We start from the raw sequence: 144179 nt of genomic DNA, 5'->3' as shown, positions 1-144179 counted from the left end.
ACAGCTGAAGCAGGCGTCCACAAGGGATGTTCTACCATCAGGTATGTGCCTTCAGGAACAAGAGGGACTGTTTTTTTACAACCAGAAAGTGTTCGTACCCCCAAGTCTACGTGCCAAGGTCCTCGGCCTGTGCCATGATCACCCCTTGGCAGGGCACTTTGGAATATCTAAGACGGTTGACCTGGTACAACGGTGCTTTTGGTGGCCTGGTCTGAGGTCTGACTGCCATAATTATGTTAGCACTTGTGGAATCTGCATTCGGAACAAGAATGACAAGGCCAAAGCCTGGGGTCTACTAAGGCCCTTGCCCATTCCCAAGAGGCCTTGGGAGATGATAAATATGGATTTTATAGTTGAGCTTCCTCCTTCTGAAGGATTCACGACCATCTTTGTGGTGGTCGACAGATTAACAAAGATGGCCCACTTTATCCCTATGTCAGGAACTCCCTCAGCAATGGAAACCGCCCAAACTTTTATCAAGGAAGTGGTTCGGCTCCACGGGGTACCTAGCAACATCACCTCAGACCGGGGGGTGCAATTTACTTCCGGATTCTGGAGAGACCTCTGCAGAACTTTGAAAATCGACACGTACTTTTCCTCTGCCTATCATCCACAAACGAACGGGCAAACGGAGCGTACAAACCAGACCCTGGAGCAGTATCTCCGGTGTTTTTCTTCATTCTCACAGGATGACTGGGCATCACTTTTACCCCTGGCAGAGTTTGCATATAATGACGCAGTGCATTCGGCCACGGGTCAAGCCCCGTTTTTTGCAAACTATGGGTACTTCCCAGCTTTTATACCTGATGTGATGCCTGATTCCTTGGTTCCTGCAGTCCAGGAAAGAGCCACATTTTTGCAAACCAACAACAAGCTATTGCAAGACGCCATTGTCAAAGCACAGCAAGACAACAAAAAAATTTTTGATAGGAAGAGAAGGGGAGATCTGAACCTCAGACCGGGAGACAAGGTTTGGTTATCCACCATTAATTTGAAACTGTCATGTCCATCTAAAAAATTGGGACCTAGATATATCGGTCCATTCTCTATTAAGAGACAGATCAATCCTGCTGCCTACGAACTTTCACTCCCGGAAACATACAAGATTCACCCTGTCTTCCATGTGTCCTTACTGAAGCCTACCAGACCCAATCCATTTCCTGACCGTGAGTCGGATCCACCCCCGCCTGAAATTATTGATGGCAACGAAGAATACGAGGTTGAAGCAATATTGGACTGTAGGAAAAGAGGAGGTACTGTCCAGTACCTGATTAAATGGAAGGGCTATGGCCCGGAAGAAAATTCATGGGAACCAGAAGCCAACCTCCATGCTACGGATCTAATACAAACCTTTTTTCAGTTTCATCCTGAGAAGATGTTGCAGATGGGCATCCGGAGGCCGCCCATTGGGGGGGGGGCAATGTAAGAGACGCTCAGTGCGCATTCCCAGGCACACGGGAAGGAATGTGCGAATGCGCATGCGCCAATGCGCGAACGCGCGAAGGCGCGAACGTGCGTACGCAACGTGCGCACGCAATTGGCGCCAAACGGCCTATTTATACCAAGCCGTGACAGGAGCACATTGCTGAGTGGTCTTTCAGCTTGTGTTCCTGTCTACCTGTGCCCTGACCTGCTTGTGGATTTCCCGTTATACTGACCCGGCTTGCCTTTGACTCTCCTTGGATTCCTGCCTGCCTACCTGTGACCTCAGCCTGTGTTTGACCCTGCCTTGCCTTATGCCTTTGTACCTTGCTGCCAGACTGTGTACCGACTTCGGCCTGTATCCTGACTCCGCTTTTGCCTCACGTTCCTGTACCCGTGCTGTCCGGCTGTTGACAACTCCTTGGCTTGTGTTCCGACTTCGTTCCTGCCTTCTCATCCAGCATCACCGAGTTCCAGTTCCAGGTGTTCATCCGGTGATCCACAGCCATCAGTCTTCTGCCAAGACATCACCTGCTATACCGGCCCTCGTGCCACTCTGTGTCCTACACCGCCTGTCATCTCTATCAGGGGTGTTGGACAGGAGGTGCAAGAGAAGCCCCCTCTACAGCTTGGTCTCCACCAGGTACGTGATACCTACCCTCACTTCCTGTGCACATACGTCATGGAACAGCTAAGCAGCTTCACAGTGCGCCTGCTCACAGCTGCGGAGGGTAGGGAATTTTCACGGGGTAGTGTTTTGTAACGTTACACCGCATCAGCTGTTGCCGCGGGTTCATTAAATCATCTCCGCTTCAACACCTCTGACTTCCCTGATGTCGGCTCCAAAATGTAAAAGCGATGGCGAGTGTATGAAAATATAAATCACGGCGATCTCGGCTCTGTGATTTATATTTTCATACACCCGCCGCCGCTTTTTTATTTTGGAGCCGACATCAGGGAAGTCAGAGGGGTTGGAGCGGAGATGATTTAATGAACCCGCGGCAACAGCTGATGCGGTGTAACGTAAAAAAACCACTACGGAGCCGACCGTCAAAATTCCCTACCCTCCGGAGCTGTGAGCATGCGCATTGGTAAGCTGCTCAGCTGTTCCGTGACGTAGGTGCACAGGAAGTGACGAGGGTAGGGAATTTTCACGGGTAGGGTTTTTTCACGGAACACCTGCATGAATTTACCTATTCTAAACGAAAAAAAAAATAAAAATCTACACTCCTAGCACACTAGAGGGTGCTGCAGAAGCGAAAAACATCTATGACAGACGAAACATATAAGGGGGGGGGGGGATTTACTAAAACTGGTACACACAGGTTCTGGTGCAGCTGAGCATATTAACCAATCAGCTTCCAGGGTTTTTTTTTTCAAAACCTAATTAAACAAGCTGAAGTTAGAAGCTGATTGGTTACTATGCACAGTTGCATCAGATTCTATGTGCTCCAGTTTTAGTAAATCCCCCCCATCTGGCGTCAAAAAAATAAAATGTCTGATTTTAAGTACTTATTACCAAAGCAACTTTATTTTTACTTTAAGACCTAGAAATCATCCACAGATCTTGGCTTTGCTACATTTTATAAACAGATCTGGGTTTCCCAGACTTCTGAGCAGTGAATATTATCTGTGTATGTCTATGCTTTGTGATGGGCTGGCCATTGTTTATGAAAGACAGATAAGTACTTTACCTGATCTCGCTCTATCTTTTGCATTGCAGATAATGTACAGACACCAGGCCCCTAACTCAGACACAGCGACCCCCTGATGTAAGGACTTATCTGCCTGTCCAGTCTGGTCACTGACTACTGGCTGTCTGTCTGTCTGTCTGCTGGTCTATAGTCTCAGAGGGCAAAGGTGTCAAGGTCACTTGGCTGGACCTAGCTCTACATTCTCAGGGGTCACTCACTCGAAAAGATGTCTGAGGTCCTTGTTAAAGTTTCAATAGGAAGGTTCACTTAATATGAACACTTTCAACCATTTGGAATAATTCCTTGGCTATATGTTAACCACTTAAGCCCCGGAAGATTTTACCCCCTGGGTTTTTTGCGATTTTTTACTGCGTGAATTTAACGGACAATTGCGCGGTCGTGCGACGCTGTACCTAAACGAATTTCACGTCCTTTTTTTCCCACAAACAGAGCTTTCTTTTGGTGGTATTTGATCACCTGTGCAATTTTTTGATCATGCGCTATAAACAAAAAAAGCGTAAATTTTGCAAAAATAACAATATTTTTTCACATTTTTTTATATGAAATTCCCCCCCCAAAAAAATGTAAAAATCAAAATTTTTTAACATTTTCGGCCAATTTGTTTTATGCTACATATGTTTGGTAAAAAAAAAATCGCAAAAAGCGTATTTTGATTGGTTTGCGCAAAAGTTATCGCGTTTACTAACAAAGGGAAAGATTTTTGTCATTTTTGGTGTTTTTTTTTTTAACGAGTAATGGCGGCGATCTGCGATTTTTTTGCGGGACTGCGACATTGCGACGGACAGATCGGACCCTTGACTGACATTTTTGACACTTTTGGGGTTACCAGTGACATTACTGCAGTAATCAGTGCTATACATATGCACTGTTACTGTAAAAATGACACTGGCAGGGAAGGGGTTAACTGTATTGGAGAGGGAGGGGTTAAGTGTGTCCTAGGGGCGTGTTTCTAACTGTGATGGGACATGGCTACTACTGTAAAAACAGAGATCAACGGTCCTACATAGTAGAACCGTCTGATCTCCATTTTTACACAGGGGAGAATGACAGGCGGCTTGTTTACATAAGCCGCCCGCCTTTCTCCCTCTCTACCGACGATCGCAGTGTGACCGGCGGACATCAGGTCCGCCGGTCACACGCGCGGACTCCGCAGTGAACGAGCCGGGGCGGGCGCGCGCCTCAGCGGGCGCGCGCTCGCCTGCTATTGGCTCACAAGCCGGTCACAGGCTAGTGACGTATATATACGTCACTCTGCCTGGCCGGGGCTGACCGCCGCAGTATATCTACTTGCGGCGGTCGGCAAGCGGTTAAAGAATAAATCAGATCAATATAATAAAGCCTGATACACACGGTTAGTGTTTTTTTTTTTTTGTTCAGCCCAGCGGAAGTGATTATTAGTCCCGGTTCACACTGCTGCGATGCGGGGAACCCTGCCAATCAGTGCTGGTTGCCGCATTGCACCAGAATCGCACAGTGATTCACACTGAGATCTGCGAATCGCTGGGGGTGTCAATGTAAATTTAATGTCCCCCCCCAGATTGGTTTGCAGATCGCATTGCAGATTGCAGTGCGAACTGTGAAATGGGGCAGGAATCGAATCATATAGGTGTGAACACCCATGCAATCCGATTCCAGTGCAAACCAAAAAAAGGGCCCTGCACCATTTTGGTGCAAATGCGATGCGATTTCAGCCATACAGTTTGTGTGGCTGAAATCACATCACACAGACATCGCATGTGATCTGCACAGCAATTGGCTGCAAATCACATGCGATGTCTGGCATCACACTAGTTTGAACCGGCACTTAAAGAGGATCTCCAGGCACCTGTCAAATAAAAAAAATCAGCAGCTACAAAAAGTGTAACTGCTGACTTTTAAAAAACAGCCACTCAACTGTCCCATGGTCCAGCGGTGAGCTCACCCTAGCCGTCTTCATCCTCCGTCCTCCATCAGCAGCACTGGCATCTTCACTATGGTCACCCGGCTGTGAAAGTTTGCAGCTTCACAGCCAGGTGCCCACTGCGCATGCGCATCCTGGATTGGTGGATGCAGTCTTCTGGGACCTGTCAGTGTCCCAGAAGACTGCAGGGAGGAGAACTTTCATTCCCAAACGCCACGGCGCCCGGAATGGAAGTGGGAGAAGATACCTGTCAACATCGGGTACCTGCTCCCTCCCTCCCCCCTCCCCCCACTCCTCAAATGTGTGCAAGAGGAGCGAGGGACGAGTCCTTATAGCGGAACTTCCCCTTTTGGATGGAGTTGCACTTTAATGTGTGATTATAATCAGTGCAGTCCCACCCCTAATTTAATGGCCCAGTGTGACACTTAATTTGGACAATATTAAAAGTAAAACCTGTGCTATCATGTAATGTTTATTGTTATTAGTAGCTGCCAGCACCCTAATTATATCTCCAAGGGATACAACTAAATTCAGAAAATTATATGTATATATATATATATATATATATATATATATATATATATATATACATATACACAGTATACATATATATATATATATATATATATACACACACACAGACACACTATATTACCAAAAGTATTGGGGCGCCTGCCTTACACACACATGAACTTTAAAGCAGAGTTCCACCCAAAAGTGGAACTTCCGCTTTAAGTACTCCTGACCCCCCCCCCCCCCCCACATTTGGCATGTCATTTTTTTTGGGGGGGGGCGGGTACCTAGCTTTGACAGGTACCCAGCTCCCACTTCCGCTAGGAGCGACGCGGCACCCCGAGTGGAAATTCTCCTTTCCCCCTCCCTCCCTGCAATCTTCTGGGACACGGCACGTGCCCAGCCAATCAGGACACGCAGCGCGACTTGCGCATGTGCAGTGCGCCCCCGGCTGTGAAGCTGCAAGCTGTCACAGCTGGGTGCCTACACTAGTGATGCTGGCGCTGCCAAGAGGAGAGGGAGAGGAGCGAGGCTTTGGGCGGACAGGTGAGTGTGTGTTTATTAAAAGTCAGCCACTACACTTTTTTAGCGGCTGACTTTTAATAAAACACAGAAACGTCTGGAACTCCACTTTAATGGCATCCCAGTCTTAGTCCGTTGGGTTCAATAATGAGTTGGCCCTCCCTTTGCAGCTATAACAGCTTCAACTCCTCTGGGAAGGCTGTCCACAAGGTTTAGGAGTGTGTCTATGGGAATGTTTGACCATTCTTCCAGAAGGGCATTTGTGAGGTCAGGCACTGATGTTGGAGGAGAAAGCCTGGCTCGCAGTCTCCACTCTAATTCCTCCCAAAGATGTACTATTGGTTTGAGGTCAGGACTCTGTGCAGGCCAGTCAAGTTCCTCCTCCCAAAACTCGCTCATCCATGTCTTTATGGACCTTGCTTTTTTGCACTGGTCCAAATCATTTGGTGGAGGGGAGATTATGGTGTGGGGTTTTTTTTTCAGGGGTTGGGCTTGGCCCCTTGGTTCCAGTGAAGTGAACTTGTAAGGTGTCAGCATGCCAAGACATTTCAATGCCTGACCTCACAAATTCACTTCTGGAAGAATGGTGAAACATTCCCATAGACACACTCCTAAACCTTGTGGACAGCCTTCCCAGAAGAGTTGAAGCTGTTATAGCTGCAAAGGGTGGGCCAACTCAATATTGAATCCTACGGACTAAGACTAGGAAGCCATTAAAGTTCATGTGGGTGTAAAGGCAAGCGTCCCAATACTTTTGGCAATATAGTGTATCTTGGTTGCAATGATTATTGGATAAATATAAAAGCAACAGAATAGCTGCCTTTCGTACATAGTTGCTAAATGGTTCTTTCGCAAAGTGTGAATCATTACAAGTCTAGTTTTTATTGTGGCAGGATGCCTTTTCGTAGCAGATCCCTATCTTAGGCTTAGTGGTCCTTTAAAGGTGCAGTCTGCTCCAACAGAATCCGGTAAACTTTAATTACTTCTGTCTAAAATAATAAGTCCCCAGTGCAGCTCTTTGTATATGCATGAGAGATCGCACCTAGAATCAATACATATTTCCTTCCTCAGCAGTTCCCTAATGAACCCAGCCTTTATTACTTTCCAGGGAGCGTTAATTCTAGATCTAACCCCTAATGTAGGAGTAAAAACTGCTTACACAATACATAATCATGATATGCTACTGAGTTGTAAGCTTCAAACGCATGCAGAACTCTGCATGCTTATAAAATATTAGTTGCTGTGGTTTCTTCAATGAAGCGGGTCTAGGCCCAGATCTGTGGAAAGGTAGCGGGTCTAGGGTGGCCAAGCTTAGGTTGCCTTCTAATATTATCACTATGTTAAACCAAACCAGAACTTAAAAATGGAACATTTGCTCTTTTAGGGAATTTATTGGTGCTAGAAGTGTTATTAATGCTTAAAGCGGAGTTCCACTTAAAACTGGAACTCCGCCGATCTACTTCCCCCCCCTCCGGTGCCCCATTTGGCACCTTTCGGGGGGGGGGGAACGGGTACTTGTTTTTGACAGGTACCCTTCCCCACTTCCTGGGAGACAGTACCGCGGCGCTGTCCCTCGGAAGTTCGGCCCCCTCCTTTTTCCTCCGCCGCTGGGCCAATTACAAAGCGCGCTGTGCGCATGTACAGTAGGGGACCAGCTGTGAAGCCGAAAGGCTTCACTGTCAGGTTCCCTTACCCTGGATGGCGGCGGCGGCGGCACCCCAGAGCCGATACGTAAATTGGTTTCGGGTGCCGACATCGCGGGCTCTCTGGACAGGTAAGTTCTACTATTTAAAAGTCAGCAGCTACAGTATTTGTATTATTAGTATTTTAATTTTTTTTTAAGGGGGCGGAACTCCGCTTTAACCAGTACCCCGAAAAATGTATATTTTTCCTGAATTCTTCAGGAAGAATAATAGTGCATTTCCTATGCAGAGGTCCTCCTGTGTCTTGAGATGTACGGTATCTGCGAGATGAAAACAACTAAGACATTGTACCTCCGACTGCCACTCTCACTAGATTTGGAGTGCGATTTCGTGATGTCACTACTTACTTTGTCACTACAGTTGCTTGCAGGAGAGGAAGTGTATATAAGCTCAAGTGCAAGATCTCCCTGCTTCTGTTCTAAATTTTCTGTTGATCTGTGTTTCCCCTACCTTTTTCTGCTTCCTAAATATCCCTCATCAGTAATCAGTTATCAGGCACCTTTGATGTGAGGAAGCAAAGTCCTGCCTCTACCAAGATGGCTGCCTCCACACAAAGATAGAACAAGACTGTAGTGGCAATTTTTTGCGAACTGATAAACCAGTTCCCGTGCCGAGGCACAAAACAAAATTTTTGGTAATGGTGGGCCCAAACCCCAGTAACCGTTCCCCTGTTTCACTATTTTCTCAGGATGGGCCCTTGGGCCATTTTGAAAATCATACAGTTACACACTTAATAGCGCACACATGCAAAAGAAATGACTATCAAATATGAAGACAATCCATAAATAAAAATGGGGATTTGGTCCCACCATATGGCCATATTGTCTTCATATTTGATAGTCATTTCTTTTGCATGTGTGCGCTATTCTTTTTTAATATGCATGTCCCTTGGTTCATAGCTGCACCAGTTTTAGAAATACATGTTCAGGGTTTGCTCCCCCAACTTTTTGCTTAGTTACACACTTAACACTATATCATTTTCTTGATCAATTTCCTTTAGATTTACCAAAATGATATAATATGAGGTAAAACCTAAACACTTTAAATTTGTATAGAATCAGGCCCTTGCACTACACGGTTGAAGTTAAATCTAAAGGACATTGAACACGAAAATTGTATAGTGTATGGCCAGCCTTACGAGAGACCTTTCCTGATCAATAGTTCCAGGCCTAGTCTGCAGAGGGAAATGAACCAAACACCTGAGGCCTATGATATATGGCAGCACAGGTTCCCAGGCATGAGCCCTCAGGGGAACCTTTTCTACCACTGTTAAGCAGGCTGACCCTCCTCCACTAGGCCTCCTTTCATTAATAACCAGAACCAGCTGTAAAGTTCACACTCCCCAGACATTATCGTTAACCCTCACAGAAAGAATGGGAGACTAGTGAAGTTTATTCACATCCAGAACATATTAACAGTACATCAGTTCTCATCACAGTTCAGAACTTCTCATTTGGTCCAGCTCCCATCAGGGTAGCTTTTACAAGGACCTAGACCATGGGTGTCCAACCTTTTGGCTTCTCTGGGCCACATTGAGTGTAGAGAAATTTTCTCGGGCCGCATATAAAATATATACTATAGTTAAGGTATATAAGTAATAAAACGCCCCTGCGCCCTTCCCGCGCTGCTGCCCTACCCCAGCACTAATTTAACACAACTAGAGGATGATCCCTTCCGAGGCAGCCTCTGCCTACAGTTAGTTGGAAGCCGCTGTGGCCGTGTCCCCGACCCGACTTCCTTCCTCCCCAGCAAAAAATAAATAAATTGTCAGGGGGCAGTGGGCCGCATTGCCTGCGGTTCTGGGCCGCAAGTTGGACATGCCTGACCTAGACCCTGGAACCGGGATACAACACCCACAAATTACTTCAGTAATTACTTTAGTCCTTAGTCCCTATGTTTGGCAGAAATACCATGACTTCCCTTTTCTTCTTTTCCGATTTAGATTGGTCCCTATCCTTTTGCAAAAGGGACAGTGTTACACTAAGTTACATTGTTGGTTGAGAGATGAACATCATTCCCTGGCATCCCTATATTGAACTGCACAGCTTGCTGCTCTACTAGCTACGCCCCCTACTGCTAGGCTATATATTCTTTACTCATCTAAGATTATTGGCAAATGGTTCCACTAGCAATCTATAGGTGTGACTACTTAAAAAGGAGACTAAAGGCCCGTACACACGTAGCGATTGTCGGCCGTAAATATTCAGCCAACGTCCGATCGGCCGATTGTCGGCTTGTTAGTATGATGCTTCCGACAACCGACTGCGACTTTTCGGCCGAACAGAATCTGGTGTGCAGGCTTTAAAATTTTTGTTGGCCGTCACCAGAACGGGCGATTGTTCCTCAGTCAGTACAGAATTCGGCTGACAAACAGCAGATTAGCAAGACTGGGCATGCTCAGAGAAGAAAAAACACACGGAAAGTTAACCATCACATGACATCACTTCTGCAGTCGGCTGTTGTTGGCCGACAAAATTCGTGTGCACACTTTAACACTTTTCAACCGACAGGACAGCACCGGACAAAAGAGGGCCGATCGTTCGGCCGACAATCGCTACGTGAGTACGGGGCTTTAGGCTGGCCATACATGTTCAATTTATCTTGTACAATTTTCTGTTAGATTTACCACAAACCACATAATATGAGGTCAAAACTAAACAACACTTTCACTTGTATCCAATTAGGCAGGTCTTTGTACTACATAGTTGAAGGTAAATTTCAAGAAAATTGTACAGAAAATTGTATAATGTACGGCCAGCCTTACACCCCATTACAAGACAACAATGCATGTTAAGTTAGTAATGGGGAAGAAAATCAGCTGCAGCGAGACCATAGGCATTACTGGTGACTATTCCCTGGGATAACCAACTGTATTTATCCTATGTAAAATGGGGAGTGCTACAGGCAACTCCTGAGCGAGCCTAATAATCAGTCTATCTATCTATCTATCTATCTATCTATCTATCTATCTATCTATCTATCTATCTATCTATCTATCTATCTATCTATCTATCTATCTATCTATCTATCTATCTATCTATCTATCTATCTATCTATCTATCTATCTATCTATCTATCTATCTATCTATCTATCTATTTTAGCCTTCAAAGAAAGAATTGAGGTTTAGACTTTATTTGAACTTTTTTTTACCAAGTAGTTAATCTTAATAAATTGCATATTGTCTCTTGTATGAATAAAAGCCCTTGAACAGGAAGTTGGCCATACATGTAATAAAGACTATTGATGGAAGGAGGCAGGAAGTTGGCTTCTTTTCCTTGCAAGGACGTCCTGTGGTTTAGTCACCTGTGACATTACATTGAAAGTGATCCTCAATGGCCGATAACCTCTGACATGACAACATATTACTCCTAGCCACATGTCAGGATCCAAAATCATTAATAATGTCGTCAATTCACCATTCATTACATTTTGTCACATATAACATAACAGGAAAAAAGTGTGGATCTCAGTAGCTTAATTGCCTAAAAAAATAGTTTTTCCTAATGACTTGGGATGGATATGAACAACTCAATAATTACTAGCAGTGTGACCCACTTAGGAGTTTTGCTTGACAAAAAAAAAAATAGGTCATGCCAAACTCTCTGCAGATTTTCTACACAGCTCAGTAGATGGTATAATACTGAAATGTGGAAATACTGTTCTCCTTTTGTCATTTCCCACTCAATGGGATTTTCCAGTATGTTGGCGAGCCATAACAAGCATTTCTGATGCAAGTGTCCTCCTATGTTATTTCATTACTCTAAATCTCTATGGGTATACTTGATTGTAGTTAATTATAGGTAAACCTCACACTAGATCATGTTAGAATGGGATTGCTGCAACTTATTCTTAAATACTGGATTGAAAACACTTAAATAAAAAAAAATTAAAAAAAGTGCGCTATCCCTTTAAATTAGATAGCTGAACCAGTGCAAAAAAATATTATTTATACTAAATTGCATACAAATACATGTCATAAATTCATGTGCATTACTAAAATTCATAAATGTACAAAAGAAATAACCATATGATCAAAAAAAGTTAATGATTTCATATTAAATCATAATATATCCAAGTGCTTCCAAAGTGCTCAGTGATCCAAACGTACATAAAGTGCTCCAGTGCAAATCAGGTACTTAGCAAAAAATATATTTGCCAGCCTCTTACCGAACAGGGGAGATCTCAAATTAAAGAGATCTATTAGATTGTAAGTTCTTTTGAGCAGGGCCCTCTTAACCCACTTGTATTTTATTGTATTGTAACTGTACTGTCTCCCTTTTATATTATAAAGCGTTGCATAAACTGTTGGCACTATATAAATCCTGTATAATAATAATAATAAAAGAGATCAAACAGCGCCTAACGTATCTCCTGGATAGCCGACGCTCTCATCATCAGGCATCTGGTTATCTAAATTACCCCGTCAGTAAGATATAGCTGCTGGAATGTATGTCTGGTATTTTACTCCACATCCACACATTCATTAGCCATACATATTGAATATAGGAAGGAAAAGCCACATAGCATTATCCAGCTAAAAGAATCTTCTTCAATTATAAGATAACATGCGCTTACATGTATCCAGCAATACAATCACAATGTAACAAAGCACAACAGCGGGACCATCTGACCAGCTCGTGCGTAATGACGTCACACACTAGCTCTGCCCGACACGTTTCCCCAAAACTGGCGTCCTCTGGGATTGGAGGATTTTTTCACATTATACTTGATTGTGGAACTGCTGTACTACATATTTTTTTGTTTTGTTTTGTAGAATCACACCTGCTACAGAATAACATTAGTTTACCTTCAAAATAAAGTAAAAAAGACTGAACTACCCATGCAACATGAATGCAGTAAGGGGTCACTTTCTACTGCTCCTTCCCTTTGGAGTCTGTGCTGGATGTCCCCATGTATCATACCTCTTCTACACATATCATGTTAGCATGCTGCTGCAGTGGTCACGTGACCCACCTCCACAACACATGAGGAGCCTCTGTTAGTGCCTAAAGCTGGGTATACACTAGTAGGATTTTGTTCAACAATTTTCTTTGTAAGAATGTTTGTTCGTTTATTTTTCAAATCATTTGCAGAGTCATTTTTTACTGCGGTGACGAGAAAATTCAAAGGAGCAGGATGGAAAATTTAGAGGGTACAAATTTCGAATCTGGATATACACTAGTAGAATTTTAAATGAAAATTTGTAGGTAAATTCTCAGTACATTCGAATGTCATTCGAAAGTGTTTGAACATTTTGTTTACTTATTAAAAATTAACTAACATTTTTACAATGCTCTTACAACAAAAAATGTCAAACAAAATTCTCTTAATCACTAGTGTATACCCAGCTTTTCAAAAGAAAAATTTAAATGCGTTAATGTATATTATATATTAAGGGTTATCAACAATCACAGTTGTCATAATATATATATATCATATGAAAAAACTTTCGGGTTTTTTTTTTGCCAAAACTAAAGTGGAGTTCCACTAATGTGTTCCTTCTTGTGTGGTTAAAACCAGTAAAATCGAACCTGATCTCGGAAGCAGGCAGGGTCCATCGCCGTGGTGGGCACATGAAGCCCGCTTGTCTTTTTTTCCAGGGGTTCGGTGCAGCTGGCTACCCAGCATGCACTTCCCAAACTCCCACCTGCGCAGTATTGCCACTGGCATGGTACTGGCATGGTCCCAAGCAGAGAGACTCCAATTCCTCCCAGCAGATGCTAATCTTCAAAAATGGCGCCTAACTTATCCTGATCGCGTCATTTCCGGTATGGAAATCACATGAAATTTCAGTATTAGGCAATTCCCATGGACTCCTGGAATAGATGACACCAATATCCCAGGACTCCAGGGGAATTGCCTTATGAACACATCGGCTGGGCGGCAAGACCAGAAGTGCCACATCAACACATCAAAATACGGTATTTACACACACAAAGATTTTTTTTAGTTATTTCGATATACAATGAGGACGGGCATGTGGATGCAAAAACATTGGAAAAATGGGTGGAACTCTGCTTTAATTGAACAAGCTGAATTCAGAAGCTGATTGGCTACCATGCAATGGTGCCCCAGATTGCACACAGCAAGCAATGTTTCTGCTAAAACGCTGCTGCCAGGAGTAAAGGTGTTTAGAAGAGCTGGGCAAATGGCCTGTATGCATGAGGCCTAAAGCACAAACTTCAAAGCTCTCCCTTGTAGTGGGGCTGCAAAAGTGGACTACGGCAAAATAAACACACCTTTACTTACCTGTTCCTCCACTCCCTGTGATCTGTGATGAACCGTTCCTCAGTGTTATCAATGCAGGGCTTTGGACCCTTTCCCGATGTCTTGATGATGTCAGGACGCTAGACCGCTAGAACAGTGTTTCTCAACCTTTTTTCAGTCAATTCACCCTTTAAAAATTATGGGCAGTCTGGAGGCACCCTTTATAAATTATGGACAGTCTTGAGGCACTCCATTCTTTAATGTAAAAGCTACACTATATTACAAAAAGTATTGGGACACCTGCCTTTACACACACATGAACTTCAATGGCAGTCTTAGTCCATAGGGTTCAATATTGAGTTGGCCCACCCTTTGCAGCTATAACAGCTTCTACTCTTCTGGGAAGGCTGTCCACAAGGTTTAGGAGTGTGTCTATGGGAATGTTTGACCATTCTTCCAGAAGCGCATTTGTGAGGTCAGGCACTGATGTTGGACGAGGAAGTCCTGGCTCACAGTCTCCACTCTAATTCATGGATGGCCCCTTCCTGTTCCAACAGTGCACAAACAAGGTCCATAGATGAGGCATGGATGAGCGAGTTTGGCCCACCCTTTGCAGCTATAACATCTTCAACTCTTCTGGGAAGGCTGTCCACAAGGTTTGGGAATATGTCTATGGGAATGTTTGGCCATTCTTCCAGGAGAGCATTTGTGAAGTCAGGCACTGATGTTGGAGAGAAGACCTGGCTCGCAGTCTCTGAATTAGAGCAGAGACTGCGAGCCAGACCTTATCTCCAACATCAGTGCCTTACTTCACAATTGCGCTTCTGGAAGAATGGTCAAACATTCCCATAGACACACTCCTAAACCTTGTGGACAGACTTCCCAGAAGAGTTGAAGATGTTATAGCTGCAAAGGGAGGGCCAACTCAATACTGAACCCTACGGACTAAGACTGGGATGCCATTAAGGTTCATGTGTGTGTAAAGGCAGGCGTCTCAATAATTTTGGTAATATAGTGTATTCTGATAGTTTTACATAATGCAGCAACATCCAAGTAGGACACCCAACGTTAGAGGTGATTTATTCTTCCAAAGAAAATATACTTTTGCAAACTGGTTCTGACTAGTACTCCAATGTTTCACTTCACCCTCACTCAGCTAATGTGACCCCAACGCTGATAGAGAGGGGCAGGGGAGGGCCAACCAATTATGCTATGCAGGCGACTGACATCCTCCTTATCAACATTAGGACGCCACCAGCTAGAAGGTTGTAATGGTGCAGAATGAAACCTTTATCCACACGCCAGCTTGTATACAATTTTTGGGAAATTTTTAGGCATTGTGCAAAGTCATCCCTGAAGAAACCTTAAGGCACCCCAGGGTGCCTGGGCCAACCGGTTGAAAACCGGAGAAAGGCTAGAGCAGTGTTTCTCAACCTTTCTCCAGTTGGGGCGCCCTTGAAAAGTATTTTCAGTCTTGAGGCACCCCTGTCCAAGGCTTGAGTCACGTTACTGTGTGCTGCGGAACACGCGCAAAATCGGGCTTGTTCCTGGCAGACAAATGCTCTGCTCTTTAGGGATTCCATGAATTCTTGGCACTGTAGGGGGAAGCAGAGAGCACAGCACACCCCCCCTTTACTTTCACTTTTGAGGCTGACTGAGCTTTCTATCAGTGCTGATGTACAGTTTGGCAGGGGATCTGGAGATAGGGCTCATCTGATAGCCCTTCTCTCCCATGATCCTGTGGCACACCTTAGAACCACTGGCGGCACACCAGTGTGCCGCGGCACACTGGTTGAGAAAGGCTGCGCTAGAGCATAGGGCAGAAGACGCTACAGGGACCGGTCTAGCAGTGTGTAGAATGGGGTAAGCAAATCTAATTTAACAAGTTCCCTGGACCTAAACAAGCAATTAACCCTTGCAGTTCAGACATAGCCCAAATGCAAGGTTAATTTTCACATTTCCTGAGTTGGGCTAAAAAATGCCCGATGGAGAATGATTAGGCTTTTGTAACCGTCTATAGCTCTATTACTGTCGCTTTCTAAAGTGAACCTTAGTGCAGCTGTCTGCCATGTTGTGCATAGCTCCAATTCCTGTATGGCCAACTTCCTGCCGTCCACAGCTGCACATAGCCTGTTGATAGTACAGCACGCAGCAGATGGCTTCCTGTGATAGCTCCCATTAGCACCCTCACATCACACTTTATCCTAGAAGTCTGTCAGAAATGCCAACTTTTCATACATCCCAACTATTTTTTCAGTCCTATCTGCAGCTCTGCAGTCTGGCCGCACTTGGACGTCTCCACAGGAAGATATTGAATAACTTTTTTTTACTTTTAACCGTGGCCGGTGACCTTTGTAGGAATTTTTATTTCATCTCATTGAAAGAGCTCACCAAATCAGCATCCTGTTTCCTGGTACGAGGACAAGCCATTATTTTTTTGTGCTGTTACAGACTTAACTTATAATATTGCTTTGGAGATGTACTTTTGTGCAACCATTGAACTTTTTCAGCAGATGGAAGATGAAGTAGAGTAAAGAATGGATATGGTCTTGCGGCCCATCACAAGATATTCATGATATCCTAAAATATAAACTAATATGCTGGATAGGGGTAATTGGTGTTGGGGCTTTTTTAGGGGTTAGGATCATTTAGGTTAACCCCTTGGAGCCAGCGCCTAAGGGGTTTAGGATGTCGGGAGGCGGGGCAGAGTTTATGATCCTGTGATAGGCTGTCATGGTGGTCACATGATCGGAAAGCTCCTAATGGCAAGTAGCGATCAGGAGCTTTTCTTTAGCCGCAGGTAACTGTGCCCGGAACGCTCAGAGCACACGCTCCTGGCACAGCTGTATTTACACCAATTCACACAAATATGCGGCCGCTCGACACCAAGGCCCACCTCCTGAGAGGCCGCATATTTGCATGCGGCTTGCGCCTATTGGTTAAAGTGGTTTTAAAGGTTGAAGATTTTACCTTTGCGCATTCTCCCCTCACAGCCTCCGGCCCCCTAATACTCACCTGAGCCCCTTCTCGATCCAACAATGTGCACAGGAGCTTCAGCTGTCTCAGGTCTCTCTGTCCTCAATTGACACAGCAGAAGGACTACTACTCCCACTGCTGTCAATTACAATCAGTGAGCCAATGAGGAGAGAGAGGGGGCAGGGTCGAGACGTGGCTCTATGTGTCTTATGGACGCATAGAATGAGGCTAGGGTGTGAGCACGCACCAGTGCTCCAAAGCAAGCAGCTTCTTATTGAGGGAACTGGTCAAGGGGGAGGAGCTAGGAGCACTGGCCGGGGACCCGAGAAGAGGAGGCACAGAGCAGGTAAGTATAACATAATTATTATTTAAATAAATGTATTATTATTTTTTATTATTATTATTTAATATTAAAAAAACAAACAAATGAACCTTTAATATCACTTCAATGAAGGCTCCGTTCACATGTCAGCGTATGGATCGCGGGCAGAACCGCCGCGGTTCCGCCCGCGATCCGGAGATTATTGCAAATCGCGGGACGCCTGTGCATTGCCCGTTGATTTGCAATAGCCCCCCAAACGCTGAGCGATGTTGCCGCGATTTCCGCCTGCCGGATCGCGGTAACATCGTGCAAAAAAAAATCGCGGGACGCATTACCCCCAAAAAAGTACAAGAGCTTCTTTGGAGCGTAATGCGTCTTGCGATTTTTTTTGCGCGATGTTACCGCGATTCGGCAGGCGGAAATCGCGGCAACATCGCTCAGCGTTTGGGGGGCTATTGCAAATCAACGGGCAACGCACAGGCGTCCCGCGATTTGCAACAATCTCCGGATCGCGGGCGGAACCGCGGCGGTTCTGCCCGCGATCCATACGCTGACATGTGAACGGAGCCATAAGGCTAATGGGTGTCCTACAAGCTATACTTTGCATAACGCAGAAGACTCTGTGATTGGTGGAGAGGCTAGTGATGTGATTTTTACAGGTCTTATCCCTCCAAAACGAATCAAACTTCATCCATGATTAAAATAGTGTTTGTGTTATTAAAGAAACAAACACAAAGAAACAAATCATGAAACAGTGCACTTAAAATGGTGCTAATATCACTTGCCGACCGGGCCATAGACAAAAGACGTCCTCGGTCAGAAGTGGAATACCCACTGGATCACTTTTAGAAGCGGCGGGAGGGGGTGCTTCCCGGTGGTTCTCAGGCTTACCTAGATTAGCCGTGAGCGCCGACAACCGATCCAGCAGTTGCAGTGGCTGGTAACCTAGATGAGCGGAGGAAAGATGGCCCCGCCTCATCTCAATGGGGAGGACCAGAGGGATGTCATGATGTCACTTCTAGTTCCTGCTCAATTTTAACAAGGCCATTTTTTTTTTTAAAGCATTAGATCAATTTTTTTTGATCTAATGCTTTACATTGTAGAGGAGAGATGTGGGGTCTTTTTGACCCCAGATCTCTCCATAAAGATGACCTGTTACTGATTATTTCTATAACAAGGGAGGTTTACATTTCTTGTGATAGGAATATATTTTTTTTTAAGTGACTGTAAAAATAAAAAAATGATATCTCAAAAAAAAATAATATATATTTTTTTAAAGCCCCCCTGTGCTTATGTGCAGTAGTGAACGCATATGTAGGTCACGCCCACATATGTACATGGTCTTCAAACCACACATGTGAGGTGTCGTCATGAACGTCGGAGTAAGAGCAACAATAGCCCTAGACCTCCTTTGTAACTATAAACTGGTAACCTGTAGACATTTTTAAAGTGTCGCCTATAGAGATTTTTAGGTATCGTAGTTTGTCGTCATCCCACGAGCGTGCGCAATTTTAAAGCATGACATGTTGGGTATATACTTACTCAGCAAAACATCATCTTTCATATTTTACAGAACAATTGGTTTCCTTATTGTGTTTTGTTTTTTTTCCATTCATAAAAAAAAAAAAAAAAATTCCCCCAAAAAATTGAGTTTGAGTGTGCAAATATCATGTGACATAAAAAATGTCAACAATCGCCATTTTATTTTCTAGGGCACAAGTGACGAACACAAGGCCGCTGGCCAAAATCCAGCCCTCGCTTCTCTCCTGCAGCTGCGGCAACTCCCTTGTCTCTGCCCACACTTTGTCTCAGCAATTAACAGCAGAGAGCAACAGAACTCCTCTGCCAGATTCTTCACTTCTCTGTGAAACCCCTTAGGGGCTAGCCTCTGCCCCTCCCCCCTTCCCATCCCCTTCCTTATTGCAGCAGAAAGGAGTACAGAACTCTATCTACATCTGGTGCATTCCAAAGACCGGAAATTATGTCGCCGAAAGTGACGACCAGAAGTACCGCCTTTACGCATTTCGTCGATTGACGTCCTCAGGAAGCTTCAGGATGCATGAAGTTTGATTAATTTTAGATATAGTGCCACCTTGTGTTTATTTCTGAATAGTACCAAGTGCCCCAGTGCACGTTAAAGGGGTGAATTTATTAATGTGGTAATCTGAATAATTGGGTAGAACATTTTTTGTATGTTTCATGTTAATTCACAGCATATGTATAATTTTTTTTGGGTCCCTATAGTGCAGGACACACTATAGCTAATAGCTCATTATAGTTACATAGTTACATAGTTACATAGTTAGTGAGGTTGAAAAAAGACATCAGTCCATCCAGTTCAACCTATGATGTGTGTGTGTGTTTGCTTTTAGCCGTACATTGTATACCCCTGTATGTTGTGGTCTTTAAGGTGTCCATCTAACAGTTTTTTGAAACTATCAATGCTCCCTGCTGATACGACTGCTTGTGGAAGAGAATTCCACATCCTTACCGCTCTTACAGTGAAGAACCCCTTACGCACTTTAAGGTTAAACCGCCTTTCCTCTAGTTTTAGTGAGTGGCCACGAGTCTTATTGTATCTCCTTTCTCTGAATAGTTTGTTCCTTATGCTCGGGTCGCCAGTACAGTATTTGTACATTGATATCATATCCCCCCTCAATCGTCTCTTCTCCAGAGAGAATAGGTTCAGGGCTTGTAGTCTTTCTTCATAGCTGATGTCCTCCATCCCCCTAATTATTTTTGTTGCCCTTCTCTGGACTTTCTCCAGTTCCAGCACATCCTTCCTGAGGACCGGTGCCCAGAACTGGACAGCCTACTCCAGATGTGGCCGGACCAGAGTCTTGTAGAGCGGGAGAATAATCTCTTTATTTCTGGAGTGAATCCCCTTTTTTATACATCCCAGTATTCTGTTGGCTTTGCTTGCTGCGGCCTGGCATTGCATGCCACTGCCAAGCCTGTTGTCTACCAGTACCCCTAAGTTCTTTTCCATCCTAGACTCACCCAGAGGTTCCCCCCCTAGCGAGTAGCTTGCTTTCTGGTTTCTGGCCCCCAAGTGCATTACTTTACATTTTTCAACATTAAATCTCATCTGCCATGTAGTTGCCCACTCCGTTATTTTGTTCAGGTCCGCTTGCAAGGTTTCCACATCCTGCATAGAAGATATTGGCATGCCTAATTTAGTATCATCCGCAAATACTGAGATTGTACTAGATATCCCCTCCTCTAGATCATTTATGAATAAATTAAACAGGATTGGTCCCAGGACAGAACCCTGGGGGACCCCACTTTCCACACCCGCCCAATCCGAGTACTCCCCATTAATCACCACCCTCTGTACTCTCCCCTGGAGCCAGTTCTCTATCCAGGTACCCACCTTATGGTCCATACCTATCTTCCTTAGTTTGTACAGTAAGCGTTTGTGGGGAACGGTGTCGAAGGCCTTTGCAAAGTCCAGATACACCACATCCACAGGCTTACCTTTATCTAGGTGGCAGCTCACTTCATCATAGAAGGTTAATAGATTAAAATTCATTCTTCCAGGTTTAATTTTCTTTCTTTTGCATTCTGCCTTTGGCCAATCATGGCTCTGGCAGGACATTGTGCTGTGATTGGCCAAAGCATACAGGTCAGGTGCATGCTTTGGCCAATCATCAGCAATCAATGCACTACAACAGCGCAGTTTATTATGTAGCGCTCATCGGCGGGCGAACTTCCCACTGAATGCCCCATTTGTTTGTGTATTCTGCGAACACATGAACAGCTGATGTTCGAGTCGAACTTACGTTCGACTCAAACACAGAGCCCATTCCTAATTGCAACAATTCATATGTTAAAAACAAATACATCAATATTACATTTGAACCATATCACACTAAAAATATTATAAAATTAAATGAAAGATTAAGCGCTGATTGCGCAAAATATGCCATTGGTATTACAGTATTGGTACATAATGGGCAGAAATTGGTATCATGACATAAGAATTGCATCCTATAGTGCTTGACGTGTTTCGTGGAGTCCACTCCACTTCCTCAGGAGCAGGTGCAATTGGCGTATCTTCAGAAAGTATATGAACAACAATATACAGTATCTCACAAAAGTGAGTACACCCTCACATTTTTGTAAATATTTTATATCTTTTTAGTGTCAACACTGAAGAAATGACACTTTGCTACAATGTAAAGTAGTGAGTGTACAGATTGTATAACAGTGTAAATTTTCTGTTCCCTCAAAATAACTCAACACACAGCCATTAATGTCTAAACCGCTGCAACAACCTTTGTTGCAGATTCCTACCTTTTGTTATTCTGAAGAAATCCCTGTTTGTTCCTCTGTGCCTCTGTGCTGAGTGAGTCTAATGGGAGTGGTTTCATAATTATTAATCAGCTGTGCAGCTGCAGGGCACTAATGATGAAAACTGCTGGTCCTGCATCATCTTGTGATTTCCTATTGGGATTATCTCACCAAAAATGACATTTATAATGCAGGGGATGTCTACTTTTCTGACTTGTATCTTAATGCAGACTTCTGGGAAAATTGGTGAGCCAATCACACAAGCAGGAAATGATGCTTCTGGGGAGCGTTCTGTGTACAGTCTGTGTACAGAACCCCATCCATGTAGCCTTATTGCATTGCATCAGAAAATTACAGCGGCTGCAGATTGAAAAGGAAAAGTCATTTTTAATAACATTCAAATAAGCTTTTGTTTTTTTTTTGGAGCCACATTCCTATGTCTATCAGCTATTTGAAGAACTCCCCCCCCAGTGACCCGATTGTGATGGCACTTGTGAAGATGGCACATCTTTGCCTGCTCATGAAATTTCCTGCCTATGTGTAGAGCGACAAAAAGTTTAAAGGCTCGGTTCATAATAGCGCGAGCCAAGACCTCGCGTTTGCTCGGGCATGGCAGGCTATTCATTTGAATGGGCTGCTCTCCCGCGTGAACCGCACAAAAAAGGTACATGCACCTTTTTAAAAATGGGACTGCAGGAAATACCAAATTGGTCTTTTTGACCATGCGGTTTCCCTGCTGTTCCAGCACCCATGATCATGCTACGGGCTTAGATGTATGGAGTGCTATTTAGAATGAACGGCAGCCCCACGTGTCTCGCAAGAGCATTGCGATTCAGCTGCAGGTATCAATGCGATTCCCACACCCACAGCCCGAACGCACAGTGCAGGCTAGTATGAACCAAGCCTTAGACTTCATAATCAGAGCTGCTGTTAGAAATCACAGGGCCCCAAAACACACCTACTTGACAGGGCCCCCTCTTCCCGGCCTAAAGTGACTGGGGACATAGAGTTAGCAGTCCCTTTCTTTGCAGCCTCAGCAGCACAGATTAATGAATATGAAATGCTCTGAGGCTTCCTGCTCATTCATAAACTGTAACATAGTAAACACAGTTTACTATGCTTCAGTGATGAATGGACACAGGAGTGATTGGGACTGATCGCTCACTGTGTTCTTTCAGGGAAGGAAGGGGCCAGTAAATGGCATGTTCACCGGCCCCTTCCCCCACTGTCTGTCCTGAAACATCTCCTTTTGTGTACAAAGCAAGATCCATAAAGATCCACCTGTGCAGGCCAGTCAAGCCATAAAGATCTGTGCAGGCCAGTCAAGTTCCTCCACCCCAAACTCGCTCATCCGTGTCTTTGTGGACCTTGCTTTGTGCACTGGTCCAAACCATTTGGTGGAGCGGAGATTATGGTGTGCAGTTGTTTTTCAGGGGTTCCCCTTGTTCCAGTGAAGGGAACTCGTAAGGCGTCAGCATACCAACACATTTTGGACAGATTCTTGCTCCCAACTTTGTGGGAACAGTTTGGGGATGGCCCCTTCCTGTTCCAACATGACTGCGCACCAGTGCACAAAGCAAGGTCCATAAAGATATGGATAAGCGAGTTTGGGGTGGAGGAACTTGACTTACCTCCACAGAGTCATAGAACACCTTTGTGATGACACTCCTAAACCTTGTGGGCAGCCTTCCCAGAAGAGTTGAAGCTGTTATAGAGGCAAAGGGTGGGCCAACTCATTACTGAACCCTACGGACTAAGACTGGGATGCCATTAAAGTTCATGTGCGTGTGGTCATGAGGTGTTTTGGTAGTATAGTGTATTTTCTGCTAGCGCAGGCTTTCTCATTTATTTATTTATTTATTTAATTTGTCCAGTTTGCTGCTTCACTGAAAAGCAGGCATGTTGCACTTCATTTTGTTTTCAGGAATGTGCAGCACAGTAGAGGTTGAGGCTGTGGTGCTTTGCTACTGTCTCTCTTTAGCAATTAATGGTGTTTGTTTACTCTGGGGCCTAATAATAGGCTGGGACACAGAGGCCATTCTAATCAGCAGGCCGGTCTGGCAATCGCTGAGTAGATGAGCAGATTTTGTTTACATTTTAATGAGCTGTTTTCGTCATCCATGCAAAGGCAATTAGTGAAGATCCACAGAGAGATTCCACCCTGCCCCTAAGTGTCCCGAAACACAAACATGGAGCAAGGCCTACTACCTTCATCCACAGTGGCTGCCTTTTCCAACATTTATAAACAGTGCAAGGGAAAGAAATGCTACAACCTTGACGCAGCATTATGCCTCATACACACGATCAGATAATCGTACGAAAAAAATTGCTTTAGAATTGATCGCACGATAATCTGATTGTTCATACACAGCTTTTGACAGCCGATCATGACATTTAGTCCAACAAAATCCAAGGGACAAACACGAAAACTTTTGTCGTACGATAGCCTAACGAACGACAATCGTTTAACCACTTTAGCCCCGGAGGATTTGGCTGCTCAAAGACCAGGGCCTATTTTGCGATTCGGCACTGCGTGAATTTAACAGACAATTGCGCAGTCGTGCGATGCTGTACCCAAATCAATTTGACGTCCTTTGTTCCCCAAAAACAGAGCTTTCTTTTGGTGGTATTTGATCACCTGTGCGATTTTTACTTTTTGTGCTATAAACAAAAAAAGAGCGACAATTTTGAAAAAATAAAATTTTTCACATTTTTTATATGAAATTCCCCCCCAAAAAAATGTAAAAATTAAAATGTTTTAACATTTTAGGCCAATTTGTTTTCTGCTACATATTTTTGGTGAAAAAAATCGCAATAAGCGTATTTTGATTGGTTTGCGCAAAAGTTATTGCGTTTACTAACTACGGGAAAGATTTATGTTATTTTTATTGCTTTTTTTTTTAACTAGTAATGGCGGCGATCTGCGATTTCTTTAGCGGGACTGCGACTTTGCAGGTGGACAGATCGGACCCTTGACTGACATTTCTGGCACTTTTGGGGGTACCAGTGACATTACTACAGTAATCAGTGCTATACATATGCACTGTTACTGTAAAAATGACACTGTCAGGGAAGGGGTTAAATCTATTAGAGATCCAGGGGTTAAATGTATCCCTAGGGGCGTGCTTCTAACTGTAAAGGGGCGTGGCTTTTGATGTAACCACAGAGACATACGATCCTACATAGCAGGATCGTATGATCTCTGCAGTTGTTACACCAGGGAGAATGACAGGCGACTTTGTTTACATTAGCCGCCTGCCTTTCTCCCTCTCCAGCAGGAAGATCGCGAGTGGCCGGCGGACATCGCAGCCGCCGGTCACTCGCGCGGTGATGGCAGTGAACGAGCGGGGGCGGGAGCGCGCCTCCGGCTGTGCGCGCTCGCCCCCTGTTGGCTCGCGGGCGAGTGTCGTACCCATACGTCACTTTGCCCAGGGGGGCTGACCACCGCAGTATATGTACTTGTGGCGGTCGGCAAGTGGTTAATCAGTACAGTATGCGTCCGATAAAAATTGATAGACAAAGACCACGCATGATCAGAAACATGAAGATTACCCGGAAAAAGCCTGGCTGACATTGCTTTTGTTTTCCACTATCAGATACGTAGCTACGCAACCAGGAAGCTTTTCCAGAATCGTACGAAAAAAATCATACGTTTAGTACGCATTGTTGAATTCGATATTAATATCATGCAACAAAATGGGAATGATAAGTCGTCCGATTATGTGATCATGTGTACAAGGCATTAGAATGAAGCTTTTCTTGAAGCTGCATTATTAAATTATTAGACCTCATGCACATTGGACGTTATCAAAACGTCAACAGAAAGCTGTAGCTGTAGAAGGGGTTTTTCAGCTTATTTGCAGTAGCGTTTTTCAGCGTTTTTTAGCTTTTTTCAGCTGTAGCGTTTTTTTTAAGCTTTTTTTAGGAAAACTATACTCCCACAATGGCTCAAAAACATTGATCAATGCAGAATAGCCGGATTTTTCAGAGTTTTTTGGCTTTTATACAACTTAGCCCCCCAGCTACATCACTAGCCTTGTCTCAAAATACCAACCTAATCGCTCACTTCGTTCCTCTCAAAACCTCCTGCTCTCTAGCTCTCACCTCCTCCCATGCTCGCCTCCAGGACTTTTCCAGAGCCTCTCCAATCCTATGGAACTCCTTACCCTTATCTGTCCGATTATCTCCTACTCTATTAGCTTTTAGGCGATCTCTGAAAACCCTCCTTTTCAGAGAAGCCTATCTTACCAACACCTAACAAAGGTACCTCAGTTTTCTCCATCAACCCATCCCCCACGGTTATTGCCTTTTGTTCCACTTGACCCTCCCTTCTAGATTGTAAGCTCTAACGAGCAGGGCCCTCTACTTCCTCCTGTTTTGAACTGTATTGTAACTGTATTGTCTTCCCTCACATTGTAAAGCGCTGCGCAAACTGTTGGCGCTATATAAATCCTGTATACTAATAATAATAATAATTTTATTTAGCGTTTTTAGGCTTTTATCAGAGTTAGAGCGTTTTTACAGCTAAAAAACGCCTCTTAAACCCCGCTAGTTCTGGGGTTTTTTTCCAGCCAGAAAACTCCCCTCCCCTGCTATGTGTCTATGTACATGGACACATAGGATAACATGCTGGGGAGTTTACTGGCTGCAGAAAACAATGTCTGACGCCGAAAACAGCAGCTGTAAAAACGTCCAGAGTGCATGAGGACTTAATATTATAATACAGACTTTTTTATAGCGGCTACAGTTGAAAAGATTTCAAAACTAGAGGGGTTAGAAGGGCCCTGATTCTGGGAGCTTACAATCCAAATTTGGTAGGGCAAGTGATACAAAAGGTATTGACTGTAAGGGGGTGACCTGATGCAGTTCCGTTTTTAGGTCAGGGGTCTACAAACTGCGGCCCAGGGGCTGGATGTTGCCCGTTGCTTGCTTTTATCCGGCCCCTGTGGGCATTATTCTCACCCCCCTTTCACTGTCTGCATCAGTGGGGCAAAGTTCCTGCCACAGACACTGACAGTGGGCCACTATTCTGCTCACTGACACCTACTGTCGGGCACTAATCCTCCCATTGATACCAACAAAGGGGCACTATTCCTCCCACTTACACCAATGAGAGGGCACTACTACTCCCACTGATACCAACAATGGGCCACTATTCCTCCCCCTAATACCAACAATGGGGCATTGTTAAGGCCCCCTTCACACTTGTACGACCTGAAAGTCACCTGGCTTTGACACAACTTGAAGCAATGCCTGTGTAATCCTGAGGTAGTGCAGGGACTAATTTGAAGTCGCACAGATATGAATGGTACTCATTGGAAATCATGGGGTACGACTTTTCATGCGACTTTGAAGTGCCAAGTTGCAGGACAAGTCATACAAGTGTGAGAGGGGCCTTACTCCCACTGATGCCAGGACATTATCTACTCCCACTGGCCACTGTCTTTGAGCCCAGGTTCACACCGAGGCTGGTTTGAAATTCTGCGAGTTCAGCTGAACTCGCACGATTTCAAGCTGGAATTTCAATCCGACTTCGGGGGCCATTTCACAGACATCTGTGCGGGTTCCTGGATACACACTATACAATTTTCTTTAGATTTTTTCCTTTAGATTTACCAAAAACCATATAATATGAGGTCATACCAAAACACTTTAAATTTGTATTTAATCAGGCAGGCCCTTGCACTAGATAGTTAAAGGTAAATCTAAAGGAAATCCTACAACAAAAGTTTTATAGTGTGTATCCAGCTTTAGAACTAGGCCTTCTCCAGGGGAGGACTGGGCCAGGGGGCAGGGGGGCAATTGCCCCCTGGGCCACTTTGATGCCCTGTAAAAAGGCTGCCACAGACATGTCTAAATTATTCCTGGTGAAGGGAAGAAAAAAATTCCTGCTGCTGACCTACTATGTGCAGGATGAAGACAAGGACAGAGCCCCCCCCTTCCCCCAGCGTGGATGGTGTAAACTGTGTCTGAGCAGAGGCCAGTTCCATGCCCCACTGGAGACTCTCCTCCAGCCAGCCCCGACCAAGCTGTCCCAGTTCCCCCCAACTGCCCCCTGCTGGCCAGGTTGGAAACCCGGATTCGGCCGGTGGTTAGAGAGTACCTGGAGCAGAGCTTTGGCCAGGAAGATGGAGAGTGAGAGGGGGGCCGAGTCATTGCACCATGGACCTGTGGATTGTACTTGCCCCCTGGACCAAAAGTTGGTGGTATTTGATCACCTGTGCAATTTTTATTTTTTGCGCTATAAACAAAAAAAGAGCGACTATTCTGAAAAAAAAAAAAAAAACAATATTTTTCACTTGCTATGTAACATTCTCCAAAAAAAAAATAAAAAAAATCTAAATTTTTTAACATTTTAGGCCAATTTGTTTTCTGCTATATATTTTCGGAAAAAAAAATAGCAATAAGCATATTTTGATTGGTTTGCGCAAAAGTTATTGCGTCTACTAACTACAGGAAAGATTTATGTCATTTTTATTGTTTTTTTTAATTATTAGTAATGGCGGTGATCTGCGATTTTTGCAGTACTACGACATTGCAGCAGACAGATTGGACCCCTAACTGACATTTTTGACACTTTTGGGGGTACCAGTGACATTACTACAGTAATCAGTGCTAAAAATATGCACTGTTACTGTAATAATGACACTGGCAGTGAAGGGGTTAACACTGTGGGTGATCAAGGGGTTAAATGTGAGTCTAGGGGAGTGATTCTAACTGTGGGGGGGGGCGTGGCTTGTGAAATGATCACAGAGACCTGTGATCCTATATAGAAGGATCACATGGGCTCTGTGATCATTCCAGATAGAAGAACGGTCAGCTGTGTTTACAACAGATGCCGGTCCTTCTATTAGCGGTGAACGATTGCGGGTTTCAGGCGGCAATCGGAGCCGTCTGCCCCGTACAACGGAGTCCCCACTGCCAACGTATGTCTACATTGGTTTGCGCAGGACAGCCGCACTGCTGCAGTAAATCGGCAGCGGGCGGTCGGGAACAGGTTAAAGTTCATGTGCGTGTAAAGGCAGGTGTCCCAATACTTTTGGTAACATAATGTATGTACTGGTATTTACAAAGGGCAGATCACTAGTTGTTTTGTGGCACAAAAAAAAAAAGTCTACAGAGTATAAAGAAACAAAGGCCGTTATTTCTAAGAAGAGTGGCACAATCTTCATAATGGAAGATTAATGGCAGCTTGTCACGTCTATCTCTTTGTCACAGACACAACAGTTTGGTAATGGTTGGTTCCAGTACACGACACCTCTGTCTGTCTCCGTACTCAGGAAGAGAAGAGTTACATAACATTCCGTGTACACCGTCCCCTCCATTAGCTTTTAAAGTGCCCCCCTGCCAATGACAGGCAGGAAATTACAAATGTGATGTTGAAATGTGGCCTTGTTGAGGAGTTGACACCAGGGGTAATCGATGCCTTGTTTCCTGTTTTTACTGAAAATTCTTTGTGGGCTTAAACATCCTAGTAAAAATGTTCTGGCAGCTTTACAAAACTCACACATTAAGGACAGAAGTGAAAGGCAGAGGACGTTTCATGAAGCTGCCAAACTATGGCTCTGGATTTCATACCGCTTGTATAAGTCATGGACAATGGAATAAGATATGCTTTAACCTCCTGTGAATCGACCTTGTGAGGTCATGCAGTTGTTATCGCAGTGGAAACTGTACAGCAGAAGCTCATCAATGTGAAAAGGGCTTAAAATCTTCCCCCTTATTGGACCAACTTTATTAGATTGGAACAGTCATGATTTCACTTTTACTATTCAAGCAGATCTAAACCTAATCACTATTCAATACAATCTTACATAAACGTTCAAATATTAAAGCGGAGTTCCGGCCACAAAATCTTTACTTTAGATTTTATGGCATCCGCTTCCTTATTGTCACCTGTAAAAGAATTGGATATTCCCGGCTTTTTTTTTTTTTTTTTTACTTACCTTATTTCAGAAGATATTATACTCACCTTTACTTCCACTTACTCTTTCCTCGGCTGCGGCCCGCGCCGTCACTTCCTTTCCCGCAATGCGTCCTGGGAGCTCTTACTCGTCGCTCCCAGGATGCAATGGGCAGTGACGTAGGCGGCCGGCCACTCCTCTCATCGCGTTATTTCCAAACAGGAAATTACGCGATGTTAGGCGGAAATACATACTATGCCGGTCGCATGGTACTGGGCATGCGCGAGATTTCGCGCTGGATTCACCAGCCTCCTCCCTCTAGAAGCAAGAAGCAGGGCAGACATTTCCCCACTGCGGACTTGGGTAACCCGGACAAAGATGGCGGCGCTCTGCAAAGATTATATAAAGTAAGATTTTGAGATTGCCTAACTGTTATTTAACTGTATAAAACCGGATTAGCTGATATATAAAGGTTGGCGGGTCACTGTTTGGGAGGTATTTAAAAAAAAAAAACGATTCTGTGAACTCTGCTTTAAGGTCATTGCAAAAGTTGAATCTGTTTAAATCCACATATCTGAAAAAAAATCCTGCCATGGAGGTGCTTGTTCAGGCACTTCCTTTTCTGTGGTAACAATTGTCTCCCAGTTGTGGTCCAGCATCGTCCCGCTGTCAAATGTTCTCCTGGTGGAGACTGCCAGCAGCTGCACAAATACCCAATGCACGGGACTATCCCACCGCTGTCATGATCAATGAGCCAGTCCAGAGCAATGATGTGCAGCTGATGCTGGAGTGTCTGTATGTAGATAGGAGTGGCCAAAAGAGGTTGGAGAAGATCAACAGAACTAAGGCAACCCATAGATGGTGCAAAGTATTGTGGTTGCAGGAAAGGAATTTGCACGATTCCCCCATCAACACAGACAGTATTGATGCAGGAATCCCTCCTGGCTTGCAACTGTCTTCTCCCGAGGGAAGCAGTCCCTGCTGGAAGAAGACAGTGATTATCACTAGCGGCTATAGCAGCCGCTTGCGATAATCAGAAGCGAATCCAGCAGGATGGTTGTACCCAAATTGATGGATCAATCAACTTGGTACATTCAGCCTGCCCATTATTAGTTCAAATCTTGGCTGATTCCTGCTGAACCGGCTGAGATTCGAACCATGTATGGCTGGCCTAAGATGTATAAAAATAATTGGGAAACAAATTCTGATCTGAGGTCTAAAGGTGAAGGATTATAGGGCTAATCTGGGACCTAGAGGTGCAGATATTGTATCAGATCAGAGGTGTGAAGGTTCCTGCACTGTAGCTGATCTGAGGTCATAAATTGGGGATAATAATGGGGTATCAAGGTGTAGGAATTGGAGCTGATCTGAGGTCTGAAAGCGCAGGAATTGGAGCTGACCTAAGGATTCACAATAGAGCTGATGCAGTAACTGGAGCTGATCTTAGTTCTGAAGGTGCAAGAATTGGGACTGATCTGAGGTATGACGGTGCAGAAATTGAGGCTGATCTGAGATTTGAAGATACAGGAATTGGTGCTTATCTGAGCTTTGAAGGTGTAAGAATTGGTGTCCATCTGAGATGTGAAGGTGTAAGAATTGGTGCCCATCTGAGAAATGAAGGTGCAGGAATTGGTGCCCATCCGAGATGTAAAGGAGCAGGAATTGGGGTGGATTTCTGGTGTGAGAGCCGGTTCACACTTCTGCGTGTGCCGGGTTCGCATGTCATGTCGGAGCGCACTGCTCCGACATGACATGCGATCAGCTGTGCGGTGCGAGTTTAGCCATACAGTTTGTATGGCTAAATTCGCACCGCACCCGCAGCAAAGACGCACAGGAGGCATTTTTGCTGCCGCATCAGGATCGGATCGCACAGCGGTTCACACTTGTGCGATCCGATCCTGTGCGAACTGCACGATCGCACTGCGATATGCGATCAAACTGGGGGTGTCGTTAAGATTACATTGACACCCCCAGCGGATCGCATATGGCAGTGTGAACTGCCGGGGGTGCGTGTGCGATGCGGGAACAGGCTGCGAATTCGCAGCCTTCCCGCATCGCAATAGTGTGAACCGAGCCTGAAGGTGCGAGAATTGGGACTGATCTGAGGTCTGAAGGTGCAGGGATTGGAGCTGATGTGAGGGCTGAAGGTACGGGAACTGGAGGTGATCTGAGGTGTGAAGGTGCAGGAATTGCTCTAAGGTCTGAAGATGCAGGAAGTAAGCCTAATCTGAGGTGTGATGGTGCAGGAATTATTTTATAATAATACAGGGGACAGGGTCTCTTAGGGAGAAAATCAGCAAATGTGAGCTCTGATGTCTAGCACTGAAGGGAACCTGAAGCACCATTCTATTCAGAAAATGTGAGTAAATAAGCCCTTCCAATGTATTTTGTTTGGTTACCGTAAAAAGACCATTGTCATTGTTTTTTTGACTGAGTCTATTTGAACAGATATTTACGAGCAGCCATTGCTGACTTGTTTTTTTTTTTTTGTTTTTTTTTTCAGCATGTTTTTTTTATGTTGAATCTGTTTTTATTAGAACAAACATTTGCACAGAGAAAGGAACATATTGTACAATGCTTACAATAACAACGAATCACACAGTAAACCAGTACCACATAGGTATTGAACAGCTATAGGAACAGCAAGTATAAATGATACAACCGGGATAGTGGTTTAAACAAGAAAGTGTATTGCCTGATTCCAAGTTCTCAGTGTGACCGTGCTGGGGAATCAGAAGACCATATACAGAAATATGCAAATGGAATTTAGTAAGGGAAAGCCGAAAGAGGTAAAGCAAAGAAAGAAAAAGGAGGAAAAAAAAGGGGGGGGGGAACCTATGGGGGGTCGCCCGGAGAGTCAGAGACAAAATTATCAAATTCGCTGGAAAAGCAAAAGTTGAGCCATACTGACCACATGATAGTGTGAGAATCTGATTTGCTATTCTCCCAAGACACCAGTCTTTCAAAATGTTCAATCCGGTCGACTTCACATGCCCATTGAGCCATAGGGGGCGCCAGTGGTTGACGCCAATGTCTGGCAATCACTGATCGCGCCGCGGTGAGAAAGTGGCGGATGAGACTTTTTTTAATCTGCTTATAAGATCCTGGCAACATAGACAAGACTGTTATGGAGACCTCATTGGGGAACCTGTCACCAACCAGCTTATCATATAGAGCCAATATTTTGTCCCAAAAGGGTACAATACTGACTTGTTTTTTAAGGTGAAGGCTCCAGCGTTGTCATTTATGCTAGAGTCACAATGACTATAGTAGACCTTCGTAAAAACACTCTCCTGATGGACGGGCTGTCAAGTAGAGAAGAGAACATCAGTAGTCCTGCTTGTCTGACACAGCCTAGAAGCAATGTTATCTTTGAAGTAAAGCAAAGTGAACACATTATTTATCAGCTGTGTGTATTGAGCCATTCAGTCCATACACCCTTTGCCCAGAGGGGTGATTAGCAGTCATTGTAATTGTAAGTGTCTTGTAATGCCTGTAGGAGAACTAGGAGACAGAGATGGAAGAAAACAATCAAAATAAGGGCCTTACCTTTCTTTCTCCTCAGACATTATGGCATTTTTCTTTCCGTGAGTCTGGTTTGAAATTACACATCATCTGTAAGAGATTATGATAATTTAATACAAGGATTATAATTTTTTATGTATCACACTTTTTAAATATGCCTGGATTTCTAACCTGTGGAAGTACCCAGGAAACCATTGCTGACCTCTCCTTCTAGAAATACTAGTTCCTTGGCTTTCTTGTTGACCGTTGGTTCCAGTACCTTGCCAGTGGACAATTATGTATATTGGTGATTCTAACTTTACTGATTTGAATGCCGGGTCAGTGTCTTAAATGTCCAGAAAGGCGGTATTTTCAAAGAGGTCAGCAATGTTATCTATTTCCACAGTACCACATTTACCACTTACCACTTGAAAGGGACTGGGAAGACAAACACATATTTAGAGTCCGAGTCCCAGACTTCAGCCAGACAATCCTAATTCCATAATATGATTTTTGTGAACAGGCCTTCTAGAAATCTCTCAGGGTGCAGGGAAATATCAATGACTAGTGTTGCCCATTTCTATTGCTCCTCAAAAAATGTCTCCTTCCTATGGAGTATGGTGAGTTTATACCCTTCTTCCCTGTGTCTTGCTTTATTTTCTACAATAATCCCATCCTAATCACACATATGGCCAATTGGCGGGCCCTTAAGATTACCCAGCATCCTCTTCCTGCTAGCAAAGTCCTTGATGTGTTATTTTTTGATAACTCTCTGGCTCCTGTTCAAGCTGAAATATCTCTACAGCTTCCTGCTTTGTCCCTGCAAAGTGGCTGTACCTCTAGGACAGAGGACACAAGAAACAAAGATAGTTTGGATAGTCACCATTGTGTGCTTTGTTCTCAGAAGATGTGTTTGATCATTAGAAATATGCAAGCTAATAACGTGTTACTAAACCCAGGAGCCTGCATTCACTATATCTGGTCTACCACAGTACACAGAACATGGAAATGCAATTATTTTAATAAATATAAACTGCAAAATACCTTTTTTTCATCAGCAGTATATAGCAGCCTTGTGACTTCTATCAGTGTCCAGTAAAAGCTTGTAGGAGGAGTTTTCATTCTTCTGTGATTGTCCTAGGGCAGTGATGGTGAACGTTGGCACCCCAGATGTTTTGGAACTACATTTCCCATGATGTTCATGCACTCTGCAGTGTAGTAGAGAATCATGGGAAATGTAGTTCCAAAACATCTGGGGTGCCAAGGTTAGCCATCACTGTGCTAGGGGAATGTCCTAGGGGAATCCCTGACCCTCTGTCTGATCCATGTCTTTATGGACCTTGCTTTGTGCACTGGTCCAAATCATTTGGTGGAGGGGGGATTACGGTGTGGGGTTATTTTTTAGGGGTTTGGCTTGGCCCCTTAGTTCCAGTGAAGGAAACTCTTAAGGCGTCAAAATACCAAGACATTTTGGACAATTTCATGCTCCAAACTTTGTGGGAACAGTTTGGGGATGGCCTTTCCTGTTCCAACATAGCACGGACCTTAAAGACATGGATGAGCGAGTTTGGAATGGAGTAACTTGACTGGCCTGCACAGAGTCCTGACATCAACCCAATAGAAAACCTTTGGGATTAATTAGAGTGGAGACTGCGAGCCAGGCCTTCTCTCCAACACCAGTGCCTGACCTCACAAATGCGCTTCTGGAAGAATGGTCAAATATTCCCATAGACACACTCCTAAACCTTGTGCACAGCCTTCCCATAAGAGTTGAAGCTGTTATAGCTGCAAAGGGTGGGCCAACTCAATACTGAACCCTACAGACTAAAGCCCCGTACACAAGATTAGATTATCGAACAATCTGTCGTCCGTTTTTTGTGGCATGCTAGTCTGATGTGGAAGGTGAAGAGGTTATTTTCCCAAACGACAGAATTCTACTTCAGAAGTGATGTCATGTGTTGGATTGCTTTGTATGTGTTCTTTCGTCTCTGAGCATGCCTAGTCTTGCTCTTAAGATTTTTTTCCATCGAAAACTGTACTTCCACCGAAAATCAGACGTTGTTTTGACGGACGACAAAAATTATATAGCCTGCACATCACGATTTTGTCGGCCAAAAAGTCGGAGTCGGCTGTCGAAAAAGCACCATACTAACAATCCGAAAATCGGCAGATCGGTCGTCGGACGAAATTTCCCATCAGATTTTCTTATCGTGTGTACGGGGCTTTAGACTGGGATGCCATTAACGTTCATGTGTGTGTAAAGGCAGGTGTCCGAATACTTTTTGTAATATAGTGTATGTGGCAGCATGGCGTTAAAATCTACTGCTAAGTAGCCACATACTGTATTTATGATCGTATAGGCCCTAGTATAAGGGATAGTGTATATGGAGGTTTTTGTGTGTGTTTTATTTTCTCTGTTGGTTTAACTTGTGTTTTTTCAACCAGATTAGTTATGTAACTATATATGCATATGCCTGGTGGCAACAGGTTATGGCAGCAGTGTGGGCGGGGCTCTTAAAATGATACATTTGATTAAAACCATTATGGGCAATTTTAGTGAAGTCATTATTTTTCCTTTTTCCTTTCCTTCCTTGCAGTAGCATAGCTAAATCTATAGGGGCTCTTGGACAAACCTTGGACTAGACCCCTCCAATGGTCCCTGCTAAGGTTTCCTAATTGGTCATGGGACATCACAGATTTTATGCGCAAGTGTTGGAGATGTCACACCTGTGAGCACCTCCCTATTGGCAAACTTTGCTTGATTGACAACAATGCAGAGCAGCAAAGTAAAGTTGGAAGGAAGGACCCAGCTCACACCTCCATAGGAAGCTACAGCTTAACTATTGCCACTACACCACTCCACTGTTTCCACCAGATACATTGCTTTTTTTCTCCATTATTAAATCTCAAGAGCCTTCAGAGAAATGTTTCCCCTCTATCTCAAAAGCCACATCATGACCCCCTCCTGACACTTCTAGCGACTTCAGGATATTTGTGGCTTCACACCTCCCGACATCTCAAATCACATACATAAGAGTATTCAATATGTAGTTGATGAGGTTGCAAATTATTTACATATCAAAAGAAAATTAAAATAATAAAATATAAAGATAGGAGTTTTTACATCCTAATGTGGATTTATCTTACAGAGGAAATTTAAACCAGACTGATGTGTTGATGGCTCCGTTGGGCATTTCATGGGTATGAAGAGGCGCTTTGGATAAAATCCAAGTGACACATGAAAAAAAAAAGCAGAAGCAACAATCAAATGTTTGATAACCGTAAAAAGATTATTTTATCATATTATCTGAGAGGGACAGTCATCATGCTTCAGGGATTCTAAGGGTCCTTTCACACGGTCAGCGTCTGACAAGAGGGCTGTTCTCTGCTCAGCAAGGGATCGATCCGCCGATCCCCTCTGAGCAGGCTGATGACAGCTCCGTCTCCGCTCTGTGTGCGGAGATGGAGCTGTCAGATCCCCGCTGTCCTCTATGGGAGAATCGGACGAGAACAGACCGCCTCTCCGTTCTCATCCGATCCCATCTGCTGGACGGATGGAAAATAGGGTTTCCATCCGTCCGGATTTTACAGACAGGATCGGAATCGGATAGCTGACATCCGCTGCCCAATAGGGATGCATGGAGCATCCGATCAGGTCCACCTGAAAAACTGACAGGCGGATCTGATCGGATCGCCCGTGTGAAAGGACCCTTAGAGGTCCCCTTTATCAAGACTTAAAGCAGAATTAAACTCTGTTATATTTAATTTAATTTATGGGCCCCCATGAGGTTTATATTGTGCTAGCATGCACCCCATATTAGTACATTAAGGCAGACTTACCTGTCAAACAATGCCCTCCATTGATGCACTGTCAGCACTTCCATCTTCTCCTGGTCCCCCTTCCGGGTTCACTCTGTTCGGTTGGCCGCGATGACGTCACTCTGACACATACACACGGAGTCATATCAGCACGGCACAGAGCAGTGCCATAAAGGTACACTGAGCTGCATATGCAGGCAGGGAGGAGGGTTTATGAAAGAAGAGGCTGATAGGGTATTTTCTATCATAAAAACTCTACCTGTCAGCAGTTTAATTGCACTTTAAGATTGCTATTAGGAATGTGGATAGTCCCAAACTTGAATGGGTTAAAAATTATATACAACAAAATCTCAGTATTAGAAGCAGGCTATATACATGTATTAGGAGCAGGTTATATACATAAGTGTATTCAGCAAAATAATTTCCTATTATTTTTCCAACCTCGAAGACTTGCATCGAAAGACATTTATGATGATGAAACCGGCTGCCTTATACCTGCACTTTACACCAAGAGGTTAAAGGAGCAACTAAGTAATCATCAGATTGGTGCTTCTGGCTCCTGTAATGTGTTTAATTAACGTGTTTGCTTAAAAGATGTCATCGCCTAGGGATGAATTTATGAGGGAATTGACTTTTCCTGTACTTTTACCCAATTAGTACAAATTGGCACCACGGACGCTCCCATTAATCTTACTGGTGTGTTTTAATTGGCCTGATCGTTATGAGGTTTATTGAGCTGTCTGTGCGAGGTGTTCACACAGAAACACGCCGGGTATGGAAAAAATAAAAAATTTCTGAAATATGCCACATGTTGGCTGCCTTGTAAACAACCCCAAATGTTAGATTGTAAGCTCTTACAAGCAGGGCCCTCTTAACCCGCTTGTATTGAATTGTATTGTAACTGTACTGTCCCCCTTTATATTGTAAAGCACTGTTGGTGCTATATAAATCCTCTATAATGATAAAGTGGAGTCAAGAAATGTAAATTCACCTCCAACTACAGCTTTACTTCAGTTTCAATTTGGAGTGGTCTATCAACAACTAATCATACTGTAAATCTGTATTCAGCTTTGCAGTTACACTCAACACACATGGGTTGATGTAGTTAGGTTTAACACACATGGGTTGAAGTAGTTGGGCTAAACAAACATGGGTTGAAGTAGCTAGGCTGAACACACATGGGTTGATATAGTTAGGTTGAACACACAAGGGTTGATGTAAATGAGTTAAACACACATAGGTTGATGTAGTTGGGTTGAGCACATATGAGTTGATGTAGTTGGGTTGAACAAACATAGGTTGATGTAAATGGATTGAGCACACATGGTTTAATGTAGTTGTGTTGAACACACATGGGTTAAAGTGGAGTTCCACCCTATTTTTATACTTACCTCCATCTTCTCGCTCTGGGTCACCTGAAAAAGAAATGGATAATCGCATATTTTTTTTTTTTTTTACTTACCTCGTAGCGAAGAAAAAATACTTACTTTACTTCCTTCTTCCTCCTTCCTCGGCCGCGGCCCGTCGTCACTTCCTGGCTCTGCAATGATTCCTGGGAGCTGAACGTCATAGCTCCCAGGAATCATTGCGCCTGCACCGGCCCCGACGTCAGTTCCGGGTCGCGCGCGTCATCCCCTTCTAAACAGCTTCTGGGCATGCCCAGAAGCTTTAGAGGGATGACGCGCGCGACCCGGAAGTGATGTCGGGGCCGGCGCAGAGCATCGTGGGACCAAAGAAGGCGGAAGAAGACGCCGAAGGGGATCTCGCTGGCTTCAAGCTGCCCACATCTGAGATGGCAGCGCTGGACAAGACGTTTGCAAGGTAAGTATTTGTCCTAACAGGTAAGTGCAACCCGGGACAGATCAGAGGCTAGCCATTGTGGAATGTACTAGCCCTGACTGTCCCGGGGGTATTAAAAAAAAAAAAAAAAATCCAGGGTGGAACTCCGCTTTAAAGTAGTTGTGTTGAACACACGTGGATATAATGTAGTTGTGTTGAACACACATGGGTTGATGTAGTTGTGTTGAACACACATAGGTTGATGTAGTTGGGTTAAACACATGGGTTGATGTGTAATGATTTGCGAACCTCAATAAAGCCCCGTACACACGTAGCGATTGTCGGCCGTAAATATTCGGCCGCCGAACGATCGGCCGATTGTCGGCTTGTTAGTATGATGCTTCCGACAACCGACAGCGAATTTTCGGCCGAACAGAATCTGGCGTGCAGACTTTAAAATTTTTGTTGGTCGTCACCAGAACGGCCGATTGTTCGCCAGTCAGTACAGAATTCGGCTGACAAACAGCAGATTAGCAAGACTGGGCATGCTCAGAAAAGAAAAAACACACGGAAAGTTAACCATCACATGACATCACTTCTGCAGTCGGCTGTTGTTGGCCGACAAAATTCGTGTGCAGTCTTTAGCACTTTTCAACCGACAGGACAGCACCGGACAAAAGACGGCCGATCGTTCGGCCGACATTCGGTATGTGTGTATGGGGTTTTAGGCTCAAAATAAATTTCTTGCTGCTGGATCTGATTAGATAGGTAATTGTAGTCTATGCACGAGGAGATCACACTGACACACGTTGCTCTGGTAAATTATACTTCCTGTTTATTTCTAACGTACAGTGAGTTAAATAGTTAGTAGGCGGTGTCATATGTTAGTACGTCATAAGCATAATATTAGCATAATACTGATTATTTGCAGCTTTCTGATTAGTCATGTCCATTATAAGGTAGTCCTCTTCAAGTTTATGAATGTTATCTTTTCTTGAAGGCTCCATGCCAAAAGCGCCATCTTTCTCAGACATTCCGTTGTCGATGGAGGGAGTATCTAGTGATGGCCATTTTGAGTAAGGAAGACAGAAAAAAAAAAGATATGTACATGTACGGAGAAACAGAAATAGAAAAATAGACATTTTGCTTAATTCACAAGTGTTCATTACATTCCTTCACAGATGTAGTTGGATTGAGCACACAAGGAATGATGTAGTTGGGCTGAACACACATGGGTGGATGTAGTTGGGTTGAACAAACATGGGTTAATGTAGCTGGGTTGAACAAACATGGGTTGATGTAGTTGGGCTGAACACACAACGGTTGGTGAAGTTAGCTTCAACAAACATGGGTTGATGTCATTGGGTTGAACACAGATGGGTTGATGTCTTTGGGTTGAGCACACATGCGTTGATGTAGTTGAGTTGAGCACACATGCGTTGATGTAGTTGGGTTGAACACACATGCGTTGATGTAGTTGGGTTGAACACCCATCGGTTGATGTAGTTGGGTTGAACACACACCGGTTGATGTAGTTGGGTTGAACACACATCGGTTGATGTAGTTGGGCTGAACACACAACGGTTGGTGAAGTTAGCTTCAACAAACATGGGTTGATGTCATTGGGTTGAACACAGATGGGTTGATGTCTTTGGGTTGAGCACACATGCGTTGATGTAGTTGAGTTGAGCACACATGCGTTGATGTAGTTGGGTTGAACACACATGCGTTGATGTAGTTGGGTTGAACACCCATCGGTTGATGTAGTTGGGTTGAACACACACCGGTTGATGTAGTTGGGTTGAACACACATGCGTTGATGTAGTTGGGTTGAACACCCATCGGTTGATGTAGTTGGGTTGAACACACACCGGTTGATGTAGTTGGGTTGAACACACATCGGTTGATGTAGTTGGGCTGAACACACAACGGTTGGTGAAGTTAGCTTCAACAAACATGGGTTGATGTCATTGGGTTGAACACAGATGGGTTGATGTCTTTGGGTTGAGCACACATGCGTTGATGTAGTTGAGTTGAGCACACATGCGTTGATGTAGTTGGGTTGAACACACATGCGTTGATGTAGTTGGGTTGAACACCCATCGGTTGATGTAGTTGGGTTGAACACACACCGGTTGATGTAGTTGGGTTGAACACACATCGGTTGATGTAGTTGGGTTGAACACACATCGGTTGATGTAGCATTTAGTTTGTTTGAGAGGTGGACAGCTGAAAATATTTCTCTTCTACCGGAGACTCATACTCAGCATCTATTCTCTGCTGCAAAATATTCAGTCCCTGGTGCCGAGTCGTATACACGGTGTGGATTTCTATAGATGTATGAAATATGAGTTAAGCCAGGTACTGCACAGGAAAATATTCTTTACTGAAAAGGACCAAAAACTGTTAAAACAAATGAAAAAACAAGAGGAGACCCACCATAGTTCAAAGGTCATGATTTCCAAATTCACATTATTGTGAGTATCACTGTCAACCTAGTAGGCCCTTCTAGAATGCCAAGCAGATGCTTAGATATCCTAGAGATGCAGTCAACCCACCCTGGAAAGAGGACATGGGCTTCTTCTTTAAAAGTTTGGCAGCAATGGCCCTCCAGCCATTATAAAAATGCCACTACTACATGGTGGGATTCGGTAAATCTAGTGTTGTCCGCTATTTGCAGGATATAAGAGCAGGATAAAGGGCCAGGTTGCTGTCCTGGACTGTGGTCATAGTAACTACCTATATCCACTAGAAGAAAAAAAGACTAAACAAAGTCCATAAAAAGTCTGTGAGGCCAGGTGCTTAGGATTAGAGATGAATAAAGGAAAGTTCCAACACCATAAAGTTGAAATCCCCAATCCTGGAGGAACCACATGCTCATATAAAGTAATTCCCTTACCGGAACATTAGACCCCCGCTTAAGGAAGGTCAAACAGGCATGGATCACAGAAATCACAGTTAGAGCGGTATCCCCACAGATATGTGGCACCAGGTCCGTCACGATAGCTTCATCGATATTAATAGATCATCATACATTCACACTTCATAAGCTCCTTGCCACAATTGGTGAAGATGCCCCTGCCGCTGCCAGGTGCACCTGCTGTTATTACAGATCTTCACCAGGATCCTGGCATCTTCACCAATTGTGGCAAGGAGCTTATGAAGTGTGAATGTATGATGATCTATTAATATTGATGAAGCTATCGTGATGGACCTGGTGCCAGATATCTGTGGGGATACCGCTCTAACTGGGATTTCTGTGATCCATGCCTGTTTGACCTTCCTTAACCGGGGGTCTAATGTTCCGGTAAGGGAATTACTTTATATGAGCACGTGGTTCCTCCAGGATTGGGGATTTCAACTTTATGGTGTTGGAACTTTCCTTTATTCATCTCTAATCCTAAGCACCTGGCCTCACGGACTTTTTATGGACTTTGTTTAATCTTTTTTTCTTCTGTTGCATTTATTTGTTCATGAAGTGTTTGGCGCTGTACACTTTTTTACTATATATTTTTTGGTCTGATATTACCTATTGTGACAGGAAGTCAGGTAAATCTGTGGATGTAGTCACAGACAGGAGATACATTTCCACCTGGTTTAAGAAATTAACCAATTACTATAGGGTGTCGGCTGAAAAGGTAGCCAGGATGGCTTATGGAAGTTGAAAGGCCTTCAGCTGTTCGGAATGAGGAAGTTAAGGCCTCTATAATTTGTCCAAAGGAAGTCTAAGGATTGCTGCCTCCTGACGCTGCGTAAGCTGGGGAGAGGAGGACAGTCAGATGTGTGCCTCCCGACACTGTGTGAGCCTGGGAGAAGGATTGCTGCCTCCTGACGCTGTGTGAAGCTGGGGAGAGGAGGACAGTCAGATGTGTGCCTCCCGACGCTGTGTGAGCATGGGAGAAGACCTCCTGAAGCGATGTGCGCTGAGGAGGGTAAAAAGTGTGAAGACTACTCAAGGTGAGGTCTGGGATTGTTTCTATGTGGAAGAAATAAATGAATTGTTTGCTATGTGAAGAGACAAGCAAAGGAATGGTTGCTATGTGAAGAGACAAACAAAGGGACATGTTCAATGTGAAGAGGAAAAGGGACATGTTCAATGGACATTTGTTATGTGAAGAGAGAAAATAAATGGACTATTGAGTGTCTGCTGTAGGATCAGCAAAGTTTGCCCAACAGTAGGTTGGAGACAGACTCCGTAGGTAGGTTCCTGTATGTGAGAAGGTAGCCGCCCACAGTGGCAAGGATTTATTTTGTGTTTTATTTTTATTTTGATGTTTTTGACGCTTGCACTTGTGTGAAGAAAATTGCATGAATAAACCAAACTGTTGTTTGCAACCACTTCTCGGCTATCTCCCTGTGTAAACGCACCCCCCCCAAGGGGTCATCCACACCCGCCACCGAACTAATCCCCACACTATGTACCGGCAGCCTTTTGTGCAATAAGCAGGGCTATCTTCTCCCCGTTTATCTATATCCACTACCTTTATGTGTATAGCGCCCTGTCTATAACACCCAGTGGTATGTACTTTGGCAGTTCCCTGATGCCGCTAATATAACTGTAGCACTGTCCCCGTAAGGCTTGCTATATGATGACTTCTTGGGCCTCCTCTGATTACCTGCAGACAGTGACTTATGGACAGTTCACACATCCATCCTTACTCACAAGGGCTCATTATTACTCAATAAACAGTCTAGGGTTGTTTTTTTTTTTTTTTTTTATTGTGGAACTTGGATAAGAGAAGGGAATAGTGGGTTACTTCAGCTGGAACTATCTACAATTAATAAGGACAACTCTCACTTGGCCTCACCAGTTTATTTGTGGAAGCAGTGACACTGCTTTAACCATACTGCCACTTGTATGGAAGGGTTAAGTCTTCTTGCTCTCTCCAGCAGCACAATTTCCAGTGTCTCCTTTCCAGCGAGCTCTGCAGGTTCAGCTCCTCTCTGACTTTCAGACCCTCAGGTCGACCACCTGAGGACGCGTGGCAACTTGTACAGAGGAGGGGCAGCACATGTGCCCTTGGCATTTATACAGTATCCCAGCATGAACAGATGCACTTTCTTCTGCCAATCACCAGGGCTGTAGTAAATTCCTGTGCACTCATTTGTCAAGTTTCCTCCCACTGTCCAATATGCCTCCCTATTGGACAAGTGTGAAACACTAGACAAACTGAGCTGCACCTGAGCACCATGAACAGACCTCACTAGCAGATCCTGCTTTCTTGTAGGCAGAGAACAATATAGATTTACCTGGCAATCTCTCTGGTAAGCAGAAAAGATACAAAACTATACTCTCTCTCTAGAACCTACCTAGGAGGATGCTACATAATGTATAGTGGTGCATTCAAATAAAAAATTCTAGTGCCGAAACAAAAATCCATGTCTCCATGCTTTATTTTGCAGAGAAATCACTTTGAATAAACAGAAGAACACCCCTAGCATTTCTGACCGTGTCCATTTTGAGTTACGGCAGATGATTCATTTAGAATTTTTTTTTGTAAGTTTTTTTTTTTTTACATTTCTTTTTATTGCAAAATTGAGATGTATAGTTACAAAACATAGCCTCTGGGCATTCCCCGGCTAATACATAAAACAAAGAGCTACTAACAACACCACCCATTATAGAACCCTCCCAAAAAAGGGGGAAGAAACAACACACCTTCCATACACCTCGCTCTATCATTCTCTTATAAAATCACTTCAAGGGTTGATGAATTATAAGGAGATTCCTGTTCCCTCTCAACCATCAGGATAATGTATCGGAAGAAGAATATTAAGTACATCTAAAAATAAACCAGGTCTGACAGGGAAAACCCTTCAGGCGAGGAGGATGAGGATTTTAACGTGCCAAAAATATCAAAAGAAAAACAAATCATAAAAAAATATAAACTTGATCAAAGACAGAATAATAAAAACGACACATGAAAATACAACACGTAAAAGGTGTATCACATAGTACAACACATCTTACAGTACAGTGGATCGACACATTACACCCACAATTTGGGCTTCCTCAGGATTCGGATGTGTGGCAGATTTTTCAAAAAGTATATATATATATATATGTATATATATATATATATATATATATATATACACACATACATACACCTTATAATGTAAATGTACATATAATTTTATCTAAACACTATAGTAATATACACATCACATATCCATACATACTAGAAAAATTGGGGGAGCAAATAAACCAATGGATAAGAGAGAAAAAAAAAAAATTGTGGGGGACCAAAAAATTGGAAATTACCCTTGAGGGGGGGGGGGGGGGGGGCGGGGGAAGTGACACGATGGGAAATGAAAAGGACAAAATAAATAAAAAAAATAAAAAAAATGAATGCTTACCCTGAATAAAAATGACAAACTAAATCTCATAAACCAAGCCACGAAGTCTAGAATAATGAACTGGAAAAACAGTCAAAGCATGGAAGAGGAGCCTACAATCCCCTATGGAAAATATTTACCTGTAATATAATAAAATAATAAATAATCATGAGCCTGAAAAAAAATATATATATTAACTAGTGTTTAGAATCCTACCTGAACAAAGTCACAGGTCGCCTTAGTGTGAATGGGGGCTCAATCCTGCATTATTTTAATAATAATAATAATAATAATAATGCACACACTTGAACCTTTTTACATCTATGGGACCTTTATAGATTGCCCAATTTGTCCCCAAACCATCTTCATCAGTTGGAATCGTCATCATACCAGTATGACTACCAAAGAGGTCACTAGCTTGGTTTTACTTTAGGCTACATTCACACCTGAGCGTAGCGTTTGCGCGCGTTTTTACCGCGATTTTACCGCAATTTTTACCGCGATTTACAGGCGTTTTTTGTGCAGGCGTTTTCAAAATTGAATAGAAACCAATGGAAAACGCCTGTAATCTGCCCAAAAAGAAGCTCATGTACTTTTTTGAGTGTTGGGCGTTTTGCTTACAGCGTCAAAACGCTCAGATGTGAACAGGGGCTATTGAAATGAATAGGATTTGTCTTGTTGGGCGTTTTGAGAGCTGATCCTAGAGCAGAAAAACTCCCCAAAAATGCCCCAAAACGCCTAGATGTGAACGGAGCCTAAGATATGGAAAGATAGAACCAGAAAAGTAAAAAAAAAAAAATTATAACGATCTTATCATAATTATTTATTTAAAAAAAATCAACAAATACAAAATAGCTGGCTACAAGAATTTCGATTTTTGCCCAATCAAACCATGGAGTGGAGATCTAGTTGGTGAAAAAGTTACTCATGTGTCATCTGACACATCAAGATTTCTTCGCTTTTATTTCAGGTTAGATAATGCGGAAAATCTTGTTTTAGTTGTTGGTGTGGATACCCCGCTTAAGAACCCTTGGCCCAGTGCCATATACAGTTTTCTATTACACAGCAATGCATGCAGAGGAGTTCCCAGGGCTATATATAGAGACTCTTTCTTAGTGCTCAGCAGAATATTAGGTGTGTAAGGAACCAGTTCCTGTATCTAAATATACTGTATAGTCTATATTCCTTTTTGCTCAGTGGTATAAACCAAGCCCTAAGTAGCCATACATGCATTGCCTATTTCCTTGAGCTCAGTGGCTTTCCTTGGGTTTTGAACAGCCAATATAGTAGATAAGTCATCTTATAGTCTTTGTATTTACTATTCCATCTATCCAGGGCTGCTGTTAGAAACCATGGGGCCCCATACAGACAACCTGGCATGGGGCCCCATACAACAAATTTTTCAGTTATGAATAAACACAGTGAGTGATCGGTACAGATCACTCATTTTGTTCAGTCAGAAAAGGAAGGGGCTGGTAAATATGACAAATTTCCGCCACTCTCCATCTTGAAGGATCCTTTTGCAGCTACCGGCAGAAAGGAGGGGAGGGAAGCTGGCACTGCGGGGGTAGGGGGGCACACAGGGTAGCCTGGGCAGTACGAGGAAATGTATGCACAGAGACGGTGTAGGTGTACACAGGGGGGATGAAAGCCAATGGGAGGGAGAGAAGAAGAAGCCAGCTTTCAGCTGCTGCATACAGGGGATTGGTTCCAGTAATTGCCCCCTTGCAGCACCAATCACCCTCCCGGCTGGAGTTCCACAATATTCAGGCTGCCTGTCTGTTTCCCTCTATAGAAGCCTCTAGAAGACAGGTGGAAGTAACAGAACAGCAGCCTGTAAAACACTGAGCAGACCTAAGCAATCAGTCCCTGCTCCACTGCCTATAGAGGAGCTAAACTAAGTTTACCTAGCAGCCTACTCTATGCTAGGAGGGTGCAACATATATGAGTAGCATAAAACCTGTTTCAGTTCCACTTTAGATGCTAAACCAGTGATTGAAACTGGACTTTTGCTACTCAAGAATTTGTGCATACAAGATTTTTATTTCTAGATTTCAAGTGCATTGGCTTTTTAACAAATACAGTGAACAACAAACTATATCTGGTGTGACAGACATAGCCAGGACAGGGGCTTTTGGAGGGGACTGCACGGTAGCCTCTTGCCTACTGACTATGGAACCTGGCTTTTGAGGGGGCTCTATTCTTTGGAGGTGAGTGCCTGAGGGGGACCCGTGGACTGGTCTTGCTTTGGATTTGGGTCCATGTATCCCCAAGACACACAGACTTGGAGAACTGGAGGACCCATATAAATACTTGGCCAATGACCAAACCGGCAATAACTGCTTTAGACTGAGACTCAGAGCAGATGGGAATATAAACTGCTCAAACCAACCTGATACTGGTGTCTCCTGCTATAATTGGTTTAAGGTGTTATGCATGTCTTTGCGCCATTGTGTGCCTCCTAGGTGTGAATTCTCATTGTTACTTGAGTCACCTATTATTTCTGTCTGTCTGCTCAAGTCATCTCTTGGAGATGTAAATATTATTGTGTTTGCGCTTAAACAAAAAATAGCAACAATTCTGCAAAAAAAAACAACAATATTTTTCACTTTCTCCTATATAACATTCCCAAAAAAAAAAAATATAAAAATTTAATTTTCTTATCATTTTAGGCCAATTTGTATTCTGTTGCATATTTTTGGTTAAAAAAAATCTGTGAATTTTGATTGGTTTGCGCAAAAGTTATTGCGTCTACAATCTAGGGCAAAGATTTATGTCTTTATTTATTTATTATTTTTTTACTAGTAATCGTGGCGATCTGCGATTTTTAGCGGGACTGCGACATTCCGGCGGACAGATCTGACACCTAACTGACATTTTGACACTTTAGGGGGACCAGTGACATTACTACAGTAATCAGTGCTAAAAATATACACTGTTACTGTAATAATGACACTGGCAGGGAAGGGGGTTAACCCAGGGGCAATCAAAGGGTTAAATGTGAGCCTGGGGGTGTTTTCTAACTGTGTGGGGGATGGGCTTAGGGAATCAAAAGAGACCTGTGATCTTAAATAGGAGGAACACAGGAGGTCTGTGTTGATTTCTGAGAGAACAATGGTCGGCTGTGTTTACAACAGCAGACCATTGTTCTCACTCCACGGGGAGCGATTGCAGGTGCCCGGCGGCAATCGCGGCCGCTGACCCCATGGATCAGCTTCCCTGCTGGTGAATGGGCGCGTGCGCCCCCAGGATTGTTTCCATGAACCGCTGTACAGGTACGGCAAATTCGTTGGAACCTGCCTCCGTATATCTACGATGGCTAGTCAGCAAGTGGGTAATTAGCTTAATGTTTATGTTAGCTACATAGGCGTGCGCAGGGGGTGTGCCAGGTGTGCTTATTCCCCCTCTTGGCCAGGATTCCCCCCGTGCTGTGCTTCCCCCCTCAGCTCTGCTGGCTTCCCTTCTCTCCTTTCCTCCCAGCTGCTGCGGGTTATGTTTCAGAATGGAGAACTGGGGAAAGGGCTAGTAAATATGTAATTTACTGGCCCCTTCCTTTTCTAAATGAACACAGTGAACACACTCACTCACTGTGTCCATTCATAACTGAAGCATAGTAAGCTGTTCTTACTAGGGATGCACCGAAATTTCGGCCACCGAAATTTTCGGCCGAGAATGAGCCTATCCCATTTCGGCTGAAAATGGGTTAAAAATGCCGAAATTAATGGCCGCCGTGAGGAAGGAGGGTGCAGCGCAGGTTTGAAAAGTCCCACCTCTGGCCGGCCGCCCGCCTCTCAATGATGTCCCTACTACGATGTGTATGAATGGAAAGAACTGAACTGACCTGACACCGGGCGGGAGGGCGGGCGAGCAGCCGCTAATAGCTATATGAGCGCTTCACTTCCCTGTCAGAGGAGATACCCGCCTGATAGGGAAGTGAAGCGCTCACATAGTTATTGCTATTAGCGGCCGCTCCCCCCCGCCCTCCCGCCCGGTGTGTCAGTTCATTCATACACATCGTCCCACTGACAGGGAAGTGAAGCGCTCACATAGTTATAGCTATTAGCGGCCGCTCGCCCGCCCTCCCGCCCGGTGTGTCAGTTCATTCATACACATCGTCCCACTGACAGGGAAGTGAAGCACTCACATAGTTATAACTATTAGCGGCTGCTCGCCCGCCCTCCCGCCCGTTGTCAGGTCCGTTCAGTTCATTCATACACATCATCCAATGTATCAAAGTGACCGACAAGCATGGCCAGCATCTCAACAGTGCACTGCTATGACAGTAAACATGCATTCTGTCCAGTACAGAAGCTTCCTCCTAAACCCGGTTCAAGATCTACTGAGATGTGATTGATGGCAATATTGTATTCTTCATGCAGCTATACAGTAGCTTAGATTCTCACATTCTCTCCCATATATCTTCAAGAGGTGCTGAGCTGCACCCAGCGAGAGTTTGTCAAGCTGTACTTATTACTTATGGACAGAGATGTAACTAAGTAGAACTACTTCACTACTGTACTTAAGTACCGAAAGGCGGTATCTGTACTTTCCTATAATAGAATTTTTTTCTCCTACTTCCACTTTTACTTCACTACATTTGTTCAATGATTTCAATACTTCTACTCCGATATTTTTTTTTTTGTGCTGCATAGTTACTCGTTACAATTATAAAAATTACCACTGCCAGAACAGTAGATGGCAGGTTTCATAAAGCTCAAAACATGTGTATTATCAGCGCATACGAAAATAAAAGCTACTGTATGTATAAATAAAAGCTGCATTTGAAATAATAAAAAACAATATGATGTTCAAACTTTTGACTTCTTTCTTTAATAACTACATAACACAGTACTTGTACTTTTACTTTCAGTACTTGAGTAGCAAAATTTAAAAAAAAAACTGCTTGCAATACTTAAGTACAAAAAATGTTGAATACTTTAGTACTTCTACTCAAGTCACTTTTTGATCGAGCACTTCCACTTCTACTCAAGTCACTTTTTGATCGAGCACTTGTACTTTTACTCAAGTATGGGTTTCCAGTACTTTATACAACTCTGCTTATGGAATGCAGTTCAACCCCCTGGCTCAGACATGCATCTTTTTTTTTTTTTCCATCAGCTAAGCAGATTTATTTATTTATTTTTTCCCCCTTTGTCAGGGACATGCCTACTTCTCCATGTAACTCACCTCATACCTACCCCAATGAGCACTGACCCCCAGGGCCGGATTAAGAGCATCATGGGCTTGGTGCTGAGGATTTTGAAGGGCCTTAAGGGCCGTGCCTTGGCATGCACCCAGAGGAGGAAGGGTGCAGCCATGCATGCCTAATTCCAGATGGGATGCTGTCTCTGAAGCCCATAAACACATCCATGCATCGGCAACTGTCCCTCCTTGTCCGGCCTTCGTGCTGTGTGGGGAGGTTCTGAGGGAGCTGCCTGGGGAAGCGAGCATAGAAGCCAGACTTCTGTGTTTACAAGTGACAGAAGAGCGGTAACAGTGAATATGGCCAACCTGGGGCCTATATAAAGGTAGGGGCCTGGAGCTGCAGCTCCAATAGCCCCTACGTTAATCTGGCCCTGCTGACCCCCACTACTGGCTCAGCTGCCAGCACCAGCCTTTCCAAAAAATACATTTTTGCAAAAACTCAGGAAATTTAAGCAATCTTAAACACATTCAACAATCTGCTTTGTTGTCCAAGCTCTCTCTAGAGACTATAATGATCGTTTCATCTGAACTGGGCTGCAAAGCCAGTAAAGCAAAAAGGAATCTTAGCAGCCATGTTTCCAAGCTGAAACAGGCATGGGACTTATTATGGCACAGATCGACGAATAGGGGGGCGCTGAGGTCAGGTTAATTACCAATGGTATTTGTATTATGCAGCATGAGGGGGTTAATGTATTGTCACTGATGCATTAGTGACCAACCAGTGGCAGTTAATTAACCCCTTTGTGCTACATTAGTGCAACCAGTATCAGTGCAGCCAGTGTTGATTAACACTGACACTGGTGCCACTAATGCAGCACAAAGGGGTTAATTAACTGCCACAGGTCGGTCACTAATGCATCAGTGACAATACATTAACCCCCTCATGCTGCATAATACAAATACCATTGGCAATTACATTAACCACTTGCCAACCCATCACAGTACATATACTGCAACAGGGTGGCAGCTACAGGTGTACGTTGCTGCCTGTTTTTGGTGTATGCCCCTCTTCTATCTATTTTAAAATCATTTGGGGGGAAAAAAGTCATTTTCAGTTTCGGCTTTCAGCCAAGGGCATCCTGAATTTTCGGTTTCGGCCCAGAAATTTCATTTCGGTGCATCCCTAGTTCTTACTATGCTTCAGTTTGTGAATGAACAGGAAACCGATCAGCACAGAGCATTTCCCATTTATTCGCTGCCCTGTGCAGCCAAGGCTGCAGAGAACGAAACGTGTTTGAGCTTTTGGGTGCAGTCCCTAATGCAATGGACTGTGCACACCTATGCTTAGCTATGTTAATTATATTCCTGGTTACAGTTTGCATTGTATACAATAATGTGAACAGGCTCATCTGATCTTGTGTGCTATATTCTGTGGGAATTTACAATAGAGAGAGTTCCAGTTTGCACTTAAGCTAGTGTCGTCTAGATCTTGGGTACAATATACCTTTATAATACCTGGTTCCAGGGTCCAGACTGGAGGAAGCAAAATCTTGACGGAGTCCCCTCCAAAAGCCCCTGTCCTGGTTGCTTGGGTCTATCACATTTGGCTTTCAGAATTTGTGTTCTGTCTGCTTTTGTGACAGATTAAATTTGTAAACATTTTGCCTATTTTTAAAGAACATTTAATTTCTATTTTTTTTACTTTTGGGTGATCATTTTTATTTCACTAGACAGGATGTGTCACTTGAAAAGCGAAAAACTTTGCAAGGTGCGTTTTTCAGGAAAATGTTAGAATGTTGGATTGTCGGCTTATAGAAGTGAAATCCCGGGGTCCCAATTCATGCTGCAGATTCCCTGAGGATGTCCAGGGTGTGCCGGCTCTCAGGAGCCATATCGAAGTGAAGTTGTGCAGGCTAAGGAAATGAGTCAGTCATGAAAGGCAAGTGCATCCTCTGGGACAGCCTGTAATCCGTATTATCCCTTTACAATAATACCATTTCAGAGAGACAGCGGAACCAGAGCCCTACGTAGTCATGTAAACTGCTTCCTGTATTTGCCAAACAAAACTGTGCCTGGACTATTCAGCTGGGATGCCGTGATAACTGAGGACGAGGGCCGATAATGTCCGAGACCTCTACTAGCAGATGGCGCAAAGCAGATTCATAACGCCTCACGTTACGGAGTTATTGAGGTCACCTATGAATCACTGTTCCCACTCACCAGTCCAGAATGGCAGGAGGTCACCGAGGTCTTCCCATGTATCCAGAGGCAAAAATAAATATTAAACTAACCTGCTGAGTTTGGGTCCATTCACACTGGATGCAATGGGGCTGTGTTGGCCCATAGACAAGGCAAAATGCCTTGCTTTTTAGGCTTCATTTACATGGGGTATATGAACGCGTACATGTTCAAGCCATGTGTACCCACACAAGGGCGAACAGCCTTTCCATGCATTCTTGGGCAGGCAATTTCATTGATGTCTATCTGGACGTAGTCACTGCACAGACTCAGCCGCTGCATTCACAGAATCCTTATCTGTAGTGTCCCTGTCCAGCCGATAAAAGGCAAACCACAGCCGCTGGAGGTGAAGTTCTAGGACCCCTGTGGGTATAAGGCAGAAGTGATGTCAGCTTAGGGGCGGACCGCTGGACATCTCCTTCAGTCCATGTGAGCACCTCCAGGGGCTGTGGTTTGTTATCATCGGTGGGGCGGGGTCACTGCGGATATGGATTTCAGTGATCGACCGATATCGTTTTTTTAATGCCGATACCAATATTTTTTTTCTAAAAAGGTACTCCTTGTGGAGGGATCTGGGTGGTTTAAAAGACCCCAAACCCCTCCTCGGCACTGAAAAGCATTCAAAACACTGTTTGATCGACCGATTATCTGCAACATTAGAGATCGACCGATTATCTGCAACACCGATATATCGAGGGGCGATATGGACTTTCCCTAAATATCGGCAATATTGGTAACCTCAGGGACCGATTCCGATATATCGGGGAAAGTGCATATCGGCCCCCAATATATCGGTGTTGCAGATAATCGGTCGATCTCTAATGGATTTGACTAGATACTTACTTTGTAAATCATTATAACATTTGAATAAACTGCCTATTGCTGTGCTACATGGCGCTTCACTTTCTTTTCTGGGTTCACATGCAAAGAAGCAGTGGGGGAAATCACATGCGATTCAGACAGGATTCGGTTCTTGCAGTGCGAATTGCGCCCATTCATTTTGTATGAATGTCAAACATTCCCATAGACACTCCTAAACCTTGTGGACAGCCTTCCCAGAAGAGTTAAAGCTGTTATAGCTGCAAAGGGTGGGCCAACTCAATATTGAACCCTACGGACTAAGACTGGGATGCCATTAAAGTTCATGTGTGTGTAAAGGCAGGCGTCCCAATACTTTTGGTTATATATACAGTGCCTTGCGAAAGTATTCAGCCCCCTTGAACTTTGCGACCTTTTGCCACATTTCAGGCTACAAACCTAAAGATATAAAACTGTAATTTTTTGTCAAGAATCAACAACAAGTGGGACACAATCATGAAGTGGAACAAAATCTATTGGATATTTCAAACTTTGTTAACAAATAAAAAACTGAAAAATTGGGCGTGCAAAATTATTCAGCCCCTTTACTTTCAGTGCAGCAAACTCTCTCCAGAAGTTCAGTGAGGATCTCTGAATGATCCAATGTTGACCTAAATGACTAATGATGATAAATAGAATCCACCTGTGTGTAATCAAGTCTCCGTATAAATGCACCTGCACTGTGATAGTCTCAGAGGTCCGTTTAAAGCGCAGAGAGCATCATGAAGAACAAGGAACACACCAGGCAGGTCCGAGATACTGTTGTGGAAAAGTTTAAAGGATTTGGATACAAAAAGATTTCCCAAGCTTTAAACATCCCAAGGAGCACTGTGCAAGCGATAATATTGAAATGGAAGGAGTATCAGATCACTGCAAATCTACGAAGACCTGGCCGTCCCTCTAAACTTTCAGCTCATACAAAGGAGAAGACTGATCAGAGATGCAGCCAAGAGGCCGATGATCACTCTGGATGAACTGCAGAGATCTACAGCTGAGGTGGGAGACTCTGTCCATAGGACAACAATCAGTCGTATACTGCACAAATCTGGCCTTTATGGAAGAGTGGAAAGAAAAAAGCCATTTCTTAAAGATATCCATAACAAGTGTCATTTAAAGTTTGCCACAAGCCACCTGGGAGACACCAAACATGTGGAAGAAGGTGCTCTGGTCAGATGAAACCAAAATCAAACTTTTTGGCAACAATGCAAAACGTTATGTTTGGCGTAAAAGCAACACAGCTCATCACCCTGAACACACCATCCCCACTGTCAAACATGGTGGTGGCAGCATCATGGTTTGGGCCTGCTTTTCTTCAGCAGGGACAGGGAAGATGGTTAAAATTGATGGGAAGATGGATGGAGCCAAATACAGGACCATTCTGGAATAAAACCTGATGTAGTCTGCAAAAGACCTGAGACTGGGACGCAGATTTGTCTTCCAACAAGACAATGATCCAAAACATAAAGCAAAATCTACAATGGAATGGTTCACAAATAAACATATCCAGGTGTTAGAATGGCCAAGTCAAAGTCCAGACCTGAATCCAATCGAGAATCTGTGGAAAGAACTGAAAACTGCTGTTCACAAACGCTCTCCATCCAACCTCACTGAGCTCGAGCTGTTTTGCAAGGAGGAATGGGCAAAAATGTCAGTCTCTCTATGTGCAAAACTGATAGAGACATACCCCAAGCGACTTACAGCTGTAACCGCAGCAAAAGGTGGCGCTACAAAGTATTAACTTAAGGGGGCTGAATAATTTTGCACGTCCAAATTTTCAGTTTTTTATTTGTTAAAAAAGTTTGAAATATCCAATAAATTTCGTTCCACTTCATGATTGTGTCCCACTTGTTGTTGATTCTTCACAAAAAATTACAGCTTTATATCTTTATGTTTGAAGCCTGAAATGTGGCAAAAGGTCGCAAAGTTCAAGGGGGGCGAATACTTTCGCAAGGCACTATATATAGATATACATATATATATATATATATATATATATATATATATATATACACACACACACAATATAGCTAATGTGTGGGAACACCAGCTATGTGTGATAAAGATCTACACCCAGCAATCAGGAAGAGGTTAAATAGATATATTTTGATGATTCTAATAATGATATTTGATTGTGAACTTTACTTCCTTCGGTATCTGCCCTATGAGAGATACCATCTATGTGTGTGACGCTACTTAAACATGAGGATTTATCCGCCCATAGACTAGCAAGATAACAGACCTCAATGCAGCCTATGTTGGAGCAGCAATTATGCATGAAATGTGCAATTTGTTTTATAGCTCCATCCCATTTTTTACCTGGTCTGAATCTCCTCGGTATATCCATCAGCAGAACTATACAGGAAAGGGGAGGAGCAGGGCCTTGCTGAAAGGGGTCACAAGAGTCTCTATACTTCAAAATTGAGCTCTAGGCAGATATAAAAGGCACACATTATTGCAGCAGTGTTCATTTCGTCGACTAAAATATTTCCGTCGACTAAATTAACACTATTTTAGTCTTTCAGGCAAGGGGACGCCAGCAAGTGTGTGCCAGGAAGAGGGAACTCAGGAGACTGCAACGTCAGTTGCAGTCCCTGCAGGACCTTCACCACTGTGGCTGGGACGTTAGGCAGGACCTGGAGGACACCAAGAAGAGCCTGAAAGGACACTTTGAGGAAGAATCCAGGCACCTCGTCTTCCGTTCCAAGGTGGAGAATCTTGAGAAAGGTGAGAAATGTAACTCTTTCTTTTTCAGGAAACTCCACTCAGGACACACACCCCTGTCTGAGCTGCAGGACGAGACCGGAACACTCCAGAAGGGGAAGGAGGCTGTGATGCAAGTGGTCAGCGACTACTACACCAACCTCTACTCCCCGAAAGAAACAGATACGGCTGAGGCCGACAGGTTCTTGTCAGGTATCACTAACCAAATTGATCCTGCAGGTATGTCGGCAATCAACGCCCCCTTGGCGCTGGAGGAACTGCACTCTGCCGTCAGATCCTTTAGGCAAGGCAGGACCCCGGGCTGCGACGGTCTCCCAGCGGAGCTCTATGTAGCGCTGTGGGATCTCGTTGGCCCGGACCTGCTCGAGCTGTACGAGGAGATGGTGGTGGAGGGCACAATGCCTCCGTCGCTGAGGGAGGGGATGATCACGATTTTGTATAAACGGAAGGGGGAGAGATGGGATCTGAAAAACTGGCGTCCCATCTCTCTCTTGAACGTGGACTACAAAATCCTCGCCAAGGTTTTGGCCAACAGGCTGAAATCTGTCATCGGACAGATCATCCACCCGGATCAGACTTGTGGCATTCCTGGCCGCAGGATTGCGGACAGCCTTGCGCTTGTCCGGGACACGGTCCAGTACATCCGAGGCCGCCGTGTGCACGCGGCCCTGGTCAGCCTTGACCAGGAAAAGGCCTTTGACCGTGTCTCCCATGAGTTTATGTGCAGAGCTCTGCGCAGGTTTGGTCTTGGGGACATGTTTTGTTCGTATGTGAATGTGATGTATAATGACATTTGTAGTACGGTGTTGGTGAATGGCTGGAAAACTGACCCTTTCCCTGTTCTCTCTGGGGTCAGACAAGGCTGCCCTCTCTCACCTCTGCTTTTTGTTTGCTGTATAGAGCTCTTTGCCGAATGCATCCGACAGAACCCAGAGATCAGAGGGATCACCGCACCGGGACCGGACAGAAGGGTTGTCAAGTGCTCACTCTATATGGACGACGTAACGGTGTTCTGTGCTGATCAGCGCTCCATCAACTCGCTCGTCCAGACCTGTGAGGACTTCGGCAAAGCTTCAGGGGCAAAAGTCAACTGCGGGAAGTCAGAGATCATGCTCTTCGGAAAGTGGTTCCTGCCTTCTTCTGCATCAATCCCTTTCAGCATCAAGGCGGACTTCATCAAAATTCTTGGAGTTTGGTTTGGAGCTGAGGGCGCAGCCCTGAAGTCTTGGGAGGAGAGACTGTCCAAGATGAGACAAAAGTTTGGACTATGGAGCCTCAGAGAACTCACCATCGAAGGGAAAACACTGGTACTCCGCAGCGAGATCCTCCCTGTGTTGCAGTACCTCGCCCAGGCCTGGCCCCCCCGGGTCAACACCTGCAAGGCCATCACCAGGGCGGTGTTCCACTTCATCTGGGGCTCCAAGATGGACAGAGTGAAGCGTGCAGTCATGTTCAAGGAACCCCTCAAGGGCGGTAAGGGCGTGCCCGACATCGCAACGTTACTGGGGGTGTTCTTTGCCTGCAACTGCATCCGCAGAACTTTGATTGACAGAACTTCGGACTCTGGAGGCAACTCCATGTCCCGTTTTTTCCTCCTGCCTCTCTGGAGGTCCCTTGGATGGGACAAATGGGACAGCTCCATCCCCTACAACTGGGACACTCCTTGGTACTACTTGGACACTTTCAAGTTCATCAAGGAGCTGGGGCTACATGGAGTTAAGCCCGACTTGTGGAAGCCAAAAACTATCTACAAGTTGATCAGAGCATCGGACATTGCTGAGACTGTTCCAGGCCTCCCTTCAGCCACTTGCAAAGTGGTCTGGAGGAATGTTTCTTCAAAGAGACTCACCAACAGGCATAAAGATCTGGCGTGGATGGCTGTCCAGGGGGGTTTGCCACTCAGGACATTTATGCATGCCAGAAACTTGTGCAGATACAGGCACTGCCCCTTTTGTATCATCCATGAGGAAACGTCTTTCCACGTTTTCTGGGAGTGCTCATTTGCACAGAACCTGTTGAGGGCCTTGGAACCTGAACTTAGAGACTTTGTTCCACAGACTGCCATCACACATTTTGCTGTGCTGAATGGACTTTTTCACGGAACATTTTCCCAGGAGGACATTGACAACGCCTGGCGGGTGTTGTGCTGCTTTAAGGACGCTTTATGGTGCGCCAGAAAGCGCCTTATCCACCAGCGGGAGAGGATGTCCATCAAGGACTGTCGCAGACTGGTTCACAGTCTGCTCAGAGACTATAACCTGATGGATCTCAAGGAGGAAGAGGAGGTCTGAAGATTTCCCCTTCCCCCACTCTCCCTTGTGTGTCTTTGTCCATTCAATAAAGCTTCGGGCCTGTGATTTCATTCCCCTCCCCTTACCCCCCTCTCCCACCCCCCATCACACCTGTTGCTTTTTTGAAATGTTTTAGTATTGATACAGTTTGAGTAACGTAACGTATAGACACTGTTATTTAGTTTCATGCTTCAGGGGTATTGCGGCGTCATGCATGATGTGATGGCACGGGGTATCCTTACTCCGCACACCACATCAGGCATCATACCGCAGAATGAATGTATGTGATTGAATGTATTTATTAGTATGACCGGAAATGTATTGTAATGTAGTGTATTTATGCGCTGCGTCGCAGTACAGGGGAGAATGTACCCCGACAAAAGTATTGTTTTTTGTATATCTTTTATGCAAATAAAGATTACATTTTCAACAAAAAAAAAACACTATTTTAGTCAACTAAGATATTACTAAAAGGAAAACAATTCAGATGTCTAAAATACGACTAAAACTAAAATGACATTTTAGTCAAAAGACTATGACTAAAACTAAATCGAAAATTGACATCAAAATTAATACTACTCTGCTGCCCATTTCTAAATCGGCAACCCAATTCCATCCAGAGCCTGTGATAATAGCACAATAAAGTATAACCACTTCTTGACCGGAAGGATTTGCCCCCTTAATAACCAGGCCCTATTTTGCGATTCGGCACTGTGTAACTTTAACGGACAATTGCGCAGTCGTGCGACGCTGTACCCAAATAAATGTCCTTTTTTCCCCCCGCAAATAGAGCTTTCTTTTGGTGGTATTTGATCACCTGTGCGATTTTTATTTTTTGCGCTTTAAACAAAAAAAGAGCGACAATTTTGAAAAAAAAAAAAACACAATATTTTTTACATTCTGCTATATAACATTCCCAAAAAAAAATGTCAAAATCAAATTTTTTTTAACATTTTAGGCCAATTTGTTTTCTGCTACATATTTCTGGTATATAAAAAAAAAAAATCTGCAATAAGCGTATTTTGATTGGTTTGCGCAAAAGTTATTGCGTTTACTAACTAAGGGAAAGATTTTTGTCATTTTTATTGTTTTTTTTTTTAACTAGTAATGGTGGCAATCTGTGATTTTTAGCAGGACTGCAACATTGCAGCGGACAGATTGGACCCCTAACTGACATTTTTGACACTTTTGGGGGTACCAGTGACATTACTACAGTAATCAGTGCTATAAATATGCACTGTTACTGTAAAAATGACACGGTGCTCAAGGGGTTAAGTGTGTCCCTAGGGGCGTGATTCTAACTGTGAAGGGCGTGGCTTGTGATGTAACCACAGAGACATACGATCCTACATAGCAGGATTGTATAGTCTCTGCAGTTACACCAGGGAGAATGACAGGCGGCTTAGTTTACATCAGCCGTCTGCCTTTCTCCCTCTCCAGCGGGAGATCGCGAGTGGCCCGGCGGACATTGGAGCCACCGGTCACTCGCACGGGGATGGCCGTGAACGAGCGGGGGCGGAGCGCGCCTCCGGCGGTGCGCGCTCGCCCCCTGCTGGCTCCTGGGCGAGCGACGTAGTACTAAGTCGCTTTGCCCAGGAGGGGCTGACTGCCGCAGTAAATATACTGTGGGAGGTCGGCAAGTGGTTAAGTAAGTACAATTATACTATCTGGTATAATTAGGTTTTATCGTACTTATTTACACCTTGCACTTTATCTATATGTACATATTCCATTTTTTGTATGGTCACACCTGAGCACATTTCACACTTTATTCACATGTCATGTTACCAGATATGTTTGCACATTAGATTGTTGCTTTGCATATGTGATATTTAACCTTTAGGCAGCGCCACCACATACCTTCCCTTTCTCACATCCTACCTACCTTCATGTCTGTGAATGCCACATCTTCACTCGCCAGGGGTCCTTCTCTGCTCTGCTGTGGCGACGCCGGAGAGGCGCTACCGAGAACGAGTGCCTTTGATTTAAAAATGGCGCAAGGCGGCGCCATTATGTAACTGCGCATGCGCCCACCCGGCCGGGCTTTCCAGAGCCCGGCAGGTGTCGGAACGGTGCATGAGCAATTACGATGTTGGCCCGCAACCATGTTTTTTATGGGCACCGACTGCCCGTAACGGGCATTTACGGGCAGCCCGATTAACGGGCGGGTTGGCAACACTGATTTGCTGGGACAAGTAATGCAGAGTAAATTATCCGGGAGAGGCTCCTGTTTGCCAGGACTGTCTCGGCAAAAACGGGACAGTTGGCAAGTACGTAGTGTGCCTGTCCCCTGCCTCTCTCCATCAGCTCTGGGGTCACATACGCTGAGAGATGGACAGAAACTCAGGGAGATGAGAAACATTGGAATACTAGTCAGTACCAGTCTGCTAAGGTGTGTTTGCTACGTTGGGTGTCCTACACATGTAGATGTTGCTGCATTATGAAAAACTATTAGTTTTGTTTTTTATGTTTTAGAATGGGGTGCCTGGAGATTGTGCAGAATTATTGAAGGGTGTCTTTACTGAAAAAAGGTTGGGAAACACTGCCTTAGATTGTAAGCTCTTTGAGAGAAAGGATTGATGTGATTGTATGATACCTACTTTTACGTGGTTTGCTAATGCAGTATTTTTTATTTTCTAATAAATACCTGCATTATTTGATCTTGCTTATATTGCTTACAAATGACACACTATCTATTTAAATGATTTGCGCAAACCAGGCAAACTACTAGAACATGGAAGCACAGGTTAACACAAATGCACAGTATATGGCAGATCAAATGCGCCACCTAGTGGAAGGATCCTGCCTTGTTACAACTGAAAATGTGACACAAAGTGGAACTTTACTCTCTCAATTAACATTGATTCTTTTTAATCCTCATGCTGCTAGCATTAATAGATAGGAAAGTATGTTATATTTACTTGTTTTAAACTTTTTTTTTTTTTACATTTCTTCAGTTACTTCCTGGTTTTCTGCCAAGGCAAATTATGTCATACATCCCAGGAATCTTCAGGAGGGGAGGAGAGAAGGAGGAGTTTTCTCAGCTAAGCACACTCTCCTCTATGCATACCTGAACTAAGGGCAGGAAGTAAATGCTACATGAATCATTTGACCTTACTCAAGATGGCCACGGCCAGAAATCCTAGGGGTGCTTTTTAATAAGATTTCTCACCAAAATAAAGCATAGAGACATGGATGGATGGGGGGAGTTTGCTTTGAATAATAAAAATGAATTAACCGGGTGCCAACCGCCCGCTGCCTATTTAGTGCAGCAGTGCGGCTCTCCTGCGCAAACCAATGTAAGTCTACGTCGGCCGCGCGCCAGCAACTAGGGGGTTTGCGTGCACCGCCGAAGGCACGCTCCCGCCCCCACTCGGCAGCGGGGCCTTTGATGCACGGGGCAGGCGGCTCCGATTGCTGCCTGACACCCACGATCGTTCCCCGCTGAGAGAGAAGAACGGGTCAGCTTTTGTAAACACAGCTGACCGTTTTTCTCTCTGGAATGATCATAGAGCCCATGTGATCTTTCTATATAGGATCACAGGTCTCTATGGTCATTTCAGAAGTCACGCCCCCCACAGTTAGAATCACTCCCCTAGGCTCACATTTAACCCCTTGATCACCCATAATGTTAACCCCTTCCCTGCCAGTGTCATTAGTACAGTGACAGTGCATATTTATACCACTAATTACTATAGTAATGCCACTGGTCCCCCCAAAAATGTCAGTTAGGGGTCCGATCTGTCCGCCGCAATGTCGCAGTCCCACAAAAAAAATTAAATAAATAAAATCGCAGATCGCCGCCATTACTAGTAAAAAAAAAAACAACAATAAAAATGATATAAATTTTTCCCGTAGTTAGTAGCTGCGATAACTTTTGCGCAAACCAATCAAAATACGCTTATTGTGATTTTTTTTTTACCAAAAATATGTAGCAGAAAACAAATTGGCCTAAAAATTTTGATTTTTTAATTTTTTTTTTTGGGAATGTGGTATAGCAGAATGTGAAAAATATATATATATATTTTTTCAGAATTGTCGCTCTTTTTTTAGCGCAAAAAATAAAAATCGCACAGGTGATCAAATACCACCAAAAGAAAGCTCTATTTCTGGGAAAAAGAGGACATCGATTTTATTTGGGTACAGCATCGCATGACCGCGCAATTGTCCATTAAAGTAACGCAGTGCCGAATCGCTAAAAATCGCTAAAAATTAAGGGGGCAAATCCTTCCGGTCCAGAAGTGGTTAAGCATAACTCCCAACTTTCTGAAATGTCCAAGAGGGAAACCTTTAGCACAAAATATATAGTCAATGGACACACCCCCTGCCACACCCCCAGAACCACAATGCATGAAAAATGAATGCACAAAACATAATTGGTTAAAACCCACAAATAAATTACCCATAATAACAATATCCATTCATTTTTTAGTTGTATATAAGGTTTAGGACAGTCTAGTAATTTTAGTAATTACATAGTAGTGTATTTATAAAAAAATTTGTCTGGCGAAATGAATGTGAATGGGAGCAAAATCGAATGCCTTAAGTGGCGGTTCACACATATGCAATGTCAGACATCACATGTGATTCGCACCGCACTCCTATGCAAATCATATGCGATGTCTATGCGTTGCGAATTCAGCCAGACAGTGAATCAATAAAATACCACATTGTGGCCACTAGATGGAGCTGATGATCATATTAATAAATACTTTTTTTACTATGGTCACCATCTCCATCTAGTGGCCATAATGTGGTGTTTTCCTGATTCACTTAATTCTGTATGATTCAATTAGACCTGGAGAGAAGACTTATGCTCGCCATACATTAAACGAAAAATCGTTCAAACTCATTTTCGAAAAACAAACACTCGGCCGTGAGAGCAGACGATCATACCATCATGTAATGACCGAATTTTAATAAAAAGGGGGGTGTGAGGTTGGCGCTTCTCTGATGTGTGTACAATCAAATATGAAACCAAAGTCAGAAATATATACAATACCAATGAGTACTAATAAATAAAAATATAAATAAAAATTCATACAATGATAAGAAAGTGTATGGTGCTGGATAAAAAATTGAATCAAGTGCTGAGAATGTGATACCCTTCCTTAGCCACTAGAGGGAGTGGTGTGCACAAATAGATATGCAAGATGCAAATGTGAAATAACTAAATAGGTGATTTGTAACGTGCCAATGTGCTATTGAATGGAATATCTCTATAATCAATTAACCCACGGTATTATTAAGGTGCTTAAATAAATGAAAATAAATAAAACCAATACATTATACTTAAGGTGACATTAATCAAATAAATAGTGCTGATTCGTGATGGTGTTTTACAGTGGCGGCTTGTAAATCGGGGCCATCCGAACATCAGCATTTAAAAAAAAAAAATATGTGTACCTTTAAATGTGCTTGGGGCGCCAGACACACTGCTGCCTATGGAGAGGGGTGGGGGTTTTGGCATCATGTGCTTTTTTATGTGGCTCTGATTGGCGTCCTTCAGAGTGTCCTCGGGACGCAGAGCAATGCGCCCCGGACACTCCCACTGTACCACTGCCATCCTGTGATTGGTCCATAGGACATCCGACGTCATAGGGCGGTGCTTGGGCGTCACTCGGTAGAGCCATTCCACTCAGTGTCTCTGCTGAGGATGGACCGGAGAGGACAACAAGCAAGCCAGCCAGGAGGAGGAGGGCGGCAATCACATTATTTTTCACATTATCATATTATTTTCTATGGTTTACATTAATGCAATGCAGTGCAGCGTAATGCATTTTTTTAACCACTTGCCGACTGCCTAACGCCGATCTACGTCGGCAGTCAGCCCCTCACAGGCAAAGTGACGTAGGGCTACGTCACTAGCTTGTGAGGGTCTAGGGAGCGAGCGCGCGCCCCCGGAGGCGCGCTCCCGCTCCCGCGTGGTCACGGACCCCCCCGCGCGTGTGACCAGCGGACCCGATGTCCGCCGGTCACTCGGCGATCGGCGGGGGAGAGGGAGAATGTCAGGCAGCTTGTGTAAACAAGCTGCCTGTCATTCTCCTCGCTGTAAAGACACTGATCAAACGGATCTAGTATGTAGATCCGTTGATCAGTGTCCTTACAGCTCAAGCCACAGCCAATCACAGTAGAAAGCACGCCCCTAGGGATACACACAGCCCCTCCCTCCCAAATAAAGTTAACCCCTTCACAACCAGTGTATTTTTACAGTAACAGTGCATATGTATAGCACTGATTACTGTAGAAATGTCACTGGTAACCCCAAAAGTGTCACAAATGTCAGTCAAGGGTCCGATCTGTCAGCCCCAATGTTGCAGTACCGCAAAAAAATTCGCAGATCGCCGCCATTACGCGTTAAAAAAAAAAACAACAAAAATGACAAAAATCTTTCCCTTTGTTAGTAAACGCGATAACTTTTGCGCAAACCAATCAAAATACGCTTTTTGCGATTTTTTTTACCAAACATATGTAGCATAAAACAAATTGGCCGAAAATTTTAAAAAATTTTGATTTTTACTTTTTTTTGGGGGGGAATTTCATATAAAAAAATGTGAAAAATATTGTTATTTTTGCAAAATTGACGCTCTTTTTTTGTTTATAGCGCATGATCAAAAAATCGCACAGGTGATCAAATACCACCAAAAGAAAGCTCTGTTTGTGGGAAAAAAAGGACGTCAAATTCGTATAGGTACAGCGTCGCACGACCGCGCAATTGTCCGTTAAAGTCACGCAGTGCCGAATCGCAAAATACCCCCTGGTCAGGAAGGGGGTAAAATCTTCCGGGGCTTAAGTGGTTAAAAAGAGCAGCGACTTTTTTGGTGCAGTGCCGTTTTATACCCCATAGACTTATACACTTCCCGATGCCCGCCGCAGTTATACTGCGGCAGGGCGGCCCTCCTGCACGAACCCAGGTAGGTATACGTCGGTCGCGCCTGCAGCGCATGCAGCGGGCAGGCAGCTCCGATTGCCGCCTAACACCCGCGATCGCTCCCCGCTGAGAGAGAAGAACGGTCAGCTTTTGTAAACACAGCTGACCGTCCTTCTCCCTGGGATGATCACAGAGCGCCTGTGATCCTTCTATATAAGATCACAGTTCTCCATGGTCATTTCACAAGCCCAACCCCCCCCCCTCCCACAGTTAGAAACACACTCCTAGGTACACATTTAACCCCTTGGTCACTTACTGTGTTAACCTCTTCCCTGCCAGTGTCATTAGTACAGTAACAGTGCATATTTTTAGCACTGATTACTGTAGTAATGTCACTGGTCCCCCCAAAAGTGTCAAAAATGTCAGTCAGGGGTCCGATCTGTTCACTGCAATGTCGCAGTCCCGCTAAAAATTTACAGATAGCCGCCATTACTAGTAAAAAAAAAAAAAAAACAATAAAAATGACATAAATCTTTCCCGTAGTTAGTAGATGTGATAACTTTTGCGCAAACCAATCAAAATATGCTTATTGCTATTTTTTCTTTACCAAAAATATGTAGCAGAAAACAAATTGGCCTAAAATGTTAAAAAAATGTGACTTTTAAATTTTGTTTGGGGGAGGAATGTCATATAGCAGAATGTGAAAAATATTGTTTTTTTTTTTTCAGAATTTTCGCTCTTTTTTTGTTTATAGCGCAAAAAATAAAAATTGCACAGGTGATCAAATACCATCAAAAGAAAGCTCTATTTGTGGGGAAAAAAGGACATCAACTTTATTTAGGTACAGCGTCGCACGACCGCGCAAGTGTCCGTTAAAATAACACAGTGTCGAATCGCAAAATGTAGCCTGGTCATTAAAGGGGCAAAACCTTCCGGTCCAGAAGTGGTTAAATGAGAAGGCATAAAAAGCCCATATAAAATGCATGTACATATGTTTTTAGTAAGTTTTGGCAGAGTTTTTGTGTATAAAACCCAGTCTTCTAAAAAAGAAAAAACCCAATGAAGCATAAAAACACTTTAAAAAAGTTATAGTTTTTTTTTTAAATGAGCTACAAAAAAAATGCACAGAAAAATGCATCATCTTGCAGCAGCACTAGCATGAACCTATGAGAAGTGAGCATTTATTTTGTAAAGCAAACAATTAATATCAAACAGGGGTGGCCACACACACCGATGAACTGGATGAATTTCGATCCCTGTATGGTCACCTTAAAGTGGTGGTAAACCTTCACATATACCCAGTGATGTGACTGGCCTCAGGTGATGCACAGAGATGCAACTAATCCTCCTACATAAGTTGTAATGAAAGGGATGTTCTGCATTAAGGATGACATTGAATTCAGTATTTCTTTATTAACCACTTTATGCCGTGGCTATAGATGAAAGACGGATACAGCGTAGGCCAAAAATGCCAGGGGATGAACCTGGACGTCCTCCCGTTCTCGTGCTTCCCGCGTGCGCTCCGTGATCACTGAGTCCTTGGGATCACAGCCAATGACAGCTGATCACATGATGTAAACAGAAGCCGGGTATTGGCTTTTTTTTTTCCCATGCTAACAGCGTGAGGGAAAAAAAATAAAGCCGATCACCGGCTTCTATAAGAGCAACATCAGTCCCACACTGTCCCCAGCATTACTGTTCAGTGCCACCTACCAGTTCCCACCAGTGCCACCTATCAATGCCCATCAGTACTGCAAATCAGTGCCCACCAGTGACACCTATCAGTGCCCACCAGTGCTGCCAATTAGTGCACATCAGTGTCTCATCATTAGTACCACCTATCAGTGGCACCTACCAGTGCCCATAAGTGCCACCTATCAGTGCCACCTGTCAGTGCTCTTCAGTGCCACATATCAGTGCCCATCAGCGCCTCCTGATCAGTGCCTTCTGATCAGTGCCACCTATCAGTGCCCACTATTAGTTCAGCCTCATCAGTGCCCCCTGATCAGTGTCCTTCAGTGCCTCCTTATCAGTGCCACCTAACAGTGCCCATCAGTGCCTCCTGATCAGTGCCCTTCAGTGTCTCCTGATCAGTGACACCTATTAGTGCAGCCTCATCAGTGCCCCGTGATCAGTGCCCTTCAGTGCCTCCTTATCAGTGCCACCTAACAGTGCCCATCAGTGCCTCCTGATCAGTGCCCTTCAGTGTCTCCTGATCAGTGCCACCTATTAGTGCCCATCAGTGCCACCTATTAGTGCAACCTCATCAGTGCCTCCTAATCAGTGCCCATCAGTGCCACCTATCAGTGCCACCTTATCAGAGCTCATCAGTGCAGCCTCATCAGCGCACATCAATGAAGACGAAAAATTACCTGTTTGGAAATTTTATAACAGCCCACCAGTGCTGATTGGCTCCCCTTGTGGCCAATGGGCATGCTCCCCTGCTAGCGGTCCCGCGAAGTGACATACCGGTACATCATTTCACAGGACAGAGTCGACGTGCCGCAGTAAAACTACAGCGGCTGGTCGGCTAGCAGTTTAAACCGAAGCTGTGTCAGCGCTGAAATGTCAGTGCTGCTGGGGCGCCCATCTTCCTTCGGGGTTCGCGGACTCCAGCTCTGTGACTGGCCGGAGCCGTGATTACATCACTCCAGTTTATGTGAGCGGGAGCTGCTGATTACAGCACAGGGCTCTAAAGAAATGGTACGGGCGGCTGTTCCTTCAGAGCACATGCAGCGGTGATTTTACTACCTGTGTGTACAGCAAATATTTCCTAAACGGTGCACATTTAGGAGATATTTACACTCCCTATAGGTGAGCCTTATTATAGACTTACCTATAGGTAAAGGTTACTTATGGAAGTTTACTTCCTCTTTAACCAGTTCTGGACTGGAAGGATTTTCCCCCCTTAAAACGGAGTCCCACCCTAAATTTATACTTACCTCCATCTTCTCGCTCCGAGTCACCTGAAAAACAAATGGATAATCGCAATTTTATTTATTTATTTTTTTTTTACTTACCTTGTTTAGAAGAAAATATACTTACCTTACTTCCTCTTCCTCCCCTCGGCGGCCACGGCGATTCGTCACTTCCTGGCATGCAATGATTCCTGGGAGTTGAACTTCATCGCTCCCAGGAATCAATGCGCCTGCACCGGCCCCGACGTCAGTTCCGGTGCAGGCGCCGTCATACCTTGCTAAACAGCTTCTGGGCATGCCCAGAAGCTGTGCAGGGATGACGCTGCGGCACCGGAAGTGACGGCGGGGCCGGTGCAGTGCATCGTGGGACCGAAAAAGACGGAAGAGGACGTAGAAGAGGATCGCGCTGGCTTCAAGCTGCCCACACCTGAGATGGCAGCGCTGGAGAATACATTTTCAAGGTAAATATTTCTTCTTTCAGGTAAGTACGAACAGGGACAGATCAGAGGCTATCCATTGTGGAATGCACTAGCCCTGACTGTCCCGGGGGTATTTTTATTAAAAAAAAATTTCTCAGGGTGGAACTCAGCTTTAATGACCAGGCCATTTTTTGCGATTCAGCACTGCGTTACTTTAACGGAAAATCGCGTGGCCGTGCAACATTGCACTAAAATAAAATTGAGGTCCTTTTTTCCCCACAAATAGAGCTTTCTTTTGGTGATATTTGATCATCTCTGCAGTTATTACTTTTTGCACTATAAACAAAAAAAAAAGAGCGATAATTTTGAAAAAAAAACAAACAAACAATATTTTTCACATTCTGCTATATAACATTACCCAAATTTTTTCATCCTTTTAGGCCAATTTCTTTTCTGCTACATACTTTTGGTAAAAAAAAATCCCAATAAGCAGATTTCGATTGGTTTGCGCAAAAGTTATCGCGTCTACAAACTAGGGGAAAGATTTATGTAATTTTTATTTATTTATTTTTAGTAATGGCGGCGATCTGCGATTTTTAGCGGGACTGCGACATTGCGGCGGACAGATCGGACCCCTAACTGACCTTTTTGACACTTTTGGGGGTGACCAGTGACATTACTACAGTAATCAGTGCTAAAAATATGCACTGTCACTGTCCTAATGACACTGGCAGGGAAGGGGTTAACCTAGGGGTGATCAAAGGGTTAAATTTGAGCCTAGGGGAGTGTTTACTAGCTGTGGGGGAGGGGCTTTTGAAATGACCATAGAGATATGTGTTCCTTTATAGAAGGATCACAGGGGCTCTATGATCATTCCAGGGAGAAGGACTGTCAGCTATGTTTATAATAGCTGACCGTTCTTCTCTCTCAGCGGGGAGCGATCGCGGGTGGCCGGCGGCAATAGCGGCCGCTGGCCCTGCGCATCGGCATCGGCCTAGTGGGGGCGGCAGTGCGCCCCCCAGCACCACATGCGCGACCAACGTAGTACCGAGCCAGCCTGCCACATTAAAACTGCGGCGGGCGATCGGTAATTGGTTAAAGAAAATGCCAACGTTAGGGTTGTCACCAGAACAGGAATAGAGGGGAAATCTTTTAAAAGGGACAGTAGTTCTGGTGACAACTTACTTTGGAGAGATTTTCTCTCACTTCCTGTGTTGGCTATGGGACAGGAAGTGACAGGGAAATCTCCCCAATGGGACACATGGCAAAGAACGGTTACAAATCTCCCCTAATCTATCCAAAATTGAAAAGAAAAGAAAGTTTTAGCAATTTTTAATTTTTTTTCGCATCGTCCTCATGTGTGCTATGTTTACACTCTCATTACATCACACTTCCTCCTTTCCAGGAACTCAGCATTCAGGCATTATCCAGGACAACCTCCCAGGCTGACCCCGCCCCTCTGTAGGAGGCTCTCCCCTCCCCTCTTCTCATTGCCCTGCATTGTTCACTTAGGCTGCCCTCCCAAAGCCTGAAGAGTCCTCTCCCTTCCCCTCTCATCCCGAAACCCAGCAAGGAAAGGTAGGCGCCCCGAGAGACATCAAACACCCCCAACCGAGGGCAGGAGCCGCCCGCCATGTGCCCCCCTTCATTGTAGTCTGGGCAGGCAGCTGCCAGGGCCGCCTCACTCAGGCCCCCGGCCGTGTAAATCCCTCCGCTTCCTGTGCCTCGGCCTCATTAGCTCGGTGAGGCGGCAGTGGCGGGGCGGCGACTCCTCTCTCTTTAACCTCACACCGCGAGCAGCGCTCAGGCCCCGTGACCGACCCACTGCGGAGACCCTGGAAGGTGCGGGGAGGGGGAGAGGGAAGTGTCCGCTCAGGGCGGGGGGGAGCGGGCACGTTTCCGGTCCCACGGTGGATCGGACTCTTTATGAGGCGGAGAGGGAGGGCAGAGGGCGGCCTAGGGGGAGAGTTCAGCGATAAGGAGAGCAATCATCATAGGGGACCCTCCATCACCAGGAAACAAAGGGTTACAGCTCATAGGATCTTCATCGTATCCTTCTATAGACATTGTACCCTAAAGGAAGGGGCATTGTACCCTATATAACAGGACATTGTACCCTATAGACAGGGCATTGTACGTACATTGTACCCTATAGACAGGGCATTGTACGTACATTGTACCCTATAGGATGGGACATTGTACCCTATATAACAGGACATTGTACCCTATAGGAAGGGACATTGTACCTTATATGATAGGGCATTGTATGTACATTGTACCCTATAGGATGGGGCATTATGCCCTATAGACAGGGCATTGTACCTTATATAACAGGCAATTGTACCCTATAGGATGGGGCATTGTACGTACATTGTACCCTATATGATGGGACATTGTGCCCTATAGGATGGGGCATTGTACCCTATAGATGGGGCATTGTATGTACATTGTACCCTATAGGATGGGGCATTGTATGTACATTGTACCCTATAGGATGGGGCATTGTATGTACATTGTACCCTATAGGATGGGGCATTGTACCCTATAGGATGGGGCATTGTAGGGGCATTGTGCCCTATATGACGGGGCATTGTACATACATTGTGCCCTATATGACGGGGCATTGTGCCCTATATGATGGGGAATTGTACTTACATTGTGCCCTATAGGATGGGGCATTGTTCGTACATTGTACCCTATGGAGAGGGCATTGTACCCTATGGACAGGGCATTTTACGTACATTGTAACCTATAGGGGGGCACTGTACCCCATAGGCAGGGCATTGTACCCTATATAACAGGACATTATACCTTATAGACAGGGCATTGTACCCTATATAACAGGACATTGTACCCTATAGACAGGACATTGTACGATCGTTGCACCCTATATACAAAGCATTGTATGTACATTGTATCCTATATTCAGAGCACTGTATGTACATTGTATCCTCCTATATATAGAACACGGTCCGTACATTGTATCCTATATACAGAACATTGTATCCTATATACAGAACATTGTATCCTCCTAAATACTGTTATTTCTTAGACATTGTATGTACCTTGTACATTCCTATAGTCCATGGTACGCACATTGTATCTTTCTATAGACCTTGTACATATGCTGCAAACTTCCTATATACATTGTATCCTTCTATATACAGTGCAATGTACCTCCTCTATAGACACTGTATCCGTCCAGTATACATTGTGTCCTTCTGTATATGTTGTCTCCTATAGCCATTATATCCTTCCTTTATACATAGTACATACAGTGTATCCTTTCTATATACATTGTATTCTCCTATGCACAGTGTCTGTCTAGTCATCAGAATATCAGCTCTGCTATCCCTGGTAGGGTATGGTTGAGGGGGGCAGGGTTGGGTCTTCTCTCCTAGAATTTCAGAGCAATACACCTGTGTGGAAGCAGGTCCCCCCGACAATACAGCATGCGGCCAGTGTGTGTAGGGTAGGATCGGCTTGGCATTCTCTACCCTCTTACCTTTAAAGGGTTGTGAAAGCAAAGAGAACAAAAAGAGGGCGCACCGACCTAGCGCATTATCCTCAATAACAGGCTTTATTGTGTAACATTAAAAATGGCTACTCACAGACTTAGATGATAGTAAAGCATGTCGAGCTTAACTGCTCAAATGTCCGGGTCAGTCCATGTAAATGTCCATGACCGATGAGATGATGGCTGACGCGTTTCAAGGCTCTGCCTCTTCCTCAGAGCTCTGGACCCGGACATTTGAGCAGTTAAGCTCGACATGCTTTACTATCATCTACGTCTGTGAGTAGCCATTTTTAATGTTACACAATAAAGCCTGTTATTGAGGATAATGCGCTAGGTCGGTGCGCCCTCTTTTTGTTCTCTTTGCTTTCAGTATCGGTGGACTACCCCAGTCCGTTTTGGGCAGCAAGACCATAGCCATTTGAGAAGCCAGGATTGAGTCCCGTGAGGAGTGTGGTAGAGGGGCTTGGATACCAAGCGCAGGAGAAAGGTGGTCGCACCTTATGGTCTTTTGGAGACTTTAAAGGGTTGTGTCAGAACAATGCTTATATCCACCAACACACCATGGATCATCTATTATCATCAGACAGAGTGCAATGTTTCGGAGCCACACAGGACCAGTAGAACAGAAATGGGAGGAAGAGCTTCATGGGGACGCTGACATCTGTCTGAGGGGACTTCCCTTGTATGGCAAATGTTTTCTTACTTCCTGTTAGATTTCCCTTTACTTCCTGTCTTAAAGAAGCAATCTAAGATACTGTGATTGGAATATTTGCTGGTTTCCTGTTGGACTGGCAGACATTAAAGATGTACAGCCAAAGCTCGATTGCCTGTACTCCTCCTATGGATCACAGGAGTGCAATCAGCTCTGCACTCCTGAGACCCGTTTTCAGCAGACGTCAGAGCCAGTCCAGGCTGTGGAAAGATTGTGACAATATAGTCTAGATCTCCAGCAACAACTCTGGACTGGAACCCAGCTCCCACCCCCTCCGCAACTCGGCTCTCCTGTGAGCGAGGGGGGGGGGGGGGGAGGCAGAGCAGAGAGCGGTGACTGTCAGTCACCGCTCTCTGCTCATGGAGCTCTGAGAACCAAACCATTAGGGTTTTTTTGGAGCTGTAAAACGCCTATGCCACTTGGAGCTCCTAAAAGCTCTGTGTGCATGAGGCCATAGAATAACATGGATGGGCGTTCTGCAGCTGCAAAAAAAAACGTCTGACGCTGCGAACAGCAGCTGTAAAAACGTCCAGTGTGCATGAGGCCTTAACTGTGTTTGATCGCTCGGCTCTCAGTGTTAGAGCCGGTGGAAGATACAAATGCTGCATCCATCAGGGTAAGTATGATTGTGAGAAAAAAAATCCCATTCATCTTAAGTCAAGGGAGACATTATCTTGAAGAAAGAGTTGGTTTGCAAACTGTTAGCTGAACAGTGACTTCATCCAATCCGATGCAGCGATTGTTTGGTCACTAGGGCAGCCGTGGGTGGTGACTGTCTCAAAACAGGAACTGGCAGCTGAGGTCCCTCCATCCACAAGTGTACCGCTGCTTCCACGCATCCTGGCGCAGGTACCATAAAAAAGGGAGGACAGGTGTCGGTACCTGGTTGAACGAACCCTAAAGCTGGGTACACAGGCCAAATGTCAGAAGGCAAACGGCTGTTTAAAAAAAAAAAATGCTGACAGCCGGTTTGACACATGGTGGATTTGATTTTAAATTAAGTCGATTTAAATCACTAGTAAAAAGACTTGATTTAAATCATAATTTTCAAAGAGCAACTGTCATCTGTCCCGCAGCGGTTGTTCCTCTGACCCGCTGTTGACTCGTCGACAGTCTCATTCACTTTAATGGGACATCTGGTGATGCGGCAGTGACACAAGGTGAGGGATGTGGCGGCAGTGGTAGGTGAGTGGATGTCCTCTAACAGGCGCTGCCATGATGGATTTGAAATGACAGGTGCTCTTTAACCACTTTAGCCCCAGAGGATTTGGCTGCTCAAAGACCAGGCCCTATTTTGCAATTCGGCACTGAGTGACTTTAATTGCTCTGTCGTGCGACGCTGTACCCAAATGAAATTGGATGTCCTTTTTTTTTTTTTTTTATTTTTTAGCAGTGTGTGCTCGCCCCCTACAGGCTCCTGGGCGAGCGACTTAAGTCTACGTCGCTTTGCCTGTAGGGGGCTGGCTGCCGCCATAAATAGTCGTGCGGCGGTCGGCAAGTGGTTAAATGTAAGGACTCTTGCTGGTAGCGTGAAATTGTGTGAATACATCAATGCAGTCCATGTTATCTCAGCTTGCAGAGCTTGGATTCATTGAATGAGTTTACCAAAAATGTAAATATTGCAGAATATACAGCCTCGTGCTACATAACTAAGCTCCCTTTCATGCTGAATAAACTAATTTATTATTGTATTTTAGATAGATACATTTTATATTTCTTAGATTTTTTTTTTTTACTCCAAAAGCGTTGTTTGGTAAAAATAAAATCAGATTTAACCACTTGGCTACTGGGCCCTTAAACCCTCTTCCTGCCCAGGCCAATTCTCAGCTTTCAGCGCTGTCGCACTTTGACAATCCCACGGTCATGCAACACGGTACCCATATGAAATGTATTTTTTTCAAACAAGTAGAGCTTTCTTTTGGTGGTATTTAATCACTAATGGGGTTTTTATTTTTTGCTCAACAAAAAAACATTTAGGAAAAAACTATTTTTATAGTTATGAAATTTTGCAAACAGGTTATTTTTCTCCCTCATTGATGTGTGCTGATGAGGTGGCACTGGTAGGTGACACTGGGCAGCGCTGTTGATAGATGGCACTGGTGGGCATTGATAGGTTGCACTGGTTGGCACAGTTGCTCTTCCTCTTTGGGACTAATGTCCCTCTGACAGCCGGCGATCCGTTTTTCTTTTTTTTTTTTTTCTCGCTGACAGCGTGAGGAGAAAAAAAAGCTGATCGCTGGCTGTTTACATCACGTGATCTGCTGTCATTGGCTGATAGCTGATCACCTGGTAAGGGGTCGGGACCAGCCCCTTTACTCTGATCTGTGATCAGCCGAGTCTCATGGACTCGCTGATCAGAGAGCGAGCTGCGTGCGCCCCACAAGGAGCTCATGCACGGAGAATGTAAATGGACGTCGTCCTGGCAATTTACGCCCGCGCTGTAGCTGTCTTTCGGCTATAGCGTGGGCAGGAAGAAGTGTGTGTTTTTTATATATATAATTTTTCCACCTTGGTTTAACAGAAGCCTCCCATTTGGCCGGCCTCCTTGGGTGAGCTTGCTGGAAAACCAGCATCCAACCGACTCCCGATCAGCGCTCTCAGCCAGTGACAGAAAACGCTGATAGGAGTGTTCTATGGGGGGAGATCGCTGTACTAACCTTGCATGGTTAGTACAGTGGCTCCAGAGCTTACAGGGGTGTGTTCGTGGTTTTTTTTTTTTTTTTTTTTAAGGAAAAAAATGCAACCTGACAGTTAAGCCGGGTACACACTTCGTTTTTTTTTTTTTTGTAAAAAAAAGTGTACCTGGCTTTACTGTCATGTTGCAGGTTTTTTTTTTTTTTTTTCTTGCTCAGTTAAATATTTCAGTTCCAAGTTTATAAGAAAGATTAGAAGTAAAAAAAAACTTTTTGGGATGAATAGCAAAATGTCATTACAGAAGAAGGTGATCAGCTGCTACTAGCTGTTGGATGATCAGACTTTATGCTTTTACTGTAGTAACGTGTCAATGTGCAACTTCTTCAATTAGCTAGAAAATCTTATTGAAGGGAATTGATGCTTTGCTGTAGGGAGGAAGATCCAGGTACAGTGCAAGCACTGAAGACCATGGTGAGTCCTGGCACTGATGTCGGCTATGCTCCTGCCTCTATTCCTTGTCTATTTGCAGGCTGGATCTTGTACAGCATGCAATAAGATTCCTTTTTGCTGGGGTTCCCAATGCAGCACCTACTGTGTATTTGCATTATACCGTGACTTATGATGCTGGGCCCACTCATGCAGTCTGTATAGGGCAGCATTAATCTGTGCCACATCATGCCAAGGTCTGTCATGCACTCTCTCATCCATCTAGTTCCCAGAGTTGATTTCCATCCAGATGTGATTTATCCTGCACAGCCTCCCATCTGGCTACTCTTCTTGCATTGCTGAAGATGTAAGTGATGACACATTCTCTCCAGGCTGCCAGTGACTCTCACTATTTTAAAGCACTTTCTGGTTTGGTGCCACTTTCTTCACTTGTCTTTAGCTTAGTGCACCTGAATTTTTTTTTTTTTTTTAAGCCCTGCAATATAACTTGAGTGGCCTTTTTCAACCACTGTTCTGTGGAACCTTATGGCGCTTTTCCACTGCATGGAACCGAACGGTTCGGCTCGCTTTTGTGCTTTTCCACTGCATGGTATAGTGTAGGAACGGTTCGGTACGGTACGGCGGCGCTTTTCCACTGCATGGAACGGTACGGCTCTCAAAAACAGTACCACCTCGATTGTGGTTCCAAGAGGTACCATACCCGGTACCATATCCCACAATCCTTTGCATGCAGTCGCTACTAGCCACTGATTGGTCAGAGAATCCCACCCACCCCGTTGTTATCCCACCCATTTAACTTTAGTACTACTTTAGTGGAAAATCAAACCATACCGAACCGTTCCAACACCGTACCGTGCGGTACCAGCAGTGGAAAAGCAAACTGGGCCAAGCAGGGCTGAGTAGAGCCGAGCCGGTACTTGCAGTGGAAAAGTGCCATTAGAGTTCCTCCAGAGGTTGCTAGGGGTTCCATAAGGAACTTCTGCCACTAAGTTAGAGACCATTGTCAATGGCTACTTGTCTGTTGGATCTTTTGCTTGGGTTGGTTCATAATAAAAAAAAAAAAGTGGTTGGTGTGTTTTTTACAGGGGGGTTGGGGGGGGGGGGGGTTTAATGTTGCTGTGATTGGTTGCATGTTGAGTTGACATGCAGTAGTGCCTGTCACTTGGCAGTTCACGTCAATGAACAGCACATTAGTCTTATTGTGAATTCCTGTATGGGGAAAAAACAAAAATCACCTCCGTAACACCTGATAGCAGGCACTGTGAATTTTGATCTACGCAGATCCCTTTCAGAGAATGGGCTAGTGTGGACTTAAGCCTCGTACACACGCAACGATTATCGGCCGTCTTTTGTCCAGTGTTTTTGTGTTGATTGAAATGTGCTCTAGACTGCACACAAATTTTCTCGGCCAACAAAAATCTACTTCAGAAGTGATGTCATGTGCTGGTTTACTTTCCGTGTGTTTTTTCTTCTCTGAGCATGCCCAGTCTTGCTCATCTGATTTTTGTCTGCCGAAATCTGTACTGACTGACAGGAAATCGGTCGTTGTGTTGACGGCCAACAAAAATTTTATAGCCTGCACACCAGATTTTTTTCGGCTGAAAAGTCGGAGTCGGTTGTCGGAAGCATCATACTAACCAGCCGAAAAACGGCCGATCGGACGTTGGCCGAAAAATTCACGGCCAACTATTGACGCGTGTGTACGAGGCTTTGGTTAGGGAGGGTTGATTCTTTCCAATTGCCACAGATGAGCATTATTCTCGGTGACATCACACTAATCCACTGTGAGCTGTAACTATTGGGGGGTTCCCTAAGATTGTTTCAAGGGTTCCCCTGTTAACCCATATGTGCAGTGGCAAAAAGCTGGGCTTTAATGCCCACATGCTGCGCACGTGGTGTTGGGCAGGCAGTGGTCACTTGGAGCGCACTCCCCGTGTGCACCCAGCACAAAGACTAGGCTCTCCGTCCCGAGGAGACATCAACAGACGGTGGGACCGGCTTCTGATCAGTAGGTGGCTGTGACAGCCAATTAGTGGTCACATAATCGCCAATCATTCCTACCTCCTCTGGGCGTTAAGCACTTTTGCCGGACACCTGGGCAGTTAGGAAGGGTTTGGGGGGGGGAGGTTGTTTTACTGAACTAAAAAGGTTTAGAGTTCTGTTAATTTTATTTTTTTCCTCCCTTAGATGCCCTCAGCCACAAGCAGCAAGGCTGTGCCGGGCTCCGGCGAGGCACCAACCGGTGCTGGGAATGTACAGAGTGAGGCCGTGAAACAGATCCTAGGGGTCATTGATAAGAAGCTGCGGAACCTTGAAAAGAAAAAGGTTTGTACATTTGAGTTATAAAACAGAGGAATGATAAACATTTGACTGTTAAAATAAAGCGGGTGAGATTGTATTCTAAATTTACAGGAAAGGAATAAAAGGTTTAAATCTGGAATGTTAGAAGGTGGTGGTGGGGTGGTGTAGCTCTGTGCGCTTGTCTCCCCACCACCGGCTGAACCGACAGCACAGTGATCCACTTTCACTGGAAGTTTCTGGGTCTGTTGGCACGTTAATCATCAGGCAGGCCAAGTAACATGATCCGGTCATGAGGCTCTGAAACGTACCTGCTGTGCGATGGCTTTGCATTTCCTTGTTGTGTACATGTTTGCTCTTTAAACCTGTCAGGTAGCACCTTTGTCACCGCTGTCCTCCTCCAGGTTGTAACTTTGCCTTAGGTATTAACGGTCACCCTGGGATTTTTCTTTCTTCTTGTGCTGGAAATGAAAGGAGTGTACTTTGTTCTCTTTGCTTTATCCAAATCTGCATAAACATTTAGAAATCCTGAAAACTTTTTGCTGGATAAAAGTTGGCTAAGGCTCCGTTCAGCATAGAGATCGCTGGCAGAATCACAGTGATTCTGCCCGCGATCCGGAAATCATTGCAAATTGCGGGACGCCTGTGAGTTGCCCGTGATTTGCAATAGCACCCCAAACGCTGTGCGATGTTGCCGCGATTTCCTCCTGCCGAATGGCGGTACCATCGCACAAAAAAAATCGCGGGACACATGATGCCCCAAAGAAGCTCTTGTACCTTTTTTGGGCGTCATGCATCCCGCGATTTTTTTTTTTTTTTTTTTTGCGCGATGTTACCGTGATTCGGCAGGAGGAAATCGCGGCAACATCGCTCATCGTTTGGGGTGCTATTGCAAATCACGGGCAACGCACAGGCGTCCCACGATTTTCAATGATGGCAGAATCGCAGTGATTCTGCCCCCGATCGCTACGCTGACATGTAAATGTAGCCTAAACTGCCATGTTTACAAAACACGTGTTTGATGTGCACCTACTTTTTTGTCCTGCATGATCCAACAGGCCCTTCCTGCTTTGAAATGAGCAATTATATCACTACCGCGTTTTTCCAGGACAATAGATCTCATATGAGTGTCTGGTGGAGCTCCAGCAGATTTGAAAAGAAAAGGAGACGTGAAAAGAAAACGAGGTTGTAGTAGTCAACTTTTTTTTAAACACAAGGCTCAGGAAGTGATCTGTGCCATTTAAAGACTGGTTAGACTTGAACTTGATGTTAGAGCACAAAAAAGGTGGGGGAGGGGGTGAAGCTTTTGCTGTTGTACATGGACTTGACTTTCAGACTTTACCGTTTCTGGTTTCTTTTATATCAGTATGTTGTCATTTAAAGCGGTATTGCATCCAAAAGCAAACATTTTATTGCAGCTTACCAATTCTAAGAGGTGGCTGCATTAGTTTTCTTTGTTTTTCTTTCTATTTTCGAACCAGCCAGGAAGTGTTGGTTTTTCACAGCACAAACTCTCCTCCAGTAGAAAGTATCAGTTTAAATGGATGAGATGAACCCCTAACTAGCAGGGGTGATTACAATGATTGGCTTTTATTTATTCATGCAAACCCTTTATCCCAAAAGGGGAGAAAAACAGTTTGCTGTAACTGAAAGTGTGACCTTGAGCTTTGGTTTATTTGCTACTGTATCTAAATCTGCTAGTTTGAAATCGATTGTGTGATGTTTTTTATTTATTTTTTTTTTTTTTAATATATTAGACTGGACTGTCAACCATATACAACTGGAACTTTAGATAAGCCTTCATTGCCATAGCTTCCAATGCTGTGGATCAAAATGTAATCAACTAGACCAAATGCTCTAAGCCGTTAAGAGTCAATAATAGAAAAAAAATAATTGTGTATGTAAAAATTATATATATATTTAGAAAAAAAGATTGAGTGTTAAATACCCAATTACCCAGCGCTTACACAATTATGCGGCAATATTTCATGTGCATAAAAATTTAAGAACCATAAAATACCAAAAGCAGCTGCCTAAAATGTAAAAACATATAGAGAGAGGTGCATACCACGAATGATAAACACAGGCTGCGCTCAATATAAAACTCTATATAAATATAAAGCTCTCCTTGTACATAGTCTATGCATAAGATAAGGCAAAGTCCATCACCCTGATACAAAGTCCAATGGGATTGTGAAAAGAAAGTGTGCACTTTACAGCGAATGCTAATAAGCCTCCACCACACCTCATGCTCCACCCAAAGGTAATGCTCTTACCAGATGTCAAGATACCACAAGCCCATCAAAGTGATGTTATCTCACATATCTCCGTCGGACTCAGCATACAAAAACACACTCACGATTGCAGTGTCCTCCGAATCCATCATATGTGCAAGGGAAATAAAGGTGTACATAGGGCAATATCGTTCAGATAAAATAACAACCATTATTCATAAATATTCTCCCATTACACTCGCATGAAAACAGCAAACAATCAGCATATCGTATGAAGGCAATCCGAGGCCTGCCGGCCGCTTACCGAGCTCCCGCGCTCTGTTCGGCGTCCCGGAAGTTGCCGATCAGCATGGCTGGACGGCGTCTCGTTGCCTGGGTGACCGTGCAAGCCACTGCTCTAACGCGTTTCGTCAGACTTCTACTGGCTCTCCGTAGAGCACGAGGGTGGAGCACGAGGTGTGGTGGAGGCTTATTGGCATTCGCTGTAAAGTGCACACTTTCTTTTCACAATCCCATTGGACTTTGTATCAGGGTGATGTTCTTCCTACATATTGGACTTTGCCTTATCATCTTATGCATAGACTATGTATAAGGAGAGCTTTATATTTATATAGAGTTTTATATTGAGCGCAGCCTGTGTGTTTATCATTCGTGGTATGTATGTATGTATTTTTTTTTTCCCCTTGCTGTAAGCTATGGCAATCACGGCTTTTGTTTTTTAAAAAAGTTTTAACTTTTTTGTGAAAAAAAAAAAGTTAACTTAAAGCGGTAGTATACTGAGGAGGAGGAAAAAAAAAAAGACCCTGCAAGACAAAGGCATAATGAGCTAGTATGCATCGCATACTAGCTCATTATGAAATACTTGCCTTAGAGCGAAGCCCGGACACCGCTGTGGTAGCGGACATGATCCCTCGGCGTCTCTCCCGACATGAGGCTCATCACCCAGGACCTGTCCGAGCCCTACTCCATACACCTACCGCTACTTCATCCACAACTGGCTGCAGCTCTGCTTCCTGGTAAGTCGGGGCACTACAGGGCCCAGCATTCCTCCTTACCAGGGCCTGCTATAATACAACTAGGGGCACTACAGAGCCCAGCATTCCTCCTTACCAGGGCCTGTTATACAACAACTAGGGGGACTACTACAGACTCTGTAGTCCCCCTAGTTGTATAACAGGCCCTGGTAAGGAGGAATGCTGGGCTCTGTAGCCCCCCTAGTTGTAGTACAGTAGGCCCTGGTAAGGAGGAATGCTGGGCTCTGTAGTCCCCCCTAGTTGTAGTATAACAGGCCCTGGTAAGGAGGAATGCTGGGCTCTGTAGTCCCCCCTAGTTGTAGTATAACAGGCCCTGGTAAGGAGGAATGCTGGGCTCTGTACGGAGCCCAGCATTCCTCCTTACCAGAGCCTGATATACTACAACTAGGGGGGACTACAGAGCCCAGCATTCCTCCTTACCAGGGCCTACGGTACTACAACTAGCATCAGGTAACTCTTCTAACCTGATGTAGCCTACTCTAAAGGGGGATCTCTGGGGATGCTGGCCTGCTCTAAAGGGGATCTATGGCGACCCTGCACTAAAGGGGATCTATTCCATAGATCCCCCTTTAGAGCAGGGTCCCCATAGATCCCCCTTTAGAGCAGGGTCCCCATAGATCCCCCTTTACAGCAGGGTCCCCATAGATCCCCCTTTAGAGCAGGGTCCCCATAGTAATCGTGATGCATCGCGGTATCGAATCGCGACCCTAATAATCGTAATCTCATCGAATCGTGAGGTAAGTGAAGATGCACAGCCCTAATACCCAGACTTTTTTTTTTTTCTGCCTAGTATCCTACTCCTGTAGGGGGCAGTATAACCAATAGTTAAGATCAGGAGCTTTGTCCCTCAATGAACATCAGAGGATTGGATTTTAAGTCAAATTTCCCATTTTTCTTCATAAATTTAGGCCAATGTGTATTCTGCTACATAGGTTTGGTAAAAATGGCAATAAGCGTATATTTGGTTTACGCAAATGTTTTATCATCTAGAAAATTATACATATATTGATGGAATGTGTTTTTTTTTTTTTTTTTTATTTTTTTTTAGACTAGCAATGGCAGGGATCAGCGACTTATAGCAGAACTGACACTTTGTGGGAACCAGTGACGCTAATACGGTGATAAGTGCTAAAAATTTGCACTGTTGCTGTACTAATGACACTGGCTGGGAAGGGGTTAAACATCTAGGGTGATCAAAGGGTTAACTGCCTAGCCATTTTTTTTTTTTTTTTTTTTAATTCCCTGCTTTGCAGGAACACTGAATCCTACCCAACGTCCCTGTCAGATTGGAGATCTGCCTGGTTTACATAGGCAGATCTCCATTCTGTGTCTTTTACTGATGATCGACGGGTACCTGCAGGTCCGCTACTGCTGTTAATCACCGCAGAAGCGGCCCGCACGCCCCCTAGGCGGAAGTGCACAATCGCATATGTATGTGTGTGCCTGCAAAGGAGGGCAGGGTAAATCTTGTGTGCGGCAGTCCAGAAATGGTTAAACTGCATTGAGGGTTCTTTACTGTCAGAGCAGTAAGGTGTGTGGATTTCCCTTCCACAAGTAGTGGTATCAGCAGGGACTGTCTAAAGTTTGAAACACTATTAGACGGTCATCTAACGATCACAACATACAGGGATATGACCTTTTTATTATCGACAAACCCGCACCACGGGTTGAAGTGGATGGAAGGGTGTCTTTAACTTTACCAACTATTAAGCTGCAGCATTACATTTTTGGTTTATACCGCTTTAAGGATGGACTGCTCCGGATGTTTTGGAATATAGAATTCTTCACTTTGTATTGTAAATTCACCTTTGAAATGTGGCAGACTGTGCTAAAATTTGGGGTGGATTATAAACAGTCCACGTCCACCCCCCCATATCGCAGTATTAGAGCTTCAAAGGGAAGATGCTAAGGGGAAAGTAATATTTGGGTTATGCTGTAGGCCTGCCCAACCAGAGGGGGGAGGTGGACCTCCTATAATGGCTTGGAATGGCAGCAAGGATGGGAAATGTCATTCTAATGGGGATTTTAATTCTCCAGATACTGGGCAGAAGGAACCGCACATTCGTCTAAGGGCTCGCTATTTCCTAAATGTTTTGCAGGACAATTTCATGGGTCAGGTGGTGAACGCACCAATGAGAAACAATGCGTTGATAGACCTACTAATTACGAATAATACATACCTGATTGCGGATCTAGAAAATAGGGGCAACTTGGGAAACCGTGACCACAGGTCAATTTCAGTATAAATCACAGAAATGGGAAACCTAGGGGTAATACAAAGACACTGAACTTCAAAAGAGCCAACTTCCCTAAACGGCGCTCTATGCTAGACGATATTAAATAGGATGGAATCCTGGGAACAAAACACTGAGGAAAAAGGAGTGCTTTAAGAACATAATAAAGTTATTGGCCAGTGCTTTCTGACAGGGAATAAGTTTAAAAGGGCTAAAATAAACCCTGGGTGGATAAACAAAAGAAAAGGCCTTCCAAGAAATACAAACTTTGAGGGGTCATTGGAAGCATTCCAGTGTTACAAAGCATGCAATCAGAAATGTAAGAGCGCAATCAAGGTGGCAAAGATGGAACACGAAAGGCACATAGCGGAAGAGTAAAAACCCCAAGAAATGTAAGTATATAAATAGTAAGAAAGTGAGGCCAGAACGTATTGGCCCCATAAAGGATGATGTAGGGAATCTGGCTATAAGGGACATAGAAAGGCAGAGGTTCTAAATGCTTATCCTCTGGCTTCACAAAATAATTGGGGGGGGGGGGGGGGATACAGTAACCTAGACATGTCACAGGAGGCACACTTATGGTTAACAGAAGGCAGACTCGGAACTAGACCAGAAAAACGTAAAAAATCTCACTGGGACCAGATGGCTTACACCCGAGGGTCCTTAAGGAACTCGGCCAGGTGATAGCCAGACCATTGTTCCTAATTTTTTTGGACAGTTTACTCACAGGAATGGTACCAGCTGACTGGAAAAAAGCAGAGGGGGGTAGAGATTCTCTCTATCCCCGGTTACTACAGGCCGGTTAGCTTTAACATCAATAGTCTGCAAACTCTTGGAGGGGATAAGGGACTAATATACAAGATTTTAGTAATAAAAATGGTATTAGTAGTAATCGGCATGGACTTGTGAAGAATCGTTCTTGGCAGACCAATCTATTAACCTTCTATGATGAAGTGAGTTGCCATCTGGATAAAGGAAGGTCTGTGGATGTGTTGTATCCGGACTTTGCAAAGGCATTTGACACTGTTCCCCCCACAAACGCTTACTGTACAAACTAAGGTACATGGGTATGGACCATAGGTGAGTACCTGGATAGAGAACTGGCTCCAGGGGCGAGTCCAGAAGGTGGTGATAAATGGGGGAGTACTCAGATTGGTGTGGAAAGTGGGGTCCTTCAAGGATCTGTCCTGGGACCAATCCTGTTCAATTTATTCAAAAACGATCTAGAGGATGGGATAACCAGCACAATCTCCATATTTGCAGACTACACTTGCCTTAGCAGGGCAATAACTTCTACACAAGACATGGAAACCTTACAGGAAGACCTGAACAAAATAATGGGGTGGACAAATACGTGGCAGATGAGGTTTATTGTTGAAAAATGTAAGGTAATTAATTTGGGTGGCAGAAATACAAACACAAGTTACTCGCTAGGGGGAGAACCTCTGGGGGAATCTAAGATGGAAAAGGACCTGGGGGTCCTAGTAGACAACCAGCTCAACAATGGCATGCAATGCCAACAGAATACTGGCATGTATAATAAAAAAACACTCAAGATTAAATTATTCTCCCAAGACTCTGGTCCGGCCACATCTTGAGTATGTCATCCAGTTCTGGGCACCGGTCCTCAGGAAGGATGTGCTGGTACTGGAGAGAGTCCAGAGAAGGGCAATAAAGATAATTAGGGGAATGGAGGACATCAGCTATGAGGAAAGATTACAAGCATTGAACTTCTTCTCTCTGGAGAAGAGACGATTGAGAGGGGATATGATTTTCAATGTACAAATGCTGTACTAGTGACCCTAGCATAGGGAACAAACTATTCAGTGAAAGGGAATTTGAAAAAGACACACGGCCATTCACTAAAATTGGAGACGCAGTTTAACCTTAACCACTTAAGCCCTGGAGGATTTGGCTGCTAAAAGACCAGGGGGTATTTTGCGATTCGGCACTGCGTGACTTTAACGGACAATTGCGTGGTCGTGCGACGCTGTACCTAAACGAATTTTACCCCCCTTTTTTTTTCCACAAACAGAGCTTTCTTTTTAATGGTATTTGATCACCTGTGCGTTTTTTTTTTTTTTTATCATGCACTATAAACAAAGAGCGTCAATTTTGCAAAAATAACAATATTTTTCACATTTTTTTTTTTTTTTTATATGAAATTCCCCCAAAAAAAAGTAAGTCACAATTTTTTAACATTTTTGGCCAATTTGTTTTCTGCTACATATGTTTGGTAAAAAAAATCACAAAAAGCGTATTTTGATTGGTTTGTGCAAAAGTTATCGCGTTTACTAACAAAGGGAAAGATTTTTGTCATTTTTGGTGTTTTTTTTTTTTAATGCGTAATGGTGCGCGCTCGCTCCCCAGACCCTCCCAGGCTAGTGACGTATATATACGTCACTTTGCCTGTGACGGGCTGACCGCCGCAGTATATTTACTTGCGGCGGTTGACAAGTGGTTAAACTGCATAAAGGATTTACCATCATAGTGGTAAGGATCTGCAATTCTTTTACAAGCAGTGGTATCAGCAGGGAGCATCGATAGTTCTAAATAAAAAAAAAAAAAACTATTCACTTTTTTTTTAAAGAGGTTGTAAACCTCAGAATTTTATTATTTATTTTTTTTTTTTTTAAAAAGTACACCTTAAAGACAAGCACATAATGAGCTAGTATGCATCGCATACTAGCTCATTATGATATACTTGCCTTGGAACGAAGCGCCGACTGCTCACCTCTCCCATGGGTGACCCATTCTGTCACCCTTCTTCCGGGTTCGCGGCATCTGACCATCTGGCTGCACCCACGATTATGTCACTTCGCGCGGCAGCCGACGGGCACGGGGCTCTGAAGGAAAGGCACCAGCGGCTGTTCCTTCAGAGCGCATGCGCCAGCGATGTCACTGGCTGCATTTAAGGTAAATATCTCCTAAACGGTACATGTTTGGGAGATATTTACAGTACCTATAGGTAAGCCTATGATAAGGCTTACCTATAGGTACAAGTTGCAGAGGAGGGTTTACTTCCTCTTTAATGACCACAACATACAGGGTTATACGATGTACGTTTTTAACAGCACACACACTTCACATGAGTTGAACCGGATGCACTGTTTGTTTTTTCCAACCTAACAGTGGTGTCTGTGATGGTGGGTACCGTCCCCCCATATCGGTGATGTCTTGCCTAATAGTAGTTTGGTGGAGGGGAATCTTCTTCAAGGGTCTCACCGTCTGACTATTGGCTCCTGCTGTCAGTGATCACCCATCTTGGAGGATGGGTACACTGGTAAACAAAGAACACACTAATTATTTTTGCCCTCTTTAACCTAACATACCCCACCCTAGATGCCTGCTTGATTCCATTCCATGGCTGCAATTCAGCATTTTTCAGTGGAACCTTTTTTTGCGAAGGTATGCAATCTCCGCACTCCAGCTTTTTCTGAATCTAAAAATCTTGCTGCATTTCTGGGGATTTGTAGTTCTAGCAGAGCTGGAGTGCTGAGATTGCCTGCCCTTGCCTTACAGGCTTCTATGAAATCACCTATGTGGGGATGGCATCTAGAAGTCTAAGATGACTTGCCATGCATGCAATGCCAGGAGAGATTTGGAAGATTAGGTGTTGGGTACCTGACTGATATTACAGAAGGCGGGTCAGGGAGGGATTTGAAGGCTGACCCACCCCTGTGGCTCATAGGGAAGATTGGGGGGGGGGGGGGGGCGTTGAAGACTTACCCTTGTGGTTCACCATGGCATCACGGAGCAGGGGTTATTTGAAGGCTGACCCTTGCGCCTCATTAGAGGGGGGGGGGGGGGATTTGAAGGCTGACCCTGTGCCTCATCAATGGCGGGGGGGGGGGGGGGGGAGAGAGATTTTGATGTCTGCAGGGTTCGTATAGTCATTAAATTCCTGGAAAAGTCATGGGATTTTCAAATGGCCCTTTCCAGGCCTGGGAAAGTTTTGGAAAATGACTGAACCCCAAAAAAGTTTTGGAAAGTAATGGATTATGGAAAGGCGCCACTGTGGAGCAGATGCTTAATAATTTTACTGACACATTTTACATGGTGTAGGCGTCTTATCTGCATAGGAGGTAGGCGTCCTTCCGGGTCCACAGTTTTTTTCCTGAGACTGGCCAGCAGCAGCCGAGAGATGACACTAGAGGGACTCTCCTCTGAGGCAGCGGTGAAGCGCATAGTCACTGGAGGACTGCATGAATGTGGTGACGCGGGGGTGCGGTAACCGATTTCGGAGCATGCAAGCTCTGAAACTGGTTACTGCGTCATCGGGTTCATGCGGCCCTCCAGTGACTGTGCTTCACCGCTGCCTCGATTAGAAGTGAGTCCCTGATTGGTTCTCTAGTGTCATCTCTCGGCTGCTGCTGGCCAGTCTCAGGAAAAAATCTGTGGACCCGGAAGGACGCCTACCTCCTATGCAGATAGTCGCTTACACCATGTAACATGTCAAAATTAAGCATCTGCTCCAAAGTGGCGCCTTTCTGCCTGTTCGTGGGACTGTGGCTTCGGCCTACAAAGAGTAAGTGCCGGTTCACACTGCAGCGGCACGACTTCGGGGGCGACCTGTTAAAGCGGAGTTCCACCCAAAAGTGGAACTTCCGCTTTAGGGAGTCCTGACCCCCTGACATGCCACATTTGGCATGTCATTTTTTTGGGGGGGTGCGAGTACCTAGTTTTGACAGGTACCCGCTCCCACTTCCGCTCGGAGCGGCGCCCTGAGCGGAAGTTCTCCTCTCCCCCTCCCTCCCTGCAATCTTCTGGGACATGTCAGAGGTCCCAGAAGATTGCCAGCCAATCACGGCACGCAGCGCGACTCGCGCATGCGCAGTGGGTACCTGGCTGTGAAGCCGCAAACTGTAACAGCCGGGTGCCCACAGCAGTGATGCCGAGGGAGAGGATCGAGGCTTCGGGCGGCCGCATCGCTGGACCGTTGGACAGGTGAGTAAATGGCTGGAACTCCGCTTTAAGTCGCGTGCACTGCGACTTCAGCACGACTTGCACGGACTTCATAAAATGAATGTCTATGCAAGTCGCTCCAGGTCGCCCCAAAGTAGTACAGGACCCTTTTTCTAAGTCGGAGCGACTTGTGTCGCTCCTATTGGAACCGTTCCTATACCAGTCAATGGACCACAACAGTGCGTGACTTGTCAGGCTGACCAAGTCGCCTGACAAGTTGTACTAGTGTGAATGGACACTTAGTGCCGCATATTTGTACAGTCTGTGCCATCCATACCAGTCCGGCTGCACCTACATGACTGCCTGAACTGAAGCTTTATCCCCAAGCAGGAGCGCCCATTAATCTTCTTTCTCCGGTATATTGGTCAAATTACAATAGTTGACTTTATGGGGGTAACGCAGTTGGTGTAGCAATGCCAGGGAAATGCAGCTTTAAAAATGTATGGCTTCATAAAGTGAGAGGTGGCTGGAGAAAGATCAGGACCCGGGACGCTGTGTGTCATAAAACGTTTGACATTTTGAACATGGGAGAGGCAGCGCTGTCTGGCCACGCTAAAGGTGACCAGTCTGCAGCTGCGTGCTTGACAGCTTCCAATCCGATTGCTGGATTTTTCACCCGTGCGCCTGAAGTGACACCGGCTCCCTGCTTACTTGAAGTCATGGGAAAGTCATGGAATTTTATTGGTAAAAATGTGTATGAACCCTGAGGCTGGCCCCTGTGGTTCACCAATAGGGAGGGGGAAATTGAAGGCTGGCCCCTGTGGTTCATTAATGGGGGGGAGGGGGGGGGGTTTGAGGGCTGTATCCCCTGTGCTCCTGTGGTATATCGTTGAGGGGGTGGGGTATTTGACCCCTGTGGTTCATCTTGGGGGGGGGGGTGTTTGAAGGCTGACCCTTGTGGTTCATCTTGAGGGGGGGGGGGCTGGTGTTTGAAGGCTGACCCCTGTGGTTCATCTTTGGGGGGGGGCTGGTGTTTGAAGGCTGATCCCTGTGGTTCATCTTTGGGGAGGGGGTGTTTGAAGGCTGATCCCTGTGGTTCATTTTTGGGGGGGGGGCTGTATTTGAAGGCTGACCCCTGTGGTGGATCATGGGGGGGTGTTTGAAGGCTGACCCCTGTGGTTCATCTTTGGGGGGGGGGGGATTTGAAGGCTGACCCCTGTGGTTCATCTTTGGGGGGGGGGGATTTGAAGGCTGACCCCTGTGGTTCATCTTTGGGGGGGGGGGATTTGAAGGCTGACCCCTGTGGTTCATCTTTGGGGGGGGGGGGGATTTGAAGGCTGACCCCTGTGGTTCATCTTTGGGGGGGGGATTTGAAGGCTGACCCCTGTGGTTCATCTTTGGGGGGGGGGGATTTGAAGGCTGACCCCTGTGGTTCGTCTTTGGGGGGGGGGATTTGAAGGCTGACCCCTGTGGTTCGTCTTTGGGGGGGGGGATTTGAAGGCTGACCCCTGTGGTTCATCTTTGGGGGGGGGATTTGAAGGCTGACCCCTGTGGTTCATCTTTGGGGGGGGGGGATTTGAAGGCTGACCCCTGTGGTTCATCTTTGGGGGGGGGGGGGGATTTGAAGGCTGACCCCTGTGGTTCATCTTTGGGGGGGGGGGGGATTTGAAGGCTGACCCCTGTGGTTCATCTTTGGGGGGGGGGGGGATTTGAAGGCTGACCCCTGTGGTGGATCATGGGGGGGGGGGGGGTGTTTGAAGGCTTACACCTGTGGTTCATCTTTGGGGGGGGGGGATTTGAAGGCTGATCCCTGTGGTTCATCTTTGGGGGGGGGGGCGTTTGAAGGCTGACCCCTGTGGTTCATCTTTGGGGGGGGGGGGGGATTTGAAGGCTGACCCCTGTGGTTCATCTTTGGGGGGGGGGGGGGATTTGAAGGCTGACCCCTGTGGTTCATCTTTGGGGGGGGGGATTTGAAGGCTGACCCCTGTGGTTCATCTTTGGGGGGGGGGGGGATTTGAAGGCTGACCCCTGTGGTTCATCTTTGGGGGGGGGGGGGGATTTGAAGGCTGACCCCTGTGGTGGATCATGGGGGGGGGGTGTTTGAAGGCTTACACCTGTGGTTCATCTTTGGGGGGGGGGGATTTGAAGGCTGATCCCTGTGGTTCATCTTTGGGGGGGGGGGGGGGTTGAAGGCTGACCCCTGTGGTTCATCTTTGGGGGGGGGGGTTTGAAGGCTGACCCCTGTGGTTCATCTTTGGGGGGGGGGGATTTGAAGGCTGACCCCTGTGGTGGATCATGGGGGGGGGGGTGTTTGAAGGCTTACACCTGTGGTTCATCTTTGGGGGGGGGGGGTGTTTGAAGGCTGACCCCTGTGGTTCATCTTTGGGGGGGGGGGTTTGAAGGCTGACCCCTGTGGTTCATCTTTGGGGGGGGGGGGGTTTGAAGGCTGACCCCTGTGGTTCATCTTTGGGGGGGGGGGGGGATTTGAAGGCTGACCCCTGTGGTGGATCATGGGGGGGGGGGGGGTGTTTGAAGGCTTACACCTGTGGTTCATCTTTGGGGGGGGGTGTTTGAAGGCTGACCCCTGTGGTTCATCTTTGGGGGGGGGGATTTGAAGGCTGACCCCTGTGGTTCATCTTTGGGGGGGGGGATTTGAAGGCTGACCCCCTGTGGTTCATCTTTGGGGGGGGGGGCTGTATTTGAAGGCTGACCCTTGTGGTGGATCATGGGGGGGGGGGGGGGGGTTTGAAGGCTGACCCCTGTGGTTCATCATTTGGGGGGGGGGGGGTACGGGAATCTCGGTGACATTTGATTGATGTAGTCGGAGGACACGTGTGGAGGGGGAGGGGGGCGCTGTGACACACGTGGGGCTCCGGTTATGACATTCGGGATCCCGGGGGCGGGAGAGATGTGATCCGGTGGTTTCTGGCCGCGGTCACGCCGCACGTGTCACCTTCTTTCCCGGCTCTTTGTCTCAGGCGAGCTCCGGGCTGTCGCACATGGACTAGGCCGCATCCAACATGGCGGCTCCCAGTGATAGGAGGGGGAACCGGGCCGGGCTTGTCTCCTCCTCCCCGGAGAGTCAGTGCACATCATTCACCGGCTACACATCTCCGGGGGGAGGGGCGGAGAGGTCATACTGGAGCAATGAATAGTGGAATGTACAACACAAACCTTTCTTTCCTTACTAGAAGGGGGTGTCCCCATCACTGTGTGTGTATGTGTATGTGTGTGTGTATATATATATATATATATATAATTCCCATCACTGTGTGTCTCCTATGAAGGGGATTTGTGTTTAACGATTTAAATAATAAATGTATTACATTTCTATCTTGTTGGTTTTGTGCCTTTTTTGAAGTCCCTTCTGTTTGGCTCTTTCTTTTACCCTTCATTATTGGGATGTGACGCCACCAATAACCGGCTTGTTCTATACATGTGACTTATGGAGGGGATTGTCACTGAAACAGCAAATTGTGACCACCTGGATCTCCCATCATTTGTCTGGTTGCGTGTCACCAATACAGGGAAGGTGTCACCAATACAGGGAAGGTGTCACCAATACAGGGAAGGTGTCACCAATACAGGGAAGGTGTCATTCACCCTATTGGGATGTACAGGACAGCCATAAACCCTGAAGGTATGGTCACACGTGCCTCTTGCGTTGGCTCGGGCACAGTAGCCCATTCATTTGAATGGGCTGCAGTGCGATGTGAACTGCACAAAAAAGGGAAATGCAGCTTTTTAAATCGTGGCGGCAGTAAAAGCACATGATCCCTTTAAACATGCGGTTCCCCCCATCGCACTATGGGCTGGGATGTGTGGGGGTGCCATTCAGAATAAATGACACCCCCCCCACACACACACACACACACACACCACGAAAGCAGTGAGATGGTACAGGAATCACTACAATACCAGAACAAATGCACAGTGCTGGCTAGTGTGAACCTTAGTCTGACTGGTTCTGATCCTAATGCACACTTTACCACCTTCATTACTCGGCCTGAGGTCACACTGCTGTGATTGTCGTGGGTGGCACAGTGGTGTAGTGGTCAGCACTTTCACCTAGCAGCAAGAGGGTCGCTGGTTCGAATCCCAACCACGACACTACCTGCCTGGAGTTTGCATGTTCTCCCTGTGCCTGCGTGGGTTTCCTCCGGGTACTCCGGTTTCCTCCCACACTCCAAAAGACATGCTGGAGTGAGGGCAGGGACTGATGTGAATGTGCAATGTATATGTAAAGTGCTGCGTAAATTGACAGCGCTATACAAGAACCTGAAATAATATCAGACATGGCATGTGAGTCACACCACATTGCTGTGCAGATCACGTGCCATGTCCATACAGTTGTATGGCTGAACCCGCGTTCCGCATTGGATTTGCACAAAAAGTTGTAGGAACACATTTTTTTTTTTTTTTCCCCCTGCAGTGGAATTGGATTGCATAGGTCAGTGGTCCTCAACTCCGGTCCTCAGGGCCCACTAACAGGCCAGATTTTAAGTATTCCCTTGGGGAGATGCAGACTAGAGTACTGCAATCACTGAGCAGCAAATGATATCACCTGGGATCTATTTCAGTTATCTTGCAAATCTGGCCTGTTAGTGGGCCCTGTAGGCCAGGGTTTATGGTCTAAACGGGATAGGCTGCCTGGTGGTTAACTGAAGGGAAGCACATAGTAGGCTCAGGCTGACAATGCTGTTGTGAGGCTGTGGCTTGGTGCTGTCAGCCTGAAACAGGAAGTGCTGTTATTGCCAAGGATGTCCGGGTAAGAAACTGTGGTTGATAAACTGGACAGAATTTTTTTTTTTCTTCTGTAAAAAAAAAAAAAAAAAGTGCTCCAAGCTTTTAAAACATTTGTACTACTTTAAGGGCCAGCTCACACACCTGAATCGCACAGGAATGCACTGTTCCTGTTCGAAAACCCATGTAAAAACGCATTAAATTTGTGCGTTGCTGCAGGTTTCAATACGATAACGGTATTGTCACAGATTCATTGCGTTTGCCTACACCGACTGGCTTGATACTTTCGTACCATGCGACCCAGTATTACATGCACGCATTACTTTGGTGCGGTGTGATTTCAGCCTATTCAAAATCAATGTACTGAAATTGCATCGCACAGAACCACGTGAGAACAGAAAGGCACAGCACATTCCCAGATGCAGGCATGGTGTAAACCAGCCCTAAAGGCATGTGTTCAGATGGTTTCTTTAACTAGTGTAATTCCCTCTGTACCCTCACAACCTCCGAGGACCAGTGCCTGGCTTGCTGTCTGTGCTTTCAGCGGCTAGTCTTGTAGCAGTCCCACTGTAGTCTTTAGTGGTGGGGACATATTTGTGTCCCTGCAGTGGACAGACTTTTGAGGTATGACTCCTAGTTTGAATTGACACTGCATTCGGGTTGTTTGACAGGGCAGGGGACTCTTGGTCTGTGCCCTCCTCTCTAGTACCTCAAACTGTGACTGACAGGCCAGGAAGTTCCTGGACTGTCACTGGCCCTCAGCTCAATCTGCTCACCAAGTCCTTTATTTCCCTTTTCCTTCATGGGAAGAGAAAGCAAAATTTCCATGAATGAGATATGCAATTTATTTTTTATGGGCAAATTGCCTTACTGGGGTTTAACAAGTTCGTAAAGGATAACTTCATTTTTTATTTTTTTTTTCTCTCCCAAGTTTTGAGAAACATGAAAAAATGTACACGTTCCAGAGTAGTTACAGCATATATACCAATAAGTCCTTCCAACAATGTCCCATCAGCACATATTGGCAAATCCACAATTATGGCTCTACACCATGAGTCTACAATGGTAACCTGAGCCGCATATTTCTACCCGAGACAGTATCGCAGCAAGAAAATGTGCAGAGCAGGAGTTGGATCACAGTAGTCTATCCAAGATTGAATCAACTGGGGGATAGCCCTGGTGTATCCAGCCAGGGGGACCATAAATTATCAAATTTTGCTAGGGCACCTTCAATGTGGTAAATGTATTTTTCGAGACGTTGCATATCGCCCATTTTGGGTAAACCACTTTTTCAGCAAGGATGGTTTAGCAGATTTCCGATGTCTAAATCAGTTTATGGGCTTGAAAGAGGGCCCTGGCTATTGCTTCTTTAAAAATATCTTCCACCTGAAGATCTTCCATCCAGGATACCTAATACGCAATTTTTGGGGACTTCCCGAACATTAATCTGAAATGCCTTTTTGTAAAGGGTTTAAATGACACTCTTCTGTTAAAGGTGTAATTTAGGTCATCTCCATTGAAGGTGAATTAAATCGCTATGATCCCTAGAGGATCTGGTACACATGGGGTCAACTTTAACTATGCTTAAATGTCCGTCACTCCTACCTATCCTGCATACTCTATATATTAAAAAGATCTGTGTACTTCAGGGCTCGCCAAACCCAAGGCGCCAGGTCGCATTGATGGCTAGAGTTAGTGGCCTGGTGCCTGGGCTACATTGTGGCCCCCGCCCCATGGGTGCGTGGACTAAGATTCTGCGCTGGCCAGTAATTGAGGCCGCAGCTTTGCGGCCTGCTGTAGGGAGACGCTTCCATCCAAGAACTGGCGCCTTCTTGTGTTGGCCGGGGTTGCAACAAGCAGTCACTGGCGACACTGAGGGTTTCCCCTGCCTGCTCTCACTGCTCTGAAGAGGTAGGGGCTTGATCTGGTGCCTGTCCTTACCCGGTGAGTGGACAGGGAGTGTGGGGCAGCTGGTTTGAACAGCCTCGGTTCATTTACAATCCCAAAAAGATGAAAACCGTGTTTTTTTTTATTTTTTCTTTCCTTGTCATGCCACACAGCCGAAGGCCCCCTTCACACGGGCTGTCTGATCAGGTCCACCTGTCAGTTTTTTAGGGCGACCTGATCGGACCCTCCAGTCTCCTGTATGGAGTGGCGGATGTCCACTGCCATCTGATCCGGTCGGCCAAGAACAGACGGATGGTCTACTTTCCATCATACGGATCAAATCAGATGGCATTGGATTGAAATGGACAGGCATTGAGGAGAGCGGGACTGTCCATGTTCGCTCTGCGGAGCGGACAGGAACCGTCATCCATCTGCTCAGCGAGGATTAACAGAGAAATTCCCACTGAGCAAGTGGATTCCACTTGGCATATGTGCCCGTGTGAAAGGTGCCGAAGTTAACATGTTACTGGATCTCCTATCTCCAACTTGCTGCACTCTCCTTCCCTGGTGAGCCACTGCCCATCACAACATCAAGTCAAGTACACATTTGCCGAATGCCAGGCAACAGGCATCAGCTGGTTAAAAAAAAAAACAGGCCCGCCGTTCGGGCCGTGTGTATGGCAGCCGGTCCAACAGAAGCCCTAACTTTGGGTCCTAAACTTAAAGCAAATTTGTCAAGCCCTGGTGTACTTGGATCCCCCCCCCCCCCCCCCCAAGTCCAGTCGCATGATTCAGCCTCCTTGGCTCCCCTGTGTAAGGGAGCGCTCAACGACTGAATTACTGGAGCAGTGATGTTGCCCATAGGCTTCCATGGCCCAGCTCCCTACTTTCCTGTGTGGCCTTATGCATGCTTTCCCAACACACACAAAATTGTGTGTTTTCTTTTAGCACATGTGCAGTGGGGCCATTGGTTGTAAAGGTACCCCCATTTATCTAACATGCATGCCAGGCCATATGGTGTGGTGCTGTTTTTACCTTACACGCAATGTGCCAAAACATGTGTTCAGTTATACCTGTAGGTGTGAACCCAGACTGGCACGTTAGCCAGAGATGCTGAATCACATGACTGGACCAGATTAAAATTAGTAGGATTCATAATTTTTTTTTTTTTTTTTGAGCCAGTTTTCTTTCACTTGGGCTTTTTTTTGCAATTTAAAAAGACACTTTTCCTTGTCCGCTGTTTCAAAAAGCTTAAATAGGGAGCTGCCATTCATCTTAACAAGATGGTATGCAGTGAGGAATGATGCCAAAAATACGAAGAAATAGAACTTTAGGTTAACCTCCACTTTGTTTGGGCTGTGTTTGTGGGTTTTTTTTTTTTTTCCTACTTGTAAATAGGCCTTTAATATTTAGTAGAGATGTTCAAGGCTCTAAATTGAGGTGGCTGATGGCTTATCCTGGGCCCCTCGAGCCTTCCCTATCATCTTTGGAGGTCTGGTCAGGGTCATAAATCTAGTACTTGGCTTTCATTTTACTTCTTCTTTTACAGGGCAAGTTGGACGACTACCAGGACAGAATGAACAAAGGAGAGCGACTGAATCAGGACCAACTGGTAATTTACTTTGATACAGATTGGTGTAATTTTGGTGTACTTGAGTGTAAGTGGTGTTGAACAATGTCACCGCTCCAAGCCCACAGAATGATTCACCACCTCTACAACTCAAGGTGCTGACTAGGAGCTCCTCAATCAAGCCCACATTGAATGAAATGTGTTAAAGGGTGGTCCTCGTTAGGGCTGCAGTGTGCTGTCTACAGGTTGAATAAGGCTTCATTTCCACTATTGCAACTTGACACCTGTCAAGTCGCACAGCAAGTCAAAAGCCATTGATTTCAATTCGGCCCATTTTCACTACCGCGACTTGAGTTGCGGCGACTTCAAAAGTAGTTTGTGCACTACTTAAGGGCCGACTTCAGTGCGACTTCCCTCTATAATGAGGGACAAGTCGCACTGAAAGCCACAAATAACTTTCACTACGAAGTCGCGCTAGAAGTAGCACGACTTCGTAGCCGCGGTAGTGGAAACGGAGCATAAAGCTTCTTAAGACTGCATATTGTCAATGTAAGGCTTCCTTTTTCTGCCTTGAGTTGGCGTTCATAAAACAGAACTAAACTGCATCTGAGCCCCACAAACTGAAAATGTGGTTTTAATTGTTTGCATATTTTAAAGCAAACACCCATCCATCACTTTGAGAAATGCTCTCTAGCATTTCAAGCCGTGCCCATTTTGAGTAAGGACAGATTTAGCATTTACTTCTGGTGTCCCATCTGCCCCTAGGGCAGGCCTGCATGCAGGGGGTTGTGCTTGGCTAAGATGCCCCCCCCCCCCCCCCAGAGCCCTGAGATGTAGGACTCTGTGCCTAGGCCTGGAAACTAGGAAGCAACTGAAGAAACGTTAAATACAGTGTAAAGCAAGTAAATATGATCTAACTACTAATGCTGGCAGCATAAGGATTTAAAGTAGTAGTAAACTGCAGTTGAAGGGGGGAAAAAAAATCCCCTACAAGGCAATGTCATATGATGTGCTAGTATGTGTCGCATACTATCACATTACCAGACTTTCCTGAAAATGAAGCCCTCCAGCGCTGTGCTGTCACAGCTGAGAGGGCTTCCGGGTTAGTGGCCCCTGGCTATGTGAGTGGCTGGGGCTTGATGACGTCACTCATGCGCATGAGAGCAGCCGTTACGGCACGTCCTCTGAAGTCCACCACTGTATGCTGGACCTTAACAGTGCTGGTGAGGTCACCGGCTGCATGCACTCTGAATATCTCATAAACGGTGCATGTTTAAGAGAGATTCACAGTACCTACAGGGCAAGCCTTTTTCTAGGGTTACCTGTAGGTATAAGTGGTGTAACCGTTGACTACCACCTTTAAGAATGGGTAGTGCTGATTGAGTTTTTAGTTCAGGTTTTAGCAATCTGACTTTCTCTAAATAGAGCTTATTTAATCTGAATTTGTAAGGTACTGTCACAGCTTCCTCTACTTGTGATATCCCAAAAAAATAACCGGCATCTACATTCTCTTTTGCTTTCTTTACTTTTAGGATGCGGTGTCAAAATATCAGGAGGTTGTAACCAACATGGAGTTTGCTCGAGAACTGCAGAAAAGTTTCATGGCATTGGGCCAAGATGTAAGATGTGTTTGTATTTTCTTTGACTTGTGTAGTACCCCCTTTGTAATGAAGAGGTTTTTCCCAAAACAGAGCATATGAATTGTGCTGCAGTCTCATAGCTGTGCTTAATATCTAATCTTTATTTCTGCATGCGAGTTGGTGGAGAGATCATTTAGCAGCATCTTCTGCTTTCCGTATGCGAGAATAAACCACAGGAAATATCATGCCATAGATTGTTTACCTTGTTTAGGTGACCACATTTTATTGCATTAGGAAGGGTTATAAAGTCAGATTACAACAAAGCAAAAGCTGCTTGTGAAGTTGTTACAAGCCTAAAGAGTTGAAGTTCCATTTACTGATTTAATCTCAAATGATCAATTGATCCTTCAACTTGTAGTGCTCCTAGGCCAGGAGGATGGATACAGGTGGCTATACTGTTACTGGAATTATGATGGTGTAGGAAATGCATTCTGATCACACAAGGCATAGAATTGGTGCCATTAGAGTGAAATGGTGTTGGAAGTGTGAAGGTTTTTTCTTTCTATGTATGCAGTTAAAAATCCCTTGTGCTGCTCCCCCCCCCCCCCCCCCACACAGCTAATGCTTACCCGAGCCTCCTCTTGATCCTTGGATGTGCAATGGAGCCTTGGCTGTCCTGGGTCTCTCTCATTGACTGACACACAGCAGTGGGAGCCATTAGCTCCTGCTGTCAGTCACAGCCAGTGAGTAGTAGGCAGGACTGTGCAATGCTGTGTGTGCGCCATAGACGGCTCGGGAGCGAGCACACGCACAACTGCCCCCAGAACAAGCGGCTTGCAGGGGGGCACTCAGCAAGGGAAAGTGCCAGCTGGGGACCCGAGAAGGAGGATCGGGGCTACTTGGAGCAAAACCGTTACACGGAGCATGCAAGTATGTTTATTTTAAAGCAAAAACTAAATCTAAAATGGCCCCATATCTTTGTGTCCTTTTTTAGGCTTTTAATTTTAAGCTTTCTTCTAAAACTGGCTTCTCTAAATGTTCCAAATAAAGGGCCAGTTTACTGTCCTTCAGACATAAAGGGGTTAGACTAAGGCGAGTGGGAGTAGAAAGTGCCCCAGAATCAGTTGGGATTAAACATTGCCTCAGGCTTGGTGGTCAGTGGGAGTAAAAAAATATAATGGAGCCTGTGATTAGTAGGAGGAATAGTGCCCTATCATTGGTGTAGGTGGAAGGAACAGTGTGCCATCGTTGGTATCAGTGCTAGAAATATTGTTGGTGTCAGTGAGAGGAATAGTGCCCCAAGGGCTGAAGAAAGGCGTGCAAAGGGCTGCAGTTTGCAGACAATGGCTCATAAGGATATTGCCAATAATTAGGCTCTTCTAAGCAGCACCTTTCTGCATGCTTGGAGCCTGTGCATCATTGATCTTGGTGCACATGCTCTTTTATTGAGGGGGCTGTGCGTTTTTTTACTTTCTAGGTGCAGCTTACTACTTGGGCCATGTGCCTGCATTTCTTCTGTACAGTTCAGCAGCAGAGTTGGAAACTGGGCTAAGCACAGCTCTCCACATATATCCTGTTTCAGTTAGATTGTTCTGGATAGCTTGGACATATTTTAAGTGACTGTGAATGTAAAGTAAATGTGAACTCCATTTTCAGATCCAAAAGACCATCAAAAAGGCAGCTCGTCGAGAACAGCTCATGCGTGACGAAGCCGAACAGAAACGTTTAAAAACGGCGCTAGAGCTGCAGTTTGTCTTGGATAAACTTGGTGATGAAGAAGTGCGCAATGACTTGAAACAAGGCTTAAATGGGGTTCCTGTGGTGTCGGAAGAAGAGCTTACTTTATTGGATGAGTTTTATAAACTGGTGGAGCCAGAACGAGATCCGTCTGTAAGGTATATGGTGTGTCTTTTTATTATAATTGGGGAGGGTATGTATTAGATTAATCTAATAGTCGGCATGCGTGTTTTAGGAAAATATGTCTAAATCTCAAACTGCGTTTGCGGGGTTAATCCTAACTTTGCATACTAACTTCACAGGCATGAGAACTAGAGTCAATAGTCGCTAGTCACTAGAGCACTAGTCAGAGGCTGAATAAACGGGATGGGGTTTTGGAAACTTATTCTACCTGGTTGGCCTTTTGGGTCCTTTGTGTGTATTAATAGTTATTATGTAGTCTTGTGCTACGGTTTATTGTGGTGTTGTAAGTTAAATAAGTTCTTAAGCACAGTGCTAAACCATCAACCACAAACTTTACCAAATTCAAAATTGCTGAAAAATAAAATATTGTCCAATCTAGTGCAGCTTTAAGCCTAGTACACATGGGCTAAATGTTGGCCAGCTGACATTCGGCCCCTGTGTATGGGAGCCAGTCTGCCTTTCGGCCAGCTTCTGTCGAAGGGTCATTACCGAAAAAGGTCTGCCAACCACCTCGTGTCTGGCAGAAGGGGGGGGGGATCATCCCCTGTCGGAGCACCATGGCTCAGCAAAAGATGGCTAGCTCAGCAGACGAGAGTACTGTACTAACTTTGAATTATTAGTACAGCAGCTCCAACCTGAGCTGTCTGTTTGTTTTTTTTTTTTTTTATTTCGTTCAACCCAAACTAGTGGCGTGTACGAGGCTTTAAAGTGTCAATTAATAATATCCTTTTATTAGCACACAGCACTTTTCTCTTTCGTTCATTGATGGACACAGCTCCAAAATCTTCTTGACCATTGGGTTATGCTAAAAAAAAAGAAAAAAGGGGGAAACAATTGCGCTAATCCAAAAATAAATTAAAATAAAAGCAGCAACCTCAAGTGAGACTAGCACCCAAAAAATGTCCAATATAAAATAAGTTGCGCTGTGGATGATGTATACAAGTTGATTGTATGGTGAAATAGTGAAGAATCCGAATAATGTCCAGAATATGGAAACAAAAACGGGTAACTTGTGCAGGTACCGCTTACCGGAAATAAGATAAACAAAGGCCCATCAATATGTTCAAAATACGTCCTAGGGATGAGGTCCAGGTGGACTACCAGGTTCCAACGCGGATCCCTCAATGGAGTTGTAACATGTGTAATACAAAAAAATATACCGCCATAGCGTAAAACCAAAAAATAAGTGTAAAGAAAGGACACCCAAAGTGCATTGAGAGCACCAATGCTCCCGTAGTGAAATAAATGTGATAAAGGATGCCACAGAACCCCAGTAGGTACTCCTTCCCAAAATATAAATGAAAAATAGCAGATACACCAAAAAGGGGGGAAGGGGGATCACCCCAATAGGACAGCAGCTTACCACAAGGATGAATATGGAGAGCTTATATAAGACTGGATAGGTGTGACTTGAACATGCAAGCAAGTGGGGGGAACAACCTTCTTTTCCTCCTATTGCGGGTTGATCCAATACCGTCTATCTGAGTTCCCTATCTGAGTGAGGAGACACAACGGATCGGTTCCATACATATCCCTCCTGCCTCCTTATCATCGGGAGTCGGTAAGGGTGTTTTATCCATCAGAGGTGTTCCCCCCACTTGCTTGCATGTTCAAGTCACACCTATCCAGTCTTATATAAGCTCTCCATATTCATCCTTGTGGTAAGCTGCTGTCCTATTGGGGTGATCCCCCTTCCCCCCTTTTTGGTGTATCTGCTATTTTTCATTTATATTTTGGTAAGGAGTACCTACTGGGGTTCTGTGGCATCCTTTATCACATTTATTTCACTACGGGAGCATTGGTGCTCTCAATGCACTTTGGGTGTCCTTTCTTTACACTTATTTTTTGGTTTTACGCTATGGCGGTATATTTTTTTGTATTACACATGTTACCACTCCATTGAGGGATCCTCATTGGGTTATGCTGCCCCCCCCCCCCCCTACAGGAGTAGGACGCTAGACAGGAAAAAGCTTTACCACGCTTATAGGGCAGTCCCTGGGGGTATACTCCCACTTCCTGCTATGGGCATTCAGTTTTTTTTTTTTTTCTACCTAGGCAGAAGTAAGGACCTAGTTCCTTGCTGGGATCTCTGGTTCTAGCTCCCCCCCCGGACTGGGCAACAGACTGGATATTCTGAATCTAGATCCTTATAGTTTCCCCAGTCCGGGGATGTGAACCGACCTCGGCTCCGGGCTAGGGCGCTTAACCTCCTGGGCCTTCCACCTTCAGCCGTCAATGACGCAGATTTGCAAGGCGGCCACCTGTGCACACTTTCACAATTTTACAACAAAGTGGATGTGTTGCATCTGTTAATGCTGTTTGGTTGCAAAATTTTGCAGGCTGCTGTTTGAGAGGATTTGGTCCTCTTTGAGGGTGAATTTTCAGGTGAACTTCAGTTTTTCCTGGTTGAGCTCTGTTACCTGGTTGGTTAGGTTTAGCCTTTTGAGAATTTTTTTTTTTTTCTCCACCCCTCATGTTTGACATTGCTTTGGGATGTCCAAGAAGATTCTGTAGCGGTCAGGCAATGAACGAAAGAATTGGATTTGGTCTTACCGTAAAATCCTTTTCTTTGATTGAGGGCCACCCCTCTATTGAGTTGGGTTATTTTTTCTTCTGACACTGCTTGCAACAAAACTGAATGCCTATAGCAGGAAGTGGGAGTATATCCCCTGGGACTGCCCCATAGGCGTGATAAAGCTTTTTCCTGCCTTGTGTCCTACTCCTGTAGGGGGCAGTATAACCCAATGGTCACGAAGATTCTGGAGCTGTCCGTCCAATGAACATCGGAGAAGGATTTTACGGCAAAACAAAAATCCCTATTCCCCCCCCCCCCCTTCCTTTCCCCATGAATAACTATCTTTTGGGGGTATTTGATCACCTCTGTTTTTTGTGCTCTAAAATAAAACTTTTTGAAACCCAATTTTTTTTTTCTGCTCTAAAATATCAAATTTCTTCATAAATTTAGGCCTATATGTAATCTGCTACATATTTGTGTTAAAAAATCCCAATCAGCGTTTACTGATTGGTTGGTTTGCTTCAAAGTTGTAGCATGTACAAACTATGGGATTTTATTTTTAGTGGTATTGGTGGTGATCAAAAAGTTAATTGTGTGCCTAGCCTGGAATTTTATAAACTGTGAGGTGCTTTTTACTAGGGGAAGACATGGATCCTAGTCCCTGCTTTGAGGAGACACAGGATCCATGCCTTCCCTCCTGTCAGAACGACCTGCCTTGTTTACGTAGGCAGATCGCCGTCCTGCCTCTGCTGTATAATCGTCAGGTTCCAGCGGCTGTTTAAGTCCGTGGTACCCACCGCTGGGCTCCTGTCCCTACCCGGAAGAGCCGGATCGTGTGTGTATGTAGGATAAGTGTGTGATCTGGGGCAGGGGTGCTGCCCTCCTGTAGCAGTAAAACTGCTATAGGGCGAACCTTTAAGGCTGCAGTATATGGGATTTTATAAATTACTATATGGTTTGTTTTTTGTGGTGGATGGTTTAAGTGCTGTGATTAAGGATGAAATATTATGCAAGCACATTGGGTGTTACACACAGAAGCTGATATTCTTGGTCGTTGAGTTAATTTTTTTTTTTTTTTTTTGGGGTCACTGAGCGCAGGTGTTTAATGGGTATTCATTATAAAGTTCACTTTTGGGAACATGTTACATGTTCAACCCGTTTTTCATTTATTTTTAGGATATAAAGTTCTCACTACTGCAGCTGCTGCCCTCTCTCCTTGTGACAGCAGTATGGGGAGAAGTTCCCCGTACTAGCTGTCACTTTTTGAAAACCGTGTGGCCACGAGGGGTGCGCCCGCACAGACGCATCATTCACTAAGATCTGTGAATGAACTAAAGAGTATGGACATCCTTTTGAGGATGTCTGCTTGTAGTTCTCTAAGGCTCCATTCACACCTGGGCGTTTTGAGTGTTTTTCAGCTCCAAAAACGCTAAAAAAAAAACGTTCCAAAACGCCCAACAAGTAAAACCCAATTCATTTAAATGGCCCTTGTTCACACCTGAGCGTTTTTGCAAAACGCCTGTAGCTGAAAGTACATGAGCTTCTTTTTGGGCTGATTACCAGCGTTTTTGATAGATGTCAATGCCTGCCTCCAAAAACGCCTGAAAATCGTGGTAAAATCGCTACGCTCAAGTGTGAATGCAGCCTAAGAACTACCACTCTGCTGTTGTAGTATGAGTCTTTCTGTCTATTTTTTTTTTTTACGTGAACTTATCCTTTGAACAACTTTGGTGTTGGCTGCCATGCATTGTCTTTTTTGCCATAAAACAAACCTGCCTGCTCGCTCTCCTCTGTGCCATGCAAACTGAGCTGCATGTGCTCGGCTTAGTTTACATTGGCACACAGGGACTGTGCCAGCAGGAAGATGGGAGTTATGCACATAACACAGGAGTTGTATGCACCAGCCAATCAAAATAGCCCAAGATGGGCAGAGTGCTGGGAGAAGATGCCAGTGATGGACCCTTCGTGGACTTCAGGATGTGACTATTGTGCCTTTAATTCCACTTTAATATAGTTATCAGTATTTTGAGTCAGCAGTGTGTTTGAACAATCCAATGTTGGTTATGTTTGCAGGTTGGGTGAGCAATATGAACAGGCCTCAATGCACCTCTGGGATGTCTTGGATGGAAGAGACAAGCCAGTGTGCGGAACCACATGTAAGCCTTTTGCTAATAATTGAGCTTTTTGCTGTGTGTCTGGTTTACTTCCCCCTAAAATGACCCACATCGCTGAGCTGGCTTGTGCATTTGCCTCAGTGCAGCTTTAATCATTAAAGTGCTATCCATAGAATAGTTATGTGCCAGCTGTCTGCAGTTGGGCAGCTCTGCCTCTTTCTGGCACCTCCTTAGTCAGCAGTGACCTGGGATCTATGCCAGCCTCTGCTCCCTCAGCATTATTGTTACTGATGAACACAGTGTCCCCTCTCTAGAAATCAGATGGAACAGTAAAACCTACTTTGTTACAATTCTAGAGAATGGAACCCCTGTTTTTTTTTTTTTTTTTCTCTCTAAATGCATTGCAGACTTAATGTATGTATAGCCAGAATGTTTTATTGACTAAAGGCAAAACTAAAATCTTGCCTGTTGTTTTGTTCACTTTCTGTCTTGGGGGAGATGACGGGAAGTAAGGAAATTACCGCAGTGAGAATAATCTCACCTAAGGTGGGGTTTTTATTTTTTTTCCCCTTCCCCCATAAAGCCAAAGTTTGGGCAGAGATTAGGAAAAGAAGTAGCTGTTTTTTTTTAATTTAAAAAAAGAAAGCTGTTTTTTGTGATATAGATCTATATATAAAAATGTATTGTGTTTAAGCACTCGAATTTCACTTGATTTTGACCTCTTGTCCCCTGTATAGCTGCAGGCTAGGAAAGGGTGGTCATTTTAAACATGCCAGGTCCAACACTTGTGCTTGATATGGGATGCCTTCTAACAGTAAAGTATGTGACTGCAGGTCTACTAAAACACAGTAATACAGTAAATTTGTATTCTACAATGGGGGTTTTTTTTTTTTTTTTTTTTTTCCAAGGTAGGGATCTTTCACACGGAGCGGACCATATTGTGATCCGCTTCGGCACTTTTTTTTTTTTTTTTTTTACAAACATGGTTGACACTTGTATCTTCAGGTCCGCATATCACCCCATCCGTTTGAGGATGATATACGGACATAATGTATGTCAATGCAATGCAAAAAAAAAAAAAAAATTTCTTTGAACGACACAGCTCCTGCTCCTCCTTACCATAAAATCAATTTCTCTGATCATTGACGGACACAGCTCCTGCTATTCATAACCATTAGGTTATACTGCCGCCTACAGGAGAAGGACACTAGGCAGAAAATAATTCTGGCTACACCCATGGGCAGTCCCAGGGGGGTATACTCCCTCTCTGCTATAGCCACTCAGTGGTTTTTTTTTTTTTGCCTAGTCAAGAGTAAGGGCTCAATTTCCTTGCTGGCATCTTTGGTCCTGGCAAAAAAATTTTTTTAGATACACTTTTTTTTTTTTTTTTCTTTCCTGTGAGATCAACAATCAACTGGTGGACTGGGCAACAGGCTGGACAATCTAGATTAGGAATAGACCGATTATCGGCAGCCAATATGCACTTTCCCCGATAAATCGGTATCGGCCCCGGAACAGGCCGATTATTTTTGTGACGTCATTCTGCCGCCTCCCTCACATTGGACAGCCTCGTCTGGAGTCGGGACTAGTCTCGCGGGAGTGTCACAGCCATACACCCACCCACAGCAGCCCGGTGCCAGCCAGCCACCCACAGGTGCTGTGGCAGCCAGCCATTAAGCATTAAACAAATTAACATGTTCAGTACCAGATTTGTGTCAAAAATTGTTTTTATTTTTCAGAACTTTAAATGTTCAAAATATCGGCCGATATGTTGTGACCAAAATATAGGTATGGCCCTGAAAAAAACCATATTGTTCTATCCCTAATCTAGATCCAGATGTCACCCCAGTCTGGCGAGTGTGCGCAGACCTCAGCTCCATGATATGCCCTCCGAGACCTAGCCCCACTGGACGGGGGCTGGCCTGCAAGTTAAAACGGCTCGCAAGGTCGCAAACGACCGGGGTCTCGGTCCGAGTCTCAGCTTTCCTCCTGGCCGTCAGCTCCCCCCACAGGGTTCCCGCCTGGTTCCTGGTATGGTGAATAGCTGTCCTGGAGGGTTTTGGTCTAGTCATAGGCCTGCCGATGACCGCACGATTGTGTGGAGGAGGGGGGGGGGGTTGTACCTGGTGGGGGCTACCGCTAGGCCAACCCCCCCCCCTCGCTTTCTTGATCTGTCCTTGAGGCCTGGTCTCCATCCTGGGTCCCTGTAAGCCTTGTGGTGCCACCATTTTGTTGTAGCATGTTTCTATACACAGCAACATGTTTGCGTAGTCCGGCGGCTATCTTCCTGTGGTTTGCTATTGGAAATAGCGGCGGTCATGACAACGCCCTGTTGGCAGTAATTTATGCAGTGGGAGCCCCTCTTTATCCCCTGGTGCTGACTCCTGGGTCATTTTACTTCCTGATCGCGGCACATGTAGTGCAGATTCTCCTGGTGGCTTCAGGTGCCTATTTCTGCAAGGGTGGGGAGTCTGGTGGGGCCTTCTCCTTCTCTGCTAAGAATCGCTTGGTGCTTTGTGCATGGCGACCGGGTGGTGCTGCAAGCACGGTGGGTGTTGTCCCTTAGCAGTGTTACACTTTTTTGTGGGTTCCCCCTGGTGACTTATGGAGTCTTTGGAGCACATTTCCCCACCAGATCCCCTCTCTGAGGCTGCAGGGCCTTCCGGGTCCCAACTATCCATCCGTGCACTGACGGTGGGTCCTGGAGTGCCTTGTGTCCCAGGTGGAGGTGGCTTGCAGGCGACGGGCTAGCAAAAAGCCTCATCTGTCTCATCGGATCCTGAATGTGATTTGGTGGACATGAGTCACCCTGCTGGGTCTGCAAGCACGTGCCTGGTATCCTCAGTGAGGATGATTCCTCAACGTCTACGACCGCGCATGAAAAGGTGTTAGTGGATGCACTGATTGTATCTGTACATGAGAACCTGAAGATGGAAGACGCAGCTAAAGCTGCGACTGAGGCGCAGGTGCCCTTTAGCACTCGCAAGTATCCTGAGCGTCCAAGGGGTTTCCTTTCCCTGCCTATTTTGACAGAATTGTCGCTGAAGAGTGGGGACGACCAGAGAGTCCCAGTGGGGTCCCGAAGCGCTTTACTAGGCATTACCCCTAATGAGGAGTCCCTCCTTAAAAAGTGGACTGTGCCACCAGTGGTGGACCCTCCAGTTTCCAGATTAAACAAGTCAACCATGATTCAGGTTGAAGAGACCCGGGTTTAAGGATCCGGCTGACCGGAAGGCGTAGGCTGTGGCCGCCATATGTACACTCTTGCTAGTTCTGCAATGAGGCCAGTAATCACCATTGCCCTAGTGTCACAAACTCTGACTGAGTGGGGGTAAGCTGCTACACCGTGACCTTCCCCCCCCCCCCCCCCCCCGCCTTTGCAGAGCTGGCAGACCAGCTGGTCCAGGGGCTGCAGTTTATCTGTGATGCCTCTTTGGATGCGGCTGATGGCTCTCCTGTGTTTTGGCAGTGGTCCTTTGGGGTGTCTTTTGGCTCAAGTGTGCTGGTCTGTGGATCAGACTTCAAAACGGGCCTTGACTGATCTCCCTTTTTCGATCGCCTGTTTGGAGCTACCCTGGATGACATCATTAAAGGTCTCATGGGGGGGAAGTTTCGTCCGCAGGCTACGATAGGTAAGGAAACTTGGTCGTAGACGTGGGCCTTCTCAGCTCATAAGTTTTTTTTTTTTTTTTTTTTTTTTTTTTTTTTTTTTTTTTTTTTTTTTTTTTTTTTTTTCCGTCCCTCAGGGTAGACTGACAAGGGCTCAACACCTTTTCGGGGCCTCTTCTGGAGGATCCAAATTAACCTAGTCTGGCAAGCCAAGATCAGGCTTCTCCCGAACCGGAGACAAGGCTCCTTGTGCATGAAGGTGCGCCCTCACTCGCTGTGGACTTTCTAGGTGGAAGACAAGTGGGTCCACAAAGTCATTCAGTCCGGCTACAAAATAGTTTCGCTGTTGTCCCCCGGCGAGGTTTTTTCCTTCCAACTTGCACCTGTCCCCAGACTGCTTACAGGGCCTGTTTGGGGCAGTACAAGCCCTGTTCCTTCAAGGAGTGATTGTCCTGGTTCCAACCTTGGAACGTTTTCAGGGATTTTTTTAATCAAACCTGTTCCGTTCCCAGGAAGGAAGGCAAAGTGCGTCCAGTCCTGGACCTTAAGGCGCTAAACTGCTTTGTAAGGGTACAGAAGGTCAGCATGGAGCTTATTCAAATGGTGGTGGCATCCCTGCGTCAGAAATTTCCTCGCCTCTATTGATATGAAGGATGCCTACCTTCACACATTGCAATATGTGCCAGTCGCAAGCATTTTCTCTGCTTGCTGTGGGAGAGGGGCATTTCAGTTTATGGCGTTACCCTTTGGTCTCGCATCTGTTCCTCGGGTCTTCACAAAAGGGTTAGCCCTGGTGCTAGCTTTGCTATGCAAAAGGAATCGCGGTACTGGGCTGCTTGGGCGATCTCCTATGAGCGGAGTCTTCCTCTGCTCTGGTGGAGAACCTGGCGTTCACCATATGAACTCTGCGGGAGTTCGGCTGGATTCTGAATCTTCAGAAGTCTGCTCTGGTTCCATCCACAAAGCTGGACTATCTGGGCCTGACTCTGGATTCGGCCTTAACCAGACTGCTCCTTCCTTTGGACACACTCCAGAAATTACAAGCTGCAATTTGCCTCCTGCTGTCCAACAAATTGTCATCACTTCGGACTTGCATGCTGGTACTAAACCCTGATGGTGTCTACCTTCGAGGCGGTTCCATTTGCACAGCTTCATATGGGGTCCCTGCAAAGGGAATTTCTGACCAAGTGGGACAAGACTCTGCAGTCTCTGGACAATCAGATCTGGCTAAGTCAGCACATAGTTCTTGATATGGTTGCTTTGTTCTCCAGTGTTTCGGCTGGGATATTCCTTCCTCCCCTTGTATTGGACAGTGGTCACCACGGATGCCATCCTGTCTGGTTGGGGAGGCGTCCTCTGCAAGCATTCTGCTCAGGGGATCTGGCCACTGGAAGAGTCCAGATTTTCGATCAATGTCTTGGAACCCTGAGCGATCAGACTGTATTTGTATCATTAGACGGATCGTATTCAGGGATGCCCAGTGCGCATTTAATCTGAAAATGCCACGGCCGTGGCTTATTTCAATCGCCAAGGGGGCACAAGTGTCCTGGTGGCCCTGAAGGTAGCCGGCATTCTAAGGTGGGCAGAACGGGTCATTCCAGCCCTTTGCGTTGTACACATTCTGGGGGTGGAAAATTGGCAGGTGGATTACCTCATTTGGTAGGTGTTGGACCACGGAGTGGTCCCTTTATCTGGAGGTGTTTAATCAGCTGTCTCTCTGGTAGGGCACCCCCTGAGGTGGATCTGTTGGTGTCTCGGCTCAACAGAAGGGTGCAGAAGTTTGTGGATCGGTCAAGGGATCCTCTGGCAGATGCCACAGACGCACTGGTGGCCCTGTGGGGTCAGTATCGTCTGATTTATGCCTTCCCTCTTAAGCTCCTGCCATGACTTCTACGCTGGATCAAGGCAGAAGTGATTGCCGTCATCTTAGTGGCTCTAGACTGGCCTTGCCGAGCTTGGTACGCCAATCTGGTGTGGCTGGTCGCGGACGTTCCCTTGGCAGCTTCCTCTCAGGGAGGATCTGCTGTCCCAAGGACAGATCTTCATCCTGGTTTAGTCACTGGCTTTGACTGCTTGGCTGTTAAACGCCAGGTGCTGATGGATAGGGGTTTATCGGAGTCGGTGATTCCTACCCAGTTGGAATCTAGGAAATCTACTTCTAGGAAGATCTACCATCATACGTGGATAACTTCCATTGCGTGGTGTGATTCTCTTGGGGTTCTTCCTCGCTCCTTCTTGGTGGCTCGGATCTTGATCTTCAACGGGGGGGGGGGGGGGTTGAACAGAAATCGGCTTGGAGTACTATCAAGGGCAGGTGTCTGCTTTGGCGGTCTTCTTCCAACGACCTTTGGCCACACACTCCCTTGGGCATACCTTTTCTTCAGGGTGTCCGACATTTTGGTTCTTCCAGTGCGGCCTCTGTTGCTGTCTTGGGATCTTAATTTGGTGCTTTAAGCTCTAAAAAAGCCTCCCTTTGAAAATATTCAGGATATTCCCCCTGCTTGCGTGGTCCCAGAAGGTGGCCTTTAGTGGCTATCTGTGCGCAGGGGGTTGGAACTGGTGGCGTTATCTTGTCCACCTTACCTGGTGATTCACAGGGGTTTTTTTGCCCCTGTCCGTCATTCCTTCCAAAGGTTGTCTCTGATTTTTCATTTGAATGAAGACTTTGTTGCCTTCTGTCCCAGACCTAAACATCCGAAGGAAATTGCCTTGCATGCCTTGGATGTGGTCCCGGCAATATCGGTCAGCTACGGATTCTTTCAGGAGGTCAGACATTGTGCTCGCAGATGGACCTCTTAAAGGGTTGTCCGCTTCCTCTGCCACCATTTCTAAATGGATCAGACAGACGATGGTTCAGGCTTATTCCATCAGGGGTTAGGTTCCTCCTTTCCCTTTCAAGACGCATTCTACTAGGGCACTTAGTGCCTACTGGGCGTTCCGTCATCAGGCGTCAGTGACGCAGGTTTGCAAGGCGGCCACCTGGTCATTGGTGCACACTTTTTTTTTTTTACAAAGTGAATGTGTTGTCTGCAGATGCTTGTTTTGCAGGCTGCTGTTTAGAGGACTTGATCCACTTTGAGCAATGGTGTTTTATTTATTTTTTTTGAGCTCCTGTTGCCTGGTTGGCTACTGTTTAGCCTTGAATTTCCCCCCCCCCCCCCCCCCCCCCACCCCTCATGTTTATCACTGCTTTGGGATGTCCCAGTGGTTATGAATATCAGGAGCTGTGGCCAATAATGAACTAAATAAAATGGGATTCTTGACTTACTGTAAAATAAATTTCTCTGATCATTGACAAACCGCACCCACGCCTCTGGATTTGTAACTCTCCGGACACTGCTAAAAAAAAGTGGCTATAGCAGAGAGGGGGAGTATACCCCCTGGGACTGCCCATGGGTGTAGTCAGAATTATTTTCTGCCTAGTCTCCCCCTATAGGGGGCAGTATAACCCAATGGCTATGAATATCAAGAGTTGTGTCCATCAATGAACATCATAGAGATGGATTTTAGGGTAAATCAAAAATCCCATTTTTAGAGTTGTATAACCAACAATTAATCCATTCCTAAAACATTAGGATTAGAATCTTTATTTTAACCATGTGACTGTCCTCTTCAAATCTCATTGGCCCCTGTCTGAAAACAGTGATGCTGCACTGTGGTTTGGTACTCTATGCATGGCAATTTCTATGCTTGTAGTAACTATGGTAGGAGTTTGAACACACCCTCCTAGATGGGGGTTAAAAAAAACTGTTTGCATCACCCTGTACTAGACGATAGACGAGGTCACAATGTGCCTTACACTATCTGTTTAGAAGTATTCTCTTTGGTTTTTGCAGATAAAGCTTTGCGGGAAATACTGGATCGTATCCTCCAGAGTGGGTATTTTGACAATACGAAAAATCACCAGAATGGACTGTGTGAGGAGGAGGAACCCCTCGCAGTGCCGCCTGCAGAAGAACAAGCACCCGAGCTTGGTAAGTGTGGTGTTCCCTTTCCATAAGTTGCAACCTTTGCTGCCTAGGCTCACTTTTTTTGGTGTTTCTCTGTAGGGTGCGCTATGACTTATACAAATCCATGTGCACACATCCTTGGTGTAGTCATGAGAACCTGCAGATGCTTTTTGGTGCAGGTTTAATTCTGCAGGAGTTTTTTATATATATATATATATATATATATATATATATATATATATATATATATATATATATATATATATATAATAATTTTTTTTTTTTGTGTATTTTGTTCCCTATATTTAAAAAAAAAAATGTATTTTTGGCAGAGATTCCTTTTTTCTAGAACTCTATTGCCTGCGCTAGAAGCCATTGTTTACTTAGCCTGCTGTCTTAAGCTGGCTATATACAGCTTGAATTTAGTTTAATTACTGCTTGGAGGTGCATTGAATATAAATTTTTGGTGCCGAAAGTGTGTGTATGTATAATTGTATTCGACTCTTCAATATCATGAATGTTTTGGAACCTTTTAGCACAAGATAAGCTCAAGAAAAATGTATGCCTTTCAATGTCTTCACACTGGTCCATTGCGCTTCTGTTCTGGTGCTACAAATCCTGCTTGCTGCATTTTTGGTCAGTAAAAAAACGCACCTCCCTGTTGCATTGAAAACTCATCAAAATGTGGTTTTTGAATCACATGACCTATGAAAAAAAACATAAGCACAGTAAAGTGACAAGATCGCGCGTGTTTTCGTTGCCATTATCTGCACCTTTCTTTCCAAGTGCCAATAACTTTTTTTTTTTTTTTTTTTTTTTTTTTTTTTTTTTTTTTTTTTTTGGGCTTGCTGAAATTTCAGTGCATCTCTATTACTGCTGAATCACCTAAAATTTGGGCTGTGGGTGGACTGAACTAGTTGGAAAATATTTAGTGGCCCAAACAGTGACTGCCTCCTGTGACATGTAATTGCTGTTTGACAGTTGCTCGTGTTATGGCTGCTGAATGAAAGAGCTGACAGTGGACTTTTTTTACTTCCACACAATTAAGCATGAATGGTGGGGTAGTGTGTGTTTTTTATTCAGCCCATAGTTTACTTTGCAGGCAGCAGGTAGGGGGTCATTGGAGATGTGCATAGTCCAGAAGGCAATTTTTAGAGCAGGATTGCCAACCTGATGTCTGATGGAGTCAGCTCGAAGTACCCTGATGCACATTCTTTACTTGTATTTAGCTTGAAGCGTATCTGATAAACTAGTTTAAAATTGAATTTGTATGCAGACTCCTTTTTTGGTTAGTTATGATTGTATGTCTGTTTCGTTTCTAGAACCTGAAGCTGTGGAAGAATATACTGAGCCCAGTGAAGTGGAGTCCACCGAGGTAAGGCCTTTAGCATAGCTCAGGATGTTGCTGGGTTTTTGGAGTGGCCCACTTCTGCTGATGTAGATAGTACACGACCCTGCATCCGGTGTAATCAGCACTCTGAGAGATTAATGCTTTGTGCAGCTGCTTACATGGAAATGATTGTCTATTTGGAATTCATTGCTCTCTAAAGCTGGCGGCATAATGCATTAAGATCTGGTCTATGAAATATAGTTTTCTTAAAAATGTGTTTGCTCTGCATTCCTTTCTGAAAATTTGTATTGTTCTTTAACGGACACAGCTCTTAATCTTCTTAACCATTGGTTATACTGCCCCCTACAGGAGTAAGTAGGACACTAGGCAGAAAAAAAATCTGGCTATGCCAATGGGCAGTCCCAGGGGGTATTCTCCCTGCTATAGGTACTATATATATATATATATTATATATATTTTTTTCTTTTCTCCTTTCCTTGCCTAGTCAGGAATAAGGACCTAGTTCCTTGCTGGTATCTCTGGTCCTAGCAATTTTTTTTTTTTTTTTTCTCCTTGATTTTTCCTGTGAGATCTACAATCCACTGCAAGGGCCTCCTCGTCCGACTGCCTGCACAAGCCTCTAGGGAGGTTAGGCAGCTTCAGGACAGGCAACTAGAGGACCCCCTAATTTTTTTTTTTTCTCTTTTGCCTGTTTCATTGGAGGGGGGGTTCAACCATCCCCCAAATCTGCAAACTTATTGATAGCGCCCTTAGTGTCTCACTCATTGCTGCAGGGGTACTTGCTCTTTTCCCCCAGGCACTGGCTGCTACCTGCTGTGATCTGAAGCACATGGTGGACCAAGATGGCAGTGTCTTGCTCGTCAGATGTGATGACATCACTGCTCACTGGCGCCATCTTGGGGAAGTATGAGCGGATGTGTGGTACACACTTCTTGTTGTCACTTGTACATCCTGATTAGGTGCAGCGAGTGACATCCCTTCCGGTTTCACCAAGGTGGCGTTTTTTGGAACCTGGAACATACAACCTTAATTTTACGGAGCCAGACACCTGCAGCAGGGAGAACAGAGCACACTCTCGTATGTGTCCACCCATACTACTGAGGCAGTTTGGAGGCAGGCAGAGAAGAGGCAGGAAAGCTTTCAAAGAACATGTGTTGGAGGTTTGCTTGAAGCTGACCATGTTGGATGCTGCACCATTCTTCCCTGCAAAGCCTGCGAGCTGGGTCCCTCTAAGGTAAGCCAAAGCATGCTGAGGTCACTTCTGTACTTGCCAAACTACTATGCACATAATGCTAATTAGTGGTAGCAGCGATTTTTGGCTAAGACCAGCAGTGCATATTTCCTCCCTAAGCATGAGGCAAATGGCAGCCAGCTGGACCAAAGTGCATAAGCAAACGTGGCAAAAGAATCCCTTGGAATCCTAAAAGGATTAGTCTCCCCTGTAAAGAAGTCAGACACCTTCCTCTTCAGTCTGAGTGCAATCAGGTCTTTGTGCTTGATTTTGGTGTCGATCCTGCTGCATCTAATTGACTGGATCTTGGTTAGTACTCTATACAAGGCTGCATATACTAATGCTGGCCATACACCTCCTGAAAAATCGTTTGAAAAGCTGTCATTTGGTCTGATCGTCTGTTTTTCGTCCACTTAATGGGCACAAATAGAAAATCGTTTTCAACTTTTCAGACCAGAAAAATCGAAGGAACCGTTTTGAAAATCTGCCAAACGATAAACTAATGATCAATTGAAAGGTTAATGTGTTTCTCGGCCGACCTGTTTGCACTAGGTATATGTGACAAACTGAATGAAAAATTGATTCATTTATGTCCATTAAACGATTTATCTTTCGAAATTGTCATTACATGATGACACGATCGTCTGCTCTCACAGCCGATTTTTCCCTTTTTTTCGAAAATGAGTTTGTCTATTTCGGCTAGTCTATGGCCAGCAAAACGTGCTTAATGACTGCTTGTTATCACAGACAGGTGGTGTACTTCTGACTGCTCTGGGCACATTTTCAGGCTCAGCGTGTCGGCAGCTTTAATTAACTACCAGACCTTACCAGGTTAGGGCTGAACATGCATGTTCATTTATCTTATGCAATTTTCCTTTGGATTTACCAAAGACCGAGTGATATGAGGTCAACACTAAACACTTTCAATTGTATCCAATTGGGCATTGTATAATGTATGGCCAGCCTAGGACATCAGGAATTGAGAGACTTTGGGTGCTTCTCACCTGAGTGAGAGATTCAGGTTTACTTCAGTGTACTTCTCTCTATGGCTGACTCATTCCAAATAAACATTTTGGCCATGGTCAGGGAGGAGTGGAAGTTGTACCTCTAGCATCTGCTATACACACACCACTTGGTGCGCTCACCTTTTTACACTTTAGGTAAAAGTCCCCCAGTACTTACACTAGATAGATAGATATAGATATAGATATAGATATAGATATATATATATATATATATATATATATATATATATATATATATATATATATATATATATATATATATATATATATATATATAATATATTGCATTGGTAGCCACAGAGCAAGTTTTTTACCTAGGTCCTGGATTCTGCAATCTGCTTGATGGCATAAACCTCAATTGTGTATGCACTGCCAACCAGGGGGTATCTTACTTGAATGCACCATGACTGTCCTCAGGGTTCTGCAGTATGCTGGTATTTTATGTTTATCTTGAACGTACACATTAGGTGGATATATTTGGGGGCAGGATCTGATGGCTGTAGTTAAACTAGATTTCCTTTGTTAATGAATTTCTCATGAAACATTAATTTGCAATCTCCGACTGCATTTCATAAACTATTACTCCATCTATGCTGCGTCTCTAAAAAGCCTTCTTTTTAGAAGCCGTTTTTTGTCCCCAGAAGTTTCTGTATGATGGTGCACTATACAGAACACTTTTATCCTTCTGTGTTTTATGACATTGGGGTTCAGTTGTTTCTACTGCATCCCTTTTGAATATATTCAGATGGTAGTTACACCATCTTGAGGGCCCAAGAGTCTTGACTGCAAAATCTTCGTCGTCTACATTTATTTCAATATTTTGACATGGACATGAAGTAGAAGATTAGTTGAACATTCGCAACTAGATGTCCATTACCTAAGTTTTCCTTGTCGCAGATGAAGGCTTTTGCCAATTATCTGTGGCTTTTTTTTTTTTTTTTTTTTTTTTTTTGATACTACTGATGGTCTACTTTTGTGCATGGGCCTAAGCTGTATATGGGCCGTGATTTGGGAATCTTTTATTATACGCGTACTGCTTTAACTCCAACTATAAGCAGTTGGCAATGTGGTTGTCTATACATAGACTACGTGTGTGTGTGTGTGTGTGTGTGCGCACCTGGTTTAGGGATCAGGCCTCTGGGCAGGAGCCTGACTCGGTTGTATCTGTCCATGCATATGGATTGCCCAGGAGACCTAGCTCCTGAGGCTTCATCTACAAGACAATCGTATCCCGCACATTCAGGTATTACTGACCCATTCCCTGGGCCTGACACTGTTAGCTTATTGGACATGATTCCAGTCCTTTAGCTTTAGGGGAATATGGTATATCCCTGATTCAGACTTAATGCACAGGAAGAAAACCTGACATTTGCATTCAGATGAGACCATTATATTGCAAGAAAGTACTGTATGATTGTCCTTACCTATTGCTCATATGTGTAGTAACTGATTGGCAGTTTCTGTATTTCTTTTTTGTGGTCCGAGCACTTTCCTGGTCGCTCCTTTCTACACTGATGGTCAAGAGTGCTGTTAGTCCATGCTTTAGGTAGTGATTTGGACACCTCAGGAGTTGCAATGGTAATTATGGTCTAGGTATCGTGGAATTCTACCATACTGTTTATGCTCCAGTCTCTATAGTCTTTACAGTAGTTCACTCCGATTCGGATATGGGTCATCTCTTTGCTATTTTCAGACCCAACCAGGCATGGAATGCAGCGTCTCCATGCTTGCAGTGCCTGGTTGGCTGTTTGTTTGGTGCCTGGGTGGTCTTGAGGCCAACGACACTTGGCAAACCAAGTGGCATTATAGCGATTATTTTTTAGCTGGCATCCTGATCACCGCTGTAGGGGGTTTTTGGTCCCTATTGTCTCCAGTGCGTTGAGCATTATTCCAATGGTCAAAAGAGTAATCAATTTCAGTATGATTGCTAAAACTGATTTAATTAGGGGTTCCCTGCTGCTCTTCATAGTTATAGGTAGAACCTCTCAGTGGAGACAAATCTTTGACATCGGTATGGACAAAGGAAGGGGTTCGTCTCAATAGCGCTACAGAGCTGACAGTAAGATCAGACGAGCATCTTGTATCTACCAATCTCAACCAGGTACCACCCAAGGGAATCACAGCCAATTTTAACAGGGCCTGGATCATTGATGGACACAGCACCCAGCCCTCTGTGGAGTTGTAGTTCTTCGGATACTGCTTGTAACAAAACAGTGCGTATAGCAGAGAGGGAGTATACCCCCTGGGACTGCTCTAGGCATAGCCAGACTTTTTTTTTTTTTTTTTTTTTTTCCTGCCTACTGTCCTACTCCTGTAGGGGGCAGTATAACCCAGTGGTTAAGAAGGTCAGCTGTGTTCGTCAATGAACATTAGAGAAATTGATTTTACGGTAAGTCAAAAATTCATTTTTATTTTCTCCTTGTTTAAACGACTGCTGTGTCAGCTGCAAACGCATAAGTGTGAACCTAGCGAAGGTCTGTTCTGATATTTTGAGTCGTATGTACAGCTACAGAATGTTGCTTTTGGCATAGCATATTTTACGTTTGCACTAGGATGACAATTAACAGACACCTCATTCTGCAGTTTGTAAACAGACAGTTTATGGCGGAGAGCCAATTCAGCAGCGGAGAGAAGGAGCAAGTGCAAGAATGGGCAGTAGAAACCGTTGAAGTAAGTGGGGTGTTTTTTTTTTCTTTTTTTTTCTCTCCCACCCCAAGCTGATCTGCGGGGGGTGGTGGCCATGGTTGCAGCCGGGCAATCGCACCCAGTGGAGACAGAACGGTGGTCTGCTGTTGTAAACGCAGCAGACAGTTCTGTCAGCAATCAACACGGGGCTCCTGTGTTGATTCCATAAACCCACCCCCACAGTTAAAAAACCCCCTCTAGGCATACATTTAACCCTTTGATTACCAATGTTAACCCCTTCCCTGCCAATGTCAGTACAGTAGCATATTTTTAGCACTGATTACTGTAGTAATGTCACTGGTCGTAACCCCCCCAAATGTCAGGTCTCCAATTTGCCGCAATGTCGCAGTCCCGCTAAATGCTGATCGTGGCCATTAAGGACCATTAAGGACATCCATTTTATTTGGGCACAGTGTCGCACGACCTCCCAATTTTCAGTTAACGTAATGCTGTGCGGAATCGCAGAAAATGGCCTGGTCATTAGGAGGGAAATCTTCCTGTGCAGAAGTGGTTAAAATTGGTGGATTTTCTTGTGTTTAGCACATTCATCAATCAGAAGGCTCAGTTTTGTATGCCAAAATACGTGTGTCTCTGTTAAACTGCTTGGTACTAGGTAGAACTTTCAGGTTAGTTGGTAATTTTCCAGTCCAACTCTGGTATATATTGACCATTGAGCCCCCCCACTGGCTGTATCCAATGCTTTGTGTTTAATACCCACCCAAAATCCAGTCTTGTGATGCTATAGGGATGTCTTATTTGCTCTTCTGGCTGTGCACTTTTCAGCACCGTGCTGTCATCAAATCATAAGGTTTGACTTCAATTCTGCTTTCTGCATTTTTACACTGTGAATAATGGGTTCTGTGGTGAAGACATCCTGCACTCTTATCTTGCACATCCTGATCTTCTGGAGATGAGATACTGCAGTGTACAGTTATATTGAAGAGTATTATACCCAGAGATGTCTTTTTAAGAAATACAACTTTAGTCTAGTGATTCTAGAAGTTCTGGTGAACTTCCAGGGTAACACTACTCATAGGCAACCAATAACCCCGCCGCTTCCTCTACTCATACTTTATCTAAAATAGTGATTTTTACTTTTTTTTTTTTTTTTTTTTTCTTCCCTCCCTCTCCCCAAAGGTCGTAAACTCACTCCAGCAGCAGCAACCAACATCCCCGTCTGTCTCTGAGCCCCTATCACTAAATGCCATTTCCCAAGTCCAGCCTGATCCCATTGTACGAAGGCAGAAGGTTCAGGATCTGATGGCCCAGATGCAAGGTCCATATAATTTCATGCAGGTAAGTAATGAACATCTAATTTTTGTGCTATTTAAATGTACCCTGACATGGCAACCTCTTCTTCTTCTTTATATCGTGCCCCTTGCTTTTGCAGGACTCTATGTTGGAATTTGAAAACCAACCAATAGATCCTGCAATTGTGTCTGCGCAACCTATGAATCCAGCTCAAAGCATGGAGCTGCCTCAGATGGTCTGCCCACCAGGTAAGTTTCCTGAGTATCTTTCTGCCCTCTATCAGATGTGATTAAACATTGTGCTTTTTGTACTCCTGCCAGTGTCTGTGTTCTTTAGAATGGTTAATAAAGACATAAAGATTTGAAAGCTTAAATAAAGCTTAAAGTGGAATTCCAGTCACACCTTAAGACCATTTACCCTGTAAAAGACGCCTATACTTTATTCTGAAGCTGCTCCACTTGCATGACTGCCTTCCAGTGACCGCTTCAGTGTAAAGGAGGAAAAGCCCACAGCGGCTGTCTAAAGCTGGATACACACTATCCCACTTTTGTGGTTAGATTTCCTTCAGATTTACCTTTTCTATGTAGTGCAAGGGCCTGCCAGATTGCATACAAATTGAAAGTTTAGGTTTGACCTCATATTATATGGTTTTGGTAAGTCTAAAAGAAAGTCTTCAGAAAATCTTAGTGTGTATGGCCAATAATAGTAATGGGCCATACACTAAGATTTTCTGAAGACTTTTTTTCCTTTAGACTTACCAAAACCGTATAATATGAGGTCAAACCTAAACTTTCAATTTGTATGCAATCTGTCAGGCCCTTGCACTACATAGATTTCCTTCAGATTTACCTTTTCTAACACAAGTTGGCTAGTGTGTATCCAGCTTAAGTCTATGGTTGACGGTCATCTCACAGGCTGTGCAGCAGTTTTCTCTGGCTCTCCTCCACACTGAAGCTGGTGTTGGAAGCCAACAATTTGACCAGAGCGAATTCAGAATAGGCAAGTATAGACATCTTAATTTTTATTTTTTTATACAGGGTAGGTTAAATTGGTGATGTGTAGATTTAGGCTTGGGGTTTGACTAGAATGCAAACTGTAGCCAATATCCCCCCCCCCCCCCCCCCCCCAATCTGTGTCCCATTATGGAGCTTTCCCCTCCCTTCCTGTTGCATAGCTAAACAGAATGTGACATGAAATCCCTGAAAATTAAAGGAATTCCTGAGCTGGGGTGCACGTCACCAGGACTAGTGTCCCCATTGAAGATTCCCCTCCTACTTTTCTGTGGACAACCCAAAATGTGGGCTGCTTTCAACGATGGTAAAAAGGACAAATGGGTGACTGTCCCTAATGGAGGCACAGACCACAAAAATCTAAGTCTAATCCCTCTCCACTTTATCCAAGGCGTAAAAATGGAGTAGAGGGTGGTGTTGCTTTCAGTTATACTTTAACTTGGCTCTTAACACTTTTTTTTTTTTTCTCTCTCTCTCCACTCCCCAGTACATTCTGAGCCCCGGCTATCTCAGCCCAGCCAAGTTCCAGATAGCACACAAGTGAGTATGCTTTTTAATATACAATAATTTTAACTTTAGAGCAACTTATTCCCCTGATATCAAAAAACCTCTAAATCTATTTATTTATACTTGCTTCTTTGGGTGGGAAGTCCTAACTTTTTCCTATGCCAAGTTGAAGAACTTTTCTAAAACTAAAAATATGAATTTGGACCAGGAGACTCATCACCTGGCTGTGCCTGCACCTGGGAGATTGGGGGACCTAAACATAGTGGTGGTCAGGACCTTTTGCAGGTAGAGGCCACAATGTCTGGACCTCCAGGTTTAGCAGCAAACTGGACAGGTTTTGTCTCTGGGTATAGGGATATGCTACTTCAAGTAGTGGATGTTCTGATCACTTGGAGTTTAGTACACGCTGATCTATGCCTTCCCTCCCCTGAAACCTCCTTCTGCAGGATTGAGATGAGGGCATTCTGGTGATCCCCATTTGTCCAGGCAGATGTGGAACCAGTAAGATTCCCAGCAGACATTTTTGTGGGCTCCACCAGATCATTGGGATCTTCTGTCTCAAGGATTGATTTGCCTTTGTTAGCCATGCCACTAAAGTCAGTGACTATCGAAGTGCAGATTCTGAGGGACAGGCATCGGAGTCTTGATGTTTTTGTCCTTCCTACAGCTGGGTGTGGAACAGCATCTGGCCCGCAAGTCTGGTTTCTCATGTAGATCCCTCCCATTCATTTCTGTCTCAGTGGGATGTGAATCTGCTTCTCTGACCATCAAACTGCTGTCTTAAAGCATTTGACATTCTCTCTGCTCACCCATGAGGTGGTGTTACTTGTAGTCATCACCTCTACAAGGCTAGCGTCTGAGTTGGCAGCCCTATCCTGGAACCCTTTTTGGGGTCAGTATATACAAGGTTGTAAGGAAGCCTGGAATGTCTTGTCTAGTGTTTATGATTTTCCCAGACACTGTTCTTCTGTTCCTCTTCCTGGCTCTAGTTCACCAAAAGAACATTTTCCTCTATTGTCTTGATGTTGCTTGAGCTGCGAGTCTTTCACCTGCTACTGAATGCTTCAGTAGGTGCACCTCCTTGTTCCATCTCTAGGTGGTTCAGGCAGACCATCATCCAAGCTTATAGTCTCCAAGGATCAGGTGATTGCCTTCCCTTTTCCAGGCAAACTAACTGATCTGTGAGTGAGTCATTTACCACTTTTTTTTTTTTTTCTCCTTAGATTTGTAAGGCTGCCACCTAGTCTTCTATTAGCATGTTCTACCAGGTGAACATTTTGACATCCTATTCCCTGCTTTGGACATAATGTTCTTCAGGCTCTTTGAGTTACAGGCAGTCCTGTGTCTGATCTATATATAATATATATTTCCAGTTGCTTCCCGGTTTCTGCCTAGCCAAAATTTACATCCCATACGCCCTCTCTACTACAGGTACTATAGGTAGGTTTTTTTTTTTTTTTTGTCTGCCTAGTCATTCAGCAGTAAAGACCTAGTTCCTTGCTGGGATCTTTTGGCACTTTTTCATTTTAGATGGATTTTTTTATTTTATTGTCGGGTCTACAGTCAACTGCCAGACTGGGTGACGGGCTAAATAATCTAGGTCCGGTGGTCACCCCAGTCTGGCCAGCGAGTGTGCGCAGACCTTAGCTCTGCGCTTGGTCGGCTGCAACATGGCCCCACCGGACAGGGGCTGGCCTGTGAGTTAACGCCTCGCGGCATTCCTGGCTGACAGCTTACCCCCCCCCCCATTTTGATGGCGAGGGGTTCTGTCTGGAGTGCTGCCCGCCTGGTTCCTGGTATGGTGAGTAGTTGTCCAAACCCCCCGAGGGTTTTGGGGTAGACATGGGCCCCTCCATGGGACGGTGGTCAGACCCTGGGTTTCCCTCCCTGTCAGGCACCCCCCCTCCTTTCACTTATGCTGGGACTGTGTGTGGGTGGTCGCTAGTGTTGCATGACCGTGCAATTGTCCGTTTAAATTAACGCAATGGCGAATCGCAAAAAATTGCCTGGTCATTAAGGGGGCAAATCCTTCTGGTCCGAAATGGTTAACTTAGCTCTCAATCGATCTAGCGCTGTGCTAGTCTGCAGGTCTTCACTCCCCTCACTCCTGGTCTGTCTTTGAGGTAGTGGGGGCCATTGGCAATCAAAGGGCCGAGTCCCGCTCTTTGTGTAATAGATGCAAGCAGTGCGGTTTGGGAGCAAGCCACGAGTGCCCCAATAGTGGGGGTACAAACTACTTTTCTCTAGCGCTCATCGACAGACGTAGTCCTCGGTGATACACCACCTTCGGGTTATGTTACCTCCGCAGGAGCAGGACTAGACAGGAAATTAAAAAGCTCTGGCCACACCCTAGGGGCAGTCCCAGAGGGTATATCCTCTCTCTCTCTGCCTCAGCAAATCAGTTATTTTCTGTCTAGTTAGGAGTAAGGACCTAGATACCTTGCTGGGATCTTAGGTCCTGGCAAGAATTTTTTTCTAAAAGGATTTTTTAGACAGCTTTTTTTCTCCAGTGTTCCTGTGAGATCTTCAAGCAAGAAAGCTGAACTGGGCGACGGGCTGGATGTTGAGATCCGGTGGTCACCCCAGTTCAGCCTACGAGCGCGTGCAGGCCATAGCTCCGCGCTGGGTCGGCCGCGACAAAGTCCCATTAAAAGGACTGAACCTGCGAGTTAAACGTCTCGCTGAAACGCCAAAGACCATGAGTCACGGCGTCCGTATCGGTCGACAGCCCTCCCGCCCCGGTGGAGAGGGGTACTGTCAGGAGTTGGTGCCCGCCTGGTTCCGGTATGGTGAGTAGTATGTTCCCCCTTTTTCCCTGACTGGTTTTGTGGGGAACGCGGGCCCCTCTCTGTATGGTAAGAAAGAGTTCTTTCTATCCTATAACATGTCACAAATCCTCCTACTTTGAGTGTGATTTTATGTGTGCAAAAAGCCAGGAGGCTTGGTTTGGGAGCTAACAATCTATTGTATACATGTTTTAAAGATGTAATCTGTGGCATTCTGGGAATCTTATGGGTTAAGTATAAGCTACCTACCAGTCAGAAGCCACGGACATGTAGACTGCCTTCCAAATCAGATCTCCAGCTATTAGCAGGCCTCCCGAACGGCCATGCGGTCCGCCAGGGCCGGTACCGCCAACCACGCCATATCCCCATGCTGAGAGAGTGTTGTGTGCCCTGCAGCACACCGCTAGTCAGCACAGGCCGCCGCCATTTTTTTTTGCTGGATCGCACGAGCCGCCATTTTGGCGTAGCCTCGTGTCTCCAGCATGGGGGCGGCCATGTTTGAGGTGATCCTACACCTCGTGGAGCTTGGGGGAGGCGCCGGAAGGCGTGCAGAGGGGCGGAGCCGCCTCCCTTCTTCCTGGGCAGCCAGCCAAAAGACTTCCTGTTTGTCAAGACAGCGCTGTAAGCTGTTGCAGTTTAACTCTGAGCATCAAGTGGTGAGCCTGGGGGTCTATCTCTCTCTCTCTCGATCGATAGGGATCCCTAGCAGGTAACACTAAGGGGCTTTTTGTGGCGCTGGGGGTCAGAAAAAAAAAAAAAAAAAATTTTTTTTCTTTTGAATTATATTATCCAGGAAGTAACTGGAGTTATCATGGACCCTGCCACACATATTCCCCCACCTGTTTCCCTCGAGGGGGCCTCGGGACCCGCCGGTGCACAGAGTATAGAATCATTTACAGCAATTTTGGAGTCTATGGTGGCTCGGGTGGAGGCGGCCTGTCAGGGACGGGGGTCAAGGAAGCGACCCCCGCCTACCCCTATACTATCTGACACCTCTGACTCAGATTCAGAGATGGTCACTGCAGTTGCAGGTTCCTCTGCAAGGGCTGTTATCCCAGGTAAAGCCCCCTCAGACAGTGAGGAGGACGCTTCTTCTCCTGCTATAATTCAGGAAGAAGCATTGGTGGACGCACTAGTTGTGGCAGTGCAAGAAACCTTAAAACTTGAGGCTTTACCGGCAGAGGCAACTGAAACAGAGAGGCCTTTCGGTACTAATAAGCCCATGAAGATGGCGAAGGCTTTTCCGGTACCTAAATGTTTTGGTAATCAGATTAAAGGAGAATGGGAGCATTCTAAACGTACCTTTACTATTTCCAAGCGTATTGCTAGACGCTATCCGTTTGAGGAATCCATCATTAAGAAATGGACGGTACCACCAGTCGTGGATCCGCCTATTTCCAGGCTGAATAAAGCCACGGTTATTCCAGTGGAGGACACTTCGTCCTTTAAGGATCCGGTGGATCGAAAGATAGAAGCAGAGTCCCGCACTATCTTTTCTCTGATAGGGTCAGCATTTAGACCAGTAATTGTTATTGGTCTAGTTTCCCAGACACTTACGGAATGGGCGAAAATGGTACGCCAAGATCTTAGGGGAAAAGATATTCCCCAGGAGACATCTGATTTGATGGAACAGATCATACAAGGGCTACGGTTTATCTGTGACGCAGCCTTGGACACAACTCCCTTATTAGGGCATGCATCTAAGTTAGCAGTGATCCTCAGACGTGTGCTGTGGTTAAAATGCTGGTCAGCTGACCTAGGTTCCAAAAAGACCTTGACCTATCTCCCCTTTCAGGGGAATCGTCTATTTGGGGCCAACCTAGATGAAATCATTAAGGATGCCACTGGGGGCAAGAGCACTTTCTTGCCACAGGCTGCAAAAGCTAAGGGACCTCGCAACAAGCGAGGACCTTTCTTTACCGCCCATAAAGGGCGCCCGGCTGGTACTAGCGGGAAAGGCAAGACTCCTCCAGGAGGATTCAAGAAGGGCTGGTCGGACAAGCAGAGGACCAACCCAGCCAGACCCGAAGCAAAGGAGTACACAGCCTGAAGGTGCGCCCCCACCCGGTTTCAGGGTGGGGGGACGTTTTCACCGGTATTCAGGACATCAGATCGAGCATCAACCACTACTACCGGTGCGATTCTTCCCTTCCAACATTTAAGTACCACAGGAAGCGGTAGTTACCGTTCCCTGAATAGATCTTTTCCTTTACCCTTTCCTAAGATTAGTCCCGATACCTCACAGGAATCGGATCTGGTTGACCAGATAGGCCAAGCAGCCTCTAGTCGGGTGACTTCGGTCCCTGAGGTTCAACCAGAAAAGATCACCCTTCCTGATAACTATCAGGTATCTGATAAATGTGTGGAAACAGAAAACGACCAGACTTTCTCGGATGGTCGGGGCCAGATAGCTCTAGGGACGCCTGGTTCAGATCCAATCAGTGCCAGTGGTCCTAGAAATTCTAGGCTGGCCTCCTCAAGCCGGCCTGGCCGACTTGGACATGCTAGTCGCAGACGTTCCGTGGGAACTTCGTCTCAGGGAGTGTCTGTGGTCTCTAGGACCAAGTTACCTTCGTGCTTTACAGTCGCTGGTTTTAATGGCCTGGCCATTGAGACCCAAGTACTGAAGGACAGAGGTTTGTCTACTTCTGTCATTCCTACCCTTATTAAAGCAAGGAAAGCGACTTCCAGCAAAGTCTATTATCACACATGGAAGACTTATATTGCGTGGTGCGAATCTTTAGGATTTCCTCCACGTACCTATTCGGTGTCTCGAATATTGGCCTTTTTGCAACAAGGGGTTGAGCAGAAGCTAGCCTTGAGCACCATCAAGGGTCAAGTTTCAGCATTAGCAATCTTCTTTCAGAAGCCGTTAGCTACCAAATCCTTGGTGCGGAATTTCATCCAGGGGGTGCGGCACCTGGCTCCTCCAGTCCGCGCGCCCTTACCGCCCTGGGATCTTAATTTGGTTTTGTCGGTTCTACAGAAACCTCCTTTTGAAAACATCAGGGAGATTCCCTTGCTTACTTTATCCCAGAAGGTGGCCTTCTTGGTGGCTATTACTTCTGCTCGCAGGGTGTCAGAACTGGCTGCATTATCATGCCAGTCCCCATACCTAGTGATTCATAGGGATAAGGTAGTACTTCATCCTAAGCCATCTTTTCTTCCTAAGGTGGTTTCAGATTTTCATCTGAATGAAGATATTGTACTACCTTCCTTGTGTCCTCAGCCCAAGCATCATCGGGAACATGCGTTGCATTCCTTAGATGTGGTTCGGGCAATCAGGGTATACCTGAAAGCTACGGAATCATTCCGTAAGACGGATTCACTTTTTGTGATCACGGATGGCCCCAGAAAGGGTTTGCCTGCATCTGCCGCAACCATTGCCAAATGGATTAGACAGACGGTGGTACAGGCTTATTCTATTAAGGGTCAGAGTCCTCCGTTCCCTGTTAGGGCGCACTCCACTCGAGCGCTCAGTACTTCCTGGGCCTTTCGCCATCAGGCGTCAGTAGTCCAGGTATGTAAGGCGGCCACCTGGTCGTCGGTACATACCTTTACAAAATTCTATAAAATTGATGTGACGGCATCGGCGGATGCCTCATTTGGCCGCAAGGTTTTGCAGGCCGCAATTTGAGGAGACCGGTGGTCTACCTCGAGGGTTTTTTTCTGTTTGAAAATTTTTTTGTTGAGTCTCATCATTAAGGATGAGCATTGTAAACTTCTAGTTGGCACCGGTTGGGCCTTCTAGATTGGGATTTGATTTCCATTTTCCCACCCCTCAGTTGTGAATACTGCTCTGGGACGTCCCGAAGGTGGTGTATCACCGAGGACTACGTCTGTCGATGAGCGCTAGAGAAAAATGGATTTTTGTAAAATCTTACCGTAAAATCCTTTTCTCTTAGCTCATCGACAGACGTAGTCCCCGCCCCTCTGTTTTGGAGTTGGGTTGGGTTAAATTCTCTAAGCACTGCTTTTTCACATAACTGATTTGCTGAGGCAGAGAGAGGGAGGATATACCCTCTGGGACTGCCCCTAGGGTGTGGCCAGAGCTTTTTAATTTCCTGTCTAGTCCTGCTCCTGCGGAGGTAACATAACCCGAAGGTGGTGTATCACCGAGGACTACGTCTGTCGATGAGCTAAGAGAAAAGGATTTTACAAAAATCCATTTTTTTGCTAATCCGATGTACATTTTTTCTGCTCTTTTAGGTTCCCATGGTATCTTCCACTAGTGAAGGCTTTGCTGGCTCTCCACAATTGTACCAGCCTTCTCACACCACAGAACAGAGGTCCCAGAAAGAAGCCATGGAGCAGATCCAGGTTGGTAACATGGAAAACTTAGTGGAAGTCGCTAAACCTACTGTCACATTCTAAACCTAATTTATCTAGCCCTGTAAAGAGATCACTGTACCTACCTATTCTGCAGCCAGTCCGGTCCCACCCTGAGCTGTGTGGGAGAGGCAGCCGACAACGGAAGCCCTATAGTAGCTCTCTGGGTGACGTCACTTCCCAGGCATTTCACTGCAGTTATCGGCTTTTTCTCTGTACTCAGCAGATGCTGGAGACCGATTAGCTTCAGATATGGTAAGCCTAGTGATCTCTTCTTTACAGGGTTGAATAAAGAAGGTTTAATTTTTAGGTTTTAGCTGAGCTTCCATTTTAAAGGGAGTTTTTTTTTTTTTTTTTCCCAGTAGTGAATATTTGGTTTTGGGTGGACTACTTATCTTGTGTTCATTGCTCTTAATTTATACCAGCCACATCTTGTTTCCAGGCCTCCCTGTCTCTAAGTTCAGATCCAACGCAAACTTCCTCATCGCTTCCTGCCGCTTCCCAACCTCAGGTGTTCCAGACTGGGTCCAACAAGCCGCTGCACAGCAGTGGTATCAATGTGAATGCTGCTCCATTCCAGTCCATGCAGACCGTAAGCATATCAAGCTTCTTGAATTCATTGCAGACTTTCATGCATTGCATCATTCCTCTAGATACAAATCTGGCATCATGTAATATTCTGCTGGTGTTCTTTTCCTTGTTCATTAACAGTATCTTATGTGCAAGAGGCTTTTTAACTGTATAATTATGAAGGCTTTTTCACACGGGCTTTAATCTAAATCATTTTAGTAGGCATCCTTGACACCATTTTGACATCAGTAGTGTAAAGACCTATACAATGCACACCGGTGATCAAGCCTCTGCTTTATTTCATACTGGCAAAGTACAGGATCACTTAAATATTTGCCACCCACAGCATGTAACCTTTTTTGCTAGATTGTAGTAATGTTGTGTTTGCCAGTTTGAGATCTTGCATATTCTGGATGTTAAGTTGGATCTGCACACGCCCCCCCCCCCCCAAAAAAAAAAGCTGAAGGTTTTTTCTTCTGATTGTACAGCTCAGCTTAATTTCGTTCTTAAAGTGTAGGTTTGCCTTTTGTTGGAGTTTACTTGGTTTTTTCTTTTCCATCATTAGGTTTTTAATATGAATGCACCTGTCCCTCCTGTGAACGAGGCAGACACGCTGAAACAGAACCAGTATCAGGCCACTTACAGTCAAACTTTTCCAGGCCAGCCACACCAAGTGGAACAAAACGAACTTCAACAAGAGCAGCTACAGTCGGGTAATAATAAAAATCCTGTTTACTTTTTAAAACTTTTTAACAGATGTCTAGCAGACAGTTTTTTTTAATTTTTTTAAAGTACTTACATTTCTTCTTAAACCATATCCAGTCTAAAGTCAAAATGTAATGCAGTGGTGTGGGGGTGCTTTTTTTTTTTTTTTTTTTTTCCTTCTTCCCCCTCCCCTCTTCACAGCATAGCAACAGGGCAGCCATGAATAGTCCTCCTTTAGTGAGGTGCTTGTTTTTTTTTGGTTGTGTGAACTAGTGGGGCACTGAATGAAAACGCTGTATGCACTTGACTGAAGGACCAAAAGACGGTTTTTAAAATGTTTTATATAAAAGTATAATTTAACTTTTTTTTTTTTTTTTTTTTTATCATGAATATGAATTTGTCATCCATTATTGGCACCTTTTTTAGCACAGGAAAAGCTCAAGAAAAATGTATCCCTTTAAATATCCCTTGGGGTGTCATTAACTTTATATTGACACCCGCAACGGTTTGCAGAGAGCAGTGTGAGCTGCCTGCGAGTCAGATGTGATACAGGAACCTGCACAGGAATCGCTGTGGTTCTTGCATCAAACCAGTGTGAACCCAGCCTGAAAAGCTTGCTGCATTATTGGTCCGTTTAAAAAAAAAAAAAAAAAACACACCTCCCTGTTGAAATGCATTGAAAATGCAGCAAGAACGCAATTGTGTTACATTTTTGATGCAGGTTTTGAGTCGCATGACCTATGAAAAACCAACCATAAGCACAATAAAATCGGTGCCAATTTTGCGCCAAAGACCAACCTACCTCTTGTAAAAGGCTAGTTGCCTGACTGAGTTACAGGGGTATACAATGTACTATTGACAAATACTGATATACACTCCTCATGAGTTAAACTGGGTTAGACTGGTGTGTTTTTTTTTTTTTTTTCTTCCAAGCTCACTAACTATGGAACGTTGATTACTTATTGAGTTAATGACCAGGTTTAGGCATGCAGATCGGCAGTGTTGGAGTGAAGTCAGAAATTCTGATTGTTCTGCTTCAGTGACCTTATAGTACTGAAGCCATTGACTTGGCATGATCGCCAAATGACTACCATTTTCTAGGAGATGGGATTGGCAGTGGCAGCCTTCATACATGTGCAGGTCACATGTAACATTGATACGTTAAAGTGTCACTCCACCAAAACCCTTTCATTTTGAAAAGTAAGATTTTCATCAGTTATTTAGTTACACCTGATTGGAGATTTGTGCCTGTGAAAACTGTTCTTGGAATTGGGCTTTTGAGTCTGAAGTGCTTGCATTGTAGGCTTTGTGCAGTGTCTCACTGTGACTCTTCTGTTTCAGTGGTAAACACTTACCATGCAGCATCGGACCAGTCCCACCAAGCTTCCACTGGCCACCAACAGCAGACACAACAGAACACTGGCTTCCCCCGCAGCAGCCAGCCCTTCTACAACAACCGAGGGATGACCCGAGGAGGGCAGCGTGGTGGCAGGGGCATGATTAATGGCTACAGGGGGCCATCCAATGGTTTCAGAGGCATGTCATGAGGCTGAGCATTTCTTTTTAAGATGCACGTGTGGTGTTTTTTTTTTTTTTTTTTTTTCTTTTTTTTTTTTAATACATGAAGTTCACGGCTTGATTTGCTTTTTCTGCTTAATATTCTGTAGGAGGATATGATGGCTACCGCCCTGCCTTCTCAAACACTCCAAACAGCGGTTACTCACAGGCTCAGTTTAGCACACCTCGAGATTATACCAACAACTACCAACGGGTGAGATGCGCCTTCTTTCTGGAGGCTTCTTGTTGCAGTATTGCCTATCCATTTAAAGTTTTTTTTAAATAGGACCGCTTTTTGATATGGCAGTCAGTCTTTAGATTTGCCCCCATTGCTTAGTGGCAGTAGTATGTGTACTGAGCACCTGAGTTTACTAGAATTAGTAAGAATACTTTAACACCAAGGGAAGTTAATTGTGTAGTAAACACTGCTAGGGGATTTGTACCTACAGGTAAGCTTATAATGAGTATCCCCTAAACGTGCAGTTTCCCTATTTCTGCAGCCAGTGACATAACCAGCACATTGTACTCTGAAGGAACTGCGTACTCTGAGTGCTGTGCCACCGTATACAAGCACATTGACAACTTACAGGGGACCGGATTCAATTTATTTTTTTACAACCACTTTAAAAGATTCGACAACAGCCTAAGGCTTGATTCTCACTTATGTGGTTTTTTTTTTTTCCCCCCAGTTGTCTTCCAGGACAGCTCATGAGAGAAGCACCTCCTCCAACAGGAAACACATCACAAATACACTTTAAAAAGGCAGTCCCTATGCTGAACTGGTCTGTTTGTTTCCTCCAGACAGGGGAGACTCATCACCTGGAACCTGGGTGAGGGAGGCCTCTGTTCGCTGGCTTTCTTTTTATTTCACCCACCGCATTACCTACCTGGCTCCACTGGGAGCAGCCAGTAGAATTTTCTGCAAGATGACCCTTCAAGACTACCCCACAGACAGCAAAGTGGTAGCTTGGTTCCCTTCTGTGCCTGGCGAAGGCCATGACTGGAAGTGGCATACCCCCTTGACAGGAACCGGCACAGACAGCATGGGTTCCCAGGCAGCTGTATGGGTGCATGCACTGTCTGCACTATAGAACATTTTTTATAGGGGCTCGAGCAGTAGCTACATTGGGTTGTGGCCGGTCTGTGTTCCTGTGTGACCAGATGTACGGTTAGGGGAGAAGTCATTTCCAGGCATCAGGCTCTGGTTCCAAGCCCCTTTCGGGGTAGGGGGAAGGGCTCGCTGGTGCCGTTTTTTAAATAGTTTCCTTCAAGCACGCACTGTTGAAGCTACAGGTGGGGGAGCTTATACTGAATCTTGGATTCAAGACAGACTATAGCTCAGGCACCCTTGGCACCAGCAGGACACGGGTAAGATGGAGGTTGCTGTACCTACATACTTTCACTTGTTTACTCCTAGGTTTTCACCTAGCCTGTAATTTGTCACCTTGGGCTCCTTGAGTTGCAGGTTAATGTGAACGGGGTGCTTTTGGGCTCTATATATACCAGGGAAGAGGAGGACCCTGACTAGTGCCAAGATCCCCTACTCCTGTGCTGTGGGCTGTCCGGGATTGGGTGAAAGGTTTACTTGCCCCACTACTTTCTCAGCTGGATTCATGTAGTGGGCTCAGCAAAAGGTTAACTTCCTCTACTTTACAGGGAGAGGTTCTTGATTCTTTCTGTGAGTATAGTTGCTAAATTCCCTGGCAGTAAAGGAACACCATAGATCAAGGGTCCTATCACACGGCTTTCTGCCCAGTGGACTGCGTTTTTGCTCAGTGGGGATTGTTCTTCTGAGCAGATGGGATGACAGGTCCGTCTCCGCTCACTGTGGTGAGACAGACCTGTCAGAGCCCCGCTCTCCTCTATGGGAGATTGGATGAAAACTGACTGCCTGTCTGTTTTCATCCGATCCTCCGGCTGGAAGAGGTTTCCATCCGTCCAGATTTTACTTACCGAATCGGATAGCAGCGGGTGTCAGTGGACATGTCACCGCTGACATTCGCAGCGCTATAAGGATGCATTGTGCATCCGATTAGGTCCACCTTTCGGTTTTTCAGGCGGACCTGATCGGATGCTCCATGTACCTCTATGGCGTAGTGGATGTCATCGGTGACCTCTCCGCTGACACCCGCTGCTGTCCGGTCCATGAAATCCAGACGGATGGAAACCCTATTTTCCATCCGCCTGGAGGATCGGGTAAAAACGTAAAAACGGACAGGTTGTCCGTTTTCATCCAATCTCCCATGGAGGAGAGCAGGGCTCTGACAGCGCCATCTCCGCAAAGTAAGCGGAGACTGAGTGGTCATCCGCCTGCTTAGCGGGGATCGGCGGATTGATCCTGCTGAGAAAAACGGTGTCAGCTCTTGTGTGAAAGGACCCTAAGGCCCCTTTCACACCTCAGCGGGGGATCTATCTGCCAATCCCCGCTGAGCAGGCGGATGACGGCTACGTCTCCGCTCTGTGTGGAGACGGAGGTGTCAGATCACCGCTGTCCCCTATGGGTATAAATCTGATGAGAATGGACCGCCTGTCCGTTCTCATTCCATCCGATCCAATCGACTGATTGAAAATGGGGTTTCCATCTGTCCGGATTTGATGAACAGGATCGGATGGCAGCGGACATGTCTCCGCTGCCCCATAGGGATGCATAGGGCATCCGTTCAGATCCGCCTGAAAAAATGTGTGTAAGGGGCCTTAATCTTCAGGGGTTATTGCATTAATTATCTGTAATTGTTTCTATTATCTGGTACCTGGGTGTGGCTGCCCCACAGGTGTTTAGTTTACCTCTCCATACACGTTGCAATCTAAAGTCTGTTGAATACAGTTGACAGAAGTTTAATCCCCACCTGTCTCTCAGAAACCTTCCATTCCCTCTAGAGAGCTGGGAAGGATGAAGTGTAAACTCCTAGGCTTTTTGATGGCCTGGTATACTTGGTCTTCACTCACTTGGGATCTGACTATACAAACCTCCAACTAAGGTTTTATGTTGTAACCCACAGGCGTCTGAGTAGTAATCCTTTTTGCTCCACCTGTCTCAGAGCTTTCCATTCTCACTAGAGCGGAGACTGTGAATTGATGTTTACCTGGTATATTTTCTCCTCACTTGGGATCTGACTATATAAGCCTCAGGGAGAGGTCTGTCTCATGGAAAATTTACAGCCTTAGCAGAAGTCTGTCTTTTAGGCCTAAGGTTTAATGTCTATACTTTGCATCTTGGGTGTGATGTGTAGTAACCATTTTTGTGCTACTGGTTTGCATGTGGTGATGCATTTTTACCTGGGTGTGGCTCCAACTTAGGAGTTTTAGCTTGCCTTTCTACACACGGTTAAAGCGGAGTTCCACCCTAGAACATTTTTTTTTAGATAAAAATCCAAACCCCCCCCCGGGACAGTCGGGGCTAGTGCATTTAAGCAACGATGGCCTCTGAACTGTCCCCTGTTTCACTTACCTTTTAGAAGAAATACTTGCCTTTAAAAAATGTCTTGTCCAGCGCTGCCATCTCAGGTGTGGGCAGCTGAAGCTGGAGCGTCCTCTTCGGTGACGTCAGAGTCCCAGAATGCCCTGCTCGTCACTTCCGGTGCAGGCGCATCATCCCTGCAAAGCTTCTGGGCTTGCCCAGAAGCTTTTCAGCAGGGAATGACGTGCCTGCACCAGAAGTGACGAGCAGGGCCGGTGCAGGCGCATTGACTCCTGGGATCGATGACTCTTATCTCCCAGGAGTCAATGCAAGGAGGAAGTGATGCAGCCGCAGAGGTAGGAAGAGGAAGGAAGGTAAGTATATTTTCAATGAAAGGTTTTTTTATTTTGTCAAATACAATGCATAAGAACAAACAATCAAGTGTATAGAACCTCAAACCAGTAGAGGTTCACAGTGGCAGTTGCAACCAGGTATCAGTCAAATGAGTCAAAAGTAGAACATGCATATAAAACAAATCATGCAGGATAATAAAACCCAGCCAAAAACCAAGGTGAAAGGTAGGATGTGACAGAAGGTAAGTATATTTTCATTAAAAAGAAGGTAAGTGGAACAAAAAAAAATTTTAATTATCGAATTCTTTTTCAGGTTAATTAAAGCAAGTGGATGGTGAAGAAAATTTTTTTAGGGTGGAACTCTGCTTTAACTCAGCATTACAGAAATGTAATCTCCACTTGCCGTCTAAAGTGGGGTACACACTATAAGAAAATTGGGCGAACAATCGTCCAATTTTCCTCGCTTCACAGCAAATCAGAACCCATGAACGAATATACGTAAAATTTCTCACACGATAAAGGCTTTTTTTAGTTTCTGATCATGCAGTCTTTCTTTTCTAATTTTTTTCTTGTAGGAAAACTGTACCCATTAAACGAAAATCGTTCGTGTTTTTTCCCATACAAGAAGAATTTTGAAGTTTGTCCCTTCGAGAATTTTCCTATGACAATTCAGAATCGGCTGTAGAATGTTCTGTACACACTATACAAAAATCCTACGAAAATTCTTTGTACGTAAATGTTCACCCAATTTTCTTAGTGTGTACGAGCCTTTACATAGACTTCTGTTCACACTAGTGTAGAGCTGGGATGGAGGAAGTGTAAACTCCAGAGCTTTTGATGAAGGACTTGTCATTTGGTGTACTATGCCTTCACCCACTTGGTATTTGACCATACGAGCCTCAGTGGTTATGTAGGGTTTCTTTGCCATACACATTCTGTGGTAGAGGTTGGTCTCAGGAGGAATGTACAGCCTAAGCACAAGTCTTTTGGGCCTAAGATTTTATATTGTACTTTGCATCTTTGACCTGATTTGAGGTAACCATTTTTGTACTTCCAGTTTTGTATGTAGTCGCATTAGGTTTACATGGGATTCTCCTAAGCCTAGACTCTGACCAGGACCTTTAAGTTCAGGTCCAGGGTTTATTTATACATTCTGTTGCTGTATTTCACCCCTGCTCACTGCCACCTGTAACCACCTAGAGGTTCTCCAAAGGTTGGATGCTGGATAATCTGTTGCAGTCAAGGCAGCAGAAGAGGCTTCTGTCTTCAATGGGGCAGCAGGGGTCTCTGCATGGCTTTTAAGTGTCAGCAGTAGATGTTTCCATTTTTTACCACAATTTTAACCTTATTCCATGTAGTGTCTGTTGGGGCTAGTCTCTTGAGAATTTGATAACTGGGTCCACCATATCTGATTATGGTAATTCCAAGGGGGGTAGAGGTCTTTGGACTTTTAATGCCCCCCCCCCCCCCCCCATATAATTCTTGATAACCCTCTCATGGGCTGTCCTGGAAGACAATTGGGGAAAACCAGAGTTAGACTTACCGGTACCTGTTTCCAGGAGTCTTCCAGGACAGCCAGGTTCCTGCCCTTATTTTAATTTTGTTTGTAAACGCTTTAAGGCAGGAGTCTTCAAACTATGGCTATCCAGCTGTTCAGGAACTACAATTCCCATCATGCCCAGTCATGTCTGTGAATACCAGAGTTTTACAATGCCTCATGGGGTGTGTAGTTCTGCAGCAGCTGGAGGGCCGTAGTTTGAGGACCCCTGCTTTAAGGTTTTGTCCTTAGGTCTTGTTTTAAAATGTAAAAGGCAGTCCCTCTGCTGAACTGGTTTTAAAATGTAAAAGGCAGTCCCTCTGCTGAACTGGTCAAAGTGTATTGGTGATGGGTTTCCTGTTGGAGGTGCTTCTTTCATTGGCTATCCTGGAAGACTCCTAGAAACAGTTACTGGTAAGTCACTCTGGTTTTCATGCTTTTTGCAGAAATGAATTTCATTTTTTATAACATGGGTTCCTATAGAACACGTTCACATCAATGCATTTTTGTGCCTCTGGGTTTTTGGAAAGGGTCGGGGGCTTTTTTTCCCCTGCAAAATGCAGCATTTTGCGTGTAATAGACTTAAATGGACCTGCATCCTAAATGCAAGTATTGCAGCGATTTGCATTTTTTGTCTTTTTTTTTCTATCAGCCCAACCAATTTTTTCCAAAAAATACCTGCAAATTTGCAGTAAAACCATGGAAAACACTACAGAAACGCTCTAAAGCAACATTCATAGGTGTGAATCAAGCCTAAGGCACTCTGCTTTCAGCCATGTGACTAATTTTCACCTTTCGTTGGACTAAACTAAAAATGCTAACTTTTTTTGGGCTTTGTAAATTGAGCTTCTTGGCTATAGTGGAAGGTCTTGCACCTCCCATTCCTTCCAGCTGTTTTTGGCTAATGAAAATGTTAGATGCATGCAAATGGGTGGATCTCACTACTGAGTCCTAAGGCTGTACCTAAATCTTTGCCTTGAGCTATTGACATCTGTAAAGGTTTTTTGTGTTTGTTTTTTTTTTCTCCTACAAATCTAATTTCCAAAGTGTAATTTTAACAAACTGTTTCCTCCCTTTTTTTCTTTTTTTTTTTTTTTAGGATGGATATCAGCAAAATTTTAAACGAGGCACCGGGCAGGGAGGTCCCCGGGGCGCTCCTCGAGGTAATGCTCAAGCGATGCACTCCTAACTCAGCTTCAACAAACATCAAGGGCGCAGGCCTGAGGAATAGAAGGAAAAATCTCGCCCCTTCCCCTCCCCCCTCAGTAATATACCTAGATCTCATCGGCCACACTAAATCGCCCCACAGCACCAGTTTGGGAATAGTAACTCGTCTCACTTGGGTGCTGGGTGAGAGGGTCAGCTCTTGTATATGATCTGTAGAGGCACCAGAATAGCAGTTTTAACGCTCGATGGGGAAAAAAATTGCTTTCGCTAGAATGACTCGCCTTTTTTTAACCACAGAATTCTCCTGAAAACTTGAAGTTTTAATTTATTTTTTTTCTTAAGCTTTACTACTTGTTGCTGCCTTTTTTTTTCTTTTCCCCACCCACATGGAGAGTGTAAAAAAACAATATTTTTTTTTAACTTTTTGCAAGCAAATCATAATAAAATTGTCTTACCCATCGCTATTAAACTTCCCAAAACTCTGAATTTGTGAATCGTTGCTTGAGTTTCAATAAAGTTGTGTTAAGTCAACTGTAGCTGGTTGCGGAGTATTTTGTGGTCTGGTTTATTGGACTCTGCTAGTGTGCGGGGCATTACAGCGCTTTGAGCTTTTCCATGGCAACAATAATGAACCCAGTTTGCACACAGTCCACATGCCACTAGCCTGACATTGGCTTGGCTTTGTAAAATGGAAAACATTTAAAAGGCAGGGGGGAGAGAATGTGTTTGAAGGATGAAGCAGCGGCTACAGATATTTCAGCCTGGAAGGGGGTGCTGATAAGTGTCAGTTTTGTCGAGGTTAAAGCTCCTCTAAACCAAAGAACAAAAACTGATAGTATTGCAACGAACTGGTCCTCTTTTGCTGGGATGGTTGCTCCTTTTTTTTTTTTTTTCTCCTCCTGTATTTTAACCTTGTAATGCTACCATTAATACACTTTCTGTCCTAGGGTGTCAGCCAGTAGTAAGGACAGCTAAGACCTTCCTCTCCCATAAAAGGGGGAGCGGTTGTGTAGGCCAGAGCTGGGGGGCAATGCTAACTTAAGTCCAAAGACAAAGGGTACAAGACATCACAAAATGTCTGAGCTATAGAGATCTATTTGCAAAACATAGATTTCAATAGTAGATTTAAAACTGATCTCTAGGTTTCCAGGGACTTTTAATAGTTTATTTGGACTAAGCTGGTCTAAATGAACCATTTCCTTCACAAAGTGCTGCTTTGGCTCTAAGCACTGTATGTACTGCATGAAGCTTCAGCCATATACAGTACACAGTGCCGGGTTCTTGCTGTGAAACGGGCTTCCTGTATTGCACCTGGAACAATAGTGGGGTCCGAGCAGTGCTCAGCTATTCATAGGCAGCTTTGTATTCTGTGAATGAATACAAAGCTTCCACTGATTGGCTGAGTCGAAGAGCTTGATGTCAGCTCAGAAGAAGCTTTGTATTCATTCACAGAATACAAAGCTGCCTGTAAATGGCTGAGTACCGCTCAGACCGTCTCTTTATTATTCCGGGTGTGAGATGGGGAAGTCTTTCTTACAGCCAGAACCCAGTACTGTACTTTAAGCTGCATACATGCAGTTTTATGAAGTTCTTGGGGCCAGTGCAGCTCTTTTTGAATGATATAGTTTGTGGAGACCACCTTGGTTCAAACAAACTAAGTGACAGAAAACATGGAAATTGGCTTTTATTGCCAAAAAGGGAGCAATTAAAAAATGTTGGGTTTACCTACACTGTATAGCAAAACTAGAGCAAGATATGAAAAGATCAAATACCTTTTTTTAAAGAGGATTGACAATGCTGTTTTGCCACCAAATGTTGTTCATCCTCTAGGGGCAATACCTGAAGTAAGTATATATTTGCCCTAATAGGAATGGGGTCTGTAGAAGTCCAGAGGAGACTTTTATGTTTTTGTTGAGTTGTATTGATGACTTCAGACCTTGAGGGGTTGATTTACCATATAAAATGGAGAATTGAGGGCATCTTCTATACTTTAAAGATCAGGTTTTGCCAATGGTTTTTAAATTGTCTTGCCCAAAAATGTAATCTTGTGCAGCTTGCCTGGTGGCTGCATTTGTCTTTCTATGGGTGCAGAGGATTCTTTCCAGAATCCAAGTGTCCTTGTGATTTCCTGTGCCCTGAACTGATATAATCAAACATGTCAGTTTTCCCAGGTACCTTATGTACTTGTATAGCGCTGTCAATTTACGCAGCGCTTTACATGTACATTGTACATTCACATCAGTCCCTGCCCTGAAGGAGCTTACAACCTAAGGTCCCTAATTCACATTCATTCATACATGGATAGTAGGGCCAATTTTATACAGGATCCAATTAACCTACCAGCATGTCTTTGGAGTGTGGGAGGAAACCGGGGTACCCGGAGGAAACCCACACAGGCACAGGGAGAACATGCAAACTCCAGGCAGGTAGTGTCGTGGTTGGGATTCGAACCACCGACCCTCTGGCTGCTAGGTGAAAGTGCTGACCACTACACCACTGTGCCGCCCTATAAGTGGTGGCAGGTTAGCAGTCCAAATTAGAACAACCTTGTGACAACTATGGCTTCCTCCATAGATACAGTGCCGTGAGCTTAGCTACCCTAGGACAGGTGGCAGGGGAGCGGTTTTAAAATGAAAACTATTGCAGCTTCTAAAGATTGATGAGCTGGGATATATTTTTTGCTTTAGAAGTGCTTTTAACCCCCCCACCTTACTCTTCACTACAGCCAGCTCATGGGGAAACCACTCCAGAATACTGCTTTGATTTAGGAACCCAACACCCAGGTCCAACTTTGAAGAAAGCAAAACTGCTCTCCCAAGTAGCTGTAGCCCCAGAGCAGGGAGTCCTACCTACAAAGTGAGGGTATGATGGTATCTGAAAGGCAGTTCTATCAGACCTAATAGTGGCTTAAAAAGCATCTTTCACAAAGCAAAATTTCTGCATGAGAATCTGTTGTCATTCTGACCACCTAGGCTGCAGCCTTTGTCTGTTTAGACTTTTTTTGCTCTTGTTTGATATCGCTGCATGTCATGTCGCTGATCTGATGATGGTATACAGCCCAGGAGTTGGAATGACCGCTTCCAAGTGTTTCAGGTTTGCTTTGTGATAGATGCTGGGTGATAGAAAGTTGAGCACTTTCCCTTCAGTTCTGTATGTAGTACCTGACAACTCGCTACTAGCGCGTGTTTTTTTTTTTTTTTTTTTTTACATCCCCCCCCCCCTCAGTATGTGTGCCTGAACGAGTGAATGTTCCTTTTGTGTGCCAATAGAGCTTTTGATTGTAGCTTTCTGTTGCTGAGCCATGTCCCAGTCTTCCGCTTTCCTCTTCCCAGGCCCGGTTAAGAAAAATATCTTATACAAGCCTTTTACTGTGATTTAAACCAGCGTCTTTCCCACCTAAATAAAGAACTCTGTTAAATGTAAAAGTTGATCTAAACCTTCTCTTCTCCACTTCTTACTATACCGGAGATTAAAAAAAGGAAACTCTGTACATGCCTAGACATATAAGTAAATATAAACATCTGGTTTGTCTTATACAGCACAACTAAAGGTTTTGGCATTTTTTCATTTTAATGCAAATACTCTGAAATGTCAAGTGTGGTTTTTTTTTTTTTTTTTCATATTCCATCTTGTAAAATCTGACTTAAGCTTTAGGCCCCTTTCACACTTATGTGACGTGATTTTGAAAGCATTCGCAAGGCTATATGCCTCAAAACGCATTAAAATCATGGCAAAGTAGTGCAGGAACTACTTTGAAGTTGGTGCGACTTCAAAGCGCACTGATATGAATGGGGCTCATTGCAAATAATGGCAAATGACTTGTCATGCGATTTTGCAGTTCAAAATCGCGGGACAAGTTGCACTAGTGTGAAAGGGGCCTAATGGTGGAAGAAGACAATGTTCCTTGCCATGTGAGAGAAGTGATGCAATTTTCTCTAAAGGATGTTCTCTGGAATTTAATTTTTTTTTTTTTTGCATTGCACCAGCGATCAATAGATGGCTGATGCCATGCAGGTCTGCTGCACATGGGCAATGTTAGCTTTACCCATACAGTAATCTGAACTACCACAGTGCTCCACAGTGCCATGGTAGTTGAGAACTACAAGCCAAAAGTTGCAAAACATGTTGCAGCTTGTAGTTCATAGACACACGGCCGCGCTGTCTTTGAAACCGTAGCAGCTAGTATGGGGAATTTCTCCCCATACTGCTGGGAGAGGCAAAGTGGACAGCGGGTGCAGCTCTGGGAAAACATGTTTCACCCTAAAATCAGATGGAACATGTACCCTGTTCCGAAAGGTGGACTTATCCTTTTAATCCCTTTTCTGGTAACTGGGGATTTAATATCGCAGTTCTATATCCACACTTAGGCTGGCCATAGAGCGATTTTTATTTTCTCTTTCCTGCAGCCATGGGTTTGTGTTGGTGGGGGAATCCCTCCCATGGAGCCATTGTGATTTCCTGGTGGGAAGGGCCGAGGAAGCAGCCACTGCCAGAAGAACACAGTGGTTACTGCTAGCTGCAGGTTGATCGATCTGATTTGAATTTTGGTCAGTCCCTGCTGTACCTGCTGAGAATTGAACGGTCTATGGCTGGCTTCATCCTCCCTTTTTTGCGCTTATCAGTCCCTTGTGCTTGCTTTTCTAAATGCTGCTGCCAATCCAAAGGCAGAACTTGGAGGCACCAAGTTCTGTGATTTCTGAACCTTTGTGTAATGCAGGTGTAGTAATGACTTACCAATAGAGGCTTGCAAAGTCTTACAACCAGAGTGCAGTCAGCAGAGATCCGGTCAAGGGATCCTAAAAAAAAAAAAAAGACAAACACTGATTCCTGCACATCTGGGGAAACTTGTTGAAACTCACAAGACACATAGGGGTTGATTTACTAAAATTGGAGAGTGCAAAGTCTGGTGCAGCTCTGCATAGAAACCAATCAGCTTCCAGGTTTATTTCCAAGACTAATTGAACAAGCAAAATTTAGAAGCAGATTGGCTATCGTGCACCCCTGCTCAGGATTTTGCACATTGCAGTTTTAGTAAATCAACCCCATAGCTTTCTACATATGTTACTTACAATTTCAGAGTGTTTGCATTAAAAACCTAAAATACTTTAATGCATTTTTGTGGCTTTTTTTTTTTTTCTAGTTGCCTAGTGGATCTAGGGTGCCACCAAGCAAGCTTTGAAAGACGGGGCACATTAACCTCTGTTCCAGTAGCTCCTTTTGCCACACCGTTAGCTCCTGGCACACCGTTAAATCATTTAGGCCTCTAAACAATCGGGCAAAGGCGGTTTAACTATATAAGAAGCCATATTACGTTAGTTTTTAAAGCCGGCTATTTCGTTTTTTCAGGTCGCGGAGGGCCCCCAAGACCTAGCCGAGGAATGCCACAAATGAACAGCCAACAAGTCAATTAAATCGTTGGAAGGAAGGCTTGCCCACCAGCTGGTGTTAAAAGCGTCAACTTTTATTTTTACCTTTCCCCCTTGCCAGGATATCTTTTTGCTTGTAAGGGGACTGTTTTTAATGTTGCCTGGTTTAAGATGAGATTACAGTTGTCAGAACACTCTTAACTGGATATGCAAAGTCATCTAACACACATAATGCTGCATGTTCTTCTGTACTTCAGTAAAGAACCTGTGGCAGCTTCAAGTTCATGAAGGACAGGACACTTGAATGGTTTTCTCATTAAGCTTTCCGGTTATCTGTTCAATTTCTGCCTTTGTTATGTAACCACTTGGGGCTTGGGCTGGAAATGAACATGTACCCACTTGAGACCCTGGATCCTTAAATGATCAGTATACTGGGCATTACTAGGCCAATTTTTCTGATCAATTATACATTTGGCAACAGAATTGCTAATGCTAATCCTGTCTCTGCCTTGGGCCTGCACTGATATTGTGCTCCATTCCTCTACTACCATTTGATATCAGACTATCATTCATTTCACAGCTTGAGAACGTAATCATCCGTTATAGGATCATTTGAAGGACATGCTAGTCTGGTTTGTGTGTACGTTCGAATGGATTCCAAGTTATCTGCGCTTAGTAGTTCCATGTTGGATAAGTCACAGAACTTCTGCTACAGGATTTCTAAGGGGCCCCCTTTTTTTTTCCCCTCCCCCTTTCATGTTTGGGATCGTTTAAACTGCAGTTTGGTTCATATCCCCTGGGAGGGAGAACAGTAGTCTGGTGATTAAAGGATCAATCGTTTTGACCAGAGGCAAATAAAAATGTGTTTATATAAAGTGGCTGATTTTTGTTGTGAATATTCCTAGTTGCAATGTACAATATGTGGGTTCACTGCTGGCTTTCAATTTTTTATAAAAAAAAAAAAAACAGGGAGGGGGGGACGAAGTCATTTTTATGCACCCTGAAAATGACACTAGGGCTTCAAAGTCTCACCAGGGAACATTCTCTGCAATAAATACAGGGGGGCTGA

General features: G+C 44.9%; 1 protein-coding gene across 3 annotated transcripts; it reads left to right on the top strand.

Annotated features, from left to right (window-relative positions):
• Nucleotides 1-69854: 69854 nt before the first annotated feature.
• Nucleotides 69855-143314, top strand: CAPRIN1 (cell cycle associated protein 1). 3 transcript variants are annotated; one of them, XM_082269809.1, is made up of 19 exons: nt 69855-69958; nt 77878-78015; nt 96575-96637; nt 98128-98214; nt 99832-100070; nt 104684-104766; nt 112170-112307; nt 113606-113658; nt 118474-118560; nt 119713-119871; nt 119966-120074; nt 121324-121376; nt 128339-128449; nt 128901-129050; nt 129594-129741; nt 131075-131269; nt 131401-131504; nt 137677-137740; nt 143091-143314. In XM_082269809.1, the coding sequence occupies exons 2-19, from the start codon at nt 77878-77880 to the stop codon at nt 143153-143155; spliced, it is 2046 nt and encodes a 681-aa protein (XP_082125935.1). In that variant the 5' UTR covers nt 69855-69958; the 3' UTR covers nt 143156-143314. The 3 variants fall into 3 exon arrangements, with proteins under 3 accessions (XP_082125935.1, XP_082125934.1, XP_082125936.1); XM_082269808.1 differs by lacking the exon at nt 69855-69958 and adding an exon at nt 70065-70222; XM_082269810.1 differs by lacking the exons at nt 69855-69958; nt 131075-131269 and adding an exon at nt 70065-70222.
• Nucleotides 143315-144179: the final 865 nt, after the last annotated feature.

The sequence above is a fragment of the Pelophylax lessonae genome, assembly GCF_965119305.1.
Source record: "Pelophylax lessonae genome assembly, chromosome: 10".
Lineage (NCBI taxonomy): Eukaryota > Metazoa > Chordata > Amphibia > Anura > Ranidae > Pelophylax > Pelophylax lessonae.
This window is presented reverse-complemented; position numbering and strand designations above follow the sequence as displayed.

Bases quoted from the DNA above. Each gene is read 5' to 3' on its own strand.
- CAPRIN1 (XM_082269809.1), top strand. From the start codon at position 77,878: ATGCCCTCAGCCACAAGCAGCAAGGCTGTGCCGGGCTCCGGCGAGGCA. The intron at 129,051-129,593 runs GTAAGCATATCA...TTCCATCATTAG, and splicing joins CATTCCAGTCCATGCAGACC to GTTTTTAATATGAATGCACC. The intron at 131,270-131,400 runs GCATGTCATGAG...AATATTCTGTAG, and splicing joins GCCATCCAATGGTTTCAGAG to GAGGATATGATGGCTACCGC.